The 117,871-nt window shown below is 36.9% G+C and overlaps 1 protein-coding gene and 1 long non-coding RNA gene across 6 annotated transcripts; one reads left to right on the top strand and one right to left on the bottom strand.

The window, feature by feature from the left end:
- Positions 1-5,488: 5,488 nt before the first annotated feature.
- Positions 5,489-64,821, bottom strand: LOC129928678 (FMRFamide-related neuropeptides-like). Of its 5 annotated transcripts, XM_056044023.1 has the most exons (6): positions 64,403-64,699; positions 46,050-46,205; positions 35,892-36,018; positions 8,451-9,099; positions 6,536-6,718; positions 5,489-5,743 (listed from the first exon to the last, which is right to left on the bottom strand). In XM_056044023.1, exons 3-6 carry the CDS (start codon positions 35,995-35,997, stop codon positions 5,530-5,532), a joined length of 1,152 nt encoding a protein of 383 aa, XP_055899998.1. In that variant the 5' UTR covers positions 35,998-36,018; positions 46,050-46,205; positions 64,403-64,699; the 3' UTR covers positions 5,489-5,529. The 5 variants fall into 5 exon arrangements, with proteins under 5 accessions (XP_055899998.1, XP_055899997.1, XP_055899999.1 ...); XM_056044022.1 differs by lacking the exon at positions 46,050-46,205 and having other exon boundaries at positions 64,403-64,821; XM_056044024.1 differs by lacking the exons at positions 46,050-46,205; positions 64,403-64,699 and adding an exon at positions 49,293-49,304.
- LOC129928679 (uncharacterized) lies at positions 64,061-73,451 on the top strand. Its single transcript, XR_008780144.1, has 3 exons — positions 64,061-64,132; positions 65,070-65,162; positions 73,093-73,451. It is a non-coding gene; the product is annotated as an uncharacterized LOC129928679 (long non-coding RNA).
- Positions 73,452-117,871: the final 44,420 nt, after the last annotated feature.

Raw genomic sequence — 117,871 nt, 5'->3', positions numbered from 1 at the left:
TCTCAAGATAGATGTCTGGGACGATGACTCGTATCATGTGGGATGGTAGTGTAAAATAAATCCGGATGGGGCCTATAATTGTTATAATAATTATTGGCACAATTTTTGTCCGGGGTAGTACATCCTTCCACTCTCTACACTGAGTTTCCTCTGATACTTTTGTACAGAGCTTATATCAGCTCACTGTCTGTCTGTCTGTCTGTCTAGTAAAAAAGTTTGAACACGTTCTTTCTGCCACTTCCCATTCTTGGATCAAGTTGAAACTAAAAAAAAAATAAATTATTCATTATACCTAACAAGACGTGAATCAATCAAAATACTAACCAATAAGTCAATTCATTGTTGGTAATTAATTATTTTCTGTGATATCCAAATAAGGGGAATAAATACTACTTAATGAGAGATGTGGATGTATAAACGGAATTATTCCCCTTTATATGTTTATTTTTACATTTTTTTTTACCCACTTCCCATTCTCGGATCAAGTTGAAATTTGCTAAATTATTCATAGTCGATGAAAATAAACAAATAAAAAAAAATTAAGTTTATCAATTAGTTGTAAATAATTAATTTTGTTATATAAAGCAGAAACAGAAAGGGGCTTTCTTGAGATAAAGGACATTAACTAGCGGTTCTTTCCTTTAGATAAGATTTGTTTTGTAAGATTTTTTTTGCATGTTTACAATACTATTTCTCTCATTTTGTTAAGTAAATCGACTCATAAATGACTCCCATTTTGTTGACCTTTTGGTTTGATGGACAGACTTATTATTTAGGTCAGTGTTTCCCAAACCTTTTTCCTTAATGGAGAGTTTCACACATTCTAAGTATTTAGCGGAACACTTTGCTTATTTTGTAAGAGTCTACTAATTAGTTATTCCAGCATTTGTCGGAACACCTAGTCAGGCCTCGCGAAACACTAGATTCTCTGTCTACTTCTTTCTCTCTCTCCCTCTCTCTTTGTCTCTCAGGTCTCTCTCTCTTTGTTACTCATTTGTCTCTCTCTCTCTCTCTCTCTCGTCTCTCAGATCTCTCTCTTTCTCTCTGTCTCTCTGGTCTCTCTCTCTGGTCTCTCTCTCGCTCTCTGTCTCTCAGGTCTCTCTCTCTTTGTTTCTCAGGTCTCTCTCTCTCTCGCTCTGTTCATGTCTCTCAGGTCTCTCTTTCCCATTCTCTCAGGTCTCTCTCTCTCTTTGTCTTTTAAGTCTCTCCTTCTCTCTTTCCCCTCTTTGTCTCTCAGGTCGCTCTGTACAGATTTCTCTGTGTGTGCCTATTTCTTTGATCCCCCCCCTCCCCCTGGAAGCGCTATAAACATCCAATCAGGCGCCATCTTGCCCTCACCGGCTTAGAAGGAAACAGCTGGTAGTTAATTGGCATGTGAAGAGACAGCTGGAAAGCGTTCACAAGGTATCAGGACTGAGACCCAAAAGCCCCTTTACTCATGATGGACACAGACAAAGAAAATAAAACTTAGAAAAAATACACCAAAAATGGAAAAAAAAATTAGGTCGAAACTGTGTTCGCGTTATCGTGTAAAATGATACTCTTATTCTTAATATACAAAATTGTTGTTTTTTTTTAATAGTTTTTTTAAATTACTTTCACATTTAGTTTTGGTCAAAATACATAGAAAGATAGAGATATAATAGCCTAAGACAGCTGTGGGCAAGTTAAGACTGCAGGCCACATGCAGCCCGCCTTAAAGTTTTATGTGGCCCACGGACATATGCAAATATAAGTTGTACTCTCAGATTAAATATATATATATATGAATATTGTTACGTATCTCTCCTACTATCCTGGCTCTCTTCCAACACGACACAACGAACTTAAAGAACCTCACAACTCAGGGCTCCAAAGTAACAGTAGCAGTTTAATTTCAAATACATTACAACTCTGTACAGTTGGCAACAACATCACACTAACTGTCCAAAACCTCGCCTTGCTCCGCCTGACTTCACACACCGTACACTTGCTCTAACGTAGTGTCTCTACTGGCCTTCTAGAACCGGATGGCACGTTCTTGACCATCAGAATGATCCCAATCGCCGTGACTTGCGTGCGTAATATTTACACACAGGTCCTTGCCAAACTGGCATGCACTGTCACTGGTCACAGTTCACCGCTCGCCCTGCGCTGGACTGGGGCGATTTGGGTAGGCTAAGAAAACACACAGCACTACCCCCATCTGTGTCACCACCAGGGTTACAACAATATATATATATGGTGTGTGTGTGTGTATGTTTCTACGGTGACGGTGGGAAGAGGTTGGCGATTGGTTGTGAATGATACAACATAGGTGGCATTGTAGTCATTTAGTCTTAGTTAGGGGAGACGACTCCAGAACGTGAGACTGAAAATTTGTGTTATTGTAGTAAGTTTTTGTTAACTAACATTGTTACTAAAGTATAATACATGTATTTTATCTCATATTAACTTGATTTTGTCTATATTATAATAATAATTATATTAGGTTTTGTTCACATATGAAAGTTATTCAAATTATTATAAGTTTTATTATTTAAGATATAATACGCTTACAGCGATTTAATTGCCTACCAGCAGTTTGGTTCTACAAGTCAACGACCGCAAACAATCACACGGTAAAGTTTATGCAAAGCTTCACAAACTTAAAACCTGCTATTGACCCAATTATCACAGTTCAGAAACCTATCTAGTGGGAGTATGTCTTCTTTCCCCACCGCCAGCCACTTTTTTCCCATTATTTGACATTTAGAAATATTTTAGCCCAAAGGAAAGATAAGTCTAATAATTATAGTCAACAATATGGGGGATAAATTACTGTTGTGTCTGACAAACTGTTACCAGGCCTTTAACCTATTTAAGCAGAGAGTACATTTTAGAATACCCAACTTCTGACACCAAATTGTGTGATGAGGGCCGCCGTCTCACAAGTCAATGATGAATATTTCACTTATAATTTTCGTGACTTTATTGTGTGTCTCCACAATGAGAGCTCAAAATGGTAACACAATTTAGTTGGCAGAAGAAAAGCGTCAGTGAAGAAAAGCAAGGCCAATGACGCCAGCTCCAGCTGGAATAACCTGCCCAGTGGGAAGCCGAACTTTTCGCGCTCACATAGGTCTCACCACCACACGAAGAGGCAAAAAAAAAAAAACCAATGCAAAGGCCCTCAGCCCCCTGGATGTCAAAAGTGGTCATCATGGAACCACGATGGACGAACTATATATATCTATATCTATATCTATATATATATTATATAGATAGATAGATAGATAGATAGATAGATACATAGATAGATACATAGATAGATAGATAGATCTGTATATATTTAAGACTAAACTGAAGTGCTCATCCGTTCATCTATTTCTGATGCAGTTTTTTTTTTTAATTCTCTAAGCATAAAGTTGTTACATTTAGAAAACTTTTGCAGAACTCTAAATTTACATTTTAAAAATCATTGCTACAGATAATTAGCAGTTCAATTAATTCAGCCTTTAAGCCTGGTTTCACTCCTTCACAATGCGCATGTAAAGATAAATGGAAAATATTTCAATCTTTTTCACTAGCACAGAAGTCTGAAATTTTTCTTAAGTGAAATAAGTCCAGTCATTTTTAGCTAGCTGATTGGCATGAAATTTTGGCAGAATTGAAGTCAATTGTTAATATGCATGACTAAATGCATGACGCGTTTTTGTAATCATCTTCTTTTTTGAAGTAACGTCTGTATTATATAAGATAAGATAAAAGGTATCGGGATATATTAAAGGCCACGTACCCAACGTAAATATGAAGGGTTAGGGTTGGGGTTGCAACCCTTGCAGCTTCCACGTCCACTCATCTTTAAAAACACAATATTAGAATTACCAGTAACAAAATTAAAATTGACGATGTATTATTACCCCAATGTTTTAACTCGTATTAAAGCCTAGCATTTTTACATAGTGAGTGAAGTGTTGTTTTTTTTTTATTGATATTACAAATTAAGTTACTTGCTGGAGAAAGCTTTTACGAGGGCCGGATTAGGCCCGCGGGTCGTGGTTTGCGCATCACTGTTTTCGATGATACATAATCGCTCCGTGACCGAAGAAGGCCAGTTACGTTGACATTATTGTATACATTATTATTCTCATCTTTATATCTCTCTGTTCTGTCCCTTGTAGCGGTGCTTGACAATTAGCGTGACCAAAATCCCTCCATTATTTCCCTTCCGAAACCAGGGCCGGCCTTAGACATTGGGAAACGAGGCAGCTGCATAAGGCCTCCTATTGGTGGGAGGCCTCGCTCAGGATAATTTTTAGAGAAATAATTGTGATACTTAGATCAGATCTCAGGCTTAGTAGAGCTCTATGACTCAATGTTTACTAGTTTAACTTCGTCTCTAGTACGGAAATTGTGGTATATGAATTTCAGTTATTCGCCGACTTACATATAGATGGACATTTTAATAATTATAATAATAATAATAATAATAATAATAATCTTTATTGTCCGCAGGGAAATTTGTCTTACAATTTGTGAATGGACCTCATTCACCAACCGTAAACAAACAACATTTAGTCGCGTCCATTACACCAACAAAACATTATAACATTATAACTATAAAAAAAAAATGTACATTCACACCAGACTCACTCATAATTTACATGTGACAAAGTTAATATCAGATTTTTTCTATTTAATGATTTGATTGCCAGGGAAACAGAAATTAATGGCGTAATTATTTTTTTTAGCGTGTCTTTTTCTTTTATTTCTTTGGAACATAAAAATTCACTTCTCCTATGACCTTCAATGATCTAAGGCCGACCCTGCAGCAACTATTCTTAGCAGTATATATTACTTTAACATGGAAACTTATACAGTGAAAATGACATTTTAAAAAAGTTGTATCCTTTGTAAAGCACTGTCATTTTTGTGTAAATAGTATCTTATATAATACAGACGTTACTTCAAAAAAAGAAGATGATTACGTCCTACGCGTCATGCATTCAGTCATGCTATTGACTTAATGATTTAAATTCTTGTTTTCCTGGCTAGCTCGGGCAACCCATTCCATGCTCTAATAGCGCTAGGGAAGAAGGAGCATTGGTACAAATTTGTCCTAGTATATGGAACGAGGAATGTGCCTTTATCTTTGTGTCTGAGTATTTTATTAGATTTTGTTTTTGTATTTGAAGATTATGGTTCAGTGTTTTATGTATAATTGCTACTTTACTTTTTGAGTCTTCTGTCCTGAAGGCTTTCTAAATTTAGTGATTTTACTAAAGGTGTTACTCTAGTCAAATGCTTGTTTCATCCCTGGCGCTCAAACACAATACCGTGAAGAAATCCTTACTAGATTAGGATCAGGATAACTGCCTGGTTATGTGGAATGCGCTCTGGACTGCTGTGGTTTTAGGTTAGGATGTGATATAATCGTCACATTCGGAACACGTAAAAGAAAGTCAAACAAAAAAAAAACAACAATTATTGAACAAACAAAATAAAATGTTATCTCAACTCAAAGGACTAATTTTAAAAAAAGATTTAATACATTATTTCAGCTTGCAATTATCTCTTTTGACTTGTGTTTTCAGATGCCATATAGTCACTTCCGGCTGGACGTCCGAATCGCATATAGACTGGACCTTTGTCCGACCTCTTCCCGTACCTGGGGTAGGAAATTCTGCTCGGTTCGCGTGCAAATCTGGAGAACTCTTCATCCAGGAGAGTTTCTTTGTTGTCGTCTTCTAAATCGTAAGGGGACAAATTGTCTCTGCCAAACCTGTAGGTTGAAAGACAGACTCAAACTTTTTAAGGAAACATAGAACTAACAAGCAAAATAACAAAAATCCTTTTAAAAAAAAAGCAAAGCTTATGTTAAGGGGGAAAACCTCGTTCATAAATCTATACCTACCAAAATGTACAAGTTATTTCCCTTACTATTTTTCAATTTAAGGATTATTTTGACGCTGATTTAATTAATATAATAATTACTCTTCTAAATTATGGAGAACAAAAAATGAAAACTAACAATTTTATATCAGTAAACTAAACTAGTTTGAAGTTTATTGCAGACCAATATGTCAGAACATTTATTCTATGAATGTAGTAAAACGAAATCCATAACCCACATATGCAGAAGTAGTTATAGTAAGAAATTGACACTCATCACAAGAATATGTACACAAATTAAGTAAGAGACAGTATAAATAGACGAGTCATCCAGTTGTTGAAGCATATAAATATATTAGCTACGTAATATTGCGGGAAGAGTTATTAAAAATAAGCTCTATTCTACCTATAAAATGTTTCTAATTGCATGCGTCTCAAATAGTCAATGACAAACATCCCTGAAGCTTAAACCAATCAACTTCGGATAGGGGGGGGGACCTGTTAGCCTTTGGCTGACTATCTACCTTGGAGGAAAAAAGTTAAATTTGAACCAATTCTGCCTTGCATCTTTATGGTAACCATTTAGCGAATACAAAGACTAAGTCCCTGACTAAGTTTCTGACTAAGTCCCTCACGAAGCTGCTCTAATCAATACAAAGCAGGGCAAATATTATGTCCTAACCTCATATAAGGCTTGCTTCTGGTGCTCCTTAATTCCTCGATGTCCAGCTGGAGGCGTTTTTCCTTTGGCTTCTCCTTCGCCTCAGAGGCTGAAGTCATCGGGGATCTTTTGGCCAGAGTGGAGTCCAGTAGCTCTGCACTTGCTTCCCTTTTCCGACGACTGGACTTATCTTCTGCTGATCTTCTGAAAAGAAAGAGCGCATAAATTGAGTTTGTTAGTGTAAGATTTATCTAGAGACAGACACAATATGAAGCTTGGTGGCACTGTGGCTTGGCTTCTGAACTGGGTGTCCCGGGTTTGAATACTGGTAAAGATTGGGATTTTTAATTTCGGGATCTATGGGCGCCTCTGAGTCCACCCAACTCTAATGGGTACCTGACATTAGTCGGGGGAAAAGTAAAGCCAGTTGGTCGTTGTGCTGGTCACATGACACCTTCGTTGACCGTTGGCCACAGAAACACATGACCTTTACTTTATCTGCTCTATAGATCGCAAGGTCTGAAAGGGACTTTACTTTTTTTTGGGTGGGTCTTATGAATAAACAAGTAGTACTGTCAGAAGTAGATATTATGTCGAACACAAATATTCAATCATCTAAAGAGTCTAAAAACTAGATGAGAAATGATCTTAAAGTGCATAGTCACTTAGGAGACTGGAGTGATGAGAGGGCGTATTAGCCAAAGTCTGGAAGAGAGAAAGATGTTTGTTGATATGATACGGGTGGCTGACTGTAAGACGCGAGTGTGAGACGCGGGGCAGTACAAATGTTTACGTGGTCTGCTTGTATTGGTACCATACATGTGGAAAAAGAAAAGGTGGAGAAACAAAGGTATTTTAGGTCTGATTTTTGTAATCTTAGAATTGGAAAGCGAAGTTAGAAATTGGAAAGCGAAGTTAGAAATTGGAAAGCGAAGTTAGAAATTGGAAAGCGAAGTTAGAATTTGGAGATCGAAGTTAGAATTTGGAAAGCGAAGTTAGAATTCGGAGATCGAAGTTAGAATTTGGAGATCGAAGTTAGAATTTGGAAAGCGAAGTTAGAATTTGGAAAGCGAAGTTTGAATTTGGAAAGCGAAATTAGAATTTGGAAAGCGAAGTTAAAATTTGGAAAGCGAAGTTAGAATTTGGAGATCGAAGTTAGAATTTGGAGATCGAAGTTAGAATTTGGAAAGCGAAGTTAGAATTTGGAAAGCGAAGTTAGAATTTGGAAAGCGAAGTTTGAATTTGGAAAGCGAAATTAGAATTTGGAAAGCGAAGTTAAAATTTGGAAAGCGAAGTTAGAATTTGGAGATCGAAGTTAGAATTTGGAAAGCGAAGTTAAAATTTGGAAAGCAAAGTTAGAATTTGGAGATCGAAGTTAGAATTTGGAGATCGAAGTTAGAATTTGGAAAGCGAAGTTAGAATTCGGAGATCGAAGTTAGAATTTGGAAAGCGAAGTTAGAATTTGGAAAGCGAAGTTTGAATTTGGAAAGCGAAATTAGAATTTGGAAAGCGAAGTTAAAATTTGGAAAGCGAAGTTAGAATTTGGAGATCGAAGTTGAAATTTGGAAAGCGAAGTTAGAATTTGGAAAGCGAAGTTTGAATTTGGAAAGCGAAATTAGAATTTGGAAAGCGAAGTTAAAATTTGGAAAGCGAAGTTAGAATTTGGAGATCGAAGTTGAAATTTGGAAAGCGAAGTTAGAATTTGGAAAGCAAAATTAGAATTTGGAAAGCGAAGTTAGAATTTGGAAAGCGAAGTTAGAATTCGAAGTTAGAAATCTGAGAGCGAATTTAGAATTTCGAGCTTGTAGAGAGGGAGAGAGTTGGGGTTGCGTTGTAACGTTTTATAAAATAAATATATATTGAAACCGCTACAACGTATAGTTGTCCTTGCATAGAAATAACCAACAGTTAAAAGAACATGCATCATAACAGTTACCTTGAAATGTCCTCGTCATCGAGATCTATGCTGTTGTCTTCAGTGTCTGTTGGTGGCTTGAATCTTCCAAACCTCAAGAAAGGATCTCCTCTCGCTACTCTAGTTTCCAAGCTGTCGCGACCAAACCTCAAGAAAGGATCTCCTCTCGCTACTCTAGTTTCCAAGCTGTCGCGACCAAACCTCAAGAAAGGATCTCCTCTCGCTACTCTAGTTTCCAAGCTGTCGCGACCAAACCTCAAAAAAGGATCTCCGCGCCCGAACCTAAGAAAGGGATCACCACGTCCGAATCTCAGGAAGGGGTCTCCACGTCCAAAACGAAGAAATGGGTCACCACGCCCGAACCTAAGAAATGGGTCCCCGCGACCGAAGCGAAGAAATGGGTCCCCGCGACCAAATCTAAGAAACGGGTCCCCGCGCCCGAACCGAAGAAATGGATCCCCGCGTCCGAACCGAAGAAATGGATCCCCGCGTCCGAATCTAAGAAATGGATCCCCGCGCCCGAATCTGAGGAACGGATCGCCTCGTCCAAATCGAAGGAAGGGGTCTCCTTTGCCAAATCTCAGGAAGGGGTCTCCACGAATTGATCTTTCCATGAAGTCATCGTCTCCAGTGTCTTGTCCGAGTTTCAGCAGTCCAGAGTCTTGGTTATCTAAGGAAAGGAGCATCAGGAGATGTGTGTTAGTATACTATAAAAACACTGTGCGGAAACATGGTACAATGACTTAATACTTAAATATCCTCTTGCTTCTAGCAATATAATAGGTTATTTAAAAATAACACTAAGTTTATGCTCTATTTGCACTCCCACTGCGCACTGTACAGAAGTAGAATGACAGTAAAGGTATACTTCTATATTTTAGCATACATACATAACATTGTCGCCTGCAACCTTGACTCGCTTGTGTCGCCTGCAACCTTGACTCGCTTGTGTCGCCTGCAACCTTGACTCGCTTGCTCAGCTGCACAACATAACGTCATAAGCCAGGTCAAGGTCTCAAGACTTGAACAATCGCTTTGCTTGCAGATGTACAGCATTGCTTGATTTTGCTGCATTTGCTTGACCGAAAGGAAGAGTTGAACGCTTAAGTACTTTCTCTAGTATTTGTAGTTTTTTGTTTTTTTCACGCTCGCAAACGGTTACTGCCCTTGATAAGAAGCGGTTCATTTTATGCAAAAAGTTCTAATGTAATGTCTTGAATTATAAACTTTATGCATATCGCCTTTATAAGACATTGTTGAATAAATGGAATTGAGTTAGGTGAGAGAATCTTCTTTCCTAGAGGTTACAATCTGATTTGTTTAATGTTTACATTTCTAAGACTCTAACAGACCAAAGCGCCTTCTTAAATAGGATGTACATGCATTTTGTCTTGGTGTCTCGCATAGAACATATTGTTGCAGAAAATATTGGAAAATTTTATGTTTTTTTTTATAATTTTTTTTTAAATAATTACGTGACCTATTTCTTTGACCAATAATAACATTACGGAACACTCATGACAACCAGTCCACTCCTGGCTTTCACGTGTGGCTCGGATGTTGAGTCCGGCGGAAGTGTTTTCGCTAACATGGGGCTATGACGAGTGTCTGGGCTAAACCAGTAAGTTTCGGGCAGGAAGGGGCTTTTTAGCCTTGGCTGGCTATCCACCTAGATGAAGAAAAACTCTGAATTCAAGCCTAGCAGCAGGCAGAGTTTAGCTCGGGGCCTTCATGACCACCTAGCGTCAGCCCAGAGCGCACGCCACATGATTAAGCAGCCATTTGAAAATGAACGTTTTTATTTATAATGTTCTGCTTTTTCAGTATCGTAGTCAATGACTTTGGCTAATTAAGAATGCACCCTATGACATGGATGTTTCAAGTGTTATGTCACATAAGTTTATAGTAGTAGTGGCTTAGGATGCTACATTTGCACTTTACATGATAGCTGTATTCTAAGTTAACATCGTTGCTCTCGTGAGTACAGATGACTTATATCAGTGAAAGTGTATTCAGTATTCGCCGCTTGAGAAGGCATAAGGATTTTTTTTTAGGAAACCTCAGAATTTGAGCTATTCAATTTTAGCTTTATCATCATAAGAACGCCCTTTTATTTGCCTAAATTTTGGGCGCTCCTGCCTCTTTTGTCTAATTATCAATTGCAATTAAATGGTAATAAAATGATTTGCCTGCACCGCAAATTAGCTTTGAAATTTGTGTATACAAATTGGTCTTTAAAATATGATTATTCAGCTTTTGTTCTATGTTCAGTATCTCATTTCTGTGTTTTTACTTTAAATTGCACATTTTTTAGAGAATTAAAAATGTCCTACTATAAAAAAACAAGTGACCAGATCAAACATCTATAAACTCACGCAAGGAGAGAAATTTTAAATAAATTTTTTAATAAAGCTGACCTTGTCTCACCCCAAGTGACTTCGTCTTATCGATAAATGCATAACCAATCAAAGCAGGTAGGTTAACAGTGAAGAATAAACAACAGAAATAGGTCAAGAAATGAAACCTTACTATTAGTCTCTTAAGAAAACATGTTCATTTTTTTAATTATTTTTTTTGTACAGTTTTTCTTGTTCTAGTTGAGTTGTTAGAAGCTGTTTGCTAAACACGTGATGTTATGACGTATGAGAAGCTGTGCCGCTGCTGGCGCTGTTGCTGCTCTCCTGGTTCACAGAGCGAGACTCTCGCTTGCCGAATCGCATGAATCGCTTTTCCATGTCGTCGCTGGAGTCGGATTTCCCGAATCGCATGAACCGCTTGTCTTCGTCGCTTTTGCCGAAGCGCATGAACCTTTTTTCCGCGTCTTCTCTTTTTCCGAATCGCATGAACCGTTTACCGAACCTCATGAACCGCTTGGCGAGCTCGTCATCTGAATCGAAGTCTCCGTCAGCGTCGTAGGCGTCGTCTTCCGCGTCGTCTTGGGGGTCACGGCCGAACCTCATAAATCTTTTCCCGAATCTGATGAACCTTTTATCTCCATACCCTAACTCTCTCCCGAATCGCATGAATCGTTTGCCGAATCGCATGAATCGCTTTTCGGCGTCAGCGTCGTCAGTTTCAGCCTCTCTTTTATCGACATCTTTCTCCGCGGGAGCAGCTTTGTCAGCAGACCGCCTCATTCGGTGCTCAAATTCGTCCGACTGCTCGTCCAATTCTGGCGACCTTCGCTTCCTGTACGTCGGCTCTTCAGACTGGCGCTCTAGGAGGACAGCCCGGATGTAATCATCAACATCCGGTTGGTCTGACCGTCCGAATCTGAGGAAGCGCTTATCCTGATAAGGCTGAAATGAGCCTCTGCCTATCCTGTAAAACTGTTTTCTGTATCTGAAGAAGCCGTCGTCTGCATCGCTATCAAAAGCCCGCCCAAACCGCAGAAAGCGCTTGTTGACTGAAAAACAAAAGTAAATAAAGTAAAAACCATAAAAATCAATAAAAGAGAATCACACAATAAAGCAAGTTGTTAAAAAAAATGCAACAGTTATTAAAACATTTTGATGTTAATATAAAATATTTTGTTGTTAATATAAATGTTTACATTTTTAGGCGGAATTTTTACGTTCCTGTATAGACCCTCCTTTGACCTATAAGTGATATTCAGAAGCATAGCTTGTATAACAGGAAAGACAATGGTTTCAACACATTAAAGCAAGTGTTACAAGTTATTTAGATTAACATATAGGCAAGTGATTATCTCATGGACTAAATGTTAGGCTCAGATTTGGGTCAGGAACTGTTATTACTGACAGGAAAGGAGCAACTGGTGACTAAACCAGGGAGCTCGTTAGCTTTGTTTAGCTACCCCACCAATAGAGAAAGACAACCCTGAATCCAAAACTCTACTGTCATGCGGCTATACCAATGCGTGAGTAAGACTTCGGAATTTGACCAAGTGGAAGACTCACGAACCATTGATCCTTAGGTAGCTTGCCGCATTCAGTACTGATATTTTAAACTGATAATTAAGCAAAATCTAGCTCACAACAAAACACGTCTTTCTCTTTTTTTAAGTCCCTAGATCGTCACCCGTTCTTACCATCAATTATGACAGATCAGCTCATATTTCATCATTCTACACTGCACAGCCATTCGCCCAACCTCCCCTCACCGTCACCCGAAACACACACACCCACGCACAACATAACTCTTTCAAAACTAAAATTTTTAAAATGAAAATGAGCTGTTACAGGTAAAACAAGGATTATACAAATGTACCCTGTTCAAAAAGTATATACATAGATTTTTAAATAATTTTGTATCACGTTCCATGGAAGAAACCATTTTAAGTTCTAGTGTTAAAGCAATTGAATGGAAAAAAAAAAGGGGGGGGGATATTTTAAATCATTTTATTGCAGGCTTTGCCTATTATTGTATTGTATCACATAGAAGAGAGCACCTGGTTGCATGCGGCCTCAGAACGAAACAGCTGGAGGTCACTCACGAAGGCCGCGGGATACACATTTGAGACCAAAAGAAAATCCGCTGCCGAGGACAAACGCAGACGGCGAAAAGAAAATCTAAATCGACCGCCTGCGGACAATGGTTTTGCTTGCCCTGGTTGTGACGAAATATGTAGGTCACAGCTGGGACTGCCCAGCCACGGGAAATACTGCATTCCTCACAAATCTTCGGACTCGAAGACAAGACTTATTGTTATTCTAACACAGTACACTTATTAAACTTTAAAGTAAAACAAATTTATTTCGGTAAAGTGACACATATCCACTTAAGGAAAGTATAATGTACAAATATTTTACTTTAGTGTACTATATGCCTTTCTATATTTTATAGTTGGGAGAATACTACAGAAACTAGAGAATTGCGCCTATATCTCTAAACACGCCTCTAGCCTCTTAACAAGCCTCTCAACACGCATCGATAGAAGCCTCTATATATACCTATGTACTGGCCTCTATAAATGTCTCTATAAAAGCGTACAAAAGCACCTCAATAAAAACCTTTACTAAGCCCTCTATTTAAGGCTGTAGAGTCGTCGTTCTAAAAATTTATAAACAAGCCTCTAAAATACACCTTACAATACTAGCCTCTAAAACACACCTTACAATACAAGCCTCTAAAACACACCTTACAATACAAGCCTCTAAAACACACCTTACAATACAAGCCTGTAAAACACACCTTACAATACAAGCCTCTAAAACACACCTTACACTCTAAAACACACCTTACAATACAAGCCTGTAAAATACACCTTACAATACAAGCCTCTAAAACACACCTTACAATACAAGCCTGTAAAACACACCTTACAATACAAGCCTCTAAAAAAACACCTTACAATACAAGCCTCTAAAACACACCTTACAATACAAGCCTCTAAAACACAGCTTACAATACAGGCCTCTAAAACACACCTTACAATACAAGCCTCTAAAACACACCTTACAATACAAGCCTCTAAAACACACCTTACAATACAAGCCTCTAAATAAATTCCACATCTACGTCTCAATATGCCTCAGTACGCCTCACTAGAAACTCCTCTGTGTAAACATGCCTCTATACATGTCTATAAACATGCCCCAATACGAACTTCTAAACGCTGCTCTTTATATATGCCTCGAGACACGCCTCTCTCCCAAGCCTCAGATGACCTTTAACTCGGTGTATAGAGCGTGGGACATTTTCATTCATCTCAATAAACATACGCAGAGTAATTGGCCATCCCGTTCTTAGTCTGCAGAATATCAAAGTGACAGAAACCAAACACGGAGAGGCCAAGTTCAACCCCCTTCAAAAAAGTCAATGGCCTTCTTTATGCTTTGTAAGGAATGTGTTTAGGATTTGATTAGTTCGCTGCCAGCAATTATAGCACTGGTCACTGTGGGTTATCTTTATTTTTTTCTTTTTTTTTATGTTTATATTTGCAATTATGAATGTTTGAATGTGTTTCCTTTGTTTGTGACCCTTCAACTCAAGAAAACATAAAGAAACTAAAAACAGATGCAAAATTGACTCGTTAGATTTATAACAAATGAATCTTCATATTTGACTAAATTTAGAAACCCTTAAGGACAGAAGACGCAAAAGTAAAGTAGCAATCATACATAAAACACTGAACCATAATCTTCAAATACAAAACAAAATTTAATAAAATACTCTGAAAGATACAAAGATAAAGGCAAATTCCTAGTACCATATGCTAGGACAAATTTGTACAAATACTCCTTCTTCAGTAGTGCTATTAGAGCATGGAATGGGTTGCCTGAGCTAGCCAGGAAAACCAGTGACTTGGCAGAATTTAAGTCATTGGTTAATATGCATGACCGAATGCATGACGCTTAGGACGTAATCACCTTCGTTTTGGAAGTAACCTCTGTATTATATAAGATAAGGTAAGACTAGAGTAACATTATCACTAAATTATGTTACACACCTAGTTTAGTTTAGAGACGCACTGTAGTAGACAGACATTAAACGCGAAATGTATGTGACGACACAGGCATTGGGTTAGAGATTATTGATGTAGATTTCTTAAGAGTTATCGCAAGGCTCTTTAAGGGAATAATAACATATTTCGTGACTGACTCGACTGTGGCCCATTCTGTATTCTATTTCATCTCGAGTGAACTTAGCTCTGGCGCAATGATCTTTTTGAGACAATGTATGTTCGTTATTCGTACTCGCGTATGTAATACACCATAGAGTATACCCAAGCATCTAAGGATTATTATCAAGATAATGTAGAAATACAGTAATCACCATTCGCACATACACCCGTTACAATTCAGGACAGAAGACTAAAAAGTGAAATAGCTGTTATTTTACAAATACAAAAATCTAATAAAATACCCAGAAAGACACAAAAATAAAGGCGCATTTCTTATTTCATCTTGGAGCGCGGTGGCCGAGTGATTAAGCGCTTGGCTTCCAAACATGGATCCTGGGTTCGAATTTCAAAGAAGACTCTAGACCACCGCACATCCCACTCGACCAGGCAGTTATTGCCGAGAAATACAACACCCTGATTTCATTCTTTGGGCTCCAAACAAACATTTATATAATCTTTAGGGCCTATATTTTGTTGCGGACCTTTGCTCCACTGAGAGTCAAACAGACTAAGTATATAAGTATCTATTTGCTAGAACACTATGATACAGATTGTCAAGGCGTCGACTCTGGGGTAAAGGTGGTAGACTGCAAGTTAAATGATGCTTATTATTGTTTATATCTAGAGTTTCCACAATATGTATTTCTGGCCTCGTTTCCGTGTTTTTGAGTAAACGCTTTTTTCTACCTTCGCACTATTCAAATTAAATAACGTTAAAGTACTTCCCAATTATCTTTCAGTTACCATTGTTTTCAATCCCAGAATTCTTTCTTCATTAGGAAACTTGCAATGCGCATGCGCCGATTCTTCTTCTTTTTTTTTTTTTTTTTTTTAGTTAAGAGCTTAAAAAGTTATCTTAGTCATAAACTTTAAACATACTGAGAAAATCTTTAGTGAATTATTAACTTACAGAGCCTAAGCGTTATTGTTAGTCATTTGAAAAAAAGCTTTTAAAAACCTGAACGTAAAAAGCCTTGAGAAACCTCAGATAACAAAAGTCAATGTCTAAAAGAGCAGTTAGTCTAAATAATCTTTATAAAATTAAACATATGCAAACTAAATAAACCTAAATAAACCTAAATAAACCAGATTTTAAACAAATCTAGGCCTTAAAAAAAAAGCCAAACGAATATACATACATATCGTCAGAGCACGTAAGAAGAGTCTAGCGAATCTAAAACCAATAAACCAAAACTATTTGTTGTGACACGGTTACTATTTTCTCCCCCCCCCCCGCTCCAGGCCTTGTTAGCAAAGGGGTCTGGGAGCTTCCCTAGCGCGAGGCGGAGCCCCGCCCGCCGCCAAGCTCTATTTCAGGTATTGAAAGCCAACAAAATGCATATCTGAGGTATCTGCAGTGCATTATCATGCTATTAAAAAAAGTTTTATTTCAAAAACCTAATGTGCTATTCTTACTGACTTAGGTCCTCCCGCGCCGTTCGGCGCATTGGGCGGCAAGCTGTTTACACAAAAATCTGTCACTGGCAGTGTCTGAAGCCTCTTCCCACCTCCTCTAAGGAGCTCCATGAAAGTGTGGCGCCATGTTGCTCAATGTTGTACTAGGATGTCATCGAAACTCTTATTATGCGTTATTCATTTTGTCGGAGAGCATGTGCAGCCAACCTCATGCGACGCTCTGTCACAACCTTACTAAGAGGTCGACTCCCAGTTCGGCATAGGATTTCCTTGGTTGAGACCCGATCTCTATAACTGACTCCTAAAACCTGTCTTTGTTGAGTGTTTTTCAATTTCAGCAGGCGACTATTTACTGCACTTTATTAATGGAGCCCAGCCATTGGTAGAACCTCTCTTTACTATGCTCTTGGAATTAGGTAACTGTAGTTTGCTTTAGATTTTGTATCGAAAAGGGAAGTTTTATCGTCAAAATCATCTGTTGGGGGGGGGGTTTACACTAACAAATCTCTTGAGTTTCTTTTTTTTTTTAAGAAATTCAAAAACCCCCTTAGCTACGCTCATAGAATTTGGTGACTGTAGTTTGCTTTAGAATAATATTGCAGAGAAAGGGTTTTCAACCTCAAAACTCTCTGTAGGGGGATTTTAAAACTTAAAATAATCTGGAGGGGTTGTAAGCTTTAAAAAACAAAGCCATCTGGAGGAGGGGGGGGGTTTAAACTCAAAATCCCCCATTGGCTTGGCTACGCCCAAAGAATGTTGTGTGTATTTTGCTTATTTTATATTGAAGAGGTATTATTTTTAGCATCAAACCCCTCTGAAGGGGGTGGGGTTAAACTCAAAGCCCCCTTTTGCTACGCTCATAGCATTTTGAGTGTAAAATTTGCTTTTTTTTATATTGAAAAGGTATATGTTAGCTTCAAACACCGCTGAAGGGGTGTTTAAACTCAAAACCCATTTGGCTTAGCTCATAGATTTTAGAGTGTGTAATTTCCTTTTTTTTTATACTAAAGAGTTTTTTTTTAGCTTTAAACCCCACTGGAGGGGGTTTAAGCTCAAAGCCCCTTTGGCTACACTCATAGAATTTTATTTGAGTTTGAAATTTCCTTTTTTCATTTTGAAGAGAAGGTTTTATCGTAAATTTCAGAGGGGGTTTTAAAATCAAAATCTTCCTTAGCTGTGCTCTTGGAAATTAGGGATTGTCGTTTGCATTTTTTTAAATTGTTGTTTTATAGAAGAGGGGAATTTAACAGCAAAAAACCCCTGGTAGGGGGTCTAAAACTCAAAAACCCCTTTGCTGTGCTGGGGCAAGTGTTGGTTTAGTATTAAAATCTCACCTAAAATAAACCTTTAACAAATACCAACTTTAACAAACATAAACCTATTAAACCTAACTTTCTATTTAATGTTACGAAATACCAAAACAAACATTCCAGAATGTTAAAATAAGAACATTCGTTTGGATTGAAAATTCTTCAAAGTCTCCAAGGTATCACGCACTTAAGTGGGTAATGCTTTTTCTTAGGGCAAAATCTCTAGAGACAGTCTAATTGGTAAACATGAACACGGTGTCATCGTCAGCCCAACATTTGGATCACTCCCAGTATGGCTTAACCTGGGGTTTTGACTACTAGATGTGTGTAGTTTTATCTACTATTTATAGAGCAAAGTTAACTGAAGAATCACCATGTACGGCTTATTATGCATGTTTTAACATCCGGTATGATACGGAACTAGTTACTCTCCAATACACTGTATTTGTACGTGTAAAATAAATATTACTTTAAAAATTCTTTTTTTTTTTTTTTTTTTTTCATGATTAACCGGTATCTATTTTTTTTTAAACATGATTAATATATGCTTAATTACTTTACAATATATAATAATAGTAATGAAAATATTATTTAATAACAAAGACATACTACATAACTATTGAAACCATCAGAGACAGAAAAATGATACAAGGATTAGCATATCGTCAACTAAAGGATAACCAACCAAAAATAAAAGCAAATAACCACCAACACTTACACACTAACACATGCATGACCGCACCCACATACCAAATAGGTACTGAAACCATCAGGTGTGATGGATTAGTCAGAGCCACAAATATGATATAAGAATAGCATATCAAAAACTAATAAATAGCTCACCGGGAATAAAAGTAAATACACAAATATACTTACACATTGATTAATACATGCATAACCATAACATACATCATACTCGTCATACATATTTCCATATTGTCAATTGTAGTCAAACTGAATTTCCATTTGATTGGATCAATAAAATTATCTTATCTTATCTTCATAAATATATAAACACAAAGAAACACACATTTCGTTTCATCTATCTGAAAACAAATAACACAATATCAAATATCACCAACCCCATTTAAATCCATCTACAAATCAAACTAATTTTTTTTTTTTTTTTTTAAAAAAAAGGAAACCTCAGAATTTGCGCTATTCAGTTTTAGCTTTATCATCATAGGAATCCTTGGGATTTATGCCTCTTTCCTTTGCCTCTTTTTTGGGGCTTTATATGCCTCTTTTATGGGCCATCTTGCCTCTTTTGTGGGCTTTTTTTTTTTTTTTTTTTTTTTAATATGTTTTTATTTGTAAGTTATCATAATTCACAAGTATTAAATCATAAACAATTGAAAAGTGATTAACCTAAAAATATAATAACAGTAATAGAAATATTATTTAATATCAAAGACATACTACCTAACCAATGAACCCACTAAAGACAGAAAAATGATACAAATATACTCTACTCCAGAACAATCAACACAATATCAGATATCCCTGACCCCCAACACCCTATTTCTGAAAAACTACATGAGCATTATACAGGTATATGAAAATCAAACTAGATAATTCTCTACCCTAAAGTCCATTATTTTTCTAAATGTTAATTCCAAGTGATTAGGATCAAACACCTTATTATTATGTAGACATTTGAGCCAGGTAGCCCAAACAAGATTCCTGTATTCGGAAACAATAATCAAGTTAAAGTTATGTATCATTTTATTTTTTAGTTTTGGCAGCTTGTTTAAAATAATAGACAAGTTAACATTTACATAATTGCCACAGTTTGCTTCCAATAGGTCCATTACAGTACTTCTAACTTGAAGGAATAATGGACATTCCAAATACATGTGTTTTTCGTTATCAGCATTTTCAAGGTGGCATAATATACATTCACGGTCATTTGCCCGTCTTCTAACCATAGGGGTCATCCCAAAGATAAGTCTATAACTAATCTCTCTAGCTTTTGGTGGGATATGTTTACTGTGTAGGTTTATGAATGTGTCCTTGAATTCTGTCACCCCAAGAACTCTCCCCCACTTAATCCTATTCACTAGGCTTTCCTGTAACAGCTTTTTAAGTGTTGTGTATGATTCTTTGGTTTTGTTGTGTATTAAATGTTCATTACCAGGTAAAACTCTTGAAATAGATCTGTAAAATGGATGAGTGACTGTACCAAAATAGTGAGGAGTATCATTGTGTATTGTAAGAAGATTACTTAATCTTAAACCATAATAGTAAATTGTCAAGGGAAAGTTTGTTGGGTTCCTAACTACTTGACCTACAAATTTTAGCCTTAGCGACTGTATTTTTGTTTTAACATCTTGCAAGTTTATCCCCCCATCCTCTTTGTTTTGAATGAGTGTAGTGTGCTTAATGCTCCTAATAGTGTTTTTAAATATAAAGCTTCTAATTAACTTGTTCAGCTTGTTTATGAATTTAGGAGGTGGCTCTGTAATGTTAGCTAAATAGACAATCTTTGGAATGACCAAACTATTTATCAATACAGCTCTACCAAATATTGTAGAACCTGTGTGCTGATAAAGTTTAATTAAGTTTGAGGCTTTGACAAAAATATTCTTCCACTGGTCTTTACAATAGAACAAAGGATTACATGTATAGACAATACCACAAATCTTGATTTTATCAACAATTCTGAAAGCGCAATTCTCTTTGAATTTCCATTTCCCTAGTCCCATTACAGAGGATTTATTTATATTTATTTTTGAACCACTAGCTTCTCCGAAAAGTGTAAATTTCTTTAGTATATTCTCAATATCTTGCTCTGAAGATGGAAAAAAGGTTGTATAATCCGCATAGGCTTTGACTTTGATGGTTGAGAAGGAACGACCCGGTATATTTATCCCAATAATGGATGGGTCAGATCTTACAGATTCCAAGAAGGGTTCCAAGCAAAGGATATACAAGAAGGGGGATAAGGGACAGCCCTGTCTGACAGACCTTTGTATGAGGATACTCCTACTGAGAGAATAATTAATTATCAATCTACTTGTTGCATTGGTATAGACAAGCTTTATATATCTGATTAACAGGGAACTTATTTTACATTTCTCAAGCACCTTGAACAGGAAGCTATGGCTTACTCGGTCAAAGGCTTTTTCTTGATCTACAGATAATAGAGACACATTGAGGTTTTTATCCTTACTGTACATGATAAAATCCCGTAAAAAATGCGTCATGCCGTCAATGTTTCTGTCCGGGATACAACAGTACTGGTCATGTCCGATAAGTTGGTTTATGAGTGGTTTCATTCTTAGGAAAATCATTTTTGTGAGAAGTTTATAGTCCGTGTTGAGAAGTGAAATGGGCCTATAGTCGCTAGGTGAAGTGTTATTTTCAGATTTCTTAGGTAAAAGTGTGATGTATGCTTCGTTAAAATTTGGAGGAAAATGTCCCAGTTTAATGGCGTCGCTATATAGTCGCAGTAAGAGAGGTTTTATAGAGTTCATATGTTAAGCCATCTGGACCGGGTGATTTATTGTTCTTAGTCGAGTCCAGGGCAGTCCTGAGTTCGTCTAGCGTAAATGCACTCCCTAAAAGATCTTCATCTGTCTTGTCCAGCTGGTTGCAAAATTTTAGAAAATTATCTTGAGCATCAGTATATACTGGCTCTTCACTGTATATAGTAGTGAAGTGTTTTGTAAAAATATTCTTAATATCTTCATAATCATCTACTTTATTCCCCTCACTATCTATGATGTTGCTTATTATTTTACTTGATTGTACATTCTGTTCAAACGATAGGAATAGTTTACTAGGACCTTCATTACTTAAGTAATTTTTTACACCTAATCTCAGCACCCCTATAAGTATACTTGTTTAATTCCTCTAGTTTTAAAAGAGTTTCTGTTTTAACGATTTCATCATCCGTGTGTAATAATGTGTATTTGAGTTGTTCATATTCTTGCCTCCTACGTCCCTGAGCTAATGTAGATATTAACTGGCTTTGCTGCTTGATAGAACTTTTTAGGAGAGGCCATGTCTGTGTTAAATCGAAATGTGGATCTTGTATATCTTGTAAGTAAGAATTTAGATTAGTAGAAACTAACTCCACGAAAAGGTGAATTTCCAACAGAGAATTGTTAAATTTCCAGTGGGATGACTTTCTTTTAATTTCTTTGTTTTTTATGTCCAAAGTAACTAACACCGCTTTGTGGTCTGTGTATTCTAGTGTTTCTTCCAGATGTGACACCCGACTTATATAGAAATGATTAGGAGCATACACTCTATCTAAGCGCGTCGAGACGGGGTATGACCTATGCACCATGGTGGTGTCACGACCCATAGGTTCTAGTGTCCTGTAAGCATCAACTAAATTAAAATTCCTCTCTATCTCCTCTAAGAAATTAAGATTCGGAAAGGTTTTACGAGAGGGAGGGCCCACTGCCAAAGTAGTCTGTTTATCTAATGCAGAAGTTATGTAATTGAAATCCCCCCCTATGATAAGCGTATCCTCTCTATAATTATTGTTTAGTATATCGATTAAATTTTCATAAAAATCCTGTTTTTCCGCGCTCTTTGCTGGTGCGTAGATGTTTGCAAGTGTAAATGTTTGATTTCCTGATTCTACTCTAATGATTACTATTCTTCCCCTGGTGTCCATAAATGCATGCACTACTTTAAACCTATCTGAGACTAGAAAAATAGCTACCCCTCTACACTCGCTTCCTAGGCTAAACCAGCCCTCTTTCAGCCCTATGTCGGATGTGTATTTGCGTGATTTATAATGTGTGTCTATATTTGTTTCTTGAATGAAAATGAAGTCTGGCCTGTATTTTCTGGATAGGTGAACAATGTATTTTTGCTTGTTTCTAAGACTACGTATATTTAATGATAAGATTGTAATGTCTGTCATGACTGGGTGTAAAAGTAAATTTAACCAGTTCTAGTGGTTAATTATGGGTGTTCCCCCCTCATCTATAACCAATGTGGGTGGAGTCTCAGGAATGTCCAATGCACTAACATCAAGACTCGTGTTAGGAGAGCTTACAACTTCTCTTATAATACGCGGGCTCGCGAAAAGATCCTCACACGAGGAGACAGATAAGCATCTCTTCCTTTTCAATTTTGTCGGAGACCCAGGAGCGGACCTAACATGCTCTTTAGAGCGGAACCGCTTTTTTAGTTTGAAGTCTTCGCCACTCTGGGGGGTTTCAACCTCAGCATCAACAGCTATCTCTGGTGTACTGGCAACAACCGATGAAGTAGCTGCATCCGCCATCATAGATGAAGCCGCGACATCCGACACTTTAGATATCTTCTTTGGCGACACTTTGAAGACTCCTTTTTTTCCCTTCTCTACTATCGTGAAGCCATCCTTCTGCAACCATTTTTCGATTTCCTTCTCCTTGGGATTACCTTCTTTGACCGCCTGTGCATAGCTCAGAGGGCCTGGTTTCTCCTTGGGAGGCACAGTTCGAGCCGGGCCGGCCTTTCGGGTGGGGCACTGATTTGACCAATGCTGGTCCAGTCCACAATGTAAGCATTGTTGCCTACGACCTGGTATGGTGACTAGAACTTTATAAATTTTTGGGTCCCCTTCATACCGTAGCTGGATGTAGTGTGGGATGGGTGCATCTTTTTTTGCTTTGATGAAGGAAACCCACTTGTCCGAAGCACCTATTTTCGTCACCTCCACCTTGGATCCTTGCTCTGCAAATGTTTCTATGATTTCAACGATCTTGGTTTTCGCAATTGAAGGCGATACCCAATGTAGGGTAATTTTCAGCCTTTCTTCCTCTATTGGGAAGATCTCAACCTTGAAGGAAGTCTCACTACCGAAAGACTTACCAACAAGTCTGTCTCTTACTTTCGCAGTTGTTGGTACCAAAAACCATGTATAAGGGTTTTCGAACCTATATAATGCTGTTACTTCAGCAGCTGACAACTTGAGAGCCTCTAAAAGGCTCCCAATAGAAGATTTCATGGCGTTATTGCCAGATAGTTTCAACAGGAGAGTACCCTTCGGGTGGACAAGACCACCCTCTAAGTCAATCAAAAACGTCGGATAAGACATTCTTTGAATGAATGCACAACAATAACAAAAGGAACAGGAAATAAACAATAAACGAAGTATGACGCGATTGGAACGCGACCGACTTGAAGGAAATAACAAATAGGAAGAAGAACGCAAATTTAACACTGCAATTTGAAAATTCAACTATATCGATATACTCCCCTGACAAATAAACACAGGAGCAATCAAAACTCCTAAGCCAGAAGCAAAGAGCGTCCAAAATCCTGCAAACAATGCATTCGAATTCACTAGATCTAGATTACAGATAAAGTATCCGCCATCTTGAAAAACACAAACAAATCCATCTACAAATCAAACTAAATAATTCTACAATCAATAAAGAGGTCTTATAGACGGTAATATAATTGTGATTTTTGTGTGTCTGTTATGTCATCTCTGAACGTTCCGAAACTGGTTTTCAGTAGCATGCATGATGTGGCTATAGTTGTTATATTATTGTTGCAGTTATTTAATGTTGAAAGAGTTACATTCCATTGTTTATATTGTCCCATAGTATGTACATTGTGATCACTGTTTCTTTTGACTTTACAGCACGGCGTGAAGAGTTATGTAACTTCGTTGTATTTTTCGGCACTGGAAGAGGACAAGTGCTTTAGCCGTATTTGAATTGTTTCTCTACATGGGGCTTGGTGGCTGGGAGGTTGGGCGCTTGGCCTTGTAACCTCGGAGGTCTGGGGTTCGAATCTCGGTGGAGACTGGGATTATGAATCTCGGATTTTTTAGGGCGCCGCTGATCCCCTGAAGTTGGAGAAGGTAAGGGCGGTTGGTCGTTGTGCTTGCCACATGGCACCCTGCTCGTCAACCGTTGGCCACAGAAACAGAGGACCTTAACATCGTCTGCTCTCTTGATTGTTGCGTTTGATAAGGGGACTTTCTTTTCTAATTATATTTAACTTGTTCTGTCCTGGTTTGCTAGTACTACTTACGTAGCTACTGTCCATTCTTAAGATTGAATTGTATTTACCATCACTTTGGAATGATTTAAATCTAGTGTGTCTTGTTCTGCATATTTAGACGTGTAACAATTCTAACTGTGTTCATAGTAGAGAAACGGCTCTATAAAAAATGAAGTTATATATAGATTAGCTAATAAGCCAAAAAAAATATTTATTAAGCTAAAAATAAATAAAAGTATTTGAAACCTGTTAGGTCAACACAAATATTGTTCTGGTTGAGTATAAAGTAAGAAATTTTAATTATGGTAAGGAAAATTAAATCGGTAGCAGTGCAAGTGAAAAGGGGTGCAACCCAATAATAAGGCTTTCTATTTTTCATTCTCAGTTACGCCCTTGTCGCAATGCACAAAATTATTTAATACTGAAACCTGACTCCATATAGTGCTGTTAAATGCATAACGTGAGGTCAGCCTCAATACTTTATGGAATTGATAAAGTGCTAGATCGATTTCGCTTTAAATATTTGTAAATAAAATAAATGAGAAATTGACGAGCTTTCATCCAAATCACAAGAAAGATGACGCTTACTATAAGCTATCCCGACAAGACCAAGGTCTAATCTTTCAACTCAGGACCGGACACAACATAATGCGACAACACATGTACCGGAGGCTCAAAATTGGAACCAGTGAAATCTGCCCATGTGGAGTATCACCAGAGAAAGCGGACCACGTCCTCCAAAACTGCTCTCTTTACCAAGAGGACGGTTATGACATTGGCCCCAAAACACCCCAATAGAAAGAAAACTATATGGAGAGCTTCCTGATTATGAAACCACTGCGCAGTTCATCTCATGTATTGGTCTAGTCATCTGAACGCTCCAACATAACAATGAGAACGAAGAAGAAGAAGCTTTAAATATATTTCACATTCGTGCTATTATTGTTACGTCAATGCAAGGAAACATCAAATTAGTTAGACGCAAAAACACCGTCAGCTGTGGTATCTACCCGTTACAGTTTAGTCAAGGACAGAAAAAAAGTACTGATAATACATGAAACAATGGGCCATATGGTTCAGATACAATTATTTATTGTACCTAAAAAAAAAAAGAATCAATTTAAAAAATTATCAATTAGTCTATTAATTATTGACTAAAAATTATTTTTTTAAAATTAATTTTAATATAATTTTTAAAAATTAACTTCTTCATCATTGATAGATAAAGTTGTAGATGTGGAATTCTAAGTTCTCTCCCTCTAATGTGAGCTTTGTTGTTATTTTTGTTTTTTTTTTAAGGTATTTCTACATTTTGCTTGTTCTAGCCATTAAAAAATCGTTAGAATCTTAGTAGATTGAAAGCAAAGGGTTTGAACTTTATACTGAGACATTGTTTAAACCAATTATAGAACATTGGATTGACGTATCTTATACTTTTGATTCATTCAGAAATAAACATTAAAGAATCAACACCGTATCATAAAATATCTCTGTATATAAAATCTCAAGTCAACAGCTTGAATAGTAACCAATCTTCACTTTTCTGGATAGGTATAGGTCTGGTCTATTTTTAGCCCAACCAATTAGAAACCAGAGGCGCGGTGGCCGAGCGGTAAACCTTGGATTCTGAACCGGGATTTCCGGGTTCGAATCCTGGTGAAGACTGGGATGTTTAATTTCGGGATCTTTGGAGGACGTCTTTGAGCTCACCCAGCTCTAATGGATGTCTGACATTTTTTGGAAAAAGTAAGGCGATTGGTTGTTGTGCTGGCCACAAGACACCCTCGTTAACCGAGTGCTACAAAAAGATGACCTCTGTTGATCACAGGGTCTGAAAGGGAACTTTAATAGTAACGAAGATCTTGCCAGGTCAGACATCAAGAATGTTCAATACCCGCAGACTTTACTTTAATACAGAAGACCATGTGGGCGTGCTGGCTGAGTGTTAAAGCGCTTGACCTCCGAACCGAGTGGTCTTGAGTACAAATCTTGATGATGACTGGGATTTTAATGTTGTGATTTTTAGGACACCCAAATCTAATGAGTATCTGACATAGGTTGGGGAAACTTTATGCGGTTGGTCTTGGTGCTGGCCACATGACACCCTCTTTCAAAGTGGTCCACAGAAACAGATTAGCCTTAGACTGGCTTAGAGCATCTGCCCTATAGGTCGCAAGGTCTGAAATGAGTACTTCACAGGTCGGACCTCGGGATTGTTCAGATTATTTCTTTCTTATAAATGATTGACTTTTGTTTAAAACAGAAGATAATGAAGAAGACTAAACGTCCACTACGACAGCAGCCCCAAAGGCTACTTTAATTATGACTTAATTTATTTGTCAAATAAAGTCTGTCGTTAACTTATTTCTTTTCTTTTTTTTTTTTAACTTTTCTAAACAGTAATTACATTTAAAACTAAAACCTAAAATTTCTTTTAACGAAACAAACGACTATTTTTTTTTAACCTTTCTTTAAAGCTAGAAATTAGAATTTTCATTGCTTATTATTTATTGGCCCGAGGAAGAAAACTGGTAAATTGATTAGTAGGCCTAGTCTATTTACGAAAGTCATTAGATTTTAGCTAATACCAAAGAGATGTTTTTAATTGGGTCTAATTTATGGTGATTCTAGATCATTATTGAGAGACTTTCTTTATTGAATCTTATTTATTCTAATCTCAGTAAGGCTCATTATTAAGGCTCACTATTATTGTTCCTTTGTATCTCCGATACATCTTTTAATTGAAAGTTTAGACATTTCAAATGATGAAGTCAAAGGTTTTTGTAAAATTAGAACACCAGTTTCACTTGAAAAGTAAAATATCAGACAAAATGTAATTGTTCCATCAAATGTATAGTTTCAATTAGTGCAATGATAGAAATTACGTGATCCCACTGTCAAAGATGACACGTTTAAATGACTCATGGTATTAACATAAGTATCTGTCACAGTCTCGGTTGACATTGCCTGTTAAATGTTCACCTCGGGTTAAGAGGTTAAAAGACACATGGAACTCCTGACATAGAAACAGGAAATAGAATAATTAAAATTGACTTTTAGTTCAGTCAAGTCAGTCAAGTGGTATCCTTTGGATCGGGCAGTCAAGTAGTATCTTTTGGTTCTGAAAGACACAAAGATAAAGGCACATTCCTCGTCCCATATGCTAGGACAAATTTGTACAAATCCTCCTTCTTCCCTAGTGCTATTAGAGCATGGAATGGGTTGCCTGAGCTAGCCAGGAAAACAGTGACTTGGCAGAGTTTAAGTCATTGGTTAATATGCATGACTAAATGCATGACGCGTAGGACGTAATCATCTTCTTTTTTGAAGTAACGTCTGTATTATATAAGATAAGATAAGGTTCGGGGCGGACAGTAGCGACTTAGAAAGTCGAGTAGTAATTTCAGTTAGGTAGTAACTTTTGGGCAGTTGATGCCAGTGGTCTTTTTGAGACGTATATTTCTAGTAGTTAATCTGTATTATTCTGTACAGTGTTACCCGCTGAGATGCGGACGTTATTTGTAATCTACTCTGGAGAGTTTAACGTATTGGTAATATTTGATACCGCTGTTTTGCGGATAGGATTGTTTCTTATAGACTTATGTGACTGACAAGGAGTGCAGTATTATTATTATTGTTATCAAATAAACATTATATTTTGTCTGCTGAAACGGACTTAAAGTCAATTTGTAGTATCTTTGTTTGTCACGTGTCAAGAGTACTCCAGAAAGCACGAACCCAGCATTCTACGCATTCGCGACACAGTGGTAGTGACCAGTCCCTCATGTGTGTTATAGCAATACACGTCACACAAAATCAACGCCACGTCTCCAAACGTGCATTTACAGTATCCCAGAAATGCTCTTTACAAAAATGTCAAATGCGCAGACATTCCATTTCAAGCTTCAATAGCTCTTTCTTTTAGTGAGATGTACAAACTCCGCACTTCTCTGGGTTAAATGCCACCCGCAGAAGCCGTGTTAATGTTGTTATTGTTTTCAGTCGACTGAGTGTTAGAAAGTCTGAGTACGCCAATAAATAATTTATGAAACATTATTATTTTTTACAAAACTAATATTAGCTCACTCCGACTGTCTGTCGGAGCTAATATTTCTAAAACAATTTTCAAACTATCCCTTTCTTGGATCAAATTGAAAGTTTTCACCGTTATTCATTGTCGATGACAACATATGCATCAAAAAAAAAAAAGGAAACCAATTATTAAATTAATTAGAGGTAGTTAACTTTGTTTGATATAGAGAAAAAGGGAGACAACCTGGCAATATTGAGAGATATGGCAGTTAATTGACCAGGGCTTTCCATTCACTCAATATAAGCTTTGAATTTTTAAAAAATATATTTATTATAAATCCTATCACCATTTCGAAAAATTAAAATATTTAAAGACGCTACACTTTGATATCTTATCTTATAAATTACAGACGTTCCTTCCAATAAAAAAAAATATAAATATTAGATAGTGATTTTATATTCACAATTTATCGAACGAGCAAAATAAAATCTTTATAAAAAAAAAGTTACAACATATATTATGGTAACAGCATGATACTTTACACTTAGACTCCACGCTGGACGAGATCTCGCGTGAAAACGAACGTTTCTGCCGACGAGATCGCGTGCTGGTTTAGGATTTCCGGTCTGTCAAAGTGAACGTTCAATGCCTTGCGTGAAGACATCCGGTGGCCATTAAAGCCGGACCCTGGGATTGGCTGGGAGCGCCGGGAAGTCAAACATGACATTCAGTGAGTGACCGTGCTAGGGAACCTATTACGACATATAAAGAACTAAATCCCGCAAACACGTTGGCTTTGCAAAGAAAAGATCTGAATTGAAAACGATAAATAATTGATATAATAAGGATTACGATGAAATAGTCAGACATATGACTTTATGCTTGGACTAGTCTTCATCTTCTACTTGTTATATATCTCTAGATTTGAACATCCGAAAAAATATCAACACATCTACAAATCTTAACAGATCTCATCTATTTCTAAGACTAAGACTAAGACTTGCTTTATTGATCCTTACGGAAATTTGTTGTGATTACAACGACTCTTTTCTCATATAAATACAACTCTACAGAAAAATACACATAAATACAACAGACAACATAAAGAGTTCATTCAGCGACTACACACAGGTATCTTGGTGCATTTCATGTTTCCTGATCAATGAGTGGCGGTGATAGAGTCTTACTGAGTGAGGTACAAACGGAGTTTTTTGTACCGCTCCGTTCTTGTTTTGATTGACAGCAGTCGCAATCTCATGACTGACCTGGTCGTGTGTTAAACTCTTTGGAGTGTCACCTCGATGGTTCCTGTTCAAACCCTGCCGATGCCATTTTTTTCTACTGCATCGGTGTTATGAACACATTTTGACGACTTAACGCAAACAAATAAAAAACTATCATCAATCTCTTAGCAGGATAACGAGAGAGAGGCCTGCTCAATCATTTACGTTGTCCAGTCAGCTTCGGACAACCTTTTCTTCGTGTTCCCTCCACTGGACCTTGAAGAATGACTTTCGACAATGATTCATGTCTTACAATATGACCAAACAAGCTCAGCTTTCGTCTCTTCACTGTATCGAGAAGTTGATCCTTTATTCCAGCCAGAGTGTTGACTTGTAAAAATACAAACTTATTTGTCTTCTTTACCTGGTATCTGATAACCAACATTGCTCTGTAGAATTCCTCTTTCAGACTCAACTTCAGAGCCCAACTTTCACAATCTTCTAATGCTACAATAATGGATTTCATTTCTAATCATTAATTATCGATATCAAAGATGTTCTGATCAGTAAATTATATTTAATAAAATCAAAGAAGCGACTGTTTACTGTTACCGAAATTTGACCTGAAAACTCATAAAGTCTACAGTAAAAGAAAAAGGAAACTGAAATACTTCTCGTCCTTTCTCGTAAGACTATCTCGTCTGGACGAGATCTCAATCAACACTAAAGTGTCTAAGAGTACAACGGGTAATCCCGATTTTGAAAGCCCGGATAAACGGTTTGTGGTGGCAACAGCAGACGTGACCCACATTCAATTTTTATGACTCTGCCTCCCTTTCGACACCACGGGTACTTAGAAGTAAGATTTACCAAACACCTTGATAAAGAGATTAAGGGTTTCACTTTTAGACGCAGCCTAATGCCGGAACGGAAGTACAAATGTTCTGAGAACAGGAAGTAGTTGAAACCAAAGTACTAGAGTCGATGACATTCGTGAAGTATGAAATGTTGGATTGTAATGTATTGTAACGATTATGTTTTACCATGATAAATTGGTTTAAAATTAATTATACTAATCAAACATAGCAGACGAGGTTAGTCTTGGTTTGGCGGCTCATCTTTATATTAATTTTTTTTTGTTATGGTTATTTTGTTTTTAAATACTATTGAAGACATAGAGTGATCGATTTTGTTTCCTCAGTATTCAAATTATTGTATGTTGTAAAAGGAATCGCTTAGAACATTAAATTCTCTAGTTCATAAAAAATCCATAAAATATCAACAGATATCTTTTAAAGAATTTATTTTATAAACACTTCCTTTACACCGGATGCAGCAAAAAAAAAAAAACTTGCTATTTATAGTTTTTTTCCCACCATGTAGGAAAAACTTCAATAAGAATTCAATTTAAACTTAAAGTGCATTAGTTGTGTAATTGAAAAATATAATTGTGTGAATTTTCACAGTAGATCTTTGAATATTGTCAAAGCCACACATTTTCCTAGTCTGTTATTGAAAGAAAAATGTCTATTACTATTATTATCTTTTTAGGTTAATCACTTTTCAATTGTTTATGGTTTAATACTTGTGAATTATGATAACTTACAAATATAAACATATTTAAAAAAAAAAAAAAGCCCACAAAAGAGGCAAGATGGACAATAAAAGAGGCACATAAATCCCAAAAAAAGAGGCAAAGAAAAGAGTCCTAAGGCCCAAGGATTCCTATGATGATAAAGCTAAAACTGAATAGCGCAAATTCTGAGGTTTCCTTTAGAAGAAAAAAAAATTAATTGTTGTGATAACATGGAACTTACGGTTTTGTCTTTTTGTGCCTATGTCAATGTAATCTTCTACTGAATAATAAATAAAAAGGACGTTTTGGTCTCCAAAAGTTCTCCAAAAGTTCACATTTATAATAACTTAGAAAAAAATAAAGAGGCAGACAGAGAAAGTGATTGGAAGACAACATAATCGAATGGTTAGGCTTGTCTCTGAAAGAGATTCTATCCAAAGCAGAGGCGGAGAAGAATGAAAAAAAAAGAAGTTCCACAGATCTTTAGTGGTGCTCCAACGGTTCCACAGACTAAGAGATAGGTAAAGGTAAAGATCTCATACAACCTTCGGACTGCCAACTATGGCATTGTTTGTTGTAGAGGAATCAAATGAATTAGTGCCAAATGTAATTCTCAGATATGTATCTTCATAGGTGCTAAGAATGTTAATGAAATTAGCATTACCCGACGGCTACGGCCATTGGTTTGTTTCCAGATTAATTTTTAGTATCCATTACGTAGAGTTTGACCTTATAACAGGTTGTGACGTTGCAGGTCAGTGGTCAGACCTATTATGACGATTGGCTCGGTTGGACCAGCCAGCAAGTTCGAGTATCACTTCTTCCCCCAACACACCCCCACGCCCCCCACCCCTCCAAAAAAAAAAAGTAAAGCTATCCGCGTTAATAAATTACTGGCTATTATTCGGCTTTAATGTTCTTAATCAAAATATTCGATATTTTTTTGATATATGAATGTAGTAAGTTAGTAATGAACATAATGATAACAGAGTCGAAACAATGTCTGTATAGAATGGCTTTAATGCACTGAATGACTACACAACACACATTTCGTGAACACATTCTTACGGACGAGTTATAAGCACATATAAACATAAGAACCATAACCGATACAGAATATAATTTTCATAATAGTTAGGTGCAAAGTCTGCCGCTCCAGAATTGATCAGTTTTTGCCCGTCTCAAGAAGTAACCAAAGCCAGTGACTCATCTGGGCGCATCTATTGTCTTCCGAGATACAGTGCGTTGGATTTTTATACTTTCAATATGCCCTTAGCACTTAATGCCTCTTAGTTGGTTATTTATAATATTCTAGTTTTACTGTTTTTGAATAAAAGTCATAATAAATTATAATTTACTTTTCTGTAACTATTTGTACTCCTGTAGTCAAACCAGGCCTCTTTAATTCTGGCCACACTGTACAATTAAACCAACTTAATATAAAAAATAAAATAAAAAAGCATGTTTCTTATTTCTCATTGTAAGACAAATACTTATAAGAAACTGTGATTAACGTATGCATGTTCTTTGTCTTATTTTTTTAACAAAATGATTTAACCGGCATGTCAGGTAAACAGAAAGCACAGGGCAGAATACAAATATTGCTTGAAAACTTATCACTGATGTAAGATATAAGATAAGATAATATTGCATATACATTTCTCTTTCAGACCTTACAATCTAAAGGGCAGACGATTTTAAGGTCATCTGTTTCTTTGGCCAACGATTAATGAGCAGGGTGTCATGTGGCCAGCACAACGGCCATCCCCTTTACTTTCCCCAACTAATGTCAGGTACCCATTAAAGTTGGGTGGGCTCAATGGCGCCCTAAAAATCTAGAAATTTCAAAGCCCAGTCTTCATCGAGATTTGAACCCAAGACCTCAGGTTTGAAAGCCAAGCGCTAACCACTCTTCCACCATGCCCGATATTGCATACAGTAACTCTAAACACTGTATGAAAATGATATTCGTAATGTTGCTACACTTAATTTTCTGAAGAATACTCTTTTCTTAGCTAGGGCTGAATAGAGCTCAGCACTTCTACGCCCCTGTAAGGTAACTATTATACAGAAACATTAACATTTAAATATCTACTGCTTTTATCAACAAGAAGAATCTAAAAGGTCGCGCTTATTGCCAAGGTAATCCCAGATATAACAGATGAATGATAATATATAGCCACAAAATCAGATTATAACATGAAATGCCAAACTGGCAAAGAATAATCTGGACATGTTGACACAGACATGAAGTTCCTGGCACAAGCTGGTCATGTGAATAAAGAAATATCTACAGCAGTGATGCCCAAAATATAGCCCGGAACCTTATCCGGCCCGCGACATGTTGTTAACCGGCCCGCCCGCCCAAACATCGGACGAAGGTGTAGAAAATCACACAAATAAATGTTTTTGTCTCTCTGATAGGACTCTCACTCATTCTTCCACTATTTCGGAACTTTACTTTTTCTTTACTAATATCCACATTATTTTTTTTTTGTTCTTGTAAGAATAAAAAGTTAGTTTTATTTTTTAGACGAGATGAATTTTTTATCATTATTTATTTCTTTGAAATGTCCACTATTGTCTTGAGCTAGCCTTGTACGTGACATCTTGTGTGTGCAATCCATGGCATCATTTTTGAATAATTTTGCATCCTCTTTTGGCATTATCGCAGGTGGGGCTGTACCATACAATATGTTTGCGTTAATAAAATTTAAGATCCAAAGAATAACAAAATGTAGACTCTGAATGCCAAACTTTGAAGACAAGTGTAAAAGTATGGTTGGAAGTCACAGCGGACTTGCAACTAGAGTTATCAGAAAAGTTGTCAAGTCATTTTTTTTTTCTTTTCGTTGTTATGCTTTTCGAACATGAGTGTCAGAAATGAAAATGGCCCGCGGGCCGATCTAGGTTGACCATCAATGATCTACAGCATTGTTTTATGTCCTATGGTTTTTAGTTTTGGGGCTAAAGTTACTGTTAGAAATAATGCTGAAACTACCAAGATTAAAGAAGAATGCAGCATTTCGCATGAGCATTTAGAACCAGCTGTGACCTATATATTTTGCACATATCGAAGTGGAAGCTGTTGTATGCTGATATTAAATTTTCTTTGGAGGATTGTAATTAGGGATGTAGATTCTGCCAGGTGTTCATTGTAACGAGAAGACTTTAGCTGATGTCTGAGCCTCTCATTAAAGACTTTTCAGTAGGGCCGCTATTACGATATTTCGAGTTTTTATTCTTTGTGACAGATTTACCATGAATAAAATAAGTAGTTTTTCTTTTAGTTTTTATTTGTTACTCTTAATAACTGGCCTTTTCATGGGTGGAAAGACATGCACCAATTTGATTCTAATTTCTGTAATTCTTTTAATTCATTTTTGTTCTTAGTTGCAATGTGCGGGGGGGGGGGGGGGGTAAAACAGCTCGTACAAGTCTCTTTCGTTGAAATGTATCCCAAGGTTCACAAAAACAAAATGCATAACAGCTCTACTTTGTCCTCCTAGCCCTACACACAAACTAACACACTGACCTATTGAATAACTGGACACGTACACATGGGTATAACTTAAGAGTAAACACACGCCCGAACAAACATCACATTTACTGGGCCACATGCAACTGTATCACTTGACCCCATACCACTGGACCACTTTATCACATACCACTGTACAACTTGACCACATACCACTGGACCACTTTATCACATACCACTGTATCACATACCACTGTATAACTTCATCACATATCACTGTATCACAGTCCCACAATATCACTGGACCACTTGACCCCATACCACTGGACCACTTGACCCCATACCACTGGACCACTTTACCCCATACCTTTGTACCACTATATATTACTCCCTTTTACAAGAATGATTATTCAAACCATTGTATCGTTAGAGATCGAATCAGTAAAGGATCTCACATAGATCACCAAAAGCCCCAAAATAATCGAATCCCACTACAGAATCTCATTCATTTCTTTAAAACTTAGTCGTGAAAAATGTATCTAATAAATATGCATTCTGTTATATACCAAGTTGGAAACAGAAAACATGTTAATATAATACAAACCAATTTCAGTCGTTAGTGTGTAACATAGTAATCATATAAATGTTAAGCAATTTAAGTTTACAAGAGTAGAGTAACCAGGAGAAAAAATTGGACAACATAAAAATGACCAATCTTTAATTAGACTAATTCCATTTACACGTGTGAAAATGTAATTAGATATCTCGGATATTGACCTTGACCCTTAATCACTTCTTTCCTTTTTCAGAGTTAGACGAATGATCAACTTTATATAAGCTCAACTAGTCATTAGCTCAACTTTACATTAGCTCAACTCACCGCCACAAAGGTCTTGGTCATCACAGATAACAGTTTGCGCTACAGCAATGGTCAGCCATTTGATGGTCAAGCAGGCCAAAATGGCCGTATGGCTCCAGGTTCTCATCAGTTAAGATTTGTATATGTTCTGTGAAATGAAAATAAGATAGGGTAGGATAAGATAAGATGTCTTAATTTAACTAGGTTAATAGAAAATTAGTTACAACACATTTTTAGCGTTAGTGTTAAAGCTTTACTAAGGCCAAAGTAGAATAGGCGTCCCCTGTATGGGACCACTAATTTAAGAAAACATAAAGAGACTAGAACAAACACAAAACAGAGCAGCATGGTTTATAACACTATATATTCTTACTTCTCTCGAGCAACGTCATTAGTAAAATCACTAAATTTAACTCTTTCTCTCCTAATCGACGATATCATCGTTGATTTCGACCTCATTGAATTAAATTAATGTTTAATTTTTTAAACTTGACTTTGTTTTCTATTAAAAGAGCATTCATTTCCCTTTAATTCTATACCAAATACAACATTTTCTGATAACAAACAACATGGCTATTGAAGCCCAATCATAACAGGGGTAGTGAAATATTAATGAGCCAAATGAAGAATTCCTTCCAAAACGTGGAAAAATAATTACGGAAAGAAAGAGTTAATGACAGTCCTGGACAAAAGACTAAAAAAGTATAGTAGCAGTAGTACTAAAACACCGAAACAATTACAGAATACAAAAATTAATAAATACATAAAGATAAAGGGAAAGATTCTTATTCCATGGGCTAAGACAAATTCTTCTAAGTGATACTTCTTCCCTAGTACTATTCGTGCATTGAACGGGTTGCCTGAATCAGCCAGGAAAAGCAATAACCTTTTTTCGTGTACGTCTCCCTCCTCTTGCCCCCCTCCCCCCCAGTTAGAGGTTCTGATGGAGCGCCAGAAGTTTCCCAAGCAAGTTTGCCTAATAATACATTTCTGTATCCCGAGTTCAAGAGACGGGTCCACTTGCGACTGCAATTTACGGACTTGCTCAAACCAAAAAAAAAGCCAGCGTCTAATACAAAAGGGATCAAAAGGGGCGGTACTCGTAGTGAAAGAAGCACCAGATTATCTCTATTTTAAAACACACACATAGGTATAGTAGTATATTCCTACACTGCCTACTCAAACAAAGTCAGCTATCAAGTCCAAGGAACTAGAATTCTCGATGAAACCTGCATGTACAAACTATTTCTAAAAATAGCAAGGGAAAAATCCCATATCACAGGCACGGCACGGTGATAACGACTTATAAACTACCAACAACGATATCTGTGTCTGTAAGAATCGCTCAGACACTTACGTTACATAACTCGCCTACGTCTTCAAGGGAATGAATCTAGCAGACGACCCAGATCGGTCAATAGATACCCTCCCTTTAAAAAAAAAATAATTGCGTATAAGTGGCTGGTATTCATGCTAATGAAACCAGAGTTTGCCAAAAAATGAGACTAAAATTATATTTATTCATGTTTATTCATAAAGTAAAAAGTAAAAATATCCAACAATATCGTCTACATTTTCTTGAGTGAAGCACGAGATAATGAAATGTAAAGCTGGGAAGAGGAAAAAAAGAACACACAGAAGTCGGATATCGGGTTCAAAAAACAAGGCCGAGTTTAGTACGAAATAAAACACATTCAATGTACTATTCAAGAGAAAGGGAAATATATTATTGTTGTCAATTAATTTGGATTTGTGGTAATCGCTTTGCACTATTTTCCAGTTTTAAAATAGCTGGCACTTATATGAATTCCGAAAATTGGATAATTTCGACAGCGAGGTTTCAGTCTAGAAAAAGATCTTGTACATACAGTTTTATGATTTAGTGGCAAATAATATTTGCATCTATTTTTTTTTTTTACAGTTCCTCTATTCAGTTGCACATTCATAGGCTAAACCTGGAAACAAATGGTAACAGGACACGGTTTCCGAAAATGTCTCTAACGATTTAGGCGCACCGTCTTTTAAGTCAAGAACAACAGGCCCGGGCATGCTACCCTGCCTCATAGTGGCGCTTGAGTGGAAACGATCGTAGTTGGAAAAGATTAGGCTAAAGGGTAGCAAAACAAGACTCCCGTGGGGGTGCCTAAGGGAGTGCGAGAGCATCCTCATTGCACTGCGCGAGTTGTAAAAAAGCTCCCACAACCTTGTCACAACCCAGGCGCTGTTCCTCAAGGGGCCGTTACATAAATGGCTTGTCCCGCACAGTTAGCAGGGTATAGAAAAGGAAAATGGCGGGGGTCTTAGTGTACGCGGTCTCTTGCCGCGAGTCTGACCCACCCGCCAGACAGATTCAGGCCGGTGAGAGGGAGCTCTTGTTCACTTTTGCTGGCCTAGATTTCCAAGAGCCGAAGGCTCAACTCTGCCTGACAGTTTAAGAAGAACATCAGGCCAATCATTAAAACTTGATAAATTCATTTAGATATATATATTCCCTTAACCGGGATTTTACTTTCTTTGGCGGTGGAGGAATGGGTCGGGAAAAAACTGTACTATAAGCTGTATAAAGGAGGACTTGTCTTTTTTTTTAAAGTATTTTAAAAATATTCTACTTGAGGAATGCAGTAGTTCCCGTGAGTACGCAGCCCCAGCTTTGACCTACATATTTGCCACATCCAGAGCAACCATAATCCTTATCCGCGTTGGTCGATTACGATTTTCTTTTCGCCGTGTGCATCTGTCTTCGGCAGCGGATTTTGTTTTGATCTCAAATATAAATCCCGCGGCCTTTGTGAGTGACCTCCAGCTGTCCCTTGCTTGTTTATAGCGTTACGCTATTTAGCCTACTTAGCGTGACGTGGTACGATATATATATATATATAGTCTACCCTTACGGCTCAGGGACCCCCATATGACATTCGCCCAGGGCCCCGCGCACTGCTAAGGCCGCCTCTCTCTAGTAGTTTCTCTCTTCTCCAAACCAGACATGGCTGCATCAATATTGAACTTGAATCTTATTCCAATAATGATGTCTAACTATTTTTTTTTATTTTTTTTTAGGAAACCTCAGAATTTGCGCTATTCAATTTTATCTTTATCATTATAGGAATCAGTGGGCCCTAACCCTAACCCTTTTTTTTTTTGCCTCTTTTTTTTGGCCCTCTTGCCTCTTTGGTGGGCTTTTTTTAAAATTTGTATTTTAAGTTCTCATTATTCACAAGTATTAAATCATAAACAATTGAAAAGTGATTAACCTAAAACTATAATAATAGTAATAGAAATATTATTTAATAGGAAAGACATACTACATAACTATTGAGACAACTCTAGACATGAAAATGATAGAAATGCAAGCTTGTTTAAAACTAAATTCATATTATTAGAATATGACATTGTCGATCATTGGAGGTATAAAAAGATTCCTATTATCTGAGGCAGACTGGTATCAAGAATAGGTTCATAGATATTTGTATAAAATGTTTTAAAAAAATAGTTCCAGGCGTAGAGTTATAAAATGCGCTATGAAGCTGAGAGATGTCACGTCAGAAATCGTCTACGCTTGAGGCCAAAGGCACGCCTATGATAACGGCTACTCTCAATAAAATCCCAAATACAGAACAGGTCATTCTTGGGGACCTCAATGCACGCGTTGGACCCGACATCCCTTTGTAGGACATCTGTACTGGACGATTTGGTGTTGTAATAGATGAAAAATGGACAAAGAATGCTTTCGCCCACTACACTGTCTCTGAGTTACTAATACTTGGTTCAAGACTATACCGCAGCACAGAGTATCATGGTCGTGTAATGTACTAGTTTAGAGAGTAGGTTAGTTTTGTTAGATTAATATAGTGTGTACAGTTTTAGCGACGGTAAAAGTAATGACGTAGTCAGACAGACTTAATGACGTAGTAGACTTAGGCGGACAAGAGACCAACATGGCGTTAATCTAGAAGTAGGCTGTTTTGAATAGTAGTTGAATAGTAATTAGATATAGTGACGTTTTAGGAAGACTGGACGGATTTCCCAGTGGTTAATAAAGTATTATTTTAAAGAACAGAATGTTATCAACTATATTCAGCTTGTAATGTTCTGTGGCTAATGTTAAGTAATAATTGATACAAAGTCGAAGTCAGATTAGATTAGCCCACAACAGTAGTATAGTTCCCTATTTCATACCTTATGATCTATTGGGCAGAAGATGTTTCTATGGCCCACGGTTGACGATGGTGTCACGTGGCCAGCACAACGACTGACCACCTTTACCTCAGCCCCAACAAATGTCAGGTACCTATTAGAGCTGGGTAAAGCCAGGGGTACCCTAAAGTTTCTGAAATTAAAAGTCCCAGTCTTCAGCAGGATTCCAAACAGTGACCAGCAGCCACCGCGCTTGTTTACTGTGATTTTTAGTTATTTCTGCTTAATAGGGAAACAACATTTTCTTTGTATTATTTTTTGTTCCCAGTTTTGGCTTTAATCTTATCTGCATTCTCTCTGTACTTTCTTCTTCTTGAAACTGTCAGGTTTTTTTGGAACACTAGGCCAGCAATAGTGAACATGAGCTAACTCTCACCGCCTGAAAGAGAACAGTGTAGCCTACATTGTTTTGTCTGGCGGGGGGGGGGTCAGATGCCGCGTACACCGGGACCCCCACCATATTTTTTTTCTATACCAGGCTAACCGTGCAGAACACGCCATTTATGTAACGGCCCCTTGAGGAACAGCGCCTGGATTGTGACAAGGTTGTGGGAGCTCTTATACAACTCCGCACAGTGCAATGAGGATGCTCTCGCGTTCCCCTTAGGCACCCCCAAGGGAGTCTTGTTTTGCTACCCTTTAGCCTAATCTTTTCCTACTACGATCGTTTCCACCCAGAGACACCACTATGAGGCAGGATAGCATGCCCGGATGTACTTTCTTTGTTATCATTATCAGCGTGTCTTGTAGTTTCTTGTTTACAATGGAAAGAAAAATAAACAATAGACTGTTCAGACTTTGTTTTTGGTGGGAATTTTTTTGTCTTCAAATTATTTCCTTTTTTTTTTTCGAATTAGCCATAGATCTGTATTTTTTAAATATTTTTTTTTACGAAGCTTATATTAACTCTGTTAATCAAGATCAAGTTTAAACATTGAAGAATTATTTATAGTCAAAGACAATACTTCCATCGATAAAAAAAATTAACCAATTAGTTAATTAATTACTACTAATTTTTTACTATTAACTAAGAAAATTCTTCAGTATTTATTTATTCCCTTTGGCCAATTGTAAGCCTATATATTAATTTAGTCACACCCATTCTCAAATCAAGTTGAAACTTTAAGCAATTATACTTAACAAGACATGATTCAATTTTTTTTTTAAATAACAAATTAGTCAATTAATTATTGGTAATTAATTATCTTGTTTGATATTGAAAAAGGAAAACCAATTCTCCATTATGAAGTTATTATTATTAAATCTTCCCATTATAAAAAAAATTTAATAACCATTTTTTTTTACATTTTTGTTTTTGTAAGGCTTACTTGCCCTACTGCTGTATTACGTAACCACAACACTCCTGAATCAAACATTAAAGAAACCTTTAGACATGCGCAGAGAATTTGTCTATTACTGATACACATTCCGGGGCCTCTCCTTGTCAGAAAACAATAATTTAAAAACGTCTTTCCCTGAAAATAAAATCGTAGATGCCCATCAGGCCATTGATGTGTTGATGTAGCTCTGTCCCATGGTTTTCAAATTAACTTATTTCATTTCATATTTTTTCTACGCCGAAGACATGATGAGTGATTTACGCCAATGGAAAATATTCCCCCCCCCCTCCTCAAACATTTCATTTTGACTTGACGCGGCACATGCTGTACAATCGCTTGGCAATGATTATCTGGCCACATAAATTAATGCTAATGAAGACGTCTTGCGAGGGAGTTTTTTTTTTGAATTGGTTTCATCTGCCAGGAAGGCTTTTATTTTTTTTTTTTTTCTCTGCCTTGCGATGGGAGAGGAAAGTCAAAAAGATTTGACGAAAATGACAACGCAGATTGACAATCGTCTTGTGTCTCTCATCCGTTGTCATTTGTTTTGATTCGAATTGCATTGTCTATTTATAGGGTGGGACTCTAATTTAAAGAGTTAGTTTACAGACATTTCAGCGGCCCCCGTTTGGGAAAACCATTGTTGTTTTTAAGGCTGTCTGTCTGTCTGTCACAATTTTAAAGTAAAAAGACGAAAAGAACTTAGTGGTATCGAGAATTCGACTTCACACATTTTTTTGTACCGCTCTTATTCAGAGACAGTAAAGGCGGACAGTTAAGGCACTATAGCTCTACTCACTATACGCCAGTCTTCCTACGTGTAAAAGTAGATGTTTTCCTTCAGTCGCTAGACGACCTGCTCAAAGAAATTAATAATAGATTGGGTATTAGCCAGTGGCGTCACTAGCAAGGGTGTCACCAGGTGCGGCCCGCACCCCCCTTAGTGACGCCACTGGTATTAGCTATGGCCGGAGCGATGTTGCAGTTCTCCCCCCTCCACGCAGCATCTATCCAAAATAATTTCAAGTGCCGATACACTTGGGGATTAATGGCTTCTCTAGCACTGTGTACTGCAAGCAAGGGTTACCGGCTTCTGATATACCTCGGGATTGACTCCCAAAGCTTTTTTTCCGTGTTTGGGTATAGCTGAAAGACAGAGAGCTTGGAATATAGTTTATTTCTACAGGGCGGGTAGCCAAGGCCTAGGAATCCCTCCGGCCCAAAGTTTACTGGTTTGGGAGCCATTTACTGGCAGCTTCCCCTTCTCCTGCCAGTGAAACAGTTCCCCGGACCCAATATCTGAGCCACACGTCAATGCCAAGATCTGACTGGTTATGAGGTGGTCTAAAAGCAGAGAGTTGTCTCTGAAAGCAGACGTTGACCTACTTCTTCAGTCCCAGAAATTTTAAACAATAGGGAGATAATTTGATCTCTGGATCGAAACGTAAGTTACAGAATTTCCTTCGATGAAAGCATTCCAGGGCTTGAAGGTAACGATTTAAGGCGCTGGATGTGGCCCGCAGGCCGTAGTTTAGAGCGACACTGATTAACACACTTGTTAGACAAGACTTCTCATCCGTATTTGTCCTGTGTACACGTCACATCTTCAAACTCTGTACGTATCCATGTAAACATTGTTAAGGAAGTGACGTCACACCAAGACCAAGCAGGGTTGGTTGCTAAGTCAACATTCTTAAGGAATATCTTTGTCTATCGAAAAAAATATTTTTTTTTATAAAGCTAAAATTAACTCACTTCGTCTGTCTGACTGTCTGTTTGTCTGTCTAGTACAGATATTATACACGTTATTTAAAGCCATCTTCCATTCTCGGATCACTTTGAAACATTGCGCAACTATTCTACTGTAGGACACTTTAAAAAAAACAACAACAATTAATTAATTTATTAGTTGTTATTATTTGATTTTGTTTTATTTAGAAAAGGAAAATTAAATCTTACGGTATTGAGAGATATAGCTTATAATGTGCAGTTCTTTCTATCATATAAACTTTTTTTTTTTTTTTGATATTTTTTTATTTCGCTTGTTTAAGTCTATATATGGTACTTTCATGAAAAATATGGCTTGAATAGAAAAAAAAATTGTGTGGTATTAAAGATTCTTGTTCATAGATTAACAGCATTTAAAAAAAACTACTTTATTTTTGTATTTAAAAGCTAGTAAAGTGCCGCCCTGATCTTTGACCCCATATCTATTTTCCATTTGAATTAAACTGCACCTAAAAATGATCAAATTTCACACAAAAATCTCATTCTGGCCCACAAGCCCCTTTGGTGGTCAGTGTCCACTATAACTACTCATCAATATTCTATTGAGTTTGAATTATTTCCTAGACTCGCCAAGTCTCACCGGGTGTCGCTGGGAAAGGACTCATGGGCAAACAATTAACTGCATTAAGAGGGCGAGTCATTAAAGTCATGGTAACTTCTGGAAATGAAATGTTCGTTTTCGGACAGTCGAAGTCCATTTGTTTAGATTACATTGGTTCAATTTGTAACCAGAATATGCAAACTTCTTTTACCTGATTCATTTCAATTAAACAAGACAATATTATCATATTACATTCGCATTTGTATTTGGTCCTTTGACTGAATAAACAAAAAATAAGTTCAGTTTGTTATTGACTGAACTGATAATAATATGGCTTCCTGGTCGTGCGATATGCTCGCTGGATTGTCGTTCGTACTTCTCGATGGTCCCGAGTTCATACCCTGCCCGCTGTCATCTCCCGTCGTCCTGCAGAAGGTTTGGACAAGGAAGTAAATTATCTTCAACTCTGAAGGAACATCCGAAACATGTCGAACAAACAACGGCGTGTGTCTCAAAAAGCCTCTGTCAACCAGTCCAACTCCTGGCCTTCATAATGGCTCACATAATAGATCCAGCGGAACTGCTATCACTAACAGTAAAAGGGCGCCTAAGTGGCTGTAAACTTGTAAGCCTTGGGTAGGAGGGGCTCGTCAGCCATCGCTGGCTAGCGACCTAGGAGAAGGAAAACTCAGAATTTAAACCTCTTCTGCCTTGCATTTATACCCAAACATGGGAAAAGTCTTTGAGAGTCAAACCTGAGGGCAAATAAGGAGCCGGTGACCCTAGGGCAGTTTGCAGCAAACAGAACCTGCGACGCCACTGAAAAAGTTTTTTTGGACACATCAATTGTGTAAATAGAGTGGAAGTACTGCAAGGACGACATCATTTCAACTTAATGCCCAGGCATTCATCTCATTTCAAAGAGATTATCCATAGTCGCCTCATGACTGAAAGAGGCTGTACAGTAAAGTTCCCCTTTCAGATCTCACGATCTATAGGACAGATGATTGTAAAGGTCATCTGTTCCTGTGGCCCACAGTTAACGAGGGGTGTCATGTGGCCAGCGCAATGAACAACCGCCTTTACTTTTCCCCAACTAGTGTCAGGTACCCCCTTTCAGCTGGATAGAATCGGAGGCGCCAAAGATCCCGAAAAATAATCCCAGTTTACACCATGATTTGAACCCAGGACCCCCGCGCTTCTGCACAAGGCTGTAGAGAGGGTAAAATACCTTAATTCATAGATACATGGTTTTCAAACTTTTATTTGGTCGGGTAATTAAATCATGACTAACAATAAATCCTTAATTTTCGCCCGGGTTCTTTGTAAAATATATATATATATATATTATAATGACTGTGACAAAAGCGATAATAAGAGTCGTTACTTTTTTTTTTTTTTTTTAGTCAAGAAGAGTTAGTCCCTTTTAATACACTCCTTAGGTCTCCGTTGAATGTATTCAATGGCCACTTTCTCTTGAGTCTTTGAGCTGACCACTGTGTATTATTTTGAACTGAATCTTTGTAATCTATATATATATAATCCTTTTGTTGTTGTGCTCTGACTGTGTTACTGAAGAGGAGTGTGCCACTGTTATGGGAATGTGTTTTTCACTAACAAGCTAAATAGACTTTATGTATTTGTTGTTAATAAGTTGGTTTATGTAAATATTATATGTCTACTTAGTCTCTTATCCTCTCCTGTATGTGTTTTTTTTTCTATCAAGACCAGAATTGGGTTGTATAGTATGTAGATAGCAAATAGAAAACTATGCAGCTTCCACCCCCACCACCATTCCCTAATCGCCCTGCATTAGGTTTGGCTTGGACGTAATTGTATTTTTTTTTTATCTTTGTGCAAAAAAAAAAAATTATTCCAGTTTGGTTTTACCCTAAGACAATGGCATCTTTAGATTCGGAATCCACTATAGACATCTAGAACATTTTTATTCTGGTTTCGCTTTTCTGATGGATGGACCGTCTGGAGCAAAAACTATTTTCTTTTTAATCTCTAGGGGGAAAAAGACTGAAAATGACGTCATCAATTTTTGTTTTTCACCGCAACTCTACGCACTACGTTTTAACTTTCCAAATCTTTTTTTTTTCTGAACAGAGAAGGTGGGGGGGGGGGGGGGAGTTTGGATGGTTGTTGGTTTAGGATGGCAACACGTGACCCTCGTGAATAAGAGGGCCGCAGAGAACACGAGAACATTAATTCAAGATTTATTCATAATTTTTTAAAATAATTGTAGCTTCTATTTTTAGCGTTCCGGTCGTGTCTATTTAATAATAATAATAATTAACAATAATACTTTACTTTATAGAGCGAGGTTATCAAACAAAATGTAGGCTCGTGGCGCTGCCAGTGCATCTACAACAAAGAATCGTCCTTTATCCTTCCTGAGCTGATTACTCCATATGTTTCTCAGAGAACCTCCATGGACTCAACGCCTATAGTCGTGTACCGTAATAACTGTCAAGTAATATAAAGAGTCAATGTCAAGGTCAAGGGTCAACGTAGTTTCAGTTTTATCAACAAAACAAAAGAACGCTTAGTATCACATTTCGTCATTTTTGGAAATTGTGTCATCAAATTTATCTTCGGAAAATACCAAGACTTAGTAATCACCCAATTCTGTCAGTGTATCTAGAACAAAGAAATGCCCTTGTGGATTAGTGAGTTGATAACTCCATATGTTCCTCAGAAAACCTTGCGCTCCATGGACTCAAAGCCTCTAGTGGTGTCACGTTTCCTTGTACCTTAGTGAACTGATCCCTTGCCATATGTCATACGTTTGACTTGACCAGCACGACCACCAACCGCCTTTGCTTTTACCCAACTAATGCAACATACCGTTTTGAGATGTGTAGACTCAGAGGCGCCCGAAAATCCCAGATTCGAACCCTGGACGGTTTGGAAGTCAAGCCTTTTACCACTCAGCCACCGTGCCCCCGAAAGATTCCATAAAGAGGCTAAAATTCCTTAATTTATAGGATTGCGGTTTTTAAGCTCTTATTTGGACTCAACTCTTCCATTCGTGTCACGTTCCTTTCTGAAAGGTTACAATTTGCGAACATTTTCAGCGCATACACCTGCCTCACATTTTAAACTATATAGCACACTTTAATATCACCGAGTCACGTGGTATCCTTCGTATTTCTCAATCACTTAACAAAATTTTAGTCTATTTAATTTTAGATTTTTTGTTCAAAGCTACTTCACTTATGAAGAATGTACTTTCAGCTTGTAAAAGCATCAGGATGTAAAATCATCCGGATGTAAAATCATCCGGATGTTAAATCATCAAGTTGTTAAATCATCAGGATGTAAAATCTTCAGGATGTAAAATCATTAGGATGTAAGCGTATAATTTCATTGAAAACAAACTAATAATTAGTCTATTACACGATAACTAATTGCTACAGGACATATCCAATTAAATAACTCATCAGGAAACGTTTGACTAACTTCCGGACGAACAATATAATTAAAAGTGTTTCCTTAATACGAACATTTTTGTTTAAAAGTATTTAAAGTTTTTAAGTTGTTAAATAAAAATAAAATAAAAAATCAATCTTTGTCTCCATCGCGTAGTGTAAGTATGTGTTTAGATTTTTTTTTATATTTTTGTTCATCTTTGGAATTGAGAGATTGCGGAAGAAAATGAGAAAAGAAATAGAACAACGAAAGTAAAAAGGGGCGATAAGAAGGAGAGACGCAGAGTGAGAGAAGGAAGAAAGAAGGACGAACGCGTGGCAGCTAATTTGATCATAAACTCTGACCAGTAACATAAGCCAGGCGTCGGCTTGTAACAGAAACTGAATTATCACGCAAATATTACACCTTAGGCCGTGGATTACCGCCCTCGTCTTGGCCAATGTCGACTTGATTTCTGCTCTAGAAAAAATGGCGGGAATGGGGAAAAAGGGGACGCAGACGTGAAGATGGCGAAGGATGTGGAGACGCTGACATGATCAAGGTAGACAAATCTACAAGAAATGCTATTTTCTGTAGTTGTGTCTTCTTCCAAAACGATTGCTACTTAACGCCAAAATGTTCATTTCATGGGTGCTATTTATGAACAATAATGTTCATTACGTTGCCGAGTGTGTGGTTATGTTGCAGTGATTGTCAACAAAGAAAATAAATTTAACAAAATAGATATTGGAATAAAAGCAGTAACTAGAATATTGCATTGTAAATCACTTTTATAATTATTGGGAAAAAAAACGCCAAATTTTACAAAGTGCACGACTACTGAAGTAACTGTCAACAACAACATTAAATTTATCAAACTACATATTGGAATAAAAGGAGTAACTAGAATATTGCATTGTAAATCACTTTTATAATTATTTGGGAATAAACAAACTTTGACATTGTTTAATTTAATAAAGAAATTTAAAATCTATCTCTATATATTATCTTATAATTTCTTCAATATTACTATTTATCCTATCGTGTATGTATGTCCAGGGAAAGACTGGCGGTCAAAGTAGGCCCTGGCATTATCAAGTAGTCCAGCTTACAAGTTTGGATCCGTTTCATGGTGCGAAATTGGTCAATTAGTCAGTTTCTGTCATTTTCGCTGCTTCACTGAGGACTGTTAAGTCTGTTAAAGATATTTGTTTCCAAGGCAAAGCGAGGGCAGGATACATCTCTTCGTAGGACCCTTTTATAAAGTAATATCATCCAATATTTAATTGACATGACTATCGATGAAGGTGGCCTATTTAGCAGTGACTCCCCCCCCCCCCCACACACACTAGCCATTTTTATTGACTAATTGATTAGTTTTGTAATTAATTCATGGTTTATTTTTTTTTTACGTCTCGAGAGACGATCTTTTCCCTTTGCAACTTTTTGTGTGACTAAAGAAGCCAATACTTGATACCAGCTGCGGTCACAGGTTGGGGCATTAGTAATTACTAGGTGCTGTTGCATTTAAAACCTTATATCTACTTCTGGTGTGTATGCCATCTGTAATCCAGGACACTTCCTTTATGCTCTCTCTCCATGTAGATCTATCAGTGCTACTTTTTCCCAGCTGCTAGTGTCGATTTTGAAGAGCTTCATGTCGCGTTTGCATACATCCGTATAACGTAAAAGTGGGCGACCAGCGGCTCTCCTGCCTTCTATTAGTTCGCCATACAGAATATCTTGTGGAAGTCGACCTACTGGCATTCTACGAACGTGGCCTAGCCAGCCAAGGCGTCTTCTACTAATAACAGAGCGAATGTCCTAGCACCCTGCTCTTTGTAGCACTTCCTCATTGGTTATCTTATCTTGCCACCTTATTTTAAAGCTCCGCCTTAGGCATCGGAGGTGGAAGAAATTCCGCTTTTTTTTTCTGCCATGAGTAGGTTGACCATGTTTTACTTCCGTACAGCAAAGTGCTCGTCACACAGGTCCGGTAGACTAAGGCTCTAGTATTGTTAGTCAGCAATATGTTGTACCACACTCCTTTCTGCAACCGTGACATGGTGCCCATTGTTTTGGCTATTCTGTTGTTAAAGTCTTTATCCAGTAGAGCATTGTTGGATATGATGGAGCCAAGATAATTTCTAGTGGTTGGCCATTAATGTTTACATGAGGTGCAGTATTTGTGCTCTTAACTAGTATCTTAGTCTTGCTTTGACTAATGTTTAAGCCAAACTTCTGACATGCAGCAGATAGTTTATCAACCAGGGACTGAAGCTGAATGTCAGAATCAGCCACAATAGCTGCATCATCAGCATACAGGAGTTCTCTGGTAAGTAAATTCCTAACCCCGGTTTGTTTTCAACCTCAACAAATAATTGTGTTAAGTTTCAACTCTGATTGTAACTGTCATCAATTAAACTGTTAATTTCAAGTCTTAATTAAAGTTACCGATGATAGATACTATAACTAACATAGAAATTGCCACTGCCATAACTGTATGTTCTAATCAATGAACTTGTGCACACAGACAGATTATTTTCATGCATTTCCTAAATAGAATCCGAACTCTGACCTTTAACATCTAGACCAAGTAAAAAAAAACAACCTCTCCCCGCCTCCCCACCCCCCCCCCCCAAAAAAAAAGAACTCTCCAGTGTTTGTTTGTTAGCAACTATCATACTCTCCTTATCCGATAAAAAATTATGAATATCTGTACGCCGGATTATATGTGTATGATCACGAGTTAGTGAAAGCTACATTCATGTTGTGTGTTGATATTTTTCTTGTCTTGATTTAGTGTGTTGATATGTGTGTGTGTCCTTTGATGTGTTGATATGTGTGTTGTCTTCTTTGGTGTATTTGTATTTGTATTTGTTTGGGTCAGTTTGGGTTATTCTTTGGTGTTTTGGTGTGTGTGTGTGTGTTGTCTTGTTAGATGTGTTGATGTGTGTGTTGTCTTGTTAGATGTGTTGATGTGTGTGTTGTCTTGTTAGATGTGTTGATGTGTGTGTGTTCTCTTGTTAGATGTATTGATGTGTGTGTTGTCTTGTTAGATGTGTTGATGTGTGTTTGTTGTCTTGTTAGATGTATTGATGTATGTGTTGTCTTGTTAGATGTGTTGATGTGTGTGTGTTCTCTTGTTAGATGTATTGATGTGTGTGTTGTCTTGTTAGATGTGTTGATGTGTGTGTGTTCTCTTGTTAGATGTATTGATGTGTGTGTTGTCTTGTTAGATGTGTTGATGTGTGTGTGTTCTCTTGTTAGATGTATTGATGTGTGTGTTGTCTTGTTAGATGTGTTGATGTGTGTGTGTGTTCTCTTGTTAGATGTATTGATGTGTGTCTTGTCTTGTTAGATGTGTTGATGTGTGTGTGTTCTCTTGTTAGATGTATTGATGTGTGTGTTGTCTTGTTAGATGTGTTGATGTGTGTGTGTGTTCTCTTGTTAGATGTATTGATGTGTGTGTTGTCTTGTTAGATGTGTTGATGTGTGTGTGTGTTCTCTTGTTAGATGTATTGATGTGTGTGTTGTCTTGTTAGATGTGTTGATGTGTGTGTGTTCTCTTGTTAGATGTATTGATGTGTGTGTTGTCTTGTTAGATGTGTTGATGTGTGTGTGTTCTCTTGTTAGATGTATTGATGTGTGTGTTGTCTTGTTAGATGTGTTGATGTGTGTGTGTGTTCTCTTGTTAGATGTATTGATGTGTGTGTTGTCTTGTTAGATGTGTTGATGTGTGTGTGCTCTCTTGTTAGATGTATTGATGTGTGTGTTGTAATGTTAGATGTGCTGATGTGTATGTGTGTTCTCTTGTTAGATGTATTGATGTGTGTGTTGTAATGTTAGATGTGCTGATGTGTGTGTGTTTTATTATATTTGTGTGATTCTGTGCGCATTTTCACTTCTTGTATTTAATAAGAAATTATATGAAAATAAAAAGGGAATTATCTTTCAGAATAGAAAGAAAGAAAGAAAAAGAGAATGAGAGAGAAAGAGAGAAAGAAAGAGAGAGGGAGAAAGAGATAGAAAGAGAGAGAGAATGACCGAGAAAATGAATGAGAAAGAAAGAGAGAAACAGAGAGAAAGAGAAACATTTCTTGTATTTCCCTTGTTTTTATATTCTGTTTATTCCCAACCTTTCTGACTTATTGACCAGTCAGTCACTTAACTAGCGCTCTGGTTTTGATAGCCATAGTGTCCAGGCCCGTCAACTTCACAGCTTGGATTATATTAGCGCCAAACGTTTGCCACAAGTCACTCATCCTTGTAGAGGAAGGGTGGGTGGGGGGGGGGCGATGAGTAACTGTACACTCGATGTTTACATTATATAAAATATAAATGTTTTCAATACACCTGATACACTTAATGAAATCAATATAAAATATTCTTCTTAGATTCAGGGTATCCTTATTTGAAAAATTTATTCTTAGAAGTTTCTGATGCAACTGGCACCTACATAACCTAAAGTAGTAATGCCTAAAATACGGCCCGCGGGTCAGATCCAGCCCGCGACTTGGTTTCATCTGGCCTTTTGAAACGTAGGCACAAGGGGTATATAATCTCCCTTCCAAAAAGAAAAAAAGGTTGAAAAACGTATTTTTACCCGCGTTAAAAGTCCTTCCCTTTTTATCTGATGTGTTGGTATCCTCAATGCTGCTGGCAAAATCATTGGCAAAAAACAAACCCCATTTGGGCAGTTGTTTGAGACAAACATCTATAAAAAAGCTAACAAGATCCTCGAAATAAAGAATCACCCTTTGTGTCAGGATTTTGTGATTTTACCATCACAAAGAGATACAAGACACCGATAGCAAAGACAAACAGACACAAACACTCTTTTGTTCCCCTGGCAATCAAATCATTAAATAAGAACAATCTGGTATAAACTTTGTCACATGTAAATTATGAGTGAATCTGGTGTAAATGTACACTTTGGTTTCTTATAGTTATAATGTTTTTTGTTTGGTGTAATGCACAAATTGTAAGACAAATTTCCTTACGGATAATAAAGATTATTATTATTATTATTATCAGGCATGATTTTTAATATTTATGAGTTAATGAAATGGGACTCTGAATGTAGAATCTACCTTGAAAAGTGAATGGATCTTTACTTTTTTTTTTTTTTTTGAAGAACATGATAATTAGCCAACATATTTGATTTGTAAACTGTGGCTGTTTAAAACAAAATATCAAAATATAAACAGCGTTATGAAACAAATAAGACGGCGTTCTAGGTTTCAGCTGTGAATAAAGATTGTTAAACTATGTCTAGAGATTAGACGATCGACGGGAGTATTTACCAAAAAGAGACAAGAAAAAGTGTCGATGGTAAAGCTAGCTACAAAGTTGCTCACATTTTAAGCAGAAAATTGAAGTCATTTTCCGATGCTTAAAAAAAGATAAACTTCAGATAACTCATTAATCAATGTAAATACTAGAACCCCAATGTAAGTACTAGATCCGTAATGTAAGTACTAGATCCCCAATGTAAGTAATAGATCCCAAACGTAAGTACAAGATTCCCACTGTAAGTACAAGACCCCCAATGTAAGTACTAGATCCCCAATGTAAGTACTAGATACCCAATGTAAGTACTAGATCCCAATGTAAGTATTAAATCCCAATGTAAGTACTAGATCCCCACTGGTTTCTTATCAAATAGTGTCAATTTCATTTTTTTTATATTCCTTTTTGATCATGTTGACTGCGAGACATAAGTGTCGGACATTAAAATGGCCCTTAGGTCGAATTAGGTTGGGCATCACTGACCTAAAACAATGTGCTTTTCAATAATCAATTTTGTTAGCTTCATAGCCAGCAAAAAGTTTAAATGTTAGGCAATGCGGGCACAACAATAAGCTTATAATCCAATTTAACTTTTTCTCTCCTAACAGACGATACCAGCGTTGATTCCACCAGAATGTGGTAATTAATTAGGGTTAGAGAAAGAGTTAATGGCATCATTTATTTAAATATCCTTTTTTTTGGTATGATGCTGGACTGTGATGGACTGTGTGCGTAAGTCTGTGAGAAGTGACCAAGAGTAAAGGTGGGCGGTTGTGTAGGCTGAATAGATTATGATGAAACAACGAGGTGGTCTGTCGTAGTTTCAGTTAATAACTACTGGTGTAACCATTGAAGAGGAAGAGGACAAGTGAAAGACGTGGGACGAAAAGACGCGTATGCTTACAAAGCTTATACCAATTCACTCTGTCTGTTTGTATGTCTGTCTGGTAAAAGGTTTGTACAAGTTATTCCTCCCACACCAAATTCTCGGATCAAGCTGAAAATTTCGCACAATTATTTCTTTTACCTGACAAAAATGGAATCAATTTAAAAAAAAAAACACAAATTAGTAAATTAACAAGGGAAAGAATTCAAACTTCACTGATGAAGTGGTATAAGTTGAATTAGTCCCCTGTATATTTTGTAGGTCACCGCTTTGAAGTTTGAAACTAAAAAAAGGTAACTATTTTCATAAGCGCTTCACTGGTTAGCATTTTAATTTGAGATGGCTAAGGAGACCTGAGCTCTCTAGTTCGAATACAGTCCGTTAATCTTATATATATATATAAGAAACTGGAACAGACAGAAAATAGAGCAGTGAGATTCATAACAAACGAATATTCACATTTGACTAGAGTCACACCTTTAGTAAAATCACTAAATTTAGAAAGCCTTCAGGACAGAAGGCTCAAAAGTAAAGTAGCAATCATACATAAAACACTGAACCATAATCTTCAAATACAAAAACAAAATTTAATAAAATACTCTGAAAGACACAAAGATAAAGGCACATTCCTCGTCCCATATGCTAGGACAAATTTGTACAAATACTCCTTCTTCCCTAGTGCTATTAGAGCATGGAATGGGTTGCCTGAGCTAGCCAGGAAAACCAGTGACTTGGCAGAATTTAAGTCATTGGTTAATATGCATGACTAAATGCATGACGCGTAGGACGTAATCATCTTCTTTTTTCTTTTTTGAAGTAACGTCTGTATTATATAAGATAAGATAAGATATATATATATATAAACGCATTAAGATAACAAAGTCGAGATAAATAAGATACATTTTCATCTACACCCCTCCCTGTCCCAAAAAGTAAATAGATCGTGTGTCTGACTAATTATATCAAACTGGTCAGTGTAAGTCTGGCCTAAGCTACGTGTAGTCGGTCATGTTGTGTTTTGAGTGGTCAGGCGAGACACACTGCCATAGCTAGTCAAGCATGTAGATCTACTCTTAACACGTAATATTTTTTCTTAGCTTACTAGATCTAGATCTAACTGCATAGACCTAGATCTATTTATTTTACGAGAATGTAAACTTTACTGTATGTTTTTTTTTTGTTTGGTTATTCGGTAAGTCAATAGATTAAATTAATAGGTTTGTGTGACGTCACATAGAAACCCAGTAAAAATCTGACCGCTTTGGATGCGCACGAAAATTACGCCAGAAAAACATCAATTACTAAGTTATTATTGGAAATAAGAATAATGTATACATTTTCTGTAAATCAAAGCATATGTTATTTCAAAAATTGTAAAAACCACCAAATTCCCCCCCCCCCCCACCAAATATATATTTTTTTGTTCTTCTTGTTATTTCTGGAGATGTTTTTAGGCCAAAATATGGTTGCAAATTTAAGAGGGGAAACGCACTACAAACTCCAATAAGAAGGCATCGATGTTCACATACTTTTAAATGAATGTTCCTTCAGAGTTGATGATCTACTTCCAAGTCCAAACTCCCCGCAGAACGGCAATGAAATGTATTTGAAAAAAGTAAAAATCCATTCTGACTAACATTTAAATAATAAAGAAATCTGGACTTTTCATATTTTATTTGACATTGTTAAAAATAAGCGAAAAAAAGTCTGTATGGGGTCGAACACACGGCATTCGCGTTTTAATCGCAACGCTCTATCTTATCTTATCTCATCTTATCTCATTTTATCTTATCTTACCTTATCTTATAAAATACAGACGTTATTTCGAAAAAGAAGATGATTATGTCTTACAAGTCATGCATCTAGATCTAGTCATGCATGTTAACTAATGACCTAAATTCCGCCAAGTCACTGGTTATCCTGGCTAGCTCAGGCAACCCATTCCATACTCTAATAGCGCTAAGGAAGAAGGAGTATTTGTACAAATTTGTCCTAGCATATGGGACGAGGAATGTGCCTTTATCTTTGTGTCTTTCTGAGTATATTAATAGATTTTGTTTTTGTATTTGAAGATTATGGTTCATAGTTTTATGTATAATTGCTACTTTACTTTTGAGTCTTCTATCCTTAAGGCTTTCTAAATTTAGTGATTTTACTAAAGGTGTTACTCTAGTCAACGAAGCTGTCCAAACCAAAATACTATATGTAAAATGTTAGCTCCAAATAAATTATTACTATTTTTTATTTGTACTTTTCTCGGAGTTCCAATTCCCTCCCCACTCCATCCCCTTTGGACAATGCAGAAGTGGTAAGCTAATAATAGAAATTGAAAAAAAATGTGTGTTCATAATTTGCAACACAAATAATTAACTAGGCGACAAATTGTGAATTTCACACGAGAACGTTTTTTTTTTCTTTTTTTTTTCAACATGGGCGAATCCGACAAAAACTTAATGAACTCTGGGATTGGAATCATCTTCATCAACAGAAATCATCTCATGTTTAGTTATCCCAATTCAACTTGAGCCCAAGATAAACAACAGTTGTCAAGGAAACACATCAGACGACATTAACTGCCAATGTTTGTCTCAGATGAGTCCATCAGACGTTAATTGACCAGGGGGAGGTAACAACGTAACATGGACATAACCCACCACTATACTTCTGCTATTCAATGTCAGGGCAGACGAGGTACTCCTCGGCGTACACACGGGGCCTACTTCAGAAGTGTATGACTCATGACCTAGGCGTATCACATGAGGTCAGTTTGTGCTTAACGTCTGTGGACGTGGACTCCATTAGGATGCCGACGCTGCGTCTTAGCTTGTCTAGATGTTTTGTTACTCCAGTGGAACTAGAGATGTTTGATACAAACTAGAGATTTGTTGAGCCTGAACGGGGAATCCAATTAGCGTCTTCGACTAATCTAATTTTGGCATTTCTTCTGAAGCTTACAGAAATATTTTTGTCTCACTCTAAAGGGACAGAATCCATCCTATTATCTATTGTAACACAAAAGTCCAGCTCTCCGAGACGACAGATCGCCCAGACTCAGCGCCTGATCACGTTCTATACCCCCAACCTATGTATTATCACTGCTGTCAGTTTGTTGTCATTATACTTTGGGAGTCCAGTCTGATCATTGAAAGAGTTAATTAGACAAACATGTTTTTTTATGTGTTTAGTTTTGGATGGAAAGCGGGGGGTAAAAAGTGAAGACGATTCTGTTATAGATTGGACAATTTTGTTATTATTTAGGTGGAGAGTGTTAAGAATGCGTACAAGAAAAGAGTCACCTCGACCACAACGAACTTAACGTTTCTCACTTATCTAGCAAACAAGAACGAGTTTTTGATACTCATGAGTTGTTTCTCATAATCAGGTTAGAACGTCAAGAAAAAAAATAATTCTAACAATTACACCATAGCTAAAAATCTATGGCCATATTACAAGATCTTCGGGGCTCGCGAAGACCTTCCTTCAGGGAACAGTACCAGGAAAAAAGAAGCAGAGGCAGACGGAGAAAGCGATGGGAGGACAACATAAAAGAATGGACCTGCATGTTATTGAAAGAGGTTCTAACTAAGGTAAAAGACAGAGAGGAATGGAGAAAGACGGTCAACAAATCTTGCTTGGTGCCCCAACGGTCCAACAGACAAAGGAATAGGTAAAGGTAATGTTATAAGCCCTAAAACTATTGGCACTGCGTGTGATCGAAAATGAGTAAGTTTTGAACGTCAGATTTTTGTGTCTATTATCCAGCAGACTAAGGGATAGATGGAGGTAAAAACAACAATTAGACAAACTCTCTTTCTCCTTTCAGACTTTGCCGTTCACGAAAAAAAAATTGATATAAATCTGTTACTAGGGCCAACGGTTGAAAGGAATCCATGTGGTAAGCTCAAAGTCATTTTGCGAGCGTGAAATATCTTGTCTAAATCAGTCAGTAAAAAAAAAAAAACCTACCAGCAGTGGCGCAGCTACCCGTCGCCTCAGCGTGGCCCTCCGGTGGAAACATCCAGAGGTGGATCTGGACAGGCTAAGAACGAGTAGCGAACCAGGCCTTCTAGCAGGTCTCCCTGGGTGAGCTTTTGTTTTTTTTTATCTCACTCGGGGTGGGGATGGAACAAGTAACCTGCAACCCAGTCCAAAAAGTCCGCCACGCCGTTCCACAAAGGGGGTCGTCATCAGTGTCCCGTTAGCTGGAGTGGCGGTCCCTGCACGGAACAGTGGCGGTTACAGTATAGAAATATGAGACAAGCTCCCCGCAGTTAGCACTGTTCTCGACCACTTATAGCGAGTGGGGTCCAGGACCGGGGACGGTGCGCTGTGTACACGGCACGGCCTGGTTTTCCCATTCAGTCAACCGATATGGCCGCCTACCATTGGGTGCCCTCTGGACTTCATCGAAGGTGGGGGGAGAATTTTAAGCCCCCCCCCAATTGGGCCTACACTTTTGGGGGCCCCCAAATGAGTGTTTTCTTTACATTAAAAATTAAATATTAAGCAAAAAGCAGGGGTCCCCAAAGATGTCAAGCCTCCGGGGCCTCCAAACGATGGAAAATTCCTAGTTATGCCTCTGCCTTCCAGAGCTCAAGTCTCTAATTAACATGCACGACTGTATTAATACATGAATACTAGTAGGTTGTATTATCTTCTTTTATGAAGAAACGCCTGCCTGGTCGCGTGGCATACACTCTGGACTGTCGTTTGGTGGTCTCGATGTTCCAGGGTTCGAACCTTGCCAGTTTCAATCATCCGCGTCCTGGGGATGGTTTGGGTTAGGACGTAATTATATTCAAATCTGAAAGTACCTCCGAAATATGAAAACATTTGACAAATCATTTTACACACATTTATAAGATAAGATAAAATAAGATAAGCCGCCTTCGTTGTAGAAATGCACAAGTTTCCCTTTCAGAACTTATGGTCATCTTATGGTCATCTTATGGTCATCTTAGGGTCATCTTATGGTCATCTTATTCATTGGCCAACGGTTCACTAGTGTGTCATGAGGCCAGCACAACTACCAGCCGCCATTACTTTTCCACAACTAATAACAGATACCCTTGGACTCAGCCAGCGCGCCACTAGCTAGAAATGCCAGATGCCCAAAAGTTTTGGTTGGACTTAGGGGTGTCTAAAAGTGACCGAAATTAAGAACGCGAATCTTTGCCGGGATTCAAGCTGCTAAATCTTTAATATAAGTAAAGGTATGTTCATTGTTGTTTGTTTAAAATATTAATTAAATCAAAATGTGTTGTAATATAGTTTCATGGAGAGTATGTGTGTTTGCGTGAGAGAGAAAGAGAAAGAGAAAAATAAAGAGAAAGAGTAAGAGGAAAATAAAGAGAAAAAGAAAGAGGAAAGAGAAATAGAAATATTATTATTCTATCCTTGTTTTTATTACATAACTGAAAGCTCGAGACAGAGAGACATAGAGAGACAGAAAGACAGAGAGAGAGAGAGAGAGATATCCCTGTAAATATAACATTATTAATAACTCGAGGCTACCAAGCCGAGACCCAGGTGACTCACAGATCAATGTAATATTTATACAGACTTGATAATCCAAATGCGGTTATTAGACGCTGACTTGGTAACGCAATTACTAGGAAGTTTATAACATTTTAACACAACTAAGCCAAAATAATCTTGGCACTCCATTACTGATCGGGCTTTTGTCAACAAGAAATGTTGTTTTCTTTCAAAATATTTTCAAAAGCTGTGAATGTTAAATAGCGACTCATTTTTATTTTCATTTTTTTAGATAGTCTAGCAAGTATATTCATTTTTGGAGTACCTCTTTTACATATTACTTTTTATCTTAAAAAGTATTAGATTTATCGCAAATGAATGTTTCGCATTCTACAAAACAGTCATAAGTGTTAACATGAGAGCCTGAAACTCTGCTAAGTCATTGGTGTTCCTCTTATTCAGGGTACACATTCCATACACAAAATACACTAGAAAAGGAGAACTTGTACGAATTTGTCCTAGCATATGGAATAAGAAATAGGCAGCAATTAGCGGTTATTTCCCATTAGATAAGCTTTGGTTTAAAAAAAAGAATTCTTTTTTTTTTTCTATTGCTTATTTCTAATTCTCTTTAAATCCTCTCTTTTATTTTCGTTCATTTCACTTAACGGTTACCCAATATCGCCACAACATTTCCCAACATCTATTTCTCTTCTTTTACTATGTGTATTGTTAATGATAATAAATGGAACCTTAAACATTGAAATGTTAACGTAAAGCAGAGTAGGACTACCATGTGACCAAGCCTCGTTCGGCTGAACGATTAGTTTTTCCGAGATTATTTCGGAAACGTTCGTGTGTGTCTACTTATATGGGCGAGAGCGGGAATTCCCTTTTTTTAGAAATTGAAAGCCAAAATTAATTTTACGATAATGGCCAACGGTTTGAATCAATCTAACGGCCGACCTCGGGATTTCGCGATGTGGCCAATGATTGAGATTTTTTCTCTCATTTCTATACGTTTACCTTCAAATGTTAAAGAAAATCATTAGAGCCGTTTTCAAAATACAATTGTATAAATATATATTTTTAATAATACGGCTTCTCTTCGAGCTGGAAGATTGATGAGGAATACAGTTATTTTCCATGACCTACATATTTTGCCGCATCCGGCGCAGGCTTGAAAATTATCCGCCGGTGGTCGATTTAGATAAAGCTTCCGGCGGCCATCTTGATCTTATACATGCATAGAAGAAGTGCTCGAATATAGGTTTACCTTGTATCGAATTTGATGTGCAAATCCACAATATAACTTTTTTTTTAAATTGCTTTCGTGCTTATAGCTCAGAGTGTGCTATGATCTTATCTTATCTTATATGGTACAGACGTTTCTTCAAAAAAGAAGATGATTACGTCCTACGCGTCATGCATTTAGTTATGCATGTTAACCAATGACCTAAATTCTGCCAAGTCACTGGTTTTCCTGGCTAGCTCAGGCAACCCATTGCATGCTCTAATAGCGCTAGGGAAGAAAGAGCATTTGTACAAATATGTCCTAGCACATGGGACTATCCATTCTCTGTTGTGGACTTATTGGGGGAAGGGGGTGTCTGGGAGGTTTTTCCCGCTTCTTTAGGCGTTCTGCTCTAGTCGAGATTCGAACTGGAGCCATTTCGATAAGCAGCCAGGCGGCTCCTATCGCTACACCAAACATCTCACCAGGAACAAACAGAACTAATAATTCTGTTCATGCATAAAACAGAACGAGCCAGAAAACGCAAACATATGAATGCTACTTGTATATTACTGACAACATTTGAATATCAACACACATGGACACACTCACACAGACACACACTTATAAAACACACACACAAACACACACACACACTTTTTCTAATTTTAAACTAAATGAACTTCGTATGAATGCCAGCATTTTAAATTGTATAACATAGTCCAACTACAAAGTGAATTTAAAAACCCAGTTAATTCCCTTTCGTTTGGTAGTGCCCTCCTGGGTGAACGAGTGATCTCTAATAAACTCTAATTGCTAAGTCTTTTAGTTGATGCTTTTGAAGCCATTCTAATGTATCCAACTCACTGTAACCAAAGAATATCACGTTTGTTATTGTCTATTTATATTTACAATATGTGTTGCAAAATATCTAGGTCACGAACAGGTCTTAGTCATCACTTGTGCATTCTCCTTAAAGACTTCAGCTCTTAATTAATCTTATTTAGCGTTACAATACATTCTCCTTAAAGACTTCAGCTCTTAATTAATCTTATTAAGCGTTATAATACATTTTCCTTAAAGACTTCAGCTCTTAATAAACCTTATTTAGCGTTACAATACATTCTCCTTAAAGACTTCAGCTCTTAATTAATCTTATTTTGCGTCACAATACATTATCCTTAAAGACTTCAGCTCTTAATTGATCTTATTTAGCGTCACAATACATTCTCCAGAAAAAGACTTACGCTCTTAATTAATCTTATTTAGCCTTACAACACATTCTCCAGAAAAAGACTAAAGCTTTTAATTATTCTTATTTAGCGTTACAATACATTCTCCTTAAATACTTCAGCTCTTAATTATTCTTATTTAGCGTTACAATGTATTCTCCATAAAGACTTAAGCTCTTAATTAATCTTATTTTGCGTTACAATAGTCCGTGTTCTATTATATGTTGTTACTTCTCGATTAGGAATAGGACGGGAAAAGCTATTCGTTTCATAAATACGGGAAGTTGTGACTTAGAGACAGTGACGCGACAAAATAAAAAACAAGAACAGGATTTTAGGCAGAATAGCGAAATGTAAACAGACTACTTTTGACGGCTGTAGATAGAGGCAGTTTTATGGAAGTAGAGATTCAGCTTGACAACATTCGACTGTTCCCTTCATAATTATTTAACTTCTTGTTCCACATTCGCTATCAGCGGTTGACTAACTTATATTGTTGGTCTTTCGCCTGTGTTATTGGACTTCGTTATTTGAGAGTTACCTCCGTTTGACTTAGCTGCATAAGATGCAGTGCGGAAACGCCTAACAGTGTACATCAATATGGGATTTATTATAACATCTACTGAGGAGCAAAACATCCAATCAGAGGCGTAGTAAGGGGGAGGGGGGAAGGGGGGAACGATGCCCGGGCTCCACCATCAGGGGGGGGCGCCATACGCAGCCTATATTTCTATGTGATGTTTATGCAAAATGGTGGTGGGGTGGACCCTGGTAAGTGGACTACAATACACATCGCGTCAATAAAAGAAAGTAGACCAGAGCGTGAAAAATGCGTGACACAAAAAGTATTTTATTCTAATACTACAAGTTGAAATACATGTTTTGTATATTTATCGAATTACTGTAATTAAGAGATATATATAAATTTTTTTTATGATAACATGTTCCATAATTGCATCGATGATATTTAAAAAAGTATCACTAGTACCCTGGATGAATATTCACTTGTTTGTCCTACACGGAACAAACTATTACAATAATAACAAGCAAACTGATTTAGTTTAGGTCATTGGTTAACATGCATGACTAAATGCATGACGCGTAGGACGTAATCATCTTCTTTTTTTTTGAAGTAACGTCTGTATCTTATAAGATAAGATAGGATAACTGAACATTGAAGTCCAATTTTCTCTTATTACATGTGCAAGTGTACGTCAAAAAATAGTTGAAGTCGTGTTTAATGATTTAATTGCCATGGGAGCAGAACATTTTATAGCGATCAGTGACTTCGTTCTTCTCCATGATGTTAAATTGCTGAGGTTGTGCCCTAGAGGCTACTTGGTCGGGCGTTAGTGTCTACATTACAATCAAATGTCGATTTCTTGCAGGATTTTGTTTTTAATTTAGTCAGCAAAGTAAAGTCCCCCTTTTAGATCTTGAGATCTTTAAGCGCTGTTGATGTTAAGGTCATCTGTTTATGTGGCCAATGGTTAACGAGCAGGGTGTCATGTGGCCAGCACAACGACCTACCGCCTTTATTTTTCTCCAACAAAAGTCAGGTACCCATTGGTGTTTGGGGGATGCAGAGCGCCCTCAAATTCCCGAAATTCAAAAATCACAGTCTTCATTGAGATTCTAACCCAAGGACTCAAGGTTCGTAAGCCAAGCGCTTAACCATTTAGGCCACCGCGGACTCTTTTTTATTAAGTTATTTTTATTTTAAGTTAGATGGCTAAACAAGATGAGTGATGATGAATCTTAAACTACAGCAGACGTGAGCATGTAAAGCGAACACTAGCGCTAATGACAGACAATGTCCTCAGTAGTCTTTATCTTTATTTATTGATAACACTGATAACAAGCTATAGTAATCAATTTTAAAATCCCTCTCCCAATATTCTTGGTCCATAGAAGCAAGTCTATAATAAAGTTAGATGTCCTCAATAGCAACCACTTAAATTCTTTAACAATTTGTATAATACATTGCAACGAAAATAAAAAAAAATAAAAAAATTTCACGATGCCTCAGAAAAAAGAAGATGATACATTTTATAAAACTATAAAAAAAAATTTTTTTTTACCAAAGTTTCTAGAAGCGTTTGCCACTTCCCCTTCTAAAAAATGTCCTAAATACAGATTATTCATGGGTTTTGACATTTCTGTGATATTCATATGCATTCAATGAACTATTTGGTCAAGTGTAATACACTTAGAGTAAAAGTAGTAACAACGAACGCTTAATAGTTACTGCTTCTTAAAACACCATTCAACACTATGCTGATATTTTTTTATTTCATTACTATAACGCATTTCGTACATTTGTAGCAGTTTGTTTTTAGATGTCAATTTGTTCGAATGTACAATGATATGTGTTTGAATTGAATGACTAATGTGTATATAAAGTTATGTGCAATTGGGGTTACGCAGTGCCACACATACATACATATGTGGAAAATGTAAATAATACTAATAATAACTTGTTTTTAAAAAGGTGTAATTTTATGACATAGAAAGGGGTTACACGTTTAATTTTTTTAAAAAGTCCATTTCAGAATATAAAAATAGCTGCTGTAACAGAATTTTGTAACTATAAAATATAATGAAATTTAATTTTTATATTTTTTCTAATTTTAGATATCTAAACGGACGACTACATAGACCACACTAAACTAAAAGCGGCTTTTCTCCCTTTCGGAATCTGATATAAAGGAAGTATAATTATCTGCTTTGAACATTCACAATTTTTATAAAATAACTAGAAAAAACTAAGTTTAAAAAAAAAACGAAAAAAAAAAACACTTGGGAAATTGAAGTACCTGTCGTTTTCAATGTGAGAATTCTTAGTTGTTTTAAGGACACGGTAAATAAAATTTTGTTTTTAGATAGACAGACAGACAGACAGACAGACAGATACATAGATAGATAGATAGATAGATAGATAGATAGATAGATAGATAGATAGATAGATAGATAGATAGCTAGATAGATAGGCAGACAGACAGACAGACAGACATTATATCGCCCTTTTTTTTAAAATATCGACACGATTAAATATAAAACTAAGTGTAAAAAAAAATATAAAAAATAGAACAAAATAATAATAATAATAACATTCAGAATGTTTACTTACAATTTCTAGTGAAGGCTCTGACCAAATTTCTAATATTGACCAGAGGGTATATTTTTTTTAAAGTCTTTTGGTCAAGCGAACTAGATCTAGTCTTGCATTCGTGGATTTTAAAACTTGACTTTTGTTAAGCTCTGTATTTGTAAGTTTCGGTCAAGACAATATTTGAGTTGATAAAGTCCAAGAGGAAAATAAAAAAAAGTTCTGTTTGTTACTTGTGTGATGTCCGCGGCTTAGAACGGACACTAGCCCTCTGCTCTTTCTCACGTTCGCTATTGGTCGCTTCTAAGACGACGCGCGGGGATTTTAAACTTTATATGCTGGTCAGTGCGTCACGCGGCTAGCGGACGGCCATCTTGCTAGAAAGAGGTGTGGGGCGTTCACAGCCCTAAGCGCCCCTCCTCAACTTCCGTCTGACCCCCCACCCCACCCCCACCTTCTCCGTTACACCGACTGCTATTTATAATAGACTCCAGGACGCCTCGTTTCTGAACGTTGCTCAAATAAATCCTGACAGAGAGAAAATTTTAAAAGGAATATTCATTTAGTCAAAACTATAAAAAATAATGAAAGTAAAAAGTTTAAATGTGATTGTTTTAAATTTTTTATAGCCACTACATAAGCAATACAATGTACTCGAAATATTTGATTCTGTTAATCTTTATTAAAGGTCAAGGGAACACCTGGGAAACAAACGCCTCTCCGGAAGTGACACTGAGGAACTCTCAAAAAGGCAGAGGAACACCACAATTAAGACCAAACAGTAATGTACTTTTGTAGTCATTCCGCTCGAAATATGCCAATGTACATTTTTCAATAAAATGTATCTTTTTACACACCTCATTGTCTCTGAAAAAGGTATTTTAGAATGATTTTACTTGATAGCATTCGATATTGATATCCAGATCTAAATAAATATCTACAAATCAGAGACAAAGTTTAAATCATTTTTTTTAATTAAGTGAAAGTTCTAGGAATCTCGATTTACTTAACAATATAGCAGTAATTGGGCCATAATATTATAGATGATTATGGCAGTAATGTTGATTAAATAATTACATTATAGCAGCTCTGTTGATTGGATATTAGTAATGAAACCCAATTTTCATTTGTTTGGATCAATAAAATTATCTTATCTTATCTTAAAGGGGGCACGGTGGCTGAGTTGTTAAGCATTTGGTTTCCGAACCTGGGGTCCTGGGTTCGAATCTCGGTGAAGACTGTGATTTTGAATTCCAGGATCCTTAGGGCGCCCATGAGTCCACCCAACTCTAATGGGTACCTGACCTTATTTGTGGAAAGCAAAGGCTGTTGGTCGTTGTGCTGGCCACATAACACCCTGCTCGTTAACCGTAGGCCAAATAAACAGATGATCTTAACACTATCTGCCCTATAGATCACAAGGTCTGAAAGGTGTACCTTACTTTTTACTTTACTTATCTTATTAGAGCTTCATTAGAAATTAACATTTCTATCTCCTGGTCAAATAACCTGCAGGACAATAAATTTCTGGGACAACGTTACGACAGTTCCAAAACGGACAGCACATAGCCAGGCAGCCTATTAGCACTCTTGGTTACAGGGAAATGGATGGGGGGGGGGGCACACATTTTAACTTTGTGCGAACAAGCCTAAAATTCTAATTATCTAAGAATATTTATTTACATATTTGAAGTTCAACTTTAAAGTAAATAATGTTCCCCTCAAGAAATAGTTGCCTTTAAGACATACGAGTTTATACTTTTACAAGTCAACACTCTTGTCTGGCAAAAAGGAAGAACTGTGATGACACGAAAGCTTATCTTATCTTATAAAATACTTCAAAAAGAAGATGATTATGTCCTACGCGTCATGCATCTAGTCATGCATATTAACCAATGACTTAAATTCTGCCAAGTCACTGATTTTCCTGGCTAGCTCAGGCAACCCATTCCATGCTCTAATAGCGCTAGAGAAGAAGGAGCATTTGTACAAGTTTGTTCTAGCATATGGAACGTGGAATGTGCCTTAAGCTGAGCTGGTTTGGTCATATTGTAAGACTTGACTTACTATCATAAGTCATTCTTCATGGTACAGTAGAGGGAACACAAAGAAATGGTCGTCCAAAGAAAGGCTGTCTGTACAAAATAAAAGAGTGGGTCGACCTCTCTCTTGACATCCTGCTAAGAACACTTGTTTACCGGGGAAAGTAGAAGGATTTGGTTAAGGGACGGATGATAATAGATGATATAATAGACAAACCTAAATTCAAATTTAAATAAATGTATTCACTAAGTATTTTAGTTTGAGAGTTTCACATAAAAGAAAGCGTAATTCAAGCAATGTTGGAGGACAATATTGCTTGCCAATGATATATTTTTGTTTAGAGAGTACATTTCAAGCAGCTCGGACACTCATTTGTATGTAAATTTCGTAACACTTGCCTCAGTCTCAATACGCTCGTAGGATAGGTCACGTGAGAATTGAGCCAATTAGAATCAAGACGTCTGCCAGCAATTGCTTGCGACACAAACTTATTCTCTGCTAGATAAGATTTGAAAGTGGTAAATGGAGCCATTAGTTTGCAGACACGCAATGGGAAACTTTAGTGGAGATGCCATCTGACATTTGCTTATTTTATGAAGCTGGAAAATCCGATGTCATCTCTAACATTTGCTAGTTTTATGAAGCTGGAAAACGATGTCATCTCTGACATTTGCTAGTCTTACGAAGCTGTAAAATCAGATGTCATCTTTGAAATTTGCTCTTCTTATGAAAAACTGAGAAATTTGAAGTTATCTCTGACATGTGCTAATTTTTATACGATAAGAAGATAAAATAAGATAATTTTTATTGATCCAATCTAATGGAAATTCAGTTTTATTACAATTGACAACTTTAGCGTAACTACTGTACAATAACAATATAGATGCCCATTCGAGCAACATTCACACACGAAACACATACACACTCACAATCAGCGCTTTATGAACAAGACTTCTATGTTTTTCTCAATGACGACAGATGATCTTGTAACACTCTGACCGACAGTGGGATAAAGGAGTTTTTAAATCTTTCTGTTTTAGTCCTAATGGAAAGGAGACGACCACTTCGTTCAGATCTTATGTAACAGTGCTTTAATGGGTGCAGGTTGTCTTTAAGAATCGTGAGAGTTTTGGAAAGGCATCTTTCATGAAAAAGCTCTTCTAGAGATGGCAGCTGTGTTCGAGTGATATACGATGCTTTTTTTTAAATAGTTTATGAAGCTAAAAAACATTGATGTCATCTCTGATGACATATTTAGTTTTTTTAAGCTGAAATAAAATTGTAATGTTATATTGTGCATTGTTATATGGACAATTGGAATGTTATATGGACAATAGGAATGTTATATGGACAATTGAAATGTTATATGGACAATTGGAGTGTTATATGGACAATACAAATGTTATATGGACAATTGGAGTGTTATATGGACAATAGGAATGTTATATGGACAATTGAAATGTTATATGGACAATAGAAATGTTATATGGACAATTTGAGTGTTATATGGACAATAGAAATGTTATATGGACAATTGGAGTGTTATATGGACAATAGAAATGTTATATGGACAATTGGAGTGTTATATGGACAATAGAAATGTTATATGGACAATTGGAGTGTTATATGGACAATAGGAATGTTATATGGACAATTGGAATGTTATATGGACAATTGAAATGTTATATGGACGATTGGAATGTTATATGGACAATAGGAATGTTATATGGACAATTGGAATGTTATATGGACAATTGAAATGTTATATGGACGATTGGAATGTTATATGATGAACTAGCGATGTTTTTACCCGCCTTCGCCCTTTTTTTTTTTTATTTCGTTCTGTTTTTGTCTGGTTAAATTATGATGGCATCAGTGATGTTTTTATTGTTAAAATCTATGTTAAGATGTCTCACTGACCTAAATCGTTACGTATTTTAATAATCACCGTTATTATTTAAAGAACGTTCATGGCAAGTTTTATGAAAATTGCCCAAACGGTTTTGATTTTTACGCAAAACATACACAAACCTTACATTGTACTATATATAATATCGTCTCGATTCTGGTAGATTTGTCATTTGTTAATAGTATTTTGGCTGAATAATGAGTGAGTGACGGGACCAACACCTGGCCCTTAAAATTCTTAAAGAGATATCTTCTCAGTTCTTTCTAGACCCAGGAGTTTGGTGTAGAGAAAATTCCGCTTTGTTTCAATGATCTCTTTGTTTTGTGTGGTACAATTAATGTTTCAATGATCTCTTTGTTTGGTGTGGCACAATTAATGTTTCAATGATCTCTTTGTTTTGTGTGGTACAATTAATGTTTCAATGATCTCTTTGTTTTGTGTGGCACAATTAATGTTTCAATGATCTCTTTGTTTTGTGTGGCACAATTAATGTTTCAATGATCTCTTTGTTTTGTGTGGCACAATTAATGTTTCAATGATCTCTTTATTTGGTGTTGCACAATTAATGTTTCAATGATCTCTTTATTTGGTGTTGCACAATTAATGTTCCAATGATCTCTTTATTTTGTGTGGTACAATTAATGTTTCAATGATCTCTTTTTTGGTGTGGCACAATTAATGTTTCAATGATCTCTTTATTTGGTGTTGCACAATTAATGTTCCAATGATCTCTTTGTTTTGTGTGGTACAATTAATGTTCCAATGATCTCTTTGTTTTGTGTGGCACAATTAATGTTTCAATGATCTCTTTGTTTGGTGTGGCACAATTAATGTTTCAATGATCTCTTTATTTGGTGTTGCACAATTAATGTTCCAATGATCTCTTTGTTTTGTGTGGTACAATTAATGTTTCAATGATCTCTTTGTTTTGTGTGGTACAATTAATGTTCCAATGGTTTGCATACTTGAGACAAAACAACTGTTAGAAACTTTGCCAAATTGTGTGAGCGTCCTTCAGGGAATTTCACTAATGTTTAGGCAGACATATTTCGACCATCTCACACAGAAAAAATGATCTGGCCATTAACTTCGACGTCTTAGAAAGTGAATCGATAAGGTTGAAGCTACATCCACTAAGGAACGGATTCTAGGTTCAGTTTCTGGGAAGAGCTTAAAAGATTCACATTTGAAAGGATATGTCTCAGTATAGGTATGATTCTAAGTTTTGAAAAAATCACTTATTGGACGAACTTTGCGGTGAACCTCATTCAGCAATCGCAAACAAACAACATTGAGTCACGTGCCTCTCTTTCTCTTCAATACAAATTACGATCTAATTTTAATCAACAATGGTTATCACGTGACAGTTTTTCCAATGTTTTATCAATATTATCAAATGATTGTTCGCTTTGGTGAATAAGGTCCATTTAGTGTAATTTTCTCTCTTTGTTTTTCAGTGTCTCTCCCTCTCTCTTTCCTCTCTCTGTCACCCTCTCTTTCCTCTCCCTTTCTCCCTCTCTTTCCTCTCCCTTTCTCCCTACCTTTCCTCTCCCTTTCTCCCTATCTTCTCTCTCTTTTTCTCAAAACACAACGAACGGTCTTAAAAACTAAAGCTCGCTGGACAAGCCAAATGAATGGACCGCATCGCTGTTTGTATTCTTCTATAGGACAACTGCTGACCAGGAAAAGTACAGTGAGTTTGGTTAGTAGACTAACCGTCACAGTAGCATAACGTCGCAAGTCAAGGCACTGTTGATATTGATTGGCGGGTTGACTAGATTTAATACATTTCAAAATTTATTTTTTGCTGGCCTCCTTCAGTCGTAACGACTTTGGTTCATCTCGTAAAACCCTTTTTCAAGCGAGATGAAAGCCTGGGCTATGTTTATGGTCTGAACGATGTCGCCCACATAGCGTTCCCCCCCCCCTCTCCACGGAGCTGATGTGACCATAAGGAACGGAATATCCGATACAGTTTTGGCGACTCAGGTTCGTCCGGGCTGTAGCACAGTGTGCCAAGATCTGCTTAGTTATGGATTAAACATTAAAATGTTCATTAACCTTTATAGTATGCCCTTAAAAAAACTTCAATATGCACTATAATTCTGTATGTAACTAAATCCAATGTACAATTTTCTATGTACATATAATGGAAGTCGAATTTATATTTAGATGATAGTCGACACATTCTGCTTAGATTTACGAAGAATAAAAAATAATTTTGGGTTATGAATGTAACTGCCCTCTAGGAACAGAGTTCTGTTAGTCTATGACGTCTTGTCTTATAAATAACATTAATAGCACTAGGGAAGAAGGAGCATTTGTACATATTCGTCCTAGCATATGGAACGAGGAATGTGCCTTTATCTTTGTGTCTTTCTGAGTATTTTATGAAATTTTGTATTTGAAGATTATGGTATATTGTTTTACGTATAATTGCTACTTTACGTTTAAGTCTTCTGTCCTGAAGGCTTTCTAAATTTAGTGATTTTACTAAAGGTGTAACTCTAGTCAAATGTGAATATTCGTTTGTTATGAATCTCACTGCTCTATTTTGTGTCTGTTACAGTTTCTAGATGCTTTCTTTAGTTGAGGGGTTTTCAAACAGAGGATGCAATATTCTATTATTGGCCTAAGCAAGGTTAAAGAACATTTTAGTTTTATGTTCTTATTTGATTTTAGAATTTTTTTTTAATAAACCCTAATGCTTTGTTGAATTTTTTGTTTTATATTTTCATCAATATCGGGACTGCATGACTGTTTTTTTTTTATTTATTATAACACCTAGGTATCTTACGTTTATAGTCAGTGTTGCTGGTTTACCATGAATAAAATAAGTGGAATTTATTTTGTATAGTTGTTATTTTTGTTACTCTTAACAACTGACATTTTTCTGGGTGGAAAGACATGCTCCAATTGGATTCCCATTTCTGTAATTCATCTAATTCTCTTTGTAAAATTTCTGTATCTTGTGTTGTTCTTATTGTTCTATATATTATGCTATCGTCTGCAAATAATCTGGGCAGGGTTCGACCTCGAGGACTCAAGCCGACAGTCTAGAGCTCATACTTCAGGGCCAGGCAGCTAATGAACTCGCTCTATTAATATTCATGTTCTTGATATGATCGAAGTTTGTAAGTAAATAGTGTCATATACTCAATTTGTTTTATCCACAAGCATATATATATAATTCGCTGATAAAATGATCTAGCTGTTAAAGATGGGTGGACTCAGAGGCGCCCTGAAGATCACGCAATTAAAGTCTTAAAGTGGATTCGAACCAGGGTTGTCCGGTTCGGAAGCCAAGCGCCTTACCACTCATCCACCGCCCCTCCCCTCTTTAATTGCACGTAAAACTATTCACCACAAACAAACACAAATGTATCGACATTTAACCCCCATAAAAAATTGTGCACATTAAAGGTTAAATGTTATTAAAATAAGAGACTAGAAAATGGTGTCATCTATTTTAAGCTCCGTTACACTTTGGTCTGGAGACTCTAAACTTTTGGTTTCTTATTGGTACTTTCTAACGTAGTCAACATGGGTGACCACTGTGTAATTCGATAGGTGGAGATATTTCATCTCAGTACCATCTTAATGTCTGGTTTCCATAGCACTGGTCAGCTCCTTGGGGAGGAGTGAATTACAAGAACAATTTCTTGGACACACTAATAGGGAAAAAAAAAACTTTTTCCAAAAATCATAAAAATATTTAAAGGAATAAAAAATATAACATAAAAAAAAAGAAAAGAAATAGGAATAACAGAAACTACAAAAACTTTTGCGCTTAATGAAGATTTTTTATACATTTTATGCACGACAGAAATATATAATTGAGGATATTTACTTGTATAAGAAAAAGAAAGCGGTGATCTCCCCTGTCATTGACTATAAAAGCAACTTCCCGAACAAAGATCATTTCCTGTCTCGAAGGCCTGCCATTAGGACACAGCACAAGAGAGAAGAGTCTCAAATGTAAATAGAAGACAACTGCCCGTGACCCAAATATTGTCTATGTTGATACACGTCTTGAAGAGAGAGCACATTTTTTTTTTAAAAAGTGGAACCTATTCATAGCTTAGTACACCAGTCGTGGATTATTGTATCAGTGATTTATGCGTTTAACAAGAAGCTGTATAGAAGCAATGTGAGCATCCATTGAATGTTTGGACAAGCTGCAAGAAAGCAGACGTTTCCATTTACTCAGTTGGGTAGTCAGCCAAGGCTAACGAGTCTGTCCTGCCCAATAATTACTGGCTCAAGCGACACTTACTCTCCTTTGCCCCTTTCGTTACTGATAAAAGGTGTGCAGCAACGAAGGGCCAGGAATCGGATGAGTTGTCAGAGGCTGTTTGAGACGCAAGTCATGGGAAGTATTTTATAGGTGGTAGAGAGCTTCCAGCAATAACAAACTTGTAGAACAATATTGTACTTAAAAATCTATATTTGAATATGGATAGCTGCCTGATCTTGCGGTACGCGCGCTGGACTGTCGTTTGGTAGTCTTGATGATGACGGGCTTAACCCTGCCCGCTGCCATCACCCGTCGTCCTGCAGAAAATTTGGACTAGGAAGTAAATTATCTTTAACTCCTACAAACAGACAAACAAAGATTTTGATATTCAAACAGACAAACAAACATTTTGATATTCTAATAAACAAAAGTTAATTTCTATTTTTTAAGGCTTAAAAACTTTTTCTATGCAAATACATGGTCCTATTAGAACTGTAGACAGCATTTCTCTTTGAATTTCAGAAAGAGGGGAAGAGAAAAAGGAAGAGAAGCATAGAAGAGAATAATAGTAGCAGAGGATACAAGGAGAAAGAGAACAGAGGAGGTGAGAGAAGCCAAGGTAACATTAGAGAAAGAACGTAAAAAAAAAAAAGAAGAGAAACAAAGAGAAAGAATTGAAGAAAGATTGGGAAAATAAAGAGATGTGGGAGAAAACAAGAGAAGATGAAAACAGAAGGCAAGGAATGTAAAGAGTGGTTAGAGTTGGTCAGGTCAACAAAGAGAAAGAGAAGAGAATGCAGGGGAACATAGACGTGGAAGAGAAAAGGCAAGGTAAACAAAGAGAATGAAGAGAGAAGCTAGTAAACAAAGAGAAGAAAAATGAGAGGAAGAAGAGAGAGAGAGAGAGAGAGAGGAGGAAGTTGAGGAGAGGAAGTAGACAGAAGTGAGAAGAGAGACGACGGAAGAGAGAAGAGAGAGAGAGAAGAGAGGAAGTAGAGAGAAGAGAAAAGTGAGAAGAGAAATGATGCTGAAGGAAGTGAGAAAGCAAGGGAAACATGGCGAAAGAAACAAACAAATAAAAACAAAGAGAAACAAAAAAAGGCAAGAGAAATGAAAGAACAAGCAAAATATTGAAAATACTTTTTTAAAAGGGTTTATGAAGTTAAAAATGTTTATTTACAGCGAAATCTTAATACTGTAATATTTATTTCCTTTTTTAAATATAACAAAATTAATTAAATATCAATAATAAATTAATTTTTTTCTTGTTTTTTTTTTTTTTTTTTATTGATTCCTGTTTTGTATCTTATCTTATCTTATATAATACAGACGTTACTTCAAAAAAGAAGATGATTACGTCCTACGCGTCATGCATTTAGTCATGCATATTAACCAATGACTTAAATTCTGCCAAGTCACTGGTTTTCCTGGCTAGCTCAGGCAACCCATTCCATGCTCTAATAGCACTAGGGAAGAAGGAGTATTTGTACAAATTTGTCCTAGCATATGGGACGAGGAATGTGCCTTTATCTTTGTGTCTTTCAGTGTATTTTATTAAATTTTGTTTTTGTATTTGAAGATTATGGTTCAGTGTTTTATGTATGATTGCTACTTTACTTTTGAGCCTTCTGTCCTGAAGGCTTTCTAAATTTAGTGATTTTACTAAAGGTGTTACTCTAGTCAAATGTGAATATTCGTTTGTTATGAATCTCACTGCTCTATTTAGTGTCTGTTCCAGTTTCTTAATGTTTTCTTGAGTTGAGGGGTCCCAAACGGAGGATGCATATTCTATTATCGGCCTAACCAAGGTTAAGTAACATTTTAGTTTTATGTTCTTATTTGATTTATAGAAATTTCTTTTAATAAATCCTAATGCTTTGTTTGATTTTTTTGTAGTTTCATCAATATGTGGATTCCATGATAGTTTTTCATTTATTATAACACCTAGGTATTTTGCGTTTTTAGTCTGTGATACTGGTTTGCCATGAATAAGATAAGTGGAATTAATTTGTTTTAGTTTTTTTGTTACTCTTAACAACTGACATTTTTCTGGGTGGAAAGACATGCTCCAATTTGATTCCCATTTCTGTAATTCATCTAATTCTCTTTGTAAAATATCTGTGTCTTGTGTTGTTTTTATTGTTCTATATATTATGCAATCGTCTGCAAATAATCTGACTTTTGTTCCTGAACTAATGCAATTTGGTAAATCATTTATGTAAATTAAAAATAGTAGTGGACCCAAGACTGTACCTTGAGGTACACCTGAGTTTACTGTTATCGGTGTTGATTTAGAGCCATTTATTATTACAGTTTGTTCTCTCCCTATCAGAAAGTCTTTAATCCACTGATGCAGTGGACCATTAATGCCGAAATATTTTAATTTTTTAAGCAAACTATGGTGGTGAACTTTGTCAAAAGCCTTAGAAAAATCTAGTAAGATAGCATCTATTTGTTCACTATTATCTAAACCTTTTGAAAAATCATCAATTAGTCCTATTAGTTGTGTTTCACATGATCTATATTTCCTAAAGCCATGTTGGTATGGTGTGAGGACATTATGTTTGTCTAAGTGGTTTATGATGTTGCTACATATTATGTGTTCTAGGATTTTACATGTGATGCTGGTAAGTGATACTGGTCTGTAGTTCCCTGGGTCAGATTTTTCTCCTTTTTAAATAGGGGGGTGACATTAGCTTCTTTCCAGTCCTTTGGTACTCTGCCCTGGTTAAGTGAAGCCTGAAAGAGTATTTTGAACACTGGGGCTAGCTCATTACTTAGTTCTTTGAGTAATCTAGCTGGAATACCATCAGGTCCAGAAGCTTTATTTGGTTTGGTGTTGGCTAATAGTTTTTGAATTCCATTTTCTTGTACTACTATATCTTCTATGTTGTCTACTATGTTGTTTTGTAAGGGACAACGAGTAATTTCCTAGCGTTTAAACTTGGTCGGAGAATGGGAAGTGGGAGAAATAATGTGACAGACAAACGGACAGACGAATGGTAAACAATAAAACACAACTCTAATAAATGAGATGACAAGAAAGATAGAAACATGGGGAAATGATTTTAAAAAATCACTTTTGGTGCCCACACAAAAATGAGGTAACTCTCTATTTTATTAAGTTTAATTAAGATAGTAAAAAAAAAAACAACGTATCAATCCATACCAAGAAGCACATTATTATCTTTTTTTAAGTTTTCTACTCAGAAATCATTGAGATCTTAACTCTACATTACCACACCATTGTAAGCATGGCGGTCTGGGAAGGGGGATACTGGATTGTGTTTTTAACACCCTATCCACGCCATCATTGTCAGCTGACTGGTCAGTCTGGACATTAAAGTCGTGTGTCACCTCAAGGCCAATAATTAGACTGAAAGAAGGGGTTAGTTTCCACTGGGGGATGAAGACACGATACCTTAATGGTCATTCATCTTGTCCACACTGTAAGTTGAAGAAAGCGAAGAAGAATTTATTGTAAAGGTCATTGTTTGTCCAGTATCGTAATTTATAGTCCAGTTATAATTCAGAGTTTTCCTGACAATGGGTTGCGCTCTCTGGAGGCAGAGGTTAAGGGCTGAAAATACGTTGTTTTTTTTTTAAATACGAAAAAGAAGTTTTCAGTTTACATTGTAATTTTATGGCCTCTTTCAGCAGTGCAGCGACTATAGATCATCTCATGGCAAACAAAAGATAAATGCCTAGGTATTAGCTGAGGTCTGAACAATGTCACCCGCACATCTGTTTTCCCCTCTTCAAGCAGCTGATGTATCCTTCCAAAGAAAAAATACAGTTTGGTAGCATTGGCGTCGCAGGCCCTCAGCATGTAACAGTCTCCCAGGGGGGTTGCCAGCTCCAGTTTATCTTTTCTCAGTATTGACTCCCAAAGCCTTTCCCATGTTTGGGTATATAGCTGCAAGGCAGCAGAGGTTTGAATTTCCCTCTCCTAGGTGGGTAGCCATTCAATGCTAAAGAGTCCCACCTGCCCGAAGCTTGTTGGTTTAGGGGACACTTACTCGCCTTGACATGAGGCCAGGTGGCTGAACGGTAAAGCGCTTGACTTCCAAACTGAGGTCCGGGTTCGAATCCTGATGAAGACTGGAGTTTTTTATTTCGGCATCTTCGGGCGCCAATGAGTCCACCTGGCCATATTGGGTACCTGAAATTAGTTGGGGAAAAGTACAAGCGATTGGTCTTTGTGCTGGCCACATGACACCCTCGTTAACCGTTGGCCACAGAAACTGATGACCTTTACATCATCTGCCCTATAGAACACAAGGTCTGAACGGGGAAATTTACTTTTACTCGCCTTGGACCTTTCTGTTAGTGATAAGAGTTGGGCCACAAGTGAATTCCAGGAGTTGAGCGTTGAGACTCAAGCCATTGGGAACATTTTATATGTAATGAAGTGCTATATATCCATTACCACGTCTTTCGATAATAGTTCAGAAAACCACATTGTTCTTGTCAATCTATATTGGAATATTACTTTATCTAGATTGACACTTTTACTTATGTTTAATTAAAGAATTATTTTTTTTTAAATTAATGAACGTCTTCTCAGGAGGAGATCCTTTACTCGCTTTCTGATGAGACGTCTACAACAAGAGCGATTTAAAATGTTCTTAAGAAGAAGACACTCCAATACGTATTTTTAGCTGATGTGATACTGTAATGTATTCGTGTCCTCTTACGTCATCATCATCATCATAATCATCATCATCATCATTACAATCATCATCATCATCATCATTATCATCATTATCATCATCATTATCATCATCATTATCATCATCATTAACATCATCATCCTTATCATCATCATCATCATTATCATCATCATCTTTATCATCATCATCTTCATTATCATCATTATCATCACCATCATCATCAACCTCCATTTGAGGGCTGGAGAGGCTCAAATCCTCTCTTGCAAAAGCCCTGGACAGAAACTCTGCTGTCTTGCGTAGTGCATACATGTCACTATACAGGTCGAGAATTTTTGGTTTCCCAGACCTTTCGAGACGGAGATCAGCAAGTCCTCTTACGTCACACTGGTCAAGTATCTCTCGAGTGATATCGTCGTTCTGTTTACATCTTTTCGGAAGTAAAAAAGGCGAGACTCTGAGTGGACCTTCAGTTCTAAACTGACCTACTTGGTGACCATATAGAGCCTTGTCTACTAGTGATCTACAAAATACTAAATTATCACATAGGAATGGGTCTACTCGATGACCAGAAAACTATAGATGGCCAAAGTGAGCCTTCTCCGCGTCTTATTCGCCACTAGTTGGTCAAACATAATCCTGTCTACTATTTGGCCATTAAAAACAAGCAATAGACCGCGGAGAGCGGCGTGCTTTTAGGGGGACCTATGTTCCATGAGGAACGCAAAGGAAAGATAATGATGATGATGATTAGGCCAATTGCACCCTGTTCTGTCACTAGTGCATGTGATGTATACTATTTCCCTGGAGAATGTGAAGATATTCTTAAAAGAGTTATTTCTTTAGAGAATAAGGAATGGAGAATCTGCAATTTAACACTTAGGAAAAACATCAAATTAATTCAACACTTTGAAAAATCTTAATGCTCATCTGTTTCCATTGTAATGCTGCGTAAACAAATACTAATTAGTGAAGGCATTTCTCTTTATATAACCTTTGTGTGTCGACATTTGAGTTCTTTTATATTTTAGTCTCGCAATTAACATAGATGCCTCTCTACACCCTAAGAACAAATGCATTACAATAATTACTTCCCTTTTTCCCTCCCGCGTTCCATCAACATCGCTGATTATCTTCCCCTGTCATTCCCAGCCCTCTCGCCGCCTACGGCTGGCCCGTTCTTCCATCTTCTTTTAGCTGCCCACTTCCGGCGATCCCAAGGGGCCAGCGCCATGTTCTATCGCTATTCCATCGGCTGTTTTAACCGCGTCATTGACGTCTGCCGGGGGGCCACTTTGAACGCTAAGACAAAAAAGGCGCCTTTTTTTTCTTTTGACGTCAGTTTGTTCATTTGATTGGTCTTTTAAAATAAAATAAAGAGTACAATGGAATGGACTTTTTTTTTTTTTATATGACGCATTGGTCTGAAATATGTTAGTGCAAGAACATGCATTGATGTTTTGGTAATCATGCACTAAGGCATGAATTGATGACCAGATCAGAATACAAGAAAACATTTTTAAAAACAAAAAGCTTAGAGTAAGTGTACTTCAGTTCAATAGTTTGGATAATAATGAGGTTAAATTTGTAATTGATCCACACTAAAAATTGGACAGCACAAAGACAGCTTGGACAGCACATAGATAGCTTGGACAGCACATAGATAGCTTAGACAGCACATAGATAGCTTGGACAGCACATAGATAGGTTGGACAGCACATAGATAGCTTGAACAGCACAAAGACAGCTTGGACAGCACATAGATAGCTTGGACAGTACATAGATAGCTTGGACAGCACATAGATAGCTTGGACAGCACAAAGATAGCTTGGACAGTACATAGATAGCTTGGACAGCACATAGATAGGTTGGACAGCACATAGATAGCTTGGACAGCACATAGACAGCTTGGACAGCATATAGACAGCTTGGACAGCACATAGACAGCTTGGACAGCACATAGACAGCTTGGACAGCAGATAGATGTAAGGGACGTATTGGATAATTAGTAAAGAACTCGCCTTCCGAATCTATTGGCCTCTGGTTCGGATCTCACTGAAAACTGGGATTTTAAATTCGGGATTGTTAGTTACTCCCCTTTGTCCACTCAGCTGTCAAGAAATGTTAGGTTAATCGTCGTTCTGGCCACATGACACCCTTGCGAAACTTTGACCATATAAACAGATGGCCTTTATATCATCTCCCTATACATCGCCAATTTTCGCCTAGATTCACACCAGGACGTTTCAATAGAGTTGTTGTTTTTTTTCTCTTTGATGACGTCAATAACAACGGACGTGAACAAGACGTCAATTAAAAAAATCTGTGCACTGGAAAATATTTTTACCGATTGTTTTTGTTTAGCGCTATTTCATATTTTAGCTTTTTCAGTGCGCTATGATCCTATCACTAGTCTCTTGGGAAAGGGGGGGGGGCGGGGAAGAAGGGAACATGAATGTTAATGTTCCCGTGATAATTTTCTAAACACCAAAAAAAAACAAAAAAAAAACTGGTTCACTCAGGGCTCAAACCTCTGCAAGTGGATTAACCCAACTTATACGAACACATCAGTTAAGAATGATTTCTTTCCCTTGTTCGATACCAAACACAATACCAATATTTAATTCAATTAATTGATTTTTAGCGGCCCCCGTAAAGGGGAAAAGCCGATATTACGTTTGTGCAAAATGTCCGTCTGTCCGTCTGTCACACTCAGATCTCGAAAACTAGAAGAGAAATGAAACATATATTATTACGCTGCCATCCCACGTCGTCCAGCGTGAGATTTGGATAAGAGCTTATATATTGTGGAACTTTGAAGGAACATCCAAAGCATTAATTTCAGTGTTACGATCTCTGTTTTATTTTAGGTACCACAGGAAAGTAACAAATTTATATGCTCCCTTTAAAACCGTGCCAACTATAAACACATTTCTATATTCACCCTGTCAGTCCCAATGACTGACGTTAAAGAGGGCGCCGGGGTGCCAACATAAGTACCACAGGGCGTATTCTTTTTTCTCAACGTGTTGACGGCTTTAAAGTGTATTGTAAAAAGAGTCTAGGTCAGTCGTGACAAATCTGACCACGCCAGCAGTGTTAGCCAATGGTCATCCTAACTTAAAGGTGTGACCTTCTGGACTGACCACTGTGTGGTCCAGTGGGACGCTGGTCGCTAAATTCGTCACTGTGTTGGACAACACCGATGTATGTGGGTGCTAACGTCGTCGCCCAAGGGGTGGGGGGAGTGGGGCGCTGAGACAACGGGACTTCCCAAGGTAAGCACCTCGTCCGGAATGGAATGTCTCATGCCACGCCATAATTATTAGACGGGGTTTTAGGTACTAATATTATAACAGCGTACGCAAATATTGGGATCATGTGACATGGTCACGTGTCGGCCAGCGTCTTGACGTAGCCTGAAATAGCAAGAAGAATAAATACGCGGGGCAGAGAGTTAAGTGCCTTGTGTGACGTTGTTTCCATTTATAGCACACAGGTAGAGTAGTGGGTCTTGGCCAACTTTCAGCTTTTGTTCACACACACACACAAAATTTACCCCAGTAGAAAAGTTATTTATAGATAGGGCAATATATATACACAAACGTATCTCTGTTTTTCCGAATAAAATGTACCTATTTGCTCTAATTTAAACTACATTATTTTATAATATAAACATTTTATCTAATTGTATAATATCTATACTCTTTCTAGAGCACCTAGCTCTAGGAGGCTTCAGAACGAGACAGCTTGAGATCACTTACAGAGGCCACAGGATACACATTTGATGCCAAAAGAAGGTCCACTGCCGAGGACAGACGTAGACGACCAAACGAAATTCTAATTCGACCATGGGCGGAAAATGGTTATGTCTGCGCTGGATGTGGCTAAGAATGTAGGTCGCATCTGGAGCTGCGTAGCCACGGGAAATACTGCATTCCTCGTTAATCTTCGGACTCGAAGACAAGACTTATTATACTCTTTCTAAAATAGGGATTTAACACTTCTAGAAGTAGGGTCTGTGGAGGCGGCCCTAAATGCCACCCTTAGGCCTTTACATCATTTTACACAACTTCTTTTTTTTTTTTAATACAATACCTCTATTCTAGTCACACTTTCGGAGTGGAACCTGGGGGGGGGGGGGGAGGTTGGTATGACGCTATTCTCAAAAACGGTTAAAACGCTTAATCCAGAAATTTGATATGCTACCACATGTTTCAACAAGTCGCATTAATTTTCTTTCTCCGATACCAAATGAAATGCCTAGTTACCAATAATTAATTGACTAATTTGTTCATTTTTATTTTTATTGATTCTTGTTTACTTACCTACTTATCGCTTATTATGTTGGACCGTTGGGGCACCAAGCAAGACTTTCTCCGTTTCTCTCTGCCTTTTGCCTTGTTTAGAACCTCTTTCACTGGCAGGCCCGTCCATTCTTTTATGTTGTCCTCCCATCGCTTTTTCTGTCTGCCTCTTCTTCTTTTTCCTGCTACTGTTCCCTGAAGGAAGGTCTTTGCGAGCCCCGATGAACTTGTTATGTGGCCATAGATTTTAAGCTTGCGTTTTTTTTTTGTGTGCAATAGTTAGCAGGTCATCATGGGGTCCGATCGGTGCAGTAACCCTGTCTCTAATATCTTGGTTTATGATAATGTATTTGAATGTGATACCAAGGATTCTGCTGAATCTCAATTCCATTGCTAGGATCCTCCTCTGTAGCTCTGCAGTCAGCGTCCAAGACTCGCAAGCATATAAAAATATGGCCATTACCAGAGAACGCATCAGACTGATTTTTGGGGCCGATGGTTAAGCCTTGGTCTTTCCATATTATTTTAAGTTTTGTAAGGGCTGCTGTGGACTGTGCTATTCGGGCCAATAGTTCGGGTTTCGTTCCCTCAGCTGAGACAATTGCTCCGAGGTATATAAAGCTTGTTTTAGGTACAACAAACAATTGTGCAAAGTTTTAACTTGATTCGAGAATGGATGTAGGAGAACTAACGTGTTTTAACAATTTTACCAGAAAGACAGACAGACAAACAGACAGACAAAATGAGTTGATATAAGCTTTGTAATACTATTATTGCCCGTGAGATTTTTTTCATTATACGTTTTTGACCTGCTCCTAGCTCCTGACGAAATGTCGCCAGAACAGTACTATATAACTTTAATAACTTCACATTTATTAATATCGCTACGGGCGCTTGTCTCCAGGGCGGCCGTCGCTCTTGGTGTGTGTCCGAGAAAAATGTCACTAGCACTTTAGCGGCGGGGTACTTAAATCTTGTTTCTATTGTAAACAATTGCACAGGTCGGGAGCTTGAAGTGAACAATGATGTGGGAGTAATTTTAAGTAAAGGACAGAACAAACTAGAAGCCTGGGAGCAAGAGACACAATAAATAGCTTGGACAGCACATAAATAGCTTGGACAGCCCATAGATAGCTTGGACAGCACATAGATAGCTTGGACAGCACATAGATAGCTTGGACAGCACATAGACAGCTTGGACATCACATAGATAGCTTGGAAAGCACATAGACAGCTTGGACAGCACATAGATAGCTTAGACAGCACATAGATAGCTTGGACAGCACATAGACAGCTTGGACAGCAGATAGATAGCTTGGACAGGACATAGATAGCTTGGACAGCACATAGATAGCTTGGGCAGCAGATACATAGCTTGGAAAGCACATAGACAGCTTGAACAGCACATAGATAGCTTGGGCAGCAGATACATAGCTTGGAAAGCACAAAGACAGCTTGGACAGCACATAGATAGCTTGGGAAGCACATAGACAGCTTGGGCAGCACATAGATAGCTTGGGCAGCAGATTCATAGCTTGGAAAGCACATAGACAGCTTGGACAGCACATAGATAGCTTAAGCAGCAGATACATAGCTTGGAAAGCACATAGACAGCTTGGACAGCACATAGACAGCTTGGACAGCACATAGCTTGGGCAGCAGATACATAGCTTGGACAGCACATAGATGTAAGGGCCGTGTTTGGATGATTGGTAAAGAACTCGCCTTCCGAATGGATGGGCCTCTGGTTTGGATCTCACTGAAAACTGGGATTTTTAATTCGGGATTGTTAGTTACTCCCCTTTGTCCACTCAGCTGTCAAGAAATGTTAGGTTAATCGTCGTTCTGGCCACATGACACCCTTGCGAAACTTTGACCATATAAACAGATGGCCTTTAAATCATTTCCCTATATATCGCAAATTTTCACCTAGATTCACACCAGGACGTTTCAATGGAGTTGTTTTTTTTTCTCTTTGTTGACGTCAACAACAGCAGACTTGAACAAGACGTCAATGCCCCCCCCCCCCAGCATATATTAATCTCTCACAAGTATATGTGTATGTGAATTTTACATCTTCATTTTTTTGTATTTGGCGGATACAGTTATGATGGTATGACGTAACGATATCAATAAGTGCTTTTTTTCCTCCTTTAAAAAGCAGGAACGCTATTAATTAGGTGAACTGGTTTGACCACATACCAAAGAGTGAAATCCTACAGTAGTCACATATGAACAGTATCCATGCCACATATAAAAAGTACCTAATATCGATATGTAGTCCGTAGGCCAGAAAATTGCCTAACCATACGACTTCTTTATCGGAAGCTGTATGCAGGAAAGGTTGGTTAACACAAGCGATACAAAGACACTTTTAAGAGCTCCCTCAAGGAGTGTGAGATGGACATTCAAGGCTTGGAATCACTAGCTGTCGATCGCTCCTCATGGCGTGAAGCCGTGAGTGTAGGGATCTCAATATACGAAGCAAGGAGAGCGGTCAGCATGAAGGAACGCAGAGCTAACAAAGGTCTTAGAGAAGAAACAGGCTTCTCTGCAGTAGACCCAACTGACCCATGCCTTTTTTATGGCTGGCTATGTAAAACGAAGTTCGGACTCTATAGCCATTTTTGAGTTTACAGGAAATGATAAATATGTTCATTTTCGTCAATGAAGGAAGAGCTATATATTTTTTTGTGGTTTATTCATCTTATACTTTCACTTACAATAACACACAAGACAAACAGGTTAACGCATCCACGTCCAGACCATATAATACTGTTGGTCAAGTTTATTGAGAAGTTGTATATAGGTCATGATCAAATACACGGTTTATTGTAATATACCCGCTGGAGCTCACCAATTATAGTCATAGTCGCAGATATAGGAGCATAAGCGAGTGGTCAAAACAAGATCGGTTTGTCATGTTCATTACAAAGAGCGAAGATCCAAAATTGTTCATAGTTGTAGATTTTGTTGGTGCGTTTACCAGCTGACTGGTCAGCTTGAAGTCCTATTGTTCTGATGTGTTTATGTCCAACACTATATACTTAAAAGTGGGCTAATCAACAAAATTCCTGGACATCACATTGCAGGTAAGACGTGAGTTCAGCGCCATTGTATACAGGTCCAAAGGAACTTTATTAGTCTGACAGTTTCTTCTCAGTTTCACCATCGGAGAGACACTTAGTGGGCAGAACTGCACCGGCGTCCAGAAGTTAACCTGTCATCAAAAAATTAAAGCCAGACAACATTGCAGTGCGCTCATGAGGAATTTAAATATGTAGATTATGTGCAGTGTTTTATGTATTACAGTGACGTTTACAGTGTTCCTTCAGATTTCAAGATAATTACATCCAAAGCTCCCACAGGAAGGCTGGGAACGGCAGCCGGCAGAATTTAAACATGGCACCATAGTGACTATCCAAGGACAGCCCAAAGTGCAGAGCAGGCAGAAATCTAGTTGTAGAAATCGCTCAGTTCATTGACGCACACACAAATCTGATTAAAATTGGCTGAATTGCTTGTCCACTGTTACAAAGTAAATTATCTTCCAATGAAACTATCCGTATCAGAAAAAAAGGAAAGTGTAACGCGCACGCGTTATAAATAGAAATATTAAAGGGAGATAAATTAGGAGTGAGGAACGCCGGCGTTAGAATTGCCAATGACTTTTCAGTATTGGCTCACGGAATAGGCTGCAATTATTTGTATTTGAAGACAAAGCTATTTTTAGTCATTTAAGTGTGACCTTAGACTCTTTAGTAAAGGAAAAACAAAAATGGAATTTTAGACTTTCCCTAGGAAACAAATAAAAATACCGAGTAGATACAGATATTAGCAGCAATAGGGTACAATGGTCATACTCCACAATCAACTCTTCCGCTCCTAATCGACGATACCATCGTTGATTAGACCTCATTAAATTAATTTAAAGTTTGATTTTTTAAAATTTTAATTTATCTTAATGTATAAAAAGCATGCAATCCTCTTTAATTCTATACCGAATAAAACATTTTTTGATAACAAGCCAAAAAGTTATTGAAGCTTAATCATAACAGCGTAGTGGAATACTACTGAGCAAAATGAATTCTGTCGAAACGTGGAAAAATAATTACAGTGAGAAAGAGTTAATAACATTACAATTTTCTAGACATGCAATAGCTGTGTAATAAAAAAGCATGGCTTCCGTACCTGAGGTCCTGGGTTCAAATCTCGTTGAAGACTGGGATTTGAATTTCGGGATTTTGTGGGGCACCCCTGTGTCCACATAAGTCAATTGGGCACCTGAAGTAAGTGGGGGGGGGAATGAAATATACGTAAACTAAGTGAAGACTAAACATTAAAACTCAGTTGAAACTTGAATTTATTTACCCCATCGGAATTTCATATTAAATATAAATACTCTCAAATGCAAAGTGCCCATGCAGTGCCCCCCAAAATATTTAGACACAACAAAAAAAAACATGAACTTCACTGCTGTATGTAGACAAACTTTGAGACTTCTTTCTCGAGGACTGTCATAAAGGGACCTTAGCTGGCATCCTCTGTAATCACCTTCATTTTTGAATAGTGCTATTTATTTAATATCCTAGCATAGAAAAACAAACTTTCTTTTTAGTTAATATTAGATATTTCTGTGTAGATCCCGTCTAGAAATGACTAAGTTAGAAGTTCTGTCCATGAAAAAGAGAAAGGCATAGTAAATACAATATACATCAATTTGTAACGGTATATTAGTCACCAAATATTTAAAAGCGTGCTGGTTAATGGACCAAAATCAAGATGCACAATGTTCTTGCTTACGCCTGAATCTTTTTTGGACCTAAAGCTTACATTAGTCACATTTACAACAGAAAGATGTAAAAACTCCTTTATCCCACGTTCATTTCTAGAGATGAGGTCATCACAGAAGTCTAATTCATGAAACGCTGGTTGTGAGTGTGTATGTGTCTCATGTGTGAATGTTGCTCGTATTTGCATCTATATTGTCATTGTTACAGTAGTTACGTTGAGGTGGTCAATTGTAGTCAAACTGAATTTCTATTTGATTGGACCAATAAAAATTATCTTATTTTATCTTATCTTATCCTATCTTATCTTATCTTAAATATGTACATCCACCTTAGAGTCACGTGTTTTTTCTTTAAACATTCCGACGAACATTTGCCTTCCCTGCAATACGTGGAATATAAATGACAATTAAAATAAACATATTTCTCTAAATGTCTATTCTTGTCGCTCCCTAAGACCACCTTTGGCTATTGATTAACGTCCACTCCCCCTCTCCCCATTCCTACAAGTCATTCTCTGACCTCCCCAGGCTTGATAGTTTTTTTTTCATTTTTTCTTTTTTGAAGAATTAGATATACACTGATGTAGATATACACTGATGTAGATGTACACTGATGTAGATATACACTGATGTAGATATACACTGATGTAGATATACACTGATGTAGATGTACACTGATGTAGATATACACTGATGTAGATATACACTGATGCAGATATACACTGATGTAGATATACACTGATGTGGATATACACTGATGTAGATATACACTGATGTAGATGTACACTGATGTACATGTACACTGATGAAGATATACACCGATGTAGATATACACTGATGTAGATATACACGGATGTAGATGTACACTGATATAGATGTACACTGATGCAGATGTACACTAATAAAGATAAACACTGATGTAGATATACACTGATGTAGATATACACTGATGTAGATATACACTGATGCAGATATACACTGATGTAGATATACACTGATGTAGATATACACTGATGCAGATATACACTGATAGGGATATACACTGATGCAGATATACACGGATGTAGATGTACACGGATGTAGATGTACACGGATGCAGATGTACACGGATGTAGATGTACACTGATGCAGATGTACACTTATGTAGATATACACTGATGCAGATATACACTGATGTAGATATACACTGATGTGGATATACACTGATGTAGATATACACTGATGTAGATGTACACTGATGTAGATGTACAATGATGCAGTAATACACTGATGTAGATATACACTGATGTAGATATACACGAATAAAGATATACACTGATGTAGATATACACTGATATAGATATACACTGGTGTAGATATACACGGATGTAGATGTACACTGATGTAGATATACACTGATGTAGATATACACGGATGTAGATGTACACTGATGCAGATGTACACTAATAAAGATAAACACTGATGTAGATATACACTGATGTAGATATACACTGATGCAGATATACACTGATGCAGATATACACTGATGTAGATATACACTGGTGTAGATATACACTGATGTAGATATACATTAATAAAGATATACACTGATGTAGATATACACTGATGCAGATATACACTGATAGAGATATACACTGATGCAGATATACACGGATGTAGATGTACACGGATGTAGATGTACACTTATGCAGATGTACACTGATGTAGATATACACTGATGCAGATGTACACTTATGTAGATATACACTGATGCAGATATACACTGATGTAGATATACACTGATGTGGATATACACTGATGTAGATATACACTAATCAAGATATACACTGATGTAGATATACACTGATGCAGGTATACACTGATAGAGATATACACTGATGCAGATATACACGGATGTAGATGTACACGGATGTAGATGTACACTGATGCAGATGTACACGGATGTAGATGTACACTGATGCAGATGTACACTGATGTAGATATACACTGATGCAGATATACACTGATGTAGATATACACTGTTGTGGATATACACTGATGTGGATATACACTGATGTAGATATACACTGATGTAGATGTACACTGATGTAGATGTACACTGATGCAGATATACACTGATGTAGATATACACTGATGTAGATATACACGAATGAAGATATACACTGATGTAGATATACACTGATGTAGATATACACTGATGTAGATATACACTGGTGTAGATATACACGGATGTAGATATACACGGATGTAGATCTACACTAATAAAGATAAACACTGATGTAGATATACACTGATGTAGATATACACTGATGTAGATATACACTGATGCAGATATACACTGATGTAGATATACACTGATGTAGATATACACTGATGTAGATATACATTAATAAAGATATACACTGATGTAGATATACACTGATGCAGATATACACTGATAGAGATATACACTGATGCAGATATACACGGATGTAGATGTACACGGATCTAGATGTACACTTATGCAGATGTACACTGATGTAGATATACACTGATGCAGATATACACTGATGTAGATATACACTTATGTGGATATACACTGATGTAGATATACACTGATGTAGATATACACTGATGTAGATATACACTGATGCAGATATACACTGATGTAGATATACACTGATGTAGATATACACTGATGTAGATATACACTAATAAAGATATACACTGATGTAGATATACAGTGATAGAGATATACACTTATGTAGATGTACACTGATGCAGATATACACTGATGTAGATATACACTGATGTAGATATACATGAATAAAGATATACACTGATGTAGATATACACTGATATAGATATACACTGGTGTAGATATACACGGATGTAGATGTACACTGATGTAGATATACACTGATGTAGATATACACGGATGTAGATGTACACTGATGCAGATGTACACTAATAAAGATAAACACTGATGTAGATATACACTGATGTAGATATACACTGATGCAGATATACACTGATGCAGATATACACTGATGTAGATATACACTGGTGTAGATATACACTGATGTAGATATACACTGATGTAGATATACACTGATGTAGATATACACTGATGTAGATATACACGGATGTAGATGTACACTGATGCAGATGTACACTAATAAAGATAAACACTGATGTAGATATACACTGATGTAGAAATAAACTGATGTAGATATACACTGATGCAGATATACACTGATGTAGATATACACTGATGCAGGTATACACTGATAGAGATATACACTGATGCAGATATACACGGATGTAGATGTACACGGATGTAGATGTACACTGATGCAGATGTACACGGATGTAGATGTACACTGATGCAGATGTACACTGATGTAGATATACACTGATGCAGATATACACTGATGTAGATATACACTGATGTGGATATACACTGATGTGGATATACACTGATGTAGATATACACTGATGTAGATGTACACTGATGTAGATATACGCTGATATAGATATACACTGATAGAGATATACACTGATGTAGATATACACTGATGTAGATATACACGAATGAAGATATACACTGATGTAGATATACACTGATGTAGATATACACTGATGTAGATATACACTGGTGTAGATATACACGGATGTAGATGTACACTGATGCAGATATACACTGATGTAGATATACACTGATGTAGATATACACGGATGTAGATGTACGCTGATGCAGATCTACACTAATAAAGATAAACACTGATGTAGATATACACTGATGTAGATATACACTGATGTAGATATACACTGATGCAGATATACACTGATGTAGATATACACTGATGTAGATATACACTGATGTAGATATACATTAATAAAGATATACACTGATGTAGATATACACTGATGCAGATATACACTGATAGAGATATACACTGATGCAGATATACACGGATGTAGATGTACACGGATGTAGATGTACACTTATGCAGATGTACACTGATGTAGATATACACTGATGCAGATATACACTGATGTAGATATACACTTATGTGGATATACACTGATGTAGATATACACGGATGTAGATATACACTGATGTAGATATACACTGATGTAGATATACACTGATGCAGATATACACTGATGTAGATATACACTGATGTAGATATACACTGATGTAGATATACACTAATAAAGATATACACTGATGTAGATATACAGTGATAGAGATATACACTGATGTAGATGTACACTGATGCAGATATACACTGATGTAGATATACACTGATGTAGATATACATGAATAAAGATATACACTGATGTAGATATACACTGATATAGATATACACTGGTGTAGATATACACGGATGTAGATGTACACTGATGTAGATATACACTGATGTAGATATACACGGATGTAGATGTACACTGATGCAGATGTACACTAATAAAGATAAACACTGATGTAGATATACACTGATGTAGATATACACTGATGCAGATATACACTGATGCAGATATACACTGATGTAGATATACACTGGTGTAGATATACACTGATGTAGATATACACTGATGTAGATATACACTGATGTAGATATACACTAATGTAGATATACACGGATGTAGATGTACACTGATGCAGATGTACACTAATAAAGATAAACACTGATGTAGATATACACTGATGTAGATATAAACTGATGTAGATATACACTGATGCAGATATACACTGATGCAGATATACACTGATGTAGATATACACTGATGTAGATATACACTAATCAAGATATAGACTGATGTAGATATACACTGATGCAGGTATACACTGATAGAGATATACACTGATGCAGATATACACGGATGTAGATGTACACGGATGTAGATGTACACTGATGCAGATGTACACGGATGTAGATGTACACTGATGCAGATGTACACTGATGTAGATATACACTGATGCAGATATACACTGATGTAGATATACACTGTTGTGGATATACACTGATGTGGATATACACTGATGTAGATATACACTGATGTAGATGTACACTGATGTAGATGTACACTGATGCAGATATACACTGATGTAGATATACACTGATGTAGATATACACGAATGAAGATATACACTGATGTAGATATACACTGATGTAGATATACACTGGTGTAGATATACACGGATGTAGATGTACACTGATGCAGATATACACTGATGTAGATATACACTGATGTAGATATACACGGATGTAGATGTACGCTGATGCAGATGTACACTAATAAAGATAAACACTGATGTAGATATACACTGATGTAGATATACACTGATGCAGATATACACTGATGCAGATATACACTGATGTAGATATACACTGGTGTAGATATACACTGATGTAGATATACACTGATGTAGATATACACTGATGTAGATATACACTGATGTAGATATACACGGATGTAGATGTACACTGATGCAGATGTACACTAATAAAGATAAACACTGATGTAGATATACACTGATGTAGATATAAACTGATGTAGATATACACTGATGCAGATATACACTGATGCAGATATACACTGATGTAGATATACACTGATGTAGATATACACTAATTAAGATATAGACTGATGTAGATATACACTGATGCAGGTATACACTGATAGAGATATACACTGATGCAGATATACACGGATGTAGATGTACACGGATGTAGATGTACACTGATGCAGATGTACACGGATGTAGATGTACACTGATGCAGATGTACACTGATGTAGATATACACTGATGCAGATATACACTGATGTAGATATACACTGTTGTGGATATACACTGATGTGGATATACACTGATGTAGATATACACTGATGTAGATGTACACTGATGTAGATGTACACTGATGCAGATATACACTGATGTAGATATACACTGATGTAGATATACACGAATGAAGATATACACTGATGTAGATATACACTGATGTAGATATACACTGTTGTGGATATACACTGATGTGGATATACACTGATGTAGATATACACTGATGTAGATGTACACTGATGTAGATGTACACTGATGCAGATATACACTGATGTAGATATACACTGATGTAGATATACACGAATGAAGATATACACTGATGTAGATATACACTGATGTAGATATACACTGGTGTAGATATACACGGATGTAGATGTACACTGATGCAGATATACACTGATGTAGATATACACTGATGTAGATATACACGGATGTAGATGTACGCTGATGCAGATCTACACTAATAAAGATAAACACTGATGTAGATATACACTGATGCAGATATACACTGATGTAGATATACACTGATGTAGATATACACTGATGCAGATATACACTGATGTAGATATACACTGATGTAGATATACACTGATGGAGATATACATTAATAAAGATATACACTGATGTAGATATACACTGATGCAGATATACACTGATAGAGATATACACTGATGCAGATATACACGGATGTAGATGTACACGGATGTAGATATACACTGATGGAGATGTACACGGATGTAGATGTACAATTATGCAGATGTACACTGATGTAGATATTCACTGATGAAGATATAGACTGATGTAGATATACACTTATGTGGATATACACTGATGTTGATATACACTGATGTAGATGTACACTGATGTAGATGTACACTGATGAAGATATACACCGATGTAGATATACACTGATGTAGATATACACTGATGCAGATATACACTGATGTAGATATACACGGATGTAGATATACACTGATGTAGATATACACTGATGTAGATATACACTGATGCAGATATACACTGATGTAGATATACACTGATGTAGATATACACTGATGTAGATATACACTGATGCAGATATACACTGATGTAGATATACACTGATAGAGATATACACTGATGCAGATATACACGGATGCAGATGTACACGGATGTAGATATACACGGATGTAGATATACACTGATGTAGATATACACTAATAAAGATATACACTGATGTAGATATACACTGATGTAGATGTACACTGATGTAGATATACACTGATGTAGATGTACACGGATGTAGATGTACACTGATACAGATATACACTGATGCGGATATACACTGATGTGGATATACACTGATGTAGATGTACACTGATGTAGATATACACTGATGTAGATATACACGAATGTAGATATACACTGATGCAGATATACACGGATGTAGATGTACACGGATGTAGATGTACATTGATGCAGATGTACACGGATGTAGATGTACACTGATGCAGATGTACACTGATGTAGATATACACTGATGAAGATATACACTGATGTAGATATACACTGATGTGGATATACACTTATGTAGATATACACTGATGTAGATGTACACTGATGTAGATGTACACTGATGAAGATATACACCGATGTAGATATACACTGATGTAGATATACACTGATGTAGATATACACGGATGTAGATATACACTGATGCAGATATACACTGATGTAGATATACACGGATGTAGATATACACTGATGTAGATATACGCTGATGTAGATATACACTGATGCAGATATACACTGATGCAGATATACACTGATGTAGATATACACTGATGTAGATATACACGGATGTAGATGTACGCTGATGCAGATCTACACTAATAAAGATAAACACTGATGTAGATATACACTGATGTAGATATACACTGATGTAGATATACACTGATGCAGATATACACTGATGTAGATATACACTGATGTAGATATACACTGATGTAGATATACATTAATAAAGATATACACTGATGTAGATATACACTGATGCAGATATACACTGATAGAGATATACACTGATGCAGATATACACGGATGTAGATGTACACGGATGTAGATGTACACTTATGCAGATGTACACTGATGTAGATATACACTGATGCAGATATACACTGATGTAGATATACACTTATGTGGATATACACTGATGTAGATATACACGGATGTAGATATACACTGATGTAGATATACACTGATGTAGATATACACTGATGCAGATATACACTGATGTAGATATACACTGATGTAGATATACACTGATGTAGATATACACTAATAAAGATATACACTGATGTAGATATACAGTGATAGAGATATACACTGATGTAGATGTACACTGATGCAGATATACACTGATGTAGATATACACTGATGTAGATATACATGAATAAAGATATACACTGATGTAGATATACACTGATATAGATATACACTGGTGTAGATATACACGGATGTAGATGTACACTGATGTAGATATACACTGATGTAGATATACACGGATGTAGATGTACACTGATGCAGATGTACACTAATAAAGATAAACACTGATGTAGATATACACTGATGTAGATATACACTGATGCAGATATACACTGATGCAGATATACACTGATGTAGATATACACTGGTGTAGATATACACTGATGTAGATATACACTGATGTAGATATACACTGATGTAGATATACACTGATGTAGATATACACGGATGTAGATGTACACTGATGCAGATGTACACTAATAAAGATAAACACTGATGTAGATATACACTGATGTAGATATAAACTGATGTAGATATACACTGATGCAGATATACACTGATGCAGATATACACTGATGTAGATATACACTGATGTAGATATACACTAATCAAGATATACACTGATGTAGATATACACTGATGCAGGTATACACTGATAGAGATATACACTGATGCAGATATACACGGATGTAGATGTACACGGATGTAGATGTACACTGATGCAGATGTACACGGATGTAGATGTACACTGATGCAGATGTACACTAATGTAGATATACACTGATGCAGATATACACTGATGTAGATATACACTGTTGTGGATATACACTGATGTGGATATACACTGATGTAGATATACACTGATGTAGATGTACACTGATGTAGATGTACACTGATGCAGATATACACTGATGTAGATATACACTGATGTAGATATACACGAATGAAGATATACACTGATGTAGATATACACTGATGTAGATATACACTGGTGTAGATATACACGGATGTAGATGTACACTGATGCAGATATACACTGATGTAGATATACACTGATGTAGATATACACGGATGTAGATGTACGCTGATGCAGATGTACACTAATAAAGATAAACACTGATGTAGATATACACTGATGTAGATATACACTGATGCAGATATACACTGATGCAGATATACACTGATGTAGATATACACTGGTGTAGATATACACTGATGTAGATATACACTGATGTAGATATACACTGATGTAGATATACACTGATGTAGATATACACGGATGTAGATGTACACTGATGCAGATGTACACTAATAAAGATAAACACTGATGTAGATATACACTGATGTAGATATAAACTGATGTAGATATACACTGATGCAGATATACACTGATGCAGATATACACTGATGTAGATATACACTGATGTAGATATACACTAATTAAGATATAGACTGATGTAGATATACACTGATGCAGGTATACACTGATAGAGATATACACTGATGCAGATATACACGGATGTAGATGTACACGGATGTAGATGTACACTGATGCAGATGTACACGGATGTAGATGTACACTGATGCAGATGTACACTGATGTAGATATACACTGATGCAGATATACACTGATGTAGATATACACTGTTGTGGATATACACTGATGTGGATATACACTGATGTAGATATACACTGATGTAGATGTACACTGATGTAGATGTACACTGATGCAGATATACACTGATGTAGATATACACTGATGTAGATATACACGAATGAAGATATACACTGATGTAGATATACACTGATGTAGATATACACTGTTGTGGATATACACTGATGTGGATATACACTGATGTAGATATACACTGATGTAGATGTACACTGATGTAGATGTACACTGATGCAGATATACACTGATGTAGATATACACTGATGTAGATATACACGAATGAAGATATACACTGATGTAGATATACACTGATGTAGATATACACTGGTGTAGATATACACGGATGTAGATGTACACTGATGCAGATATACACTGATGTAGATATACACTGATGTAGATATACACGGATGTAGATGTACGCTGATGCAGATCTACACTAATAAAGATAAACACTGATGTAGATATACACTGATGCAGATATACACTGATGTAGATATACACTGATGTAGATATACACTGATGCAGATATACACTGATGTAGATATACACTGATGTAGATATACACTGATGGAGATATACATTAATAAAGATATACACTGATGTAGATATACACTGATGCAGATATACACTGATAGAGATATACACTGATGCAGATATACACGGATGTAGATGTACACGGATGTAGATATACACTGATGGAGATGTACACGGATGTAGATGTACAATTATGCAGATGTACACTGATGTAGATATTCACTGATGAAGATATAGACTGATGTAGATATACACTTATGTGGATATACACTGATGTTGATATACACTGATGTAGATGTACACTGATGTAGATGTACACTGATGAAGATATACACCGATGTAGATATACACTGATGTAGATATACACTGATGCAGATATACACTGATGTAGATATACACGGATGTAGATATACACTGATGTAGATATACACTGATGTAGATATACACTGATGCAGATATACACTGATGTAGATATACACTGATGTAGATATACACTGATGTAGATATACACTGATGCAGATATACACTGATGTAGATATACACTGATAGAGATATACACTGATGCAGATATACACGGATGCAGATGTACACGGATGTAGATATACACGGATGTAGATATACACTGATGTAGATATACACTAATAAAGATATACACTGATGTAGATATACACTGATGTAGATGTACACTGATGTAGATATACACTGATGTAGATGTACACGGATGTAGATGTACACTGATACAGATATACACTGATGCGGATATACACTGATGTGGATATACACTGATGTAGATGTACACTGATGTAGATATACACTGATGTAGATATACACGAATGTAGATATACACTGATGCAGATATACACGGATGTAGATGTACACGGATGTAGATGTACATTGATGCAGATGTACACGGATGTAGATGTACACTGATGCAGATGTACACTGATGTAGATATACACTGATGAAGATATACACTGATGTAGATATACACTGATGTGGATATACACTTATGTAGATATACACTGATGTAGATGTACACTGATGTAGATGTACACTGATGAAGATATACACCGATGTAGATATACACTGATGTAGATATACACTGATGTAGATATACACGGATGTAGATATACACTGATGCAGATATACACTGATGTAGATATACACGGATGTAGATATACACTGATGTAGATATACGCTGATGTAGATATACACTGATGCAGATATACACTGATGCAGATATACACTGATGTAGATATACACTGATGTAGATATACACGGATGTAGATGTACGCTGATGCAGATCTACACTAATAAAGATAAACACTGATGTAGATATACACTGATGTAGATATACACTGATGTAGATATACACTGATGCAGATATACACTGATGTAGATATACACTGATGTAGATATACACTGATGTAGATATACATTAATAAAGATATACACTGATGTAGATATACACTGATGCAGATATACACTGATAGAGATATACACTGATGCAGATATACACGGATGTAGATGTACACGGATGTAGATGTACACTTATGCAGATGTACACTGATGTAGATATACACTGATGCAGATATACACTGATGTAGATATACACTTATGTGGATATACACTGATGTAGATATACACGGATGTAGATATACACTGATGTAGATATACACTGATGTAGATATACACTGATGCAGATATACACTGATGTAGATATACACTGATGTAGATATACACTGATGTAGATATACACTAATAAAGATATACACTGATGTAGATATACAGTGATAGAGATATACACTGATGTAGATGTACACTGATGCAGATATACACTGATGTAGATATACACTGATGTAGATATACATGAATAAAGATATACACTGATGTAGATATACACTGATATAGATATACACTGGTGTAGATATACACGGATGTAGATGTACACTGATGTAGATATACACTGATGTAGATATACACGGATGTAGATGTACACTGATGCAGATGTACACTAATAAAGATAAACACTGATGTAGATATACACTGATGTAGATATACACTGATGCAGATATACACTGATGCAGATATACACTGATGTAGATATACACTGGTGTAGATATACACTGATGTAGATATACACTGATGTAGATATACACTGATGTAGATATACACTGATGTAGATATACACGGATGTAGATGTACACTGATGCAGATGTACACTAATAAAGATAAACACTGATGTAGATATACACTGATGTAGATATAAACTGATGTAGATATACACTGATGCAGATATACACTGATGCAGATATACACTGATGTAGATATACACTGATGTAGATATACACTAATCAAGATATACACTGATGTAGATATACACTGATGCAGGTATACACTGATAGAGATATACACTGATGCAGATATACACGGATGTAGATGTACACGGATGTAGATGTACACTGATGCAGATGTACACGGATGTAGATGTACACTGATGCAGATGTACACTAATGTAGATATACACTGATGCAGATATACACTGATGTAGATATACACTGTTGTGGATATACACTGATGTGGATATACACTGATGTAGATATACACTGATGTAGATGTACACTGATGTAGATGTACACTGATGCAGATATACACTGATGTAGATATACACTGATGTAGATATACACGAATGAAGATATACACTGATGTAGATATACACTGATGTAGATATACACTGGTGTAGATATACACGGATGTAGATGTACACTGATGCAGATATACACTGATGTAGATATATACTGATGTAGATATACACGGATGTAGATGTACGCTGATGCAGATCTACACTAATAAAGATAAACACTGATGTAGATATACACTGATGCAGATATACACTGATGTAGATATACACTGATGTAGATATACACCGATGCAGATATACACTGATGTAGATATACACTGATGTAGATATACACTGATGGAGATATACATTAATAAAGATATACACTGATGTAGATATACACTGATGCAGATATACACTGATAGAGATATACACTGATGCAAATATACACGGATGTAGATGTACACGGATGTAGATATACACTGATGGAGATGTACACGGATGTAGATGTACACTTATGCAGATGTACACTGATGTAGATATTCACTGATGAAGATATAGACTGATGTAGATATACACTTATGTGGATATACACTGATGTTGATATACACTGATGTAGATGTACACTGATGTAGATGTACACTGATGAAGATATACACCGATGTAGATATACACTGATGTAGATATACACTGATGCAGATATACACTGATGTAGATATACACGGATGTAGATATACACTGATGTAGATATACACTGATGTAGATATACACTGATGCAGATATACACTGATGTAGATATACACTGATGTAGATATACACTGATGTAGATATACACTAATAAAGATATACACTGATGTAGATATACACTGATAGAGATATACACTGATGCAGATATACACGGATGCAGATGTACACGGATGTAGATATACACGGATGTAGATATACACTGATGTAGATATACACTAATAAAGATATACACTGATGTAGATATACACTGATGTAGATGTACACTGATGTAGATATACACTGATGTAGATGTACACGGATGTAGATGTACACTGATACAGATATACACTGATGCGGATATACACTGATGTGGATATACACTGATGTAGATGTACACTGATGTAGATATACACTGATGTAGATATACACGAATGTAGATATACACTGATGCAGATATACACGGATGTAGATGTACACGGATGTAGATGTACATTGATGCAGATGTACACGGATGTAGATGTACACTGATGCAGATGTACACTGATGTAGATATACACTGATGAAGATATACACTGATGTAGATATACACTGATGTGGATATACACTTATGTAGATATACACTGATGTAGATGTACACTGATGTAGATGTACACTGATGAAGATATACACCGATGTAGATATACACTGATGTAGATATACACTGATGTAGATATACACGGATGTAGATATACACTGATGCAGATATACACTGATGTAGATATACACGGATGTAGATATACACTGATGTAGATATACGCTGATGTAGATATACACTGATGCAGATATACACTGATGTAGATATACACTGATGTAGATATACACTAATAAAGATATACACTGATGTAGATATACACTGATAGAGATATACACTGATGCAGATATACACGAATGCAGATGTACACGGATGTAGATATACACTGATGTAGATATACACTGATGTAGATATACACTAATAAAGATATACACTGATGTAGATATACACGGATGCAGATGTACACGGATGTAGATGTACACTGATGCAGATGTACACGGATGTAGATGTACACTGATGCAGATGTACACTGATGTGGATATACACTGATGTGGATATACACTGATGTGGATGTACACTGATGTGGATGTACACTGATGTAGATATATACTGATGTAGATGTACACTGATGTAGATATACACGGATGTAGATGTACACTGATGCAGATATACACTGATGTAGATATACACTGATGTAGATATACACGGATGTAGATGTACGCTGATGCAGATCTACACTAATAAAGATAAACACTGATGTAAATATACACTGATGTAGATATACACTGATGTAGATATACACTGATGCAGATATACACTGATGTAGATGTACACTGATGTAGATATACACTGATGTAGATATACATTAATAAAGATATACACTGATGTAGATATACACTGATGCAGATATACACTGATAGAGATATACACTGATGCAGATATACACGGATGTAGATGTACACGGATGTAGATGTACACTGATGCAGATGTACACGGATGTAGATGTACACTGATGCAGATGTACACTGATGTAGATATACACTGATGTAGATATACACTGATGTAGATATACACTGATGTGGATATACACTGATGTAGATATACACTAATGTAGATGTACACTGATGTAGATGTACACTGATGAAGATATACACCGATTTAGATATACACTGATGTAGATATACACTGATGTAGATATACACGGATGTAGATATACACTGATGCAGATATACACTGATGTAGATATACACGGATGTAGATATACACTGATGTAGATATACACTGATGTAGATATACACTGATGCAGATATACACTGATGTAGATATACACTGATGTAGATATACACTGATGTAGATATACACTAATAAAGATATACACTGATGTAGATATACACTGATAGAGATATACACTGATGCAGATATACACGGATGCAGATGTACACGGATGTAGATATACACTGATGTAGATATACACTGATGTAGATATACACTAATAAAGATATACACTGATGTAGATATACACTGATAGAGATATACACTGATGCAGATATACACGGATGCAGATGTACACGGATGTAGATGTACACTGATGCAGATGTACACGGATGTAGATTTACACTGATGCAGATGTACACTGATGTGGATATACACTGATGTGGATATACACTGATGTGGATGTACACTGATGTAGATATACACTGATGTAGATGTACACTGATGTAGATATACACTGATATAGATGTACACGGATGTAGATGTACACTGATGCAGATATACACTGATGCGGATATACACTGATGTGGATATACACTGATGTGGATATACACTGATGTAGATGTACACTGATGTAGATGTACACTGATGTAGATATACACTGATGTAGATATACACGAATGTAGATATACACTGATGCAGATATACACGGATGTAGATATACACTGATGTAGTTATACACTGATGTAGATATACACTGATGCAGATATACACTGATGTAGATATACACTGATGTAGATATACACTGATGTAGATATACACTAATAAAGATATACACTGATGTAGATATACACTGATAGAGATATACACTGATGCAGATATACACTGATGCGGATATACACTGATGTGGATATACACTGATGTGGATATACACTGATGTAGATGTATACTGATGTAGATGTACACTGATGTAGATATACACTGATGTAGATATACACGAATGTAGATTTACACTGATGCAGATATACACTGAAGTAAATATACACTGATATAGATAGACACTGATGTAGATATACACGGATGTAGATATACACTGATAGAGATATACACTGATGCAGATATACACGGATGTAGGTATATACTGATGTAGATATACACTGATAGAGATATACACTAATGTAGATGTACACTGATGTAGATATACACTGATGTAGAAATAAACTGATAGAGATATACACTGATGTAGATATACACTGATATAGAAATACACTGATAGAGATATACACTGATGTAGATATACGCTGATATAGATATACACTGATGTAGATATACGCTGATATAGATATACACTGATAGAGATATACACTGATGTAGATGTACACTGATGTAGACATACACTGATGCAGATATACACTGATGTATATATACACTGATGTAGATATACACGGATGTAGATATACACTGATAGAGATATACACTGATGCAGATATACACTGATGTAGATATAATGGTTGAGTTTATGGTAGAATTTATTGTTTTTTTTTAATTTGATATTTTATATTTTGTCATTTACTTCTACATTCCACTTTCATGCTCAGGTATTCTTCATGTGCTTTGATCCAATCTCCTTTGTGGACAGTTGGGTGGAGGGGATATCTGAGAGACGGTTTCCTTGCTGCCATTAGGCGCTCAGTAAACTCAACTCAACTTTGGAATTCGAACTCGAGCACCTAATAGGCACTTTCTGGAGCTAATGTTCGTTGTCTGAGTGCTTTGAAGGCAGTACAGAAACCTCCTCACAGATATCCCCTTTCTTCTTCCCCCATATACATGCATTCAAAAGAGATGGCACCAGAGTATTTCACATGGCTACGCAGTCCTAGCCGAGACCTACATATTTTGCCCCATCCTGCGCAGACATAACTGTTGTCTGTTTGTGTTCGGTCGGAGTTTTGTTTTTGTTGGGACAAACAGTAAAATCACATGAACTAGTGCGTCCATCGTGGTTCGATAATGACCACTTTGTCATCCAGGGGGCTGAGGGCTTTGTACTGGTAACGTGTGGCTGGTGAGACCTATGTGACCCCGGAATGTTTGGCTGCACCCTGGGCAGGTTATTTCATGAAGTAACAGAAACACGCTAACATCTTTGAACCTACATGAGCTAAGACACACACACTTAAACATACACACACTAAGACACACACACTTAGACATACACACACTAAGACACACACACTAAGACATACACACACTAAGACACACACACTAAGACATACACACACTAAGACACACACACTAAGACACACACACTAAGACATACACACACTAAGACACACACACTAAGACATACACACACTAAGACACACACACTTAGACATACACACACTAAGACATACACACATGAAAGCGTACACACACTAAGACACACATACACATATAAGAGAATTCTTTGCCAGGATTGTTCATAAAAATCAAACCTATTTATATATCCTGACTCAGCCTCCTGGGAAACCTTATATAATCTAGAGTAACGGAACTTTGTCTATACTCCATAATATAAATAGTACAGACACTACTCCACTTTGTATTAGAAGGGAAACAACTTTCAGGTTCATTCGGACCAAGCCATGAACTGTATCATAACGGGATTTAGACCCTACACTCCAACTGGGAAGTCAACGCGCGTCAGAATTTTAATCCTCTGAAATTATCCAAAAGAAGGAAGCGCTGTAATTGCATTTGTGAACCATGGGATAGAAATCTATTTTTAAAACACCAGATGTGCGAACCAATTGAAACTCTGGGCTGACACTCTAGGGGAAAAAAATGGATGGCAAGAAATGGTTCAGAAATAAGCAAGAATATCGGCCTACTTACTTTAAAAGGGGGGGCCGCATGAAACAAGGTTAAGACGGAATCTGTTATATTTCTTACAAGGTTCTTCTATGTTGATAGTATTAACAAAAAAATAAAAATGCGAAACAAGAGATCGCTCCACATTGGAAGTATTGAATAGCTGTTGCTGTTTAAATTAATAAGGGTATTTAGCCGAGTGAAATATAACTCTTGGCTACTTAACAAAGGGAACTAGAGTTCGTATCCAGATAAAGAATAGAAAGATAAGACGAAACCAATCGTTTTAACTCTTTCTCTCCGTAATTATTTATCACATTCTGGTGGAATCAGCATTGGTATCGTTAGTTAGGAGAGAAAGAGTTAATAGGCCTCAACACTGACCTGCGATGCTGCAGCCAGTGGGCAGTGGAGACAAATAGCTGGTCGCCACGTCAGTCAGACCTGTGACGAGGCAACGGCTATTGGCCTAAACTGTCCAAAGGTTGCGTCTTTCCATAGCAAGGAAGCTGTCTTATTAAAAAAAAAAAAGATTTTAATATTCAATTAGTTGAGTTTTTTTTTTTGGTGTGTGTGTGGTTGGAAGGGTCTTTTTTTTGGATGCTTTCGGGGAATAATTTAGCTCCTTTCTTTGCTTCGATAGTGTCACGCTTGACTGCACATAGCGGCTATTGAGCGAGGAGGAACTGACCAGGTTAAAAGTCAAGCTGTGTGTGTGTGTGTATAAGTTGAGATCAAAATATAGATCTTTTTCTGAAAATGGATTGGGGTTGGTGGGGGGGGGGGGTATTTAGACCGTGACATTAAAAGTCCATGTTATTTTAATTAATAAACATGCGGCGCAAAACAAAAAGATCGAACCAAAGCTAAACAAGGACATACTCTACTCTACTAAAAATATCATCTTGAAAGACTATAAAAGGGAAGACGAAACAGGTATTGGGATCTTTTGATTTAGAATTAGTTTAGTCATTGTTAATAAATATGTTTATAAGTCAGAGAGTGAAAGTCTAAAGCTTCCTCTGTATTCAAAGTTGTTTGTGATACCTTGTAAAATACTAGACTAAAGATTTTCTTCCGGACGGAGTCTTTCTTAGACGATAAACTTATCTCTTTCTCTCCTAACAGACGATACCAGCGTTGATCCCACCAGAATGTGGTAAATAATTACGGAGAGCAAGAGTTAAAGCTTATACGTTTCTGTGGACTACAGTAGACAAGGGGGTCACGTAGCCAGCACAACGACCAAAACCGCCCTTGCAAAGCAGTACTCAGTAGTAATTTGTTGTGCAAGCGTGATTCATGGATCGATCTAGTCTTGCTTCTTAATTAGAGTCCTATTAGAGTCCTATACTCTACTTGGTCATTGCTTGTTTGACTAGTTTCGGCTGTTTCTTCAGCATTGAGAACTATTTAGCCCTAGCCCAAACCTTACGCTGGATTGCTGAGGGTGGGGGTTCAAACCCGGGTCCATCGAAACAACGGCCCAGAGCGCAGACTACATGACCAAGCATCAATCCTGACCAGCTTGTAGTTAAAATTAAACTTTAACTCAAATATTGTCACGCTTTACAGATTCTAGAAACATAAATATGATCTTTTCTTGTTCATGGAAGTTAGGGGAAAAAACCACATGAAAACTGAATACTAACGTTAGAAATTTGACTTTGTTGTAGCAGTCAGGTCTAACGTTAGAATGACTCCCCCCATGGGGGACGACCTGTTTCTCTGCCCCTGACGTAACATCTGAAGCTGTAACTTTATTATCCCACCCGATCGTGTTGTGTTTAATCCCGTGGCCAGTCAGTTAATTCGATTACCTTGGTGGGAGGGGAGGGGGTAGGATGAGTTTGGACTCAAGAAAGTCAGAGTATCGGTTTAAAATTGGTGTGGGGGGGGGCGCCGTGGTCATTTCCAGTTTTCTTTTTTCTCAAAACGCCAAAAAACAGATGTCATAAGACTACTTATCTTCTTATCTTATATAATACACACGATACGGTACATGATGGTCAGTTTACAAGTACTTGTGGCTGAGTGGTAACGCGCTTAATTGTCACACTCGTGGTCCTAGATTTGAACCCTGACTTGGACTTTTAAAAATGAGTTTATGATCCATAAACCACTAACAGAGCCGGATTTAAAGGGGGGAGGGCAGTCGTGGCTACTGGCCAGGGGATCCACAAGAGAGATTTTATTTTTAGATTCCAAATTTGGACGGTTCATAAACTTGTACGAACTTCTTTTCACATTTAACCAAAAAACTGTCTTGGAAACAAAAAATAAAGGCATTGGCTTGGATTCTAAAGATTAAGGATGAGTACAGTGTTTCATATAACGACCCGCATATTTTTCCGCACCTCGAGAGCAGACCGATACGTTGTCCACCAGCAGTCCATTTGTTTTCTTTCCGTCGTCTAATCAAAGTAACATCTCTCTAAACTGCCAAGTCTATCCATTCAATCCACTTCAAGTTCAACACAATATGCACACTTTTTTTTTAGATCAACTTAGAAAAGATTTTATTCACAAAAAAATCTTAAAATTTATCTACACAAGAATTGTAGTTCCTGTAACAATATATCCAGCTGATTTTTTTTTTAACAGCCAAAGTCATTGTGTGATAGAGGGTATAATTTGTGTTGGGATTTGTTTTAAAGTATTAACGAATCTCACGACACTCTAAACTATGTCCAAGACGCTAAACTGAAGCGCGAAAATCGTTCAAAAAATGATCTTGCAGTATCAAAATGTGCACAAACATTTTTATGTAGTTTGTTACAAACTTAACAGTTCCTTTATACTGAATACTGGAAGCACCAAAAAGGATTGCTGCTTGTAGAGTTTTTGTCATGTATGAGAATCTCCATACAGTAATATTTCTTTCACTATTGTGAAGTGGATGCTCCAGTGTTAACTTTGTAACTTTTGACGCCTAGAGTAACTAAAAAGATGTAAAACTATTATAGTTTTAAGGAACTAACTTTTAACTTGAACAACTTAAAGCTTGAATAACTTTGGCTTCTTTCTGAAAACAAAAAAATTAATATCACTTTTATTTATACGATATGCAAATTGAGATTCAGCTCTATTAGTAACAACATGAAATGTTATTTAAAAAATATCTAATCCACTACGGCAGCATCACTGCACCATCCTATTCTCTTGCGTCTCTGAGTTGTCTCCCGTTCAGCCCTCACCCACGTGACTTCTTACCATCACTTATGACAGACCAGCTCATGGTATCATCATTCACCACCAAAAACTTGCCCTTCTTTTTCTCACCGTTGCCTTGGAAACAAAAACACACACACACACATGCACACACCGAGCTCAGCGATGGCACATTATGACAGCGCTAAATTACACAAGTAATTATTAGGCCTACATCTAATTATAAAATATTTTGGTCAAAATTTGCAAAGTCCTGTATGCATGACAATAAAATAATAACTATATTTTATATCCACTCTAACAATATTAATATTATTAATATATATATAGTCACAACTAGATAAGAACCGTAAATCTATAATCTTAGCAATCTTTTGTTTGACTGCAGATCAGTGATGATGTCATCTATGCTATGTCAAACCCTCCTGTAAGTTCCGCCTCTGTCTTCCAAATTTGAAAGCTACTTCTCGCCTCGAGTCGCTGAGCTTGTAAAGACCCATTTAGTCTTTACCCAGGATTACCTTCTCTTGAGCTGACACCGTGAAATCGACGCCAAGTCCTGGTCAGTAACACAACATGGCGCCCACTCAGCGCGAACAGAATCAATAAAGAGATGTTGAATCCACTTTGTTTCTTCTCAAGCCCCCCCCCCCCCCTTTTCTCTCTTTTGTTTAACTTAGAGCCAACCACCACAACTCAAACAAAGTCAGTTCGACACCGGAATCTTTGTTTTTTATTTTCCCCTGTTTATAACGGTCAGTTTCATGTCCACTAGGGAGACGAAAGGAAGAAATTCAATTGTTTTCGGCTCAGAGGCTACCCCCTGACCAGTGGTCAACTTTGACTACTACTTAGCGTCTGGACTAATGCACTCAATTTAGGTGTTTGGTTTTTCCCCAATTGACGTAACGATGCCAGAAACAAGTGCGTCAATCGGCCAGAAATGTCTAGAACTGTCTAGATTTTTTTCAGCTAATGCTGCTATGGAATAAAGTGGTTCAAACATCGTAAGACTTTCAGAAGTTAAACCAGATCACCCAACATCCAATGGTAAAACGGATATTTATGTATAGGGGATAAAAAAATCGTCTTAACGAAAAAAAAAAAAGTGAATATTTCATGTATCAATGTGCAAAGCCCTGGACCATGGTCCCCCAAAATATTGACACTGTCATCATGTGCACACAAAACATAAAGCAGCGCTATGGCACCCCTGTAATAATGCAGTGGGTACCGAGTCACATAGGTATGACTGGCAACACTATTGCAGACTCTTTGGCCCAACAGGTAGGGCAAATTCCACCGACTGAACAGGCTGTAAGTTTTCATCATGCTCTGGATATAATTAAAAAAAAAAACAGAAATGGAAAAGTGGTTTGAGTGCTGGGACACGTCCCAAAAAGCCCGTGGAGTCTTGGAGCGCATTAGGCGCCCTGACCGCACTTCCCTAAGGTGGAGGCTGTCCAGGCCTTGGCAAGCTAATATTGCACAGTGCAAGACAGGCCATTGTCCTGTTGGGTCATATTTCTCGCGGCTATGGCCAAATTTTGATTCACGGTGCTCCCGCTGCGGGGAAGAAGAGGAAACCGTGCCTCATATTCTGTTTGACTGCCCCAGACTTGCTGATCTCCGCCTCGACAGGTCTGGGAAACCAAAAATTCTCGACCTGTATAGTGGCGTGTACGCACTGCGCAAGACAGCAGGGTTTCTGTCCAGGGCTTTTGCAAGAGAGGATTTAAGCCTCTCAAGCCCTCACTCAAATGGAGTTTGATGATGATGAAAGTCAGGTTCCCATTACAGTTGGGTGGACTCAGGGACGCCCTAAATATCCCGAAATTCAAAACCTCAGCCTTCACCCAGACTCGAACCCAGGACCTCAGGTTCAGAAGCCGAGCGCTTAACCACTCCGCCCCCTTATCATCATCTTCCCCATAGATCGTAAAAAATAATCGCAGGGTCTATTGTATGCTTGGTTATTCCCTTGTACTGAAAAATAATATGAATAGTTTTGAGAAGTTCCAGAAAGGTTGATGGGGCCTGTGTAGCACAATGCTAGCGAGTAGCCGCATGTAGCCACGAAAAGATTGGATTAACCTTCTTGGAAGACACTAATTCTATTCTAGATACATCTCTTTTTTATTTCCCTTTTATCTACCAAAAGTTTGATCCAAAGCAGGCCAGTTCTAACTTGTTTTACTTTTTGTTTTGTTTTAAAGACTATTTGTTCTCTGGAAGAATCACTGTGAACTGTCTGCAGCTTGCCCTAAATGAAGATGGACGAGGAGTCAAGCGAGGGTATTTTTTTAAAGACAGACTTCCAGGCTACAATAGCGTTAAGAACGTCGCAAGGTTTGGCATCTTCTGGAAAAACAAAACAGACCGATACAACCGGAAACGGATAGGCCACTGGATGATTTATTGATAGTTTAGGGTTATTGAACTCCGTTCAGATCTATGGGGCCAAGTTTTTTTTTTTTTTTGGGGTGCTGAACATCCCCCTCCCCACCTTCCGTACTAGCAAACAATCACTGCTTTGCAGCATCACGTATGTATGTACTTACTACAGTTTCGGAGGACAAATGTTTATCAAGCTAGAACTTGGTTTAATCTAAGAGCAGTATGCCTTACCATTTTTTTCTCATAAATACACTTGAGTAAACTAACCATTCCATTCTCAACTCACATTTTGAATATAAAAAAAAAAAGAAAATATGGTCGAAAATGTGAATAATCTATTTAGACAACTTTTCTTTTCCAACCTAGCTGAAAATGTGAATAATCTATTTAGACAACTTTTCTTTTCCAACCTAGCTGAAAATGTGAATAATCTATTTAGACAACTTTTCTTTTCCAACCTAGCTGAAAATGTGAATAATCTATTTAGACAACTTTTCTTTTCCAACCTAGCTGAAAATGTGAATAATCTATTTAGACAACTTTTCTTTTCCAACCTAGCTGAAAATGTGAATAATCTATTTAGACAACTTTTCTTTTCCAACCTAGCTGAAAATGTGAATAATCTATTTAGACAACTTTTCTTTTCCAACCTAGCTGAAAATGTGAATAATCTATTTAGACAACTTTTCTTTTCCAACCTAGCTGAAAATGTGAATAATCTATTTAGACAACTTTACTTTTCCAACCTAGCTGAAAATGTGAATAATCTATTTAGACAACTTTTCTTTTCCAACCTAGCTGAAAATGTGAATAATCTATTTAGACAACTTTTCTTTTCCAACCTAGCTGAAAATGTGAATAATCTATTTAGACAACTTTTCTTTTCCAACCTAGCTGAAAATGTGAATAATCTATTTAGACAACTTTTCTTTTCCAACCTAGCTGAAAATGTGAATAATCTATTTAGACAACTTTTCTTTTCCAACCTAGCTGAAAATGTGCTCATTTAAATTGAAGAAAGATGATTAACTCTTTTTCTCCTAACTGACGATACCAACGTTGATTCCACCAGAATGTGGTAAATAATTACGGAGAGAAAGAGTTAAATGAAAATACTATTTACCTTTAAAGCCTATGAGACACAGAAGACCTAACAAACATTGTATTTTTCTTTTTCAATGGATTATTTAAAAAACAATCGCGGAATTTTTAATATACATAATTATTTTTACATAAAGAAGGGTTTGATTTTTTAAAAATATGCGCGTAATTTGCATTATTGCAACCGACAAGTCGACAAGATTCGGGTAGAAGAGGTTGAGAACTACTGCAGTCGACCAACTACTTGCAAGGAATTGGTTTGAGAAGCATTGCAGTCGAGAAAATACCAAAGACCATGTCTTAAAAAACAAGCTGAGATCCACTGCAGTCAACTATTTCTAACGAATCTGAGCATGTTGAGAGCCATTGTAGTCAACAGACTTTCAGTGATGACGTCAATAAACACGTTTCGAAGACAATGGGGGAAAACAAAAATTCCACGCCCTCATTCATTTAACCCAGAACTCCATCATTTCCTAAACCATATTTTCTTCTTGACAGATTAACCAGAGACAGAAATAAACTTATGACACGATGAAATATTGAGAGTCAATTTGTTTTGCCAAGTTTAAAATTGAGAGCAGAGAACTGAACTACATCGACGAGAACCTAAATACGAAATCTCGTCTGATTTCTCTCCACCAGAGAGCACAGAAAGATCAAACTTTTAACATCAAATTATCACATCTAGTTGAGTTATCGAGTTTGAAAAAAATTACACAATCAGTTCATTTGAGTAATCAGTAGACTAAGCTTCGACATAAAATATGATTTTGATACTAGACTGCGACATTTGATCCAGTACGATTTCTTTTATTAGCGCCATTAGACTCTTCATAAAATTAATAATTGGCTCTAATTGGGTCGACTCGAAAAAGAAATTTAAAATGTTCTGTCACGAGAGACATTTTTTCTCCCCTTACAACTTGTCACGTGACTAAAGAACACAATACTTTATTAGCATGCAGGGTCAAAGGTCTGGTATTACCTATGGCTGCAGCATTATCGAATTTATCCCTACTCCTGGCGTGTTGACCAAATGGTTGACCTACAAAGACCTTTCCTTTTTACAAATGTATAAAATCTAAAAATCTTTTTGTGTAGTCTTGTCTTTCCGTCGTCTGTCTGTCAGTCACGAAAACGTGTTATGAAAAATCAGCTTGAACCAGATTCAGTAGCTGAAAATCTTGTCACGGTGACCAAGTGGTAAAAGACTCGGCTTCTCTATTGCATAGGTTCTTAAACTATTTTGACCAGGGGATCCCTTTATATAGTCAAAACTTGCCGGGATCCTTTAGAGTAGACACGCTTCTCGAAAACGGCTCCAACAATCTTCCTAGAAATGTGAAGGCTGACGTATATAATTGGGAACAAAATTCTAGCTCGTTGGCCATACTGGGAAAACTCTAGTTTGACCGTTATAATTTTTAAAAGTATAAAAATAAAATAATTTAAATTTGGCTAGAAACCTAGAAAATATTTATTTGATAGCCTTGGGTATTTTCGCATGTAGGCCTTATTCATTCAAGAGTTTAATAAATTAATGTTAAGGAACATACAAATTTGTCCTAGCATATGGGACGAGGAATGTGCCTTTATCTTTGTGTCTTTCAGAGTATTTTATTAAATTTTGTTTTTGTATTTGAAGATTATGGTTCAGTGTTTTATGTATGATTGCTACTTTACTTTTGAGCCTTCTGTCCTGAAGGCTTTCTAAATTTAGTGATTTACTAAAGGTGTTACTCTAGTCAAATGTGAATATTCGTTTGTTATGAATCTCACTGCTCTATTTTGTGTCTGTTCCAGTTTCTTAATGTTTTCTTGAGTTGAGGGGTCCCAAACGGAGGATGCATATTCTATTATTGGCCTAACCAAGGTTAAATAACATTTTAGTTTTATGTTCTTATTTGATTTATAGAAATTTTGTTTAATAAATCCTAATGCTTTGTTTGATTTTTTTGTAGTTTCATCAATATGTGGATTCCATGACAGTTTTTCATTTATTATAACACCTAGGTATTTTGCGTTTTTAGTCTGTGTTACTGGTTTGCCATGAATAAGATAAGTGGAATTAATTTGTTTTAGTTTTTTTGTTACTCTTAACAACTGTCATTTTTCTGGGTGGAAAGACATGCTCCAATTTGATTCCCATTTCTGTAATTCATCTAATTCTCTTTGTAAAATATCTGTGTCTTGTGTTGTTTTTATTGTTCTATATATTATGCAATCGTCTGCAAATAATCTGACTTTTGTTCCTGAAGTAATGCAATTTGGTAAATCATTTATGTCAATTAAAAATAGTAGTGGACCCAAGACTGTTCCTTGAGGTCTAAATCTAAAAGGTCTATCATTGGAATATTATAAAGTCTAGTAGAGATGTATGCATTCGCTTAACCAGGAATTTTTCTTTGGGGGGTGGGGGAGTATGTACTTAGTGTAGTTGACGGACTTTGAATGCGATAATTTGTGATCTCACGAAAAGTTGGGGTTTAACTTCTTTATGTTAGTATTCTTCAGTCTGTGTATTAGGTACTCGAGGTGACAAAATCGAATTACAGACAGACAACGGTGGCCTTTATGCATTAAACCCATTGAAGTGTCTAACGGTCTTGACTTAGTCTTTTCAACTTGTTAGTGTGTAGGTCTTGACTTAGTCTTTTCAACTTGTTTGTGTGTAGGTCTTGACTTAGTCTTTTCAACTTGTTTGTGTGTCGGTCTTGACTTAGTCTTTTCAACTTGTTTGTGTGTAGGTCTTGACTTAGTCTTTTCAACTTGTTTGTGTGTAGGTCTTGACTTAGTCTTTTCAACTTGTTAGTGTGTAGGTCTTGACTTAGTCTTTTCAACTTAGTATTGTGTAGGTCTTGACTTAGTCTTTTCAACTTGTTAGTGTGTAGGTCTTGACTTAGTCTTTTCAACTTAGTATTGTGTAGGTCTTGACTTAGTCTTTTCAACTTGTTAGTGTGTAGGTCTTGACTTAGTCTTTTCAACTTAGTATTGTGTAGGTCTTGACTTAGTCTTTTCAACTTGTTAGTGTGTAGGTCTTGACTTAGTCTTTTCAACTTGTTGGTGTGTAGGTCTTGACTTAGTCTTTTCAACTTAGTATTGTGTAGGTCTTGACTTAGTCTTTTCAACTTGTTAGTGTGTAGGTCTTAGTCTTTTCAACTTGTTAGTGTGTAGGTCTTGACTTAGTCTTTTCAACTTAGTATTGTGTAGGTCTTGACTTAGTCTTTTCAACTTGTTAGTGTGTAGGTCTTGACTTAGTCTTTTCAACTTAGTATTGTGTAGGTCTTGACTTAGTCTTTTCAACTTGTTAGTGTGTAGGTCTTGACTTAGTCTTTTCAACTTAGTATTGTGTAGGTCTTGACTTAGTCTTTTCAACTTGTTAGTGTGTAGGTCTTGACTTAGTCTTTTCAACTTGTTGGTGTGTAGGTCTTGACTTAGTCTTTTCAACTTAGTATTGTGTAGGTCTTGACTTAGTCTTTTCAACTTGTTAGTGTGTAGGTCTTGACTTAGTCTTTTCAACTTAGTATTGTGTAGGTCTTGACTTAGTCTTTTCAACTTGTTAGTGTGTAGGTCTTGACTTAGTCTTTTCAACTTAGTATTGTGTAGGTCTTGACTTAGTCTTTTCAACTTGTTAGTGTGTAGGTCTTGACTTAGTCTTTTCAACTTGTTGGTGTGTAGGTCTTGACTTAGTCTTTTCAACTTGTTTGTGTGTAGGTCTTGACTTAGTCTTTTCAACTTAGTATTGTGTAGGTCTTGACTTAGTCTTTTCAACTTGTTAGTGTGTAGGTCTTGACTTAGTCTTTTCAACTTGTTTTTGTGTAGGTCTTGACTTAGTCTTTTCAACTTGTTAGTGTGTAGGTCTTGACTTAGTCTTTTCAACTTGTTAGTGTGTAGGTCTTGACTTAGTCTTTTCAACTTGTTAGTGTGTAGGTCTTGACTTAGTCTTTTCAACTTGTTTGTGTGTAGATTTTGTTTCGTATTAGTTTAAACACACCTAATACACCCGTAGAAAAAACTCCAACATTTTCTGAGTAATCTGTCGAAGTCATAAAACAACTACAATGTCAATGTCAGGTGGGTTTAGTCGCTTAAGTAGGGTATGATATGATGGTTGCGTATCCCCAGCCTGAACAGAGTAACACAAGAACCTTAAGGTAATGGCATGTAACATACGAACATCGGATAACAGTTATTCAACTGAACAGTTAGTGAATAACAACAGTTGTCAACATGAACAATATTTAATAATAATTAATTATAAGTTATCAACATATTTACATATACATCACTATCATTGAAGTCATCATTGAATTAATAATTAGTCTAATATCACGCCAATAATTCTACATAACACACCTTCACGCTCACACTCCATCTCGGCGCCCAACGTAACCTCAACTCCCTACACCTCAACAACAATAGTTACGGCACAACTCCAAGGGCGGAAAGGCGACACACTTTCCCATAGCCCAAAGCCTAACACCCTGAAACGAAAAGAAAACCTAGATCTAGCGATGCTACAAGAAAGAACTTTTCAATAGCGACACCCGTACCGAAAGATCAGCCTACTTAATAAAACTATGTACTTACGTACCCTTACAAGGGGGAAACAAACAACCAGCTACCTAGCTCACAAAAGAAGCTCTCTCTCTTGCGGGAACTAAGGATGACGTAAACACACACACACACACACACACACACACAATATTCTAGACAACAAAACGCACTTAAAAGAAACTACTTCCTATACGCTAAAGCACCAATATTAAATGTAAAGAAAACTTCACGCGCGCACGACAGTCAAGGCCTTTCACGTGGATCTAACGGGCCGGGCTAAATAATATTCCTATTTTTTAAATCTAACATTTATTATTTATTAAGAGAAAAAATTATCGCATATAAGGATATATCGTCTTTAAATTAATAGTAATTTGTATGTTTTTCTTGTAAAATGTTTTACATGTTTCGGATGTTCCTTCAGAGTTGAAGATAGTTTACTTCCTAGTCCAAACCTCCCGCAGGACCACAGGGGATGGGATCGGGCAGGGTTAGAACCCGGGGCCATCTATAAATCCAAACGACAGTCCAGCGCGCAAACCGCATGACCAGGCAGCCATCCTATGACTTGGTAGCATGCATTATTTCGTTTACTAAATCAATAATATTTGAAAGACGTGCAGAGGAATAACTTAGAATAGTGAGCAGCCTAAATGTGTGGTTGGAGGCGCGGTGGCTGAGCGGTAAATCGCTTGGCTTCCGAACCGGGAGTCCCGGGCTCGAATCCTGGTGAAATTATGGGATTTTAAGTTTTAGCATTTTTGGGCGCCTCGGAGTCCACCCAACTCTAATGAGTACCTGACACTAGTTGGGGAAAAGTTAAGGCGGATGGTCGTTGTGCTGGCCACATGACACCCTCGATAACCGTGGGCCATAGAAACATTTACCCTATAGATCTCAATGTCTGAAAGGGGAACTTGAAATGTGCGGTGGAAATGCATTAGACAGAATGTGTAAATCGTGTCGGTCAATGTAGGAGATCGAATCTATTCTTCTAGGTCTGGTATGATATGATAGCAATGTGCTGTAAATGCATGACTGGTCAGAGAGGAGAAGACATATACGAATGAGTGAGAGAAAGAGAGAGAGAGAGAGAGAGAGAGAGAGAGAGAGAGGGAGAAAAATAGAGAAAGAGAGTAGGCTTTGTTCGGGGGAAATCACACACGAACGCCAATAACGTGATTAAAGTATTCATGCATATGTTGTATAAATATACAACACAATATTGCAGAATGTCAAGGCGGCTAGACTGCGAATATTTATTATAGAATGACTCAAGTAATGTTTGGATATGTGTTTCTGTTTAAATGTATTCTGTGGCAAGGCATTCTTTTTTTTACAAAGCTTATATCAACTCTGTCTGTCTGGTAAAAAGATTCTACAGGTTAGTTCTTTCACACCCAATCTCGGATCAAACTTTTGCAGAATTATTTTTTTTACCTAAAATATTTTCTGGCTAGATCAAGAGCCCCAGTCCTGTTTTATTGAAACCGATAGGGTGTATAATATCACACAACTAAACCATGTTAATTGAACGAGCTTTTAATTCTAATATTTTTATTTTAACAGTACTACTCACACACACATGCACGCACGTTGATACTTTTTTCATAAACCTGTGAACCAGTTCTCATGTCCAAAAATTAAATGTTAAACAACGATTTCCTAGAATTGTTTCCCAGTCCTATTACATTATAAAAGTTCTATAAAAACATTGTATAGACTCTCTCTATAGGGTAAAATAATTGCAATTATTTTTCCCACACCAATCTGGGATCAAGCTGAAATTTGCACAATTATTTCTTTTACCTGAAAACAAAGAATCAACAACAACAAAAAAAACAACCTAATTACTTAGTTAACTATTGGTCATTAATTCTTTTGTTTGTCATGTCGAATAAGGGAAAGAAAATTTACATGACTTAACTGTTGGCATAAGCTGAGTAAGTTCCGGTTATAGCCGGGGTCGGCAACCTGC

This window comes from Biomphalaria glabrata, chromosome 10 (assembly GCF_947242115.1).
Source record: "Biomphalaria glabrata chromosome 10, xgBioGlab47.1, whole genome shotgun sequence".
NCBI classification, from domain to species: domain Eukaryota; kingdom Metazoa; phylum Mollusca; class Gastropoda; family Planorbidae; genus Biomphalaria; species Biomphalaria glabrata.
The sequence above is the reverse complement of the archived record's forward strand: the minus strand, read 5'-3'. Positions and strand labels throughout refer to the sequence as shown.

Bases quoted from the DNA above. Each gene is read 5' to 3' on its own strand.
- LOC129928678 (XM_056044022.1), bottom strand. From the start codon at position 35,997: ATGAGAACCTGGAGCCATACGGCCATTTTGGCCTGCTTGACCATCAAA. The intron at 9,100-35,891 runs GTGAGTTGAGCT...TCCTTTCCTTAG, and splicing joins TGACCAAGACCTTTGTGGCG to ATAACCAAGACTCTGGACTG. The intron at 6,719-8,450 runs GTAACTGTTATG...CTTTCTTTTCAG, and splicing joins GATGACGAGGACATTTCAAG to AAGATCAGCAGAAGATAAGT.